Here is a 144,179-nt window from a genome sequence, read left to right on the forward strand (position 1 = left end):
CTAATCTGTATAAATGATTTAATAGACAATTTGAGCTGCCTTCTTAGCTTGTTTAGGTGATGCTGTCATGTACTATATAGTAAAGTCATCAGTAGATCAAAACCAATTGCAAAATTATTCAGATAAGATATTTATATGGTGGAAAAAGTAGCAACTGATCAACCAATTATGAATAATGGAAAGTGTGAGGTAACCACATGAGTTCTGAAAGGATTTAGTTAAATTTCTGTTATATGATAAATCACGCAAACCTAGGCAATCAGTTCAACTAAACACCTAGTCATAACAATTACAGACAGCTTAAATTGGACGATCCCATAGGTAATATTGCGGAAAGGGAAAATCAAAGATTGACTTTTAGAAGATGCAATGAATCCACTAAAGAGACTGCCTACAATATACCTGTCCTCTGGCAGAGTATTGCTGTGTGGTATGGGATACTTATCAGATAGGATTGATGAAGGACATGGAAAAAGTTCAAAGGAGGGCAGTTCGTTTTGTATTATCAAAAAATAGACAAGAATGTGTCATGGATATGATATGTGAGCTGGGGTGACTATCATTAAAACAAATGTGTTTTTCACTGAGGCAGATCTTTTCACAAAATTTCAATCACCAAGTTTCTCCTCTGAATGTGAAAATATTTTACTGTTGCCAACCTACAAAGGGAGAAATGATCTCCATAATACAATAAGACAAAACAGAGATGATACAGAAAGATCTGAGTGTTCATTTTCCCCATGCACTCTTAAGAGTTGAACAGTAGAGAAATAATCTGAAGGTGGTTCAAAGAACCCTCTGCCAGGCAACTGAGTGTGAATTGTAGAGCAGTCTTGTAAATACAGATGCAGATAAAAAATATATATTTTGTACTGCAAACTGACTGAATCATTTATTTATTTATTTATTTATTTTCCAAGTTTAAGATTTTTCACTTTATGCATAGTCATTAGACACAACTTTTAAAGACATCTGATACTAGTTGACAAATGTGAACTCTTATTTTGAAGCATACATAATGAAAAATAAAAATGATTTGTGACACATTGCAGTACATTCTTTGTGCAATTCTTTACACATATGGCAGTTACTACATGGCTTGATTGCAGAACTGAAATTTATCTTATACATATGTATTCAGTTCAGGTTCACTGTTAAAATATAGGCTGCTCTTGATTCAGAATGGAGAAGGCTTTCATCAAAAAATTGTATGCTTTCTGTATGATAGCACCCTTTAGGGTCAAGGACATTTATTATTTTAACGAGAAAGAACATTTTTGTATAAGTTGTAGAAGTTTATCTACAGAAAAAGCAAAACAGTGAAATGTCAGCCGCAAAACAACAGTGGTCCAGTTGTGTTCCATTGCCACAGTCCTGTTGGCTAATGGGAGACAATCACAATGACATATATATTCATCGGTATACTAAACTAAATTCCGTTCAAACACGCCTGGGAAGGCCAATGATACTAATAAGAGTCACAGGATGCGAATATGGAGGGGCACATGGTCAGCACAATGTTTTCCTGGTCGTCATCAACTTTTGTGACCAGAGCCGCTACTTCTTGATCAAGTAGCTCCTCAACTAGCCTCAAGGGCTGAGCACTCGCCGCTTGCCAACACTGCTCAGCAGACCTAGATGGTCATCCATTCAAGTGCTAGTCAAGCGTGACAGAACTTAACTTTGGTGATCTATCGGGAGCTGGGAAAGTAAGTTTAAAGATGTTATGGCAGGAACATCTGACCAGCATGACAAACAAAGAGTTGGACGGCCTGTGACAGCAACCACTGAGTTTCACAAGGAAAACATTGACAGATTGATTCAGGGCAATCATCGTATCACTCAGATGAAACGTCAGTCTATGGAATATCAACACAAAGACTTGCCCCAGAAAAAGAAATTCAAGACGCAGTCCTCAGCTGGAAAAATCATGGCCACAGTATTCTGGGACGCAGATGGTGTTATCAACGTTGATTTCCTTGATCGTGGAACAACAATAAACTCAGAGCATTACAGCACAACGCTGCGAACTCTGAGACGACAGCTAACAAGGGTCCAAAAGGTAAAGGGAAATGTTTTACTGCAGCATGACAATTCCAAACCAAACACTTCACGTGCCACCACAGCAGAACTTAAGAGACCGAATCTCACCACTGTACCGCATTCTCCATACAGTTGAGATTTAGCATCGACTGTCTTCCATCTGTTCCCAATAATTAAAGATGATCTGCAGGGACATCATTACACTTCTGATGAAGAGGTTGAGAGAACTGTGAGATCGTGGTTGCGGAAACAGAGTGTCGACTTCTTCCGTGACGGCCTCAGAAAACTTGTTAATTGTTGGCAGAAATGTATCCAATTGGCTGGTGATTATGTGGAAAAGTGAATATTAGTAACTAAAGATCACATTCTAAGGATTATTTGGTTCCCATCCAAACCCAATTAATGAAGGTGGAGGCATTACTTTTCATTCAACCTTCGGAAAATAGACTGAATCAGTGTCATGTTTTCTGAAGAGCTGATACTACAGAATTTGTTGAAAATGAGTGAGAATCATTATGAAAATCTGTGATACTGTACACTCACTGCTCCATTCCTTAACTTTGTTCATGACTTGGAAATGACCACTGAGCTACACTTCTAAAGCTATATGGTTGTTTTGTTTGATTAAAATCCAATGCTTTATCTATGTGGTGGGAACTTGATAAATCTCAGTTTTCATCTTCTGTCTCAGTCTTTTTTCATGAAGCAGAGAATTACAGGAAGAAAAGAAGGACATAAGAAAGATTAGGGCTTGATTTTCCGTCAATGATAGATAATCAGAGATGAAATGCAAGCTACCATTGTGGCAAAGCAGGAAAGGAAAACCTAAAGCTGGATGTTCAGACAGAGTTTTGAATCCTGCTTCTCCTCAATGTAAGTCCTGTGTCTTACCACTGACCATCCTTCTGGCTTTACAGCATTTTTGCCCAAATGTTCTTATTTTTATTAGTACTGTAACTATATTTTTCAAGCTATACACACATTTAATGAAATCTATTAATGTTTGTATGATTTTCTCTCTGTTGTTAGTTATTATGCCCCCTGCCATTTTAACTCAAGAATTATGATCTCTCCCCTACCAAAATGTCCTGTTGGGTTTTCCCCGTACTCTTATTGTTCTCAATTATTTCTCTTGCACAATTTTCATTGTACCTTCACACTTTCTCTCAGAGATATTTCCAAATAGTTTTGTTTAGTTTGGAATATACTCTCATGTCCCTATTATTATTTACTCGTAACTCTTGTCTTACCTTAAGTAACTGCTTCATTGCATTTGAGATTTTCTTTCACTTTGCTCTCTTCATACCTGCAACATTTTTTGCTGTCTGCATGAGTACCTTTGTTAAATAACTGCTTCTTTTAACTATGTCTGCATAACCTTCATTTGCAAGGTTCTGTTATTTTTTTCTTATTTTATTCTTTTGTATTTCCTAATTTTTGACTATATAATGTACATCTACATCTACATTTATACTCCGCAAACCACCCAACGGTGTGTGGCGGAGGGCACTTTACGTGCCACTGTCATTACCTCCCCTTCATGTTCCACTCGCGTATGGTTCGCGGGAAGAACGACTGCTGGAAAGCCTCCGTGCATGCTCGAATCTCTCTAATTTTACATTCGTGACCTCCTCGGGAGGTATAAGTAGGGGGAAGCAATATATTTGATACCTCATCCAGAAACGCTCCCTCTCGAAACCTGGACAGCAAGCTACACCGCGATGCAGAGCTCCTCTCTTGAAGAGTCTGCCACTTGAGTTTGCTAAACATCTCCGTAACGCTATCATGCTTACCAAATAACCCTGTGACGAAACGCGTCGCTCTTCTTTGGATCTTCTCTATCTCCTCTGTCAACCCGACCTGGTACGGATCCCACACTGATGAGCAATACTCAAGTATAGGCCGAACAAGTGTTTTGTAAGCCACTTCCTTTGTTGATGGACTACATTTTCTAAGGACTCTCCCAATGAATCTCAACCTGGCACCCGCCTTACCAACAATTAATTTTATATGATCATGTAACAGGATAGCTAAAAAAACCTATTTACCAAGTGGCGCCAGGAGAACACACATATAAAAGGTGTTACAGTATGCTAACTTCCAGAGCCAGTGGCTCCTTCTTCCGTCACAAGGGTTGAAAAGGAAGGGAGAGGGGTGACTTAAAAGGAATAGTGTGGTTTAGGAAAAGGGGCAGAGTTCGGAAAAGTCACCCAGAACTCTGGGTCAAGGGAGACTTATCGGATGGTATCAGAAGGAAAGAGTGATCGTTAGGGACTGCACTGGATGAGATTTGAAAACCTGACAGCTTAAAGGCGTAGTCATAAAGTGTAGGCTGAAAAAATATTATCAATATATCGGCATAACAATCCACATTTAATGTAAAGTTGTGGCCACATTCAGCCTCAACAAGTCGATTATTCCATGTGGTGATAATGCATACCACAACTTGCTATTCCTGAGTGGAGAGATTTGATATACAGATCGTGAGGATTACAGCCACACCTTCTCGTTCTTTTATTCTGTGGCGCTACAGTCCAGGATGAATCTTGGCCTTCCCAACGAGCTCCCACCATCCATAATGGTCACATGCTACCCTCCTCCAGTTTCTGCATCCGAGCTTCCATAGGTCTTCTTCCACTCCATCCAGCCCTCTTGCTCAAGGTCGACCTTGCCCTCTTTGTCCTCCTGGATTATCAAAGAGTTTTTTTTTTTACCAACTCAGACTCCTCCATTCTTGCCACATGACCTGCCCATCTAATCCTTCCTGATCATATTATTTTGCTACAGGAGCATCGGCATGTATAGTGTACAATTCTGCATTGTACCTCTTCCTCCATTGTTCTCTCTCATACACAGGGCCAATTATTCTCCTCAAAACTTTCCTCTCAAATCCATCGAGTAGCCTTGCATTGGTTTCCGTCAAGGGCCATGTTTCCGAAGCATAAGTGAGAACTGGTCTAACAAGGGTTTTATAAATAGTGAATTTTGTTGGGTGACTGAGGAGCCTTGACCAGAATAAATTACTCGAGGCAAAATATGCCTTATTTGCTGATATCAGCCTAATCTTAATTTCAGTTGAGATGTCATTAAAGCAAGTGACTGTGGAACCAAGATACTGAAAGCTATCAACTCTTTCAAATAAGTATCCATTCACACTGAAAGTTGACGGCATGTTGGGTTGATATGCTTTCCCACAGGCCATGTATTTAGTTTTATCTTCATTTATCATAAGACCCATCTTCTTACTTGCTGGATTTAAGGCTGTAAAAGTTTCTTTCAGTGCTGGTACTGACTGTGCTATGATGTCTATGTCATCTGTATATGCTAAAATCTGCACTGACTTGTAAAAGATGGTGCCCCTAGACTAGTGGAGGTTGAGCCAAGAAGATGACAAGATTGATGGATGTGCTGCAAGGATGACTTCCCTCTATATGAAGAAGCTGGTGTTGAGGTGTAAGGATCCTGATTATATGCGTTGTGGGGCAGCCACTGGAACTCAACATGCTGTGATCAGCAAACTCTTCTGAAACTCAATGGTTCGCTCTGCTCTCTGCTACAGTTTGGTGATAGTGATTCAGTCTGGTGGACAGCTGTTGGTGGTCATCCCCACATAAAATGCTGTATAGAAATTGCAACAGAACTTGTATATGAGATGACAACTTTCACAGGTGGCCTTGCCTCTGATGGGATAGAATAAGACGGTGATGGGACTGGAGTAAGATGTGGTGAGTGGGAGTATTGGACAGGTCTTGCCCCCTGGTCTTTGACAGGGGTATGATCCATGTGGTAAGTGGTTACTGGGGGGAGGGGCACACTCATGTCCTACTAAATGAGGATTACTACTACTACTACTACTACTACTACTAATAATAATAATAATAATAATAATAATAATAATAAATAAATAAATAAATAAATGCCATGTGGCTAGGGCCTCCCGTCGGGTAGACCGTTCGCCTGGTGCAAGTCTTTCGAGTTGACACCTCTTCGGCAACTTGCATGTCGATGAGGATGAAATGATGATGATAAGGACAACACAACACCCAGTCCCTGAGCGGAGAAAATCTCCGACCCAGCCGGGAATCGAATCCGGGCCGTTTGGTATGACATGCCGTCGCGCTAACCACTCAGCTACCAGGGGCGGACATAATAATAATAATAATAATAATAATAATAATAATAATAAAAAGAAGCTGCTGGAGATGTTGCTAACACAGGGATGTTACAAATAGTTTTGTGTAAAAGAAAAGAATTTTTTATATTGTTTGTTGACTATTAATAGTCACCAGTCAGTCATACAGATAGCAGCAATGGACACCTGAAACTGATGATGGTGTGAGACTACCTTGGGATTGTTGTCATTTAATAAACGTTATAATTAATACTACTATTGCAATCAAGGATCCTCCATTTTGACAGTTCTGTCATACTTTTCATAGTAAAGGCATTAATAAACAAAATATATATGGAAGACCACTGAGATCCAGAGATAGGGAAAAAAAATTCATGTCTGTATTAGGTGGGACAATTCAACAGAATGGTAGGAGTACAATCTGAATGTTATACAGTACGTACTCATAAATCTGTGAAACAGAAGACATATAAATGGATTTCTGAGAAAGAATGATCCTTATCCAATAAAGTAAGAACAAGCAGTGAAATATAAGAACTTATCACACATTGGATCTGACTCCCACTTTCCAGTCGAAGCTGTGACGATGGGTAATGACTCATGTCTCGGTAGCACAGTAGGTAAGAGCATTACTGGCTATAAGCATGGCTCTAGATTCAAGTCCCTATGCAGCAAACAGTTTTAATCTGTCAGACTATTTCACATCATCACTCACTTCACAGCAGAATGAAAGATTCATGCTGGAAACAACCCCTAGACCATGGCTGAGCCATTTTTTTGTTATATCTTTTCTTCCACAAGTCCCTACTATGGTGAGCACATAGATGGTGGCTGCATTATGCTTATTCCACAGAGAGAGAGAGAGAGAGAGAGAGAGAGAGAGAGAGAGAGAGAGAGAGATATGGAGAATACACTGCAATGTTGCCAGTGTGCTCTCTGTGTGTCCCATGCCTCACACTCCAGCTGCAGACTATGTGGGTAACTGGAAACACTGGGGTAATCAGCATATCAAGCCACTGTTTTTCCCTTGTACAATTTACATGCTTGGGAAACTCTCTCTGTCACTACTTAATATAATGGATGTCATGTTTACTGTATGTCATCTGTAATGAACACTATGGAGTCTAAGTAACCTCACTGTACCTAAACTAACACGAAAGTCAACACTAAATACTCTAGGTCCATCCTGAGCTGCACATGCAGACATGGCAGAGTGATGCTATTGGCTGAATCGTCACATGGCACACTGTTCCTTGCCACTGCACAATGCCCCACCACCTGTCTTATTATATGCACACTATTATAGCCCAGCAAAGTATGCAGGAACTTCTTTGGAGTTACAAAAGTAGAAGATATGCACTGAGAGAATTGTAGGTGGGAGGGTGGGTCAAAAGTCATGCCTGCATAGCTCACTTGGTAAGATTGTTGCCCACAAAAGGCCAGATTATGAGTCTGAGTCTCATTTCAACACACTGCGTTAATCTGTCATGAGGTGTCAAACATTCTGTATATCTGTTGTTTTCCTATAATAATACACACAGGGAAAGAAGATACTACAGAATAACAAGTTTTGTTTCAAATTGGCCAATAGTATAATGAATCAGTTCTTTGGTTATACATTGTGATGAGAGGCATATTTTCTTTTCTTTTAAGTGTAGGAGACTTTCAAGCCATTTTTTGGACCAAGATAATGGCTTCAATAATTTCAAGTTCATAGTATAGGGAGAAAAGGGAAGTAGTATAGATATAGATGCATAATTACTCATTTATTAAACAAACAAGGAGGAAATACCTTTGCTCAATGGAGAAAAAGGTTAGTTTCTGGAACTACTTCTATTTATTTATTTATTTTGAAGGGAGAGAATGAAGGAAATTAAAGCTAAATTCTAAACAAGGGTAGTGGTATAAAGATGAAAATAACTGTCCTGAATATCCAATAAATGGGATGGGGAGTTTATTATGTATATGATTTTGCTCGCGAATAATTCAGACCAGAGACGAAATAAATGAACAATATATGGGGGGGGGGGGGGGCATGTGGACAGGGACTAACAGACTCTCAGCCAGGATTGTGGGACCAAAGAATGTGCTATTAACAATAATTCCCATCTATGCAATCCAGAGACTTAGGTATTGGGGCGTGTGGAGGATCCATGTGGTAGAGGTTGTGAAAAAGTCAATGATGGCGAGCAATGGAAAGTCCAGGATGGAATAACGATAATATGGAAAGCGTAGATTGCTACTCATCACACAGAAGAAGCACTGAGTCACAGACAGGCCCAATGAAAAAGAATACCAAAAATTTTTCAGCTTTCAGACAAGGCCTTCTTCAGAAGTAGAGAACTTGCACACATTCACACAACAACTCGCAGACATATGGCCACTGCCTCTGCATAAGACACGACTGTGACTGTGTCTGAAGAGAGCAGCAATCCAGATGGACTGTGTAATGAGGGTAGAGAAGAAGTGTGGGGGCAGGGAGGGCTAGGGATGGAGGAAGGTGCTAGTGCTGCATGTTGAAGCAGTGGGGACGTGATAAGGCTACTAGGTGTAGCATTGGAAGACTGTGCAGCGAGGAGGGGAGGGGAGAAATACAGAAGAGGAGTATCTGCAGGATGAAGGCATGTGTAGTACTGGAGTGGCAGCAGGGAAGGGGATAGGCAGGTAGACAACAGGGGTTAGCAAGCATTGAGGCTGGGGGGGTTATCGGAACAAATTATATGTGGTGGGAAGAGTTCCCAAGTGCATAACTCAGAAAAGCTGGTGTTGGTGGAAGGAATCCAGATGGCTGTGAAACAGTCATGAATGTGAAGCACATCAGAGTGGGTGGCATATTCAGTAATGGGGTAGTCTAGCTGTCTATTGATAGCGGCAACTTATGCAGACAGACACCTTGTCAGTTGTCATGCCTATGTAGCATGCAGCACAAGATCACTTGGCTGCTTTTATAGGTGACCCTAGGCTTTGATGGGGTAGGGGATGTCAGTGACAGGACTGGGGTAGGAGCAGGGATGGAGCAGGGACAGATAAAGATGTTGTATATGTTGGGTGGGCAGTGGTGAAATATAACTGAAGGAATCATGAGGAGGATAGTGGGTGATATTTCTTATTAGGGGCAGGTTGAGAGATATTTAAACTTGACAGAGAATGTAATTCAGTTGCTCCTATCTTGGGTGGTATTGAGTCGTGAGAGGAGTGCTCCTTTGTGGCCGGAGAGTGGGTAAGGAATGGTAGGTGCCTAGTGAAACAAAGCAAAGGAGATTTGTTTCTGGACAAAAACTGGAGGGTAATTTTTGTCCGTGAAGGCCTCAATGAAACCCTTGGCATATTTGGAAAGGGCTGCTTGTCAATACAGATGTGTCTACCACATGGCTAGGATATAAAGATGGGACTTCCCAGTACGGAATGGGTAGCAGTTGTTGAAGTGGATGTATTCTTGGTGGTTGGTAGGTTTGACATGGACTGTAGTACAGGTGTAACCATCCTGTAGGTCGTGGTCAACAATGAGAAAGGTGGGTTATTGGGCTGAGGAGGAAGAGGTGAAGCAAATGGGGGAGAAGGTGTTGAGGTTCTTAAAGAATGTGGATATTGTCTCTGCAATCTTGGTCCAAATCTTGAAGATGTAATCAATAAATCCGAATCAGGGAAGGATTTGGGGTGGTTAGGAATGATTCCTCTAAATGAATATGTTAGCTTAAGATGGTTCCATGCAAGTGCCCATTGCTGTACCACGGATTTATTTTTACACAATGTCTTCAAAGGAGAAATAAATATGGGAGAGGATATAGTTGGTCATGGTGACAAGGAAGAACATTGTAGGTCTGGAGTCAGTGAGGCACTGGGAAAGGTAGAGCATTGCGGCTGGGGGGGGGGGGGGGGGGGGTTATCGGAACAAATTATATGTGGTGGGAGGAGTTCCCAAGTGCATAACTCAGAGCATGAGCAATGGGAATGTGACAGTAGAGGAACATGGCACTGACAGTGATGAGCATGGGACCAGGAGGTAAATGAAGAGGTACTGTGGAGAGTCAATGGAAGAAATGATTGGTGTCTTTTATATAGAATGGCAGTAATATGTTGAAGATGTTAGAGCACAAGGGCATAGATTCTCTCTGGGAGGGGGGATGGGAGGGGGGGGGGGGGCACAGTAACTAGTCACAGTGGGGGTCATGGGTGGTTGGATTTATGAACTTTAGGAAGCAGGTAGAAGGTAAGATCACAGGGAATAGTTGAGATGGACGCGCGCATGCACGCGCGCGCGCGCCCACACACACACATAGAGAGAGAGAGAGAGAGAGAGAGAGATATTCTGGGTCTGACCAAAGGATCTGAGGAGGGACTGGAGACCCTGACAGATTTGTGGAACGGGGTCACTGTCAGTGGAGGAAATCAATCTTAATTCAAATATCCTGCTCCTGATTAGTTAGTTATATATTTAAACATTCCATAGATTGTAATCGTAGCCTCTCGCTACGATATGGAATGAATCAGTTGTACAGTTACAGCACATTTTATTAATAATATAAACTAATTGGATAGATAAAATATCTACTCACCAAGTGGTGGCAGTACATGCACATAAGAGAAGGTTATACTTATGCAAGCTTTCAGAGCCAGTGGCTCCTTCTGGCAGAAGAATTGAAAGGGAATGAAGACAGATCAAGGAAAAGGACTCTAGAGGTTTAGGAAAAGGGGCAGATTTTGGAAAAGTCACCCAGAATGGCAGGTCAGAGGTGACTTACCTGATGGAATGAGAAGAAAAGACTGATTGTTGGGAATTGTAGTGGACAAGATTTGAAAACCTGAGAGCTCAAAGGTAGAAGACAGGTTAATATGCAAGACAGAGATTACTGCTAAAACATCGTGCATGAGGTAATAAAACAAAAAAGCTAAGTGCAATGTATGTAACAAAGGTGGGAGGGGAAAAGTGGAAAACAGACAAATCAGAAAATGAAAGATGCAGAAAATTAAAATGGAGTGAAGGAAGGAGTAGTTACTGTGAAGAAATGGTGAGCTAGAAGAAATTAACGTAAATTGAAGCCAGGTGGGTTGCGAGAACCAAGGACATGTAGTGCTGATTCCCATCTTCAGAGTTCTGAGAAACTCTTGTCTGGGGAAAGAATCCAGATGCCACATGTGGTGAAACCTACACTGAGGTTATGACCATCATGTTGTAGATTATGGTTTGCAATAGGATATTGTGTGTTGCCAGTATACACCCAGTATACACCCATTTGTCCAAACTAATAATCTGGTGATAGTCATGCCGATGTAAAAGGCGAAACAGTGTTTACATAACAGCTGATATATGAAATGTGTCATTTCATAGGTGGCTCTCCTTTTGATAGTATATTTTTAGCCAGTTACACGGCTGGTATAGGTGGTGATAGGAAGGTGCATAGGGCAAGTCTTGCAGCGGGTACACAAGGGTAAGAGCCATAGGGTAGGGAGATGGGTGCAGAAGGAGCTTAGGGTCTGACAAGGTTACTGTGGAGATTTGGAGGATAACAAAAAGCTATTCTAGGAATGGTGGACAAAATATCAGACAGAATGTCTGTCAGACATACAAACAGATCAGAGCTGCAGCCATGGGAACCAGGACAGCTCCTTCCTATGCCAACCTTTTCATGGGTGGCTTAGAGGGGGGCTTTCCTGGGATCCATACACCTTCAGCCCCTGGTTTGATTTACAGACATTGATGACATTTTTGCCATACAGACTCATGGTGAGGCTGACCTGTGAAAATTCCTGGAATCTCTAAATACTTTCTCCAAATTAAATTTCACATGATCCTGTTCCGAATCCCAATCCACTTTCTTTTATGTTGATCTCGTCCTCACTGACGGGCAGCTACACACTTCTGCCCACATTAAACCTACTAACAAACAACAGTACTTACATTTTGACAGCTGCCAGCCTTTCCATATCAAACATTCCCTCCCATACAGTCTTGGCATTCGAAGCAAACACGTTAGTTTGGATGTAGACTCTTTACAGCAATACACCACCATTCTCACCTCACCCTTCAATGATTGTAACAATGGAAAATTGTACCGAAATTCAGGAAGATCTGCAACAAATTGACACATGGTGCAGGGAATGGCAATTGAATCTCAGTGTAGACAAGTGTAATGTGCTGCGAATACATAGAAAGAAAGATCCTTCATCGTTTAGCTACAATATAGCAGGTCAGCAACTGGAAGCACTTAATTCCATAAATTATCTGGGAGTAGGCATTAGGAGTGATTTAAAATGGAATGATCATATAAAGTTGATCACCGGTAAATCAGATGCCAGACTGAGATTCATTGGAAGAATCCTAAGGAAATGCAATCCACAAACAAAGGAAGTAGGTTACAGTACACTTGTTCACCCACTGCTTCAATATTGCTCACCAGTGTGGGATCTGTACCAGATAGGGTTGATAGAAGAGATAGAGAAGATCCAAAGGAGAGCAGCGCACTTCGTTACAGGATCATTTAGTAATCGCGAAAGTGTTATGGAGGTGATAGATAAATTCCAGTGGAAGACTCTGCAGGAAAGACACTCAGTAGCTTGGTTCGCGCTTTTGTTGAAGTTTCAAGAACATACCTTCACCGAGGAGTCAAGCAATATATTTCTCCCTCCTACGTATATCTCGCAAAGAGACCATGAGGATAAAATTAGAGATTAAAGCCCACACAGATGCATACCGACAATCTTTCTTTCCACGAACAATATGAGACTGGAATAGAAGGGAGAACTGATAGAGGTACTCAAAGTGCCCTCCGCCACACACCCTCGGGTGGCTTACGGAGTATGGATGTAGATCTAGAATGTAATTACTCCTCCAGCCTAGTTCAAAACTGATTCCCTGGCCATCACTTCCAATCCTGGTACTGCTGATCTCTCAAAAAAAAACCCAACTTCAAAGCACACCACATGTCACTCATTATTATCGTGGTCTGGAATGTATTAATCAGCTACTTCAACAAGAACACGACTTCCTAAAATTATGCCCTGAAATGAGATACATTCTGTCGGAGATTTTCCCACCACACCTACAATAGCTTTTTGTCACCCTCCCCGTCTCCATAGTATCCTTGTCAGAGCCTATGCTCCCTCTGCACCCATCTCCCTACCCTATGGCTCCTACGCCTGTGGCCGTTCCCACTGCAAGACTTGCCCTATACACCCTCCTACCACCACCTATACCAGCCCTGTAACTGACAAAAAATATACTATCAAAGGGAGAGCCACCTGTGAAATGACATGTCACATACCAGCAGTTATGTAAACACTGTTCGGCTTTTTACATCGTCATGGTTAACACCAAATTATCACTTAGGACGAATGGGCATAGAGGGAGTGTACTGGCAACATACAATATCCTGTTGCAGAAAATGCTCTACAGCATGAGGGTCACGACTTCGGCGCCTGTTTCATCACACGTGCCCTCCAAAGTCTTCCCCCAGACACGTGTTTTTCAGAACTCCGCAGGGGGGAACTACTGCTACAACATGTCCTTGGTTTCTGGCCTTAACTTACATTAATTTCTTCCATCTCAGTATTTCTTCATAGTAATACTCCTTTCTTCACTCCATTTTTAGATTTCTACATCATTCACTTTCAGACCTGTCTATTTTTCACCGTCCCCCTCCTACCTCTGTTACGAACAATGCACTTAGTTTTTCATTCTTATTAACTCATGCATGATGTTTTAGCAGTAATCTCTGCCTTGCATATTAGCTTGTCTTCCATCTTCAAGGTCTCAGTTTTTCAAATCTCACTAGTGCAGTTCCCAACACTCAGTCTTTCCTTCTCATCCCGCCAAAGGTAAGTCTCCCTTGACCCATCATTCTGGGTGACTTTTCCGAAATCTACCCATTTCTTAAACCTCCCCAGTCCTTTTCCTTCATCCCCTTTTCCTCCCCCTTCCGCCCTTCTGCCAGAAGAAGGAGCTACTGGATCCGAAAGCTTGCATAAGTATAACCTTCTTTTATATGAATCTTCTCCCGCCGTTTGGTAAGCAGGTTTTTTATCTATCCAACTACAGTATATTTTCTTTGTGAGAATACGGCAATATACAACATGCTTTTTGGACACTTGAGGCAACACTGCGTTAGATTAAAAGATGACATGAAACTTTGCATTTTCTGGTTATTATACACATGAATGCAATGGAAAGGGATGCTTTGTTCATTCTTTTTTGATAGGCAGTGTAAGCTGCATCCTCCAGTTTAATGTTGTCAAAAGAAAAAAAATTCTAATATATGGGACAGAATTACAAAAGAAAATGTTGGGAAGAATGTTTTTTCATGAAAATACCTTTGTTTTTAACCATTTGCATTTTACTATCTGAAGTAAATTATTTTAAATGCATTCTAACAGCAAGAAAACTCTTGTCTTGAGAATATATGAATCTTATTTTCCAATGTTTTACATTCTTTTGGTATGACATTGATACAGGCAATGAACTACTACCAACCAGCTCTCTCCATAATAGCTATTCCATTCTCTGTCAATTTACATGAGGCACTTTGGTAACATGATTTTCGCATTTATGCATATAAAATCTAAGCTTTGATTTTTTCTAAGGAACTCACACTATTGATGTGTCAAATATATTTACTGTACCAACATCAACAAAAGTAGTGCCTTAAACACAGCACAGTATTTTATTTACTTTTTCTATGTTAATGTGTATGACTGCAATTTCTTAACATTTTCACGATATGAGGGTAGATGGCAAGCAGGAAAATTGGGGTTTTGCACCCCTCTGATGACAAAATCGTAAGAGACTGAGCAGAAGCTCAGAATGAGAAAGGTTGATGAGTAATTTGTGTATCCTTTACAAGGTGACTGTCCCCAATGTTAGATTTAAGCAGTTTCAGGAAAGTATGCAAACTCTCAATCTGGAAGTCTGAAAATATATTTTAACTCCAGTCCTCCCAATGCAAGTGCAGTGTCTTAAACACAGAGTGCTCTTGTGTGTAATGACAAGAACTGTTAGCAGCTATAGCAGCTAGGTTGGTTTTGGGGAAGGAGACCAGACAGCGTGGTCATCGGTCTCATCGGATTAGGGAAGGATGGGGAAGGAAGTCGGCCGTGCCCTTTCAGAGGAACCATCCCGGCATTTGCCTGGAGTGATTTAGGGAAATCATGGAAAACCTAAATCAGGATGGCCGGATGCGGGACTGAACCGTCGTCCTCCCGAATGCGAGTCCAGTGTCTAACCACTGCGCCACCTCGCTCGGTATAGCAGCTAGAAGCAGGCCATTCTTGATGATAGGACATTCCTGAAAATTGAATATATCTCCTTGAATGCAATATATAATTAATTTTACAGCCATCAAAATATGATGATTGACATAAATGATGTCAACATAACAAATGGTTGACAGGAGAGGTGTTTCATTATGCAACAATGTATCTTCATTAGATGAGTAATCTACACTTTTTTACAATAAAACAGGAGACAGTAATGAATGAAGAACACCAGAAAGACAGGCTTGTGTTAAGGGTGGTGTAAGCCAAGGTGGCCTAGTACCACCCCTGTTACCTTCTACAATGCAGAACATAAAAGAAACCTTTAAAACTTTAGAATTTTGTAATTTTAAAGTTGAATTTGAGGCAGGTTGCAGTAGTCATTATTCACTTGTTTCTTTTGAGAAGGCAGAAACTGGTCGCTTCAGGCCTTTGTTTTGGGCTGCCAGGTTCCAGACGTTGCCAGCAGCAAGTTTTGTATTTAGCTGTTTCTGTGTTTTCTCAGTAGTTTTCTTCTTGAATCCTGTGTGTGTTTTTCTATTTAAGAGGTGCAATCTCATGTTTTGTAACTTTATGTGTAAATTCAGGCAGTATGTAATGCAGTCGTCGTTCATCTATTTGTTTTGAAGAGCAAGTAATAGTTTGTTTCTGTCAGTCAGGTTCCAGTTGCCACCCATTATGCTCCAGCAGAACAGCTAGTTAACATATTTAGCTTTTTCTATGTTTTCTTAGTAGTTCTGGGATGGACGAAAAGATGTGTGCATGCTGTGTAGAGATGCAGGAAGAGCTGGCCACAGATCACGAACAGCTGAAGGCATTATGCTCCAGCAGAACAGCTAGTTAACATATTTAGCTTTTTCTATGTTTTCTTAGTATCTAAGGCCTCCGATTTTTTTTCTCTGGACTGGAAAGAGATATAAACATGCACATTGTTTTAAAATGAGGCCGCGTTCATTGTCAACACATCCCAGAGATGGCAGCACCGTATGGCAGATGGAATTTTACCGCCAGCGGAGAGAATGAGAGCTGTTTTAAATACTTAAAATGGCGACGTTTTCCTTACTTGAACAGCGTGCAATCATTCGTTTTCTGAATTTGCGTGGTGTGAAACCAACTGAAATTCATCGACAGTTGAAGGAGACATATGGTGATGGAGTTATGGATGTGTCGAAAGTGCGTTCGGGTGCGACAGTTTAATGAAGGCAGAACATCGTATGACAACAAACCGAAACAACCTCGGGCTCGCACAAGCCAGTCTGACGACATGATCGAGAAAGTGGAAAGAATTGTTTTGGGGGATCGCCGAATGACTGTTGAACAGATCGCCTCCAGAGTTGGCATTTCTGTGGGTTCTGTGCACACAATCCTGCATGACGACCTGAAAATGCGAAAAGTGTCATCCAGGTGGGTGCCACAAATGCTGACGGACCACCACATGGCTGCCCGTGTGGCATGTTGCCAAGCAATGTTGACGCGCAGCGACAGCATGAATGGGACTTTCTTTTCGTCGGTTGTGACAATGGATGAGACGTGGATGCCATTTTTCAATCCAGAAACAAAGCGCCAGTCAGCTCAATGGAAGCACACAGATTCACCGCCACCAAAAAAATTTCGGGTAACCGCCAGTGCTGAAAAAATGATGGTGTCCATGTTCTGGGGCAGCGAGGGCGTAATTCTTACCCATTGCGTTCCAAAGGGCACTACAGTAACAGGTGCATCCTACGAAAATGTTTTGAAGAACAAATTACTTCCTGCAGTGCAACAAAAACGCCCGGGAAGGGCTGCCCGTGTGCTGTTTCACCAAGACAACGCACCCGCACATCGAGCTAACGTTACGCAAGTTTCTTCATGATAACAACTTTGAAGTGATTCCTCATGCTCTCTACTCACCTGACCTGGCTCCTAGTGACATTTGGCTTTTTCCAACAATGAAAGACACTCTCCGTGGCCGCACATTCACCAGCCGTGCTGCTATTGCCTCAGCGATTTTCCAGTGGTCAAAACAGACTCCTAAAGAAGCCTTCACCGCTGCCATGGAATCATGGCGTCAGCGTTGTGAAAAATGTGTACGTCTGCAGGGCGATTACGTCGAGAAGTAACGCCAGTTTCATCGATTACGGGTGAGTAGTTAATTAGAAAAAAAATCGGAGGCCTTAGAACTTGAATGCACCTCATAGTTCTGGGATGGATAAGATGTGTGCATGCTGTGTAGAGATGCAGGAAGAGCTGGCCACAGATCACGAATAGCTGAAGGTTACTGCATACTGCCTAAGTGTTTAGTGGTGGCACAGCATCTGATGCATATAATGAGGCACCTAAGATGTCGCACATTTTGCATGTGGCCTCTGCTGCCCTCACTTCAGACTGAGTGGTGAGTGGTAACGCCTTCCCATTGCTCGAGGCGGAGGGCCAATGTGGAGCCCAGTCATCTGACATTGCCCATTAAACCTGTGAGTGGACATGTGGCCACTCTTCCAGCAGGGTCCAAGCAGGCACATGGGAGGTGGGGTTTGCTATTTATCAAGAGCTCCAACATCAGGAGTGTCATGGTACCTCTTAGCAAAATATCATTCAGTACCAAAAAGAAAGCCAATGTGCACTTCGTATGTCTGCTGGAGGGCCACATCCGAGATACTGAGGCCTTGCCAGCAGCTATCAAGTATACAGTCACCTGGAAGTTGTGACTCACGTAGGCAGCAATGATGCCTGTCACTTGGGTTTTGAGACCATCCTAAGGTCATACAGGTGGCTGTCAGAGGTAGTTAAGGCTGCTGGCCTCATGCACAGAGTTCAAGCAGAGATCATCATTTTTAGCACTGTTCCCATGTTTGACAGTCCAGGCTGCAGATTTCTATACAGCCGGGTTATGGATGGACAGCTGCAGGACTCCCCTTGATTGGTCAGGAGTGTACTACACAAAGGAAGCAGCTACTCTAGCAGCAGAAAACTAGTGGAGTGCACACTGTTTGTTTTAGGCTACGCGTGGTAGTTTGACGAGCTTTTGTCAGTCAACATGCAGGTAGCGAAATCAGACTGCATTGAGAAAGAATATACTTCAAACTGCCAACAAATTATCAGTAAATTGTTGAAATATTTATAACGAAGTTCCCTCCAGGTAATTTGCCGCACTCAAATTATTCTCTGGATCAAGAGCAGGCTGAAACCCGAAGCAGAAAGCTCTGAAATATTTAGCAAGCTATAGAACTGTATAAGGAAGACAGATTAGATGTCATAAGAGGGGGAGTGCTCACTGCACTCAACAAAAATATTGTCTTCAATGTGGTTGATTTAGAGTGTGACTGAAGTTATCTGGGTGCATATAACAGGTCTAGTTAATTGTTGAATGTTTTCACTGGCCACCTGATTCCGCAAAGGCATTTTCAGAACCATTCAATGAAAGTCTAAGCTCAGGGTAGAAATTCCCAGATCATGCAGTATTAGTGATTTTAACCAACTGACTAGAGATTGAGATGTCTATGGCTCCATTGCACAGGGAATGGACAAAACATATTTTCCAAAAACATGTCTTCAGCAGTGAGTTAGACAGCCCATACACATGTAAATATTTTAGACGTTGTAGCTATGAACAGGCTTGACCTTATTAACAATGAATGGACATTTAGTCTCAGTATGAGGGAAGTAGAAGAATTATGGGCACGGTTTAAACAGGTTGTTAATTGTGCTCTGAAAAAGTACATGCCAAGTGGATTAAGGACAGAAAAGATGCACCATGGTTTAATAATAAAATTCAGAAAATGCTAAGGAAGTGAAGACCGTTAAACTCTCAGTTCTAAAGAGAACAACCACATGACAGCACGCGAAAGTTAGTAGAGATTTGTGCATCTGTAAAAAGATCAATGTAAAAAGCATGTAGCAACTACCCCAATCATACCTTAGCAAAGGATCTAGCTGAGAACCCAAGAAAATTCTAGTACCATGTAAAGTCGCTTGTTGATCAATCTGGTGTGGCAGTAGAAGGTATCAAAAGTAAAGCTGAAGTTTTAAGCCTCACAATTAAGAACTTGTTCACGCAGGAGGATGGTACAAACATACAATCATTTGACCAACACAGAGACTCCTGTAGGGAAGACATAGTAATAGACATCCTAGCCATTGCAACTGAAAGAGTTTGAAACAAATAAGTCATCAGGTCTGGATAGAATTCCAATTAAGTTTTACTACACAGCAATGTCCTCTTACTTAGCTGAATCTCTCAGCTGGTGCAAAGGCGCAAGCGAATGGCAAAAAGCGCAGGTGATTCCAGTATATAAGAACGGTGAAAGCACTGACCTACAAAGTTACAGACCAATATCCTTAACATCAGTTTGCTGCAGCATTCTTGAACATATTCTAAGTTCAAATATAGTAAAGTTTCTCAAGAACGAAAAGCTTCTGTCCATGAAACGTGTAGTTTATAAAGTGTTGTTTGTGCAAAACGCAGCTTGCCCTTTTCTCACATGATATACTGTGAAGTATGGATGAAGGGCAACAGGCAGATTCCATACTCCTAGATCTCCGAAAAGCATTTGACATGGTGCCCTGCTGCAGACTGTTAACGAAGGTACGAGCGAACAAATTAGGTTCACAGATACGAAAGTGGCTTGAAGACTTTTTACATAATAGGACCCAGTATGTTGTCCTCAACAGCTGGCATTCACCAGAGAAAAGGGTATCATCAGGAGTGCCACAGAAGTGTGATAGTGCTGCTATTAGTCCCCACATTACATAAATGATCTGATAGACAGGGTGAGCAGCAATTTGCTGATGATGCTGTGGTGTACAGGAAGGCGTCACCATAAAGTGACAGTAGGAGGAGACAATGTGACTTTAAATATCGAGGCGTAATGTTGCAAAGTGATAGAAAATGGAACAAGCATATAAGGATTGTAGTAAGGAAGGTGAATGGTCAACTTCAGTTTAATGGGAGAGTTTTAGGAACGTGTGGTTCATCTTTAAAGGTGATTGCATATAGAATGCAAGTGTGACCCATTCTTCAGTCCTGCTTAAGTGTTTGGCACCCTACCTGGTCATATTAAAGGAAGACATCAAGCAGTTCTGAGGCAGACTGCTAGATTTGTTATGGTAAGTTAGATAAAGTTGCAAGTATTATGGACATGCTTTGGGAACTTGAATGGGAATCCCTGGAGGTAAGGCGATGTTCCTTTTGAGGAATGCTGTTGAAAAAATTTAGAGAACTGGCATTTGATGCTGACTGTAAAATGATCCATTCCAACCAATGTACACCACCAATATACATTTCACATAAGGACTATGAATATAAGACAAGAAAAATTAGGGCTCATACAGAGGCATATAGACAGTTGTTTTTGCCCTCATCCTATTTGCAAGTGTAACAGGAAAGGGAAACCATTAGTAGCCTGCAACTTACCCTCTGCCACACACCATATGGTGTCTTGCAGAAGTACGTGTGTGGATGTAGCTTTAGAAAGGTCTGCTGATGACTTGGGACTTTTGGCTGAAAGTAAGGAAAAGAACTGGACACACTACTACCGTCAAATGTGGTTTAAGAATATGAAATCTGGGGAATAAGCAGTAAGAATGCAGAAATCATTCAGATTATTGAAAAGTTAGATCATGCAATATGACTAAATCAAGGAAAACAATGACAGAATGTTCCTGAAGGTGAAAAAATTGACAGATTTACTGCTACAAAATAATTATAGGCCTACTGCAATGAGCAAAAAGTTTCCAAAATTGTGCAATTATGTCACAGTAATGATGACAGAACAACATGAACAAGGCAGAAAAAAACTGGATACATTAAATATTGTTCTACAGGATGTTAAAAATTTAACAATTGGATAAATTTTGAATAAGGTTACTTTTACAGGAAAGAGGCACATATTAATGAAGTCTCATGTTTTGTGACATAGACAAATCATGAACCTGTTACTGGGAGGACAAACCTAAAACATTGTAGCAGCAGCAAAACATTATATCTTAAATCACGCTACTGAATGAATGAGATCCATTTGCATATACACCATATATGACTGCATTTTTAGCTGTAACAGGTATAAGGCTTGTTTGTTGGTGCTGCACATTTTAACAATTCTGATCAAGATAAACTCACTCTGCGGCGTTCTTCTTCAGCACACCATTGTAAAAGTGTAGTACAGAATCAGCTAATTGAAAAATCTGTGCAATATGCACGTTTATTTATACATAAAAATCGACTTTGGAATTTTCCTTTTTTTAAGACATCATGTACAAGATCATGTGCCAATTTTTAGTTCTAGATTTGCATATTTTACTGTTCGTGTCACTCTGCCTAATCTTCCATTGACTGTATCAATACCTGTTTGTATTGTGATATATTCTGAAACTTCGAACATTTGGGAGTGCCACGATAAACTCATACAATTATTGTTCATTGTAGGTTTAAACTTAATTGTGCTTTTTTAAAATTTTTGAGAACAGCAGGCCTATCCTCGTTCAAAACAATCATTCTCTAATTTCATTGTACAGTTATGTGAGAATGGGTTACTTTTGAGAATTTTCAGATGCTTACAAAACAATATTTTCGATGTTTAAATAATAATCAGCAGGATTAATTTAAAGTTATTTGTTCACTGCCTCGTAATCCATCGCACAACCCAAAATGCAGCCACACTATGAATGTTGTTCTCTATATGGATGAGTTGGTTGACATTCGTAAGCAGCTGTCAAATGATTGGCAGCTGCTATGAATTGGTGTGTTGGAAGAGCTCCCAAGAGTCATGTGCCTATGATATCTATACCATAAGTACATCATGTACTATCCTCTCCTATGGATTCTGTCTCCTCAGCAGAAAGTAAAGGATCTGTCATTACTCATCCACTTGACTGCACGCTGTATGACAATGGTAGATCTAAGGGTACTGTACAGCACAGATGGGGACACGGGAGGACTCAAGGTGTCGTACCGAGCCCCCTAATTAACAAGTTTGAGGTGATGTCTTTCACTGAAACTGGGCCAGTGGGGTTCACTTCAACTGTTCTAGGGAAACCTGTTTTGTCTGGTCTCATAAGGAGGCAAACTCAAAGTGGTAAGGGTCTATTAATCATCAGCAGTTCAAATGTATTGCGAATGATGGTACCTCTAATGGAAATGGCAGCAAGGGACAGGAAGAATGCCAAGTGCATTTAATGCGTGTGCCTCCTGAAGAGGCTATTCAGCAACCACTCACGGAACAGGCTGCAACCAACTGCAGATTGTAGTGCACATTGGAATAAATTATGTCTGCCATCTGGGCTCCAAGGTCATTCTTTCATTCTTGCGTCATTCCAACGAGTGGCAAAGAAGGTTTGGAAGACCAGCCTTGTGCATAGAGTTTCAACGAAGCTCACAATTTGCAGCATTGACCTCAGAACTGATCATGGCCCTTTGGTTCTTAATCAAGTGGAAGGACTGAACCAGAGTTTGAAGATCCTGTGACAAGCTAGGGTGCGACCTCCTGGAATTGTACCACAGGGTTGAGAACAGCAGAGGGCCATAAATGGGTCAGATGTGCACTACACATCATAGGTGGTTACTCAGGTAGCTGACAGTGTGTGGGGTGCACACAAGGTTTTTTTTTTTTTAGATTAGACAACTCTCCATCTAATCCACATAATGAATGCTGTAGGAAACCGAGAAGTATCAGTGTAAGATTGAAAGAAATGCCTCCCACATGTGAGACTATTAAAATCCTAATGGTAAACTATCAAAACATTTGCAACAAAGTCCCAGAGTTTGAAGTGTTCATGAAAAGCAGTGAACCTCGCGTGATACAAAGTCCAGAAAGCAGGTTGAAAACTGAAATTAATTGAAGTGAGATTTTTTGGGGGAAAATTTAAGTGTATATTTAAAGAATACACAAATGGGAAATGGAAGTGGTGTATTTGTCACAGTGGACAAGAAACTGAAGCTGCATGCAACATTGTTTGGGCACAACTCAGTATCAGAGTTGGTTGGGTGGTTGGTTGGTTGGTTTAAAAGAGGGCAAAGGGACCAAACTATGAGGCCATTGGTCCCTTGTTCCAAATGAAACAATGCCATAAGTGTGAGAATAAAACAGACGAGACATATAACACAAAATGGACAGAAAAGAAAGACCACAAGAATGAAGGAAAGCCAATGAACACTAAAAGGACATAAAGAGGAAAAGAAAACAACAGAGAGATGCAAGAAACAGTTACAAGAGAGTCAAACAAGGAAGCAGGTTACAGTGGCTGGCTGACCACAAAAATAAAAAGGCAAAGCCACCCACTCTGTAACACATTAAAACCTCCACCCTAAAAGCACTGGGGTGGAGGTCACAGAGGGACAAAGGACGTGTGCTAAAACTCAGATCCAATGATAAAACCCACCCTCACGGATGAAATGTAAAACCAAATCAGCCGATGAGACATTGTCAGCTAAAATCAATGATAATGAGTCCGGCAACCGAAGATGAAGTCGCAGGGCAGCCAAAGGACAGAGCAGAAGAATATGGTCCACTGTCAACCGGGTGCTGCCCCAACACTGGTGTGGGTCTTCACGGTGCAGGAGGTAGCTGTGGGTCCCAGGCAAGGCTAATGTGGAACTGGCAGAGAACCACGGAGTCCCTGCGAGAGGTGCTCATCGAGGATTTCCACACATTCGTGGTCCCCTTAATGGCTCACAGTTTGTTGTGCATACTGAGATTTTGCCATTCCGTCTCCAAAAGCTGAAAAACCTTGTGGGGTAATAACAAATGCAGGTCAGTTGAGGGGATGCTGATCTCCAGAAGTGGTTTCCGTGTAGCCTGTTAGGCCAGCCTGTCAGCAAGTTCATTTCCTGGGATTCCAACGTGACTAAGGGGCCAGATGAACACCACACTGAACAACTGGACTGTTCCAGTGCATAGATGGACTCCTGGATGGACGCTACCAAAGGATGATGAGTGTAGCACTGGACAATAGTTTTCAGGCTGCTCATGGAGTCAATACATAAAAGAAAACACTCCCCAGGGCATGAATGGAGATACTGAAGTGCACGAGAAATGGCAACCAGCTCTGCAGTGAATACACTGCAGCCATCAGGTAAGGAATGCTGCGTGCTGCCAAACCATAAACTACACTCTCATAGTCAATTCGGGATTGGACAAGGGCTCTGTAGAGCCACAGCAGCATAGAACGATCTGCACCCCAATTGGTGTTGCTCAGGCAAAGGAGGGCATTGAGATGCTGTCAGCACTTCTGCTTAAGCTGACGAAGATAAGGAAGCCAAGTCAATCAAGCATCAAAAACCAGTCCTAAGAATAGACATGACTTCACTGCATTGAGTGGATCATAATGAAGGTAAAGTTCTGGGTCCAGATGAACGGGTAGGAAGCCATGGGCTACAGACCGTGACTGCGCCTTGTGGATGGCTCCCTGTAGGCAATGCTCAGCAACACCAGTACTGGAGCAGCAGTACGAAATGTAGAAATTGTCTGCATAGAGAGAAGGTGAGAGAGAGGGCCCAACAGCTGCTGCTAGACCGTTAATGGCCACTAAAAATAGAGATACTCAATACAGAGCCCTGCGGGACTCCACTCTCCTGGATATGGATGGAGCTATGGGAGGCACCAACTTGGACACGGAGCGACAGGAAGTTTTGGATAAAAATCAGGAGTGGGCCCCGGAGACCCCACTCATATGATGTCGGTATCAGAGGTGGGCATAAAATGATAACTAGATCTTTCTATCGCCCATCAGACTAATCTACTGATGTAACCGAAAACTTTAGAGAAAACCTCATTTCACATGTAGTTAAGTTTCCAAATCATGCTGTAATCATTGATGCAGCCTGGTATCCTCCAAAAAGTAATTGGAAAAATTACAGTTTTGTTAGTAGTGGGTGTAATAAGACATCCCGTGAAACATTACAAAATGCCTTCTCCGAAAACAACCTAGGAACAGCTAATTAGGAACAAATAGACCTGACCTCTATGAAGATGTCTACATCGAAGCTAGTATCAGTGACCATGACAGGTTATGGCAACAATGACAATTAAAACGTGCAGAAAGACATATACTTTCAGCAAACTGGATAAAAAATCAGTAGTGCCATATCTCAATGAGGAACTTGAAACTTTTAGCACACGGCTTTAGCATGTAGACGAACTCTGGCTAAAGTTTAAAAGAATAGTTGACCACGCACTGGATAGATATGTACCCAGTAGAACAGTTCACAATGAGAGGGACCCTCCCTGTCATATTGCATATTAAGTATAAAACGAAACGTAGGGCTATAGATAGAGATGCTGAATGAAATGTGTTTGGCTATCAAGAGAGCAATGTGTGACGCAGTTAAATTAAATGTACATCTTTGACTTCTTTCCAACTCCTAGAGACCCGTGGGATCCATGGAATATAGGGTAATCAATGTAATGTAAAACTGCTTGAATGCTAAACACTTACATGAAAATTTCTGAAATACTGATACCATGGTAAAAAGTTACAATGAAAGTTGTTTTACTCACACTCGATAATATATTGAATACACATTATTGGCAAGCAGAAAAGTGTAGTAAAATATGACATCTTCAGTAAGATGTGCTAGAGTTATGACAGCAATTAAATCTTAAATTACTATATGGTAGGCCTATAACTGTCATTAAATACTTCTTACAGCTGTTCAGTGTACTGAAGTAACTCAGTCCCCGTAAGCACATAAAGACATACTGTGGAACGACATTACAAATCAGTTTTTGCTTAAGGGTTTCCTGTTGCACATATAGACATACTGTGGAACGACATTACAAATCAGTTTTTGCTTAAGGGTTTCATGTTGTAAGTTAACAGCATTTAAAATACATTAACAAGAGTTCAAAGTATTGCCCTGAAGTAACAGAAGGGCAAGATTTTATTTATTGTGCTCCGATGACTATCAGTACCAATCGCATTACAACAGTAAGATTACTGACACAATTTCATAAAATGATCGATATATGATGCCTTTATCAGACGACCGTTAAGTACTAGGCGTTGAGAAGGAACTCGTTTACCGTGTAAAAATTGTTTTTTTCAACGTACGTTGTCGCCACGTTGACATATGGTAGAAATGAATAGTCAACTACACAGTAACCTAAATGTCGACAAAAATGATCGTAATTGCAACTAACAGTACTCTACGTTACGGATATTGATAATGAACGTACTCTACGTTACAGTTTTACACACGACGACGGCACCGCCAGCCTCTAAAACTTAACATGCATAAAATCAAGACGACCAACCACACAAATACGTAGTCCGCGCTAGTGTGTTGTTTCGAACAGGTGTACCACAAAAGGTAAACATTTGGCTCCACCAGGAAGCCTGACTGATTTCGCAGGGCAAGTGTAAATCGGAACTTGTTGCAGATAAGAAGAAGTAAATATTGTACTGGTGTATATGTTTTTTGTTCACAAAGTTGCTGGGCAATTTATAATGCAACAGTGCGAATGTTTGCGATTTCAGATGACCCTGTAACGTCAGGAGAAACATTTATCATGTAATAAGAAGCTATGCAAATAACCGCATGACCATCCGTGTTGTTATTCAATACAGCGCGAAGCGTTTTGTTGAATGTTTGGCTTCAGAATTAGGAAATGAAAAAGTGATTTTCAATTATGACCTGTTCTTCGAACACTGAAAATACAATGCAACAAAATGAATCACCTACAAGAACTAACCAACGTGGTATTACGGACAGCAGTTTACACGGATCTCCGCTTCATCGTTTACAGAATATTCATCAGAAGATTCCAGTATTCAGAGATCTTAAGGAATATGTGTGTGGATGGGGGGCCGCTTTTATTAACATTACAGTGACATATCCTATTTATAAAATAATATTTAGGCAGGTTAGTATAAATTGTGGCATACAACACATTACCTGAATCTAAGCATTTATCATGTTTCATTCGTAATATTTCTCATTGCCTTGAAGGGGACTGCAGGAAGCCTTGGTCAGTTGAATTAAGTTTTGCTGACCCTAGACATTGCTTTTTTTTTTCGTGTTCTTCCAAAGAGAGGGCTTGAAATCTAGAACTCGTTTTCTGGATAGGGACAGATATATGTTCCTAGAAATTGATTCATTATTGTTTTGTCGTCCTGTGATTAATCTGCATTAACTTGTGTAATGAAAAGTATCTCTCTCAAAGGCAGTGGAGTAAAACTGTGAAAATTACTAATGTAATTGTTATATGTTGTAGCAGTAAATTCCGTAAAGTTACTGATAACAATCTTAACGTGATAAGAATATTAACTTACGCATATTTTTGTTTGGTTATTTATTGCAGATGCTTCATGGAGTTGGAATAAAAAGTGCATTCCAACAACTTTCAAATGAAGGAATATATTTCTTGTATCGCGGAATTCTGCCTCCATTGTGTCAGAAAACACTATCACTGTCCCTTATGTTTGGTTTGTATGAAGAATGCCGAAGACCATTAGAAGATGCAAGGTTTTCCGCAATCACATCAAAAAGTATTGCTGCTATGATTGCTGGGTCAGTTGAAGCTATCTTTATGCCATTTGAAAGAATACAAACATTGCTCCAGGATCGTCATTATCACAACAAATTCAAGAACACAAATGATGCTCTGAGGCACATAGTGATACATCATGGGTTTAGTGAATGTTACAGGGGTCTAATACCAATTCTGCTACGGAATGGCCCATCCAATGTGATGTTTTTTTTATTGCGGGATGAAGCAAAAGAAGCCTTTCCAAAATCAGTTTCTTGGTACAGGCAGATGTGTCAGGATTTTGTGAGTGGTGCTGTCATAGGTGCATTCACAAGTACTGTGTTTTATCCTTTGAATGTTATAAAAGTTCAAATGCAGTGTCGAATAGGTGGAGAATATCAGAGTGTTTGGGTTGTTTTGTCACAGATTCATAGCGATCGTGGTTTAAAATCAATTTATAGTGGCGTGCATCTGAACTACACAAGAGCATTTATGAGTTGGGGTGTCATTAACGTAGCCTACAGTTTCTTGAAGAAGATAATGGATGAATGGGATGTAGTTACGTACTGAGTCTCGTATTTTACCATTAAGTATTCATATTTATTCGCTTAGACGTGTAGCGAAGTACACATCCCGCCAAAGAAACAGTATTTTATTCACATTGTGACAGCAAGCTTTGGCTTTTACAAAGTTGGTAATACGAAGTGACAGAAGACGGACGGAGTGAACGGCAGGCTCCAATCAAAATTAGTCACGTCTTTTAAAAATCAAAATGGAGCTGGGCAGAGAGGCAGGAATGAATGCCGGAGTAGTATTACTGGTGTTTTGTTTCTTTTTACACGTTAATATTATATCGGGTAAGCAGACTGCTATATATTTGTAAAACAAACCATAAACGAAGAAGCCAGAGATTATAATTGCTTTTATTTTGCGTTAATACATGTGAACATAGGTCGTGCTAGTCAGTATGTGACTTGTGGCTCCGTAATAAAGCTGATGAACGTGGATTTTAAAGTTCGTTTACATTCCCATGACGTGAAATATGGCACAGGAAGTGGACAGCAATCCGTAACAGGCACAGAAGTGCAAGAGGACGTGAACTCTCATTGGACAATAAAAGGAACGACGGGAAAAAATTGTATCAGAGGGTATGTAGAAGAAATCGTTATTTTCACCTATTACGTTGCATTTAATCTACTGCTTGTGTGCCTGAATTATTAACCATGTCTGCAAATTTCAAGACAAGTAACAGTCTTTCCTTTACTCTTTATTAGCAAATAGTGATGGTGTCTGCAAATCAAATGGTGAAAACAGTCTCAAGATTAGTTGATACATCTCCCTCTCTGCACTAGTCTTACCCTGTCCAGGCCTCTTCATATCTGTATAGTTACTTCAACCCACATCGCTATCAACCAGCTTACTATATTCATGCCTAGGTCTCCATGTACAGTTTTTACCATTCTCACTTCCCTCCAGTTACCATATTGACTGTTCCTTAATGTCCCAGGATATGTCCTATCAACATATCCCATCTTTTAGTCAAGTTGTACCATAAATTAACTTTTTACCCAGTTTGATTCAACAGGTTACATCATTAGTTATTTAATCTACCAGTTTAATCATTAGCATTCTTTTTGTGTCACCAAATTTCAGAAGCTTCTGTTCTCTTCTTGTGTGAACTGCTTGCCATCCTCACTTCCTCTGTGCAAAGGTTATCTATTTAGTTATTTACATTTAGGGTCTGTAGGGCTGTGGATCAGTTGATAGAAACATCTCACTTGTTAAATTATTTTGTTTATTTATTTACATTAAAAGACACTCTTATGAATGTATTGTATGTATAAAACATTATTAGCAGGGTCTCTGTGATGACTAGATTATTTCTGTTTTGAATATCTTATTCAAACAGTTTGAACTGTTTTTTCTTTTAAAAAAATATCCTAATATGGCTGCTTGATGTCTCAAGCACAGCCTTAAAGAAAATTTATGCAAATTGTATCACATAGATGCCCACATTATGAAGTTGTGAATACCCAACAGCATCAACAGCGGAGAACAGATTTTGAATCAAAGTAAACTTTATTGGAATCAAGATCTTTCTGTTTTAGTTCTGTAGTGAAAAATTCATTAAATATGGTCCAAATGTGGACATTCAAACTGTGTTACAGGTCAGTTTGTTACCACAATCTTTATTTCACACTTAACACCTGTCGGCTACCTCAACACACAATCAAATTATCTTCCAACCAAACCTTATAGTAAAGTCAAGCAGTATGACATAAGAAGCTATATCTCCGAAGAAAGTATCTGGTGATCAATTGATCTCTTGTGTAGCTCAAAGCTTAAGTTAGGATCAAAGATTGTGGTTTGGTTTTGAGTTGGGAAATCCTAAAAACGACAAGCTTGATTACATTTACTGAACAGTTCAAGCAATTATTTGTAAGACAGGTTATGTATGTCATTCCTCCCCATGAACCATGGACCTTTCCGTTGGTGGGGAGGCTTGCATTCCTCAGCGATACAGGTAGCCGTACTGTAGGTGCAACAACAATGGAGGGTATCTGTTGAGAGGCCAGACAAACGTGTGGTTCCTGATAAGGGGCAGCAGCCTTTTCAGTAGTTGCAGTGGCAACAGTCTGGATGATTGACTGATCTGGCCTTGTAACACTAACCAAAACAGCCTTGCTGTGCTCCTACAGTGAACGGCTGAAAGCAAGGGGAAACTTCAGCCGTAATTTTTCCTGAGGGCATGCAGCTTTACTGTATGGTTAAATGATGACGGCGTCCTCTTGGGTAAAATATTCCGGAGGTAAAATAGGCCCCCTATTTGGATCTCCACGTGGGGACTACTCAGGACGACGTCATTATCGGGAGAAAGGAAACTGACTTTCTACAGATTGGAGCGTGGAATGTCAGATCCCTTAATTGGGCAGGTAGGTTAGAAAATTTAAAAAGGGAAATGGATAGGTTAAAGTTAGATATAGTAGGAATTAGTGTAGTTTGGTGGTAGGAGGAACAAGACTTCTGGTCAGGTGAATATAGGGTTATAAATACAAAATCAAATAGGTGTAATGCAGGAGTAGGTTTAATAATGAATAAAAAATAGGAATGCAGGTAATTCACTACAAACAGCATAGTGAATGCATTATTGTGGCCAAGTTAGATACGAAGCCGTCACCTACCACAGTAGTACAGGTTTATATGCCAACTAGCTCTGCAGATGACGAAAATATTGATGAAATGTATGATGCAATAAAAGAAATAATTATGATAGTTACGGAAGACAAAAATTTAATAGCCATGGGTGATTGGAATTCGATAGTAAGAAAAGGAATAGAAGGAAACGTAGTAGGTGAATATGGTAAAGGAGTAAGGAATGAAAGAAGAAGCCGCCTGGTAGAACTTTGCACAGAACATAACTTAATCGTAGCTAACACTTGGTTCAAGAATCATGAAAGGTTATATGCATGGAAGAGGCCTGTAGCTACTGGAAGGTTTCAGATAGATTATATAATGGTAAGTCAGAGATTTAAGAACCAGGTTTTAAATTGTAAGACATTTCCAGGGGCAGATGTGGACCACAATCTGTTGGTAGCTTCGAGAGATGAAATGGTGAAGGCAGCAAAGGATCAAATAGGTAAAAAGAAGAGGGCTAGTAGAAATCCTTGGGTAACAGAAGAGATATTGAATTTAATTGATGAAAGGAGGAAATATAAAAATGCCGTAAATGAAGCAGGCAAAAAGGAATACAAACATCTCAAAATGAGATAGACAGGAAGTGCAAAATGGCTAAGCAGGGATGGCTAGAGGACAAATGTAAGGATGTAGAGTCATATATCAGTAGAGGTAAGATAGATACTACCTACAGAAAAATTAGAGACTTTTGGAGAAAAGAGAACCACTTGTATGGATATCAAGAGCTCAGATGTAAAACCAGTCCTAAGCAAAGAAGGGAAAGCAGAAAGGTGGAAGGAGTATATAGAATGTCTGTAAAAGGGTGATGTACTTGAGGACAATATTAAGGAATTGGAAGAAGACATAGATGAAGATGAAATGGGAAATATGATACTGCGTGAAGAATTTTACAGAACACTGAAAGACCTAAGTCGAAACAAGGCCCCGGGAGTAGACAACATTCCATTAGAACTACTGATAGCCTTGGGAGAGCCAGCTTTCACAAAACTCTACAATGTGGTGAGTAACATGTAAGAGACAGTCGAAATACCCTCAGACTTCAATAAGAATATAATAATTCCAAGCCCAAAGAAAGTAGCTGTTGACAGATGTGAAAATTACCGAACTATCAGTTTAGTAAGTCACACCTGCAAAATACTAACACACATTCTTTACAGACGAATGGAAAAACTGGTAGAAGCCAACCTTGGGGAAGATGAGTTTGGATTCCATATAAATGTTGGAACACGTGAGGCAATACTGGCTTATCTTAGAAGATAGATTAAGGAAAGACAAACCTATATTTCTGGCGTTTGAAGACTTGAAGACTTGTAGACTTAGAGAAAGCTTTTGACAATATTGACTGGAATACTTGTTTTCAAATTCTGAAGACGGGCAGGGGTAAAATACAGGGAGCGAAACGCTATTTATAACTTGTACAGAAACCAGAAGGCAGTTACAAGAGTCAAGGGGCATGAAAGGGGAGCAGTCGTTGGGAAGAGAGTGAGACAGGGTTGTAGCCTCTCCCCGATGTTATTCAATTTGTATATTGAGCAAGCAGTAAAGGAAACAAGAGAAAAATTCAGAGTAGGAATTAAAATCCATGGAGAAGAAATAAAAACTTTAAGGTTCGCCGATGACATTGTAATTCTGTCAGAGACAGCAAAGGGCCTGGAAGAGCAGTTGAACGGAATGGACAGTATATTGAAAGGATGATATAATATGAACATCAACAAAGGCAAAATGAGGATAATGGAATGTAGTCGAATTAAATCGGGTGATGCTGAGGGTATCACATTAGGAAATGAGACACTTAAAGTAGTAAAGGAGTTTTGCTATTTGGGGAGCAAAATAACTGATGATGGTTGAAGTAGAGAGGATATAAAATGTTGACTGGCAATGGCAAGTAAAGCGTTTGTGAAGAAGAGAAATTTGTTAACATCGATTAGAAGAAGGGATCGGTTGGTAGGACCTGTTCTGAGGCATCAAGGGATCACCAATTTAGTATTGGAGGGCAGCATGGAGGGTAAAAATTGTAGAGGGAGACCAAGAGATGAATACACTAAGTAGATTCAGAAGGATGTAGGTTGCAGTAGGTACTGGGAGATGAAGCAGCTTGCACAGGATAGAGTAGCATGGAGGGTTGCCTCAAGCTAGTCTCTAGACTGAAGAACACAACAAAAACATGAATGTCATTAGGCCGGTATTACAATATCAAATTTCTTTGTCAAAGATTTGATCAAAGATGTGGTCAAATATTCCGTCAAATATACACTCCTGGAAATTGAAATAAGAACACCGTGAATTCATTGTCCCAGGAAGGGGAAACTTTATTGACACATTCCTGGGGTCAGATACATCACATGATCACACTGACAGAACCACAGGCACATAGACACAGGCAACAGAGCATGCACAATGTCGGCACTAGTACAGTGTATATCCACCTTTCGCAGCAATGCAGGCTGCTATTCTCCCATGGAGACGATCGTAGAGATGCTGGATGTAGTCCTGTGGAACGGCTTGCCATGCCATTTCCACCTGGCGCCTCAGTTGGACCAGCGTTCGTGTCGGACATGCAGACCGCGTGAGACGACGCTTCATCCAGTCCCAAACATGCTCAATGGGGGACAGATCCGGAGATCTTGCTGGCCAGGGTAGTTGACTTACACCTTCTAGAGCACGTTGGGTGGCACGGGATACATGCGGACGTGCATTGTTCTGTTGGAACAGCAAGTTCCCTTGCCGGTCTAGGAATGGTAGAACGATGGGTTCGATGACGGTTTGGATGTACCGTGCACTATTCAGTGTCCCCTCGACGATCACCAGTGGTGTACGGCCAGTGTAGGAGATCGCTCCCCACACCATGATGCCGGGTGTTGGCCCTGTGTGCCTCGGTCGTATGCAGTCCTGATTGTGGCGCTCACCTGCACGGCGCCAAACATGCATACGACCATCATTGGCACCAAGGCAGAAGCGACTCTCATCGCTGAAGACGACACGTCTCCATTCGTCCCTCCATTCACGCCTGTCGCGACACCACTGGAGGCGGGCTGCACGATGTTGGGGCGTGAGCGGAAGACGGCCTAACGGTGTGCGGGACCGTAGCCCAGCTTCATGGAGACGGTTGCGAATGGTCCTCGCCGATACCCCAGGAGCAACAGTGTCCCTAATTTGCTGGGGAGTGGCGGTGCGGTCCCCTACGGCACTGCGTAGGATCCTACGGTCTTGGCGTGCATCCGTGCGTCGCTGCGGTCCGGTCCCAGGTCGACGGGCACGTGCACCTTCCGCCGACCACTGGCGACAACATCGATGTACTGTGGAGACCTCACGCCCCACGTGTTGAGCAATTCGGCGGTACCTCCACCCGGCCTCCCGCATGCCCACTATACGCCCTCGCTCAAAGTCCGTCAACTGCACATACGGTTCACGTCCACGCTGCCGCGGCATGCTACCAGTGTTAAAGACTGCGATGGAGCTCCGTATGCCACGGCAAACTGGCTGACACTGACGGCGGCGGTGCACAAATGCTGCGCAGCTAGCGCCATTCGACGGCCAACACCGCTGTTCCTGGTGTGTTCGCTGTGCCGTGCGTGTGATCATTGCTTGTACAGCCCTCTCGCAGTGTCCGGAGCAAGTATGGTGGGTCTGACACACCGGTGTCAATGTGTTCTTTTTTCCATTTCCAGGAGTGTATTTGACAAAGATCTTTGACATAGCGCTAGAAGGGGTATTACACTGTCATCAAATTTTTCGTCAAAGTTCGAGATGGCTGACAACAACTTGTTATTAACCGCAGCAGTTGCACGTACCAAAATTGCATTGTGTGCACATGCAGAAAAGAAGTGGGGGAAAAAAAGGAACCATACATACGAGGTTGACAGTCTTAAATTCCTGGGATTACAACTTGATAATAAATTCAGTTGGGAGGAGCACACCACAGAACTTCAGAAATGCCTTAACAAATCTGTATTTGCAATTCGAGTGTTAGTAGACATAGGCATCATAAAAATGAAAAAGCTTGCATACTTTGCCTACTTTCATTCCATAATGTCATATGGTATAATATTTTGGGGTAAGTCTTCACGTCAAACAAAAGTTTTCAGAGTCCAAAAGCGTGTAATACGTATTATTTGCAGAGTAAATACATGTGCTGCAGAAACCTCTTCAAAGAACTGGGCATACTAACTACTGTCTCTCAGTATATTTACTCCTTAATGACATTTGTCCTAAATAATATATCTTTTTTTCCCACAAACAACTCAGTTCATACATACAATACGAGGAACAAAAATGATCTGCACAAGGACTTAAAAGCACTTACTTCATTTCAAAATGGGTCCACTACTCAGGAACACTCATCTTCAATAGTTTGCCAGCAAACATAAAAAATTTAGTTACAAATAAAGATCAGTTTAAAAGGAGCCTGAAAGACTTACTAGTGGCCAACTCCAACTCCTACTCCATTGACAAAATTTTTAATAGAAACAAATGATGTATTGTATTTATTCATACTATTAGTATTTCAGATTGAAAAAAATGTCCGAGGGAGGACTCGAACCTCCGTCGGGACCAGCCGCCATACTCACTACATCAATTAAAAGACAACCGACCTACCATAAATAAACAACACACAAAACATCACAATTACTACAGAATAAAACCAAAATAAAAGTTACTTCCGAATGAAAACCTCTGGCAATATCATCTAAGTTGCCCCCCCTCCTCGCCACACACACACACACACACACACACACACACACACACACACCTCAGGGCCTAGCCGCCGGACATGTTCCACATCCTAGCCGCCAGTGTAACTTTTTAAATTGCTTTTAGGTATGCATATGACAGTGAAGTGTACGATTGTTTCATTACGTTCTGAGATGGGTGATGATATGATGTCCGTCATAGAGTTTCTACAGATGTTCAGGCTTATTGCTGAATATGTTAAGTGTTGCGTTCGTGGCAACAACACGAGGTTGACGAGAGTCCGGCGGCTAGGCCCTGAGGTGTGTGTGTGGGGGGGGGGGGGGGGGGGGCAACTTAGATGATATTGCCAGAGGTTTTCATTCGGACGTAACTTTTATTTTGGTTTTATTCTGTAGTAATTGTGATGTTTTGTGTGCTGTTTATTTATGGTAGGTCGGTTGTCTTTTAATTGATGTAGTGAGTATGGCGGCTGGTCCCGACAGAGGTTCGAGTCCTCCCTTGGGCATGGGTGTGTGTGTTTGTCCTTAGGATAATTTAGGTTAAGTAGTGTGTAAGCTTAGGACTGATGATGACCTTAGCAGTTAAGTCCCATAAGATTTTACACACATTTGAACATTGAGTATGGGCTATTTGGGTTTTTGAGTATTTGGGGTTTTGGTTCCACTTTTTGGGGTTGTAGTTGTTGGTTTTAAGGTATTGATAGCTGCAGCTGAGCTATATGGGTCAAGGGAAATGTACAATTCCAGTTTTTGGCGTTGTAGGTATTGGTTTTTTGGTATCGGTAGCTGCAGTTGAGATCTATAGGTCAAGGGAAATGTCCAGTTCCTGTGATTTTGTTGGTTGTAATTTGTTGTAATATAAATGTTTTTTGATATTATTTGTTTTGGGATGGTATGTTTTTCCGCAGTTTTCCCATTAGTTTCATTTTATTTTTGGTGTGAGATGTTAACGTATGATATATATATATATATATATATATATATATATATATATATATATATATATATATATACACACACACAAAATTCAAGCTTTCGCAACAAACTGTTGCCTCATCAGGAAAGAGGGAAGGAGAGGGAAAGACGAAAGGATGTGGGTTTTAAGGGAGAGGGTAAGGAGTCATTCCAATCCCGGGAGGGGAATGACTTACCTTAGGGGGAAAAAAGGACAGGTATACACTCGCACACACACACACATATCCATCCACACATACAGACGCAAGCAGACATATTTAAAGACAAAGAGTTTGGGCAGAGATGTCAGTCGAGGTGGAAGAGTAGAGGCAAAGAAGTTGTTGAGAGACAGGTGAGGTATGAGTGGCGGCAACTTGAAATTAGCGGAGATTGAGGCCTGGCGGATAACGAGAAGAGAGGATATACTGAAGGGCAAGTTCCCATCTCCGGAGTTCGGATTGGTTGGTGTTGGTGGGAAGTATCCAGATAACCCGGACGGTGTAACACTGTGCCAAGATGTGCTGGCTGTGCACCAAGGCGTGTTTAGCCACAGGGTGATCCTCATTACCAACAAACACTGTCTGCCTGTGTCCATTCATGCGAATGGACAGTTTGTTGCTGGTCATTCCCACATAGAATGCATCACAGTGTAGGCAGGTCAGTTGGTAAATCACGTGGGTGCTTTCACACGTGGCTCTGCCTTTGATCGTGTACACCTTCCGGGTTACAGGACTGGAGTAGGTGGTGGTGGGAGGGTGCATGGGACAGGTTTTGCACCGGGGGCGGTTACAAGGATAGGAGCCAGAGGGTAGGGAAGGTGGTTTGGGGATTTCATAGGGATGAACTAACAGGTTACGAAGGTTAGGTGGACGGCGGAAAGACACTCTTGGCGGAGTGGGGAGGATTTCATGAAGGATGGATCTCATTTCAGGGCAGGATTTGAGGAAGTCGTATCCCTGCTGGAGAGCCACATTCAGAGTCTGGTCCAGTCCCGGAAAGTATCCTGTCACAAGTGGGGCACTTTTGTGGTTCTTCTGTGGGGGATTCTGGGTTTGAGGGGATGAGGAAGTGGCTCTGGTTATTTGCTTCTGTACCAGGCCGGGAGGGTAGTTGCGGGATGCGAAAGCTGTTGTCAGGTTGTTGGTGTAATGTTTCAGGGATTCCGGACTGGAGCAGATTCGTTTGCCACGAAGACCTAGGCTGTAGGGAAGAGACCGTTTGATGTGGAATGGGTGGCAGCTGTCATAATGGAGGTACTGTTGCTTGTTGGTGGGTTTGATGTGGACGGACGTGTGAAGTTGGCCATTGGACAGGTGGAGGTCAACGTCAAGGAAAGTGGCATGGGATTTGGAGTAGGACCAGGTGAATCTGATGGAACCAAAGGAGTTGAGGTTGGAGAGGAAATTCTGGAGTTCTTCTTCACTGTGAGTCCAGATCATGAAGATGTCATCAATAAATCTGTACCAAACTTTGGGTTGGCAGACCTGGGTAACCAAGAAGGCTTCCTCTAAGCGACCCATGAATAGGTTGGCGTACGAGGGGGCCATCCTGGTACCCATGGCTGTTCCCTTTAATTGTTGGTATGTCTGGCCTTCAAAAGTGAAGAAGTTGTGGGTCAGGATGAAGCTGGCTAAGGTAATGAGGAAAGAGGTTTTAGGTAGGGTGGCAGGTGATCGGCGTGAAAGGAAATGCTCCATCGCAGCGAGGCACTGGACGTGCGGAATATTTGTGTATAAGGAAGTGGCATCAATGGTTACAAGGATGGTTTCCGGGGGTAACAGATTACATGCAGTCTCCCATCCTTCATCAAAGACACCAACCACTTCCTTGAACGCCTGGAATCCTTACCCAATCTGTTACCCCCGGAAACCATCCTTGTAACCATTGATGCCACTTCCTTATACACAAATATTCCGCACGTCCAGGGCCTCGCTGCGATGGAGCATTTCCTTTCACGCCGATCACCTGCCACCCTACCTAAAACCTCTTTCCTCATTACCTTAGCCAGCTTCATCCTGACCCACAACTTCTTCACTTTTGAAGGCCAGACATACCAACAATTAAAGGGAACAGCCATGGGTACCAGGATGGCCCCCTCGTACGCCAACCTATTCATGGGTCGCTTAGAGGAAGCCTTCTTGGTTACCCAGGTCTGCCAACCCAAAGTTTGGTACAGATTTATTGATGACATCTTCATGATCTGGACTCACAGTGAAGAAGAACTCCAGAATTTCCTCTCCAACCTCAACTCCTTTGGTTCCATCAGATTCACCTGGTCCTACTCCAAATCCCATGCCACTTTCCTTGACGTTGACCTCCACCTGTCCAATGGCCAACTTCACACGTCCGTCCACATCAAACCCACCAACAAGCAACAGTACCTCCATTATGACAGCTGCCACCCATTCCACATGAAACGGTCTCTTCCCTACAGCCTAGGTCTTCGTGGCAAACGAATCTGCTCCAGTCCGGAATCCCTGAAACATTACACCAACAACCTGACAACAGCTTTCGCATCCCGCAACTACCCTCCCGGCCTGGTACAGAAGCAAATAACCAGAGTCACTTCCTCATCCCCTCAAACCCAGAATCCCCCACAGAAGAACCACAAAAGTGCCCCACTTGTGACAGGATACTTTCCGGGACTGGACCAGACTCTGAATGTGGCTCTCCAGCAGGGATACGACTTCCTCAAATCCTGCCCTGAAATGAGATCCATCCTTCATGAAATCCTCCCCACTCCGCCAAGAGTGTCTTTCCGCCGTCCACCTAACCTTCGTAACCTGTTAGTTCATCCCTATGAAATCCCCAAACCACCTTCCCTACCCTCTGGCTCCTATCCTTGTAACCGCCCCCGGTGCAAAACCTGTCCCATGCACCCTCCCACCACCACCTACTCCAGTCCTGTAACCCGGAAGGTGTACACGATCAAAGACAGAGCCACGTGTGAAAGCACCCACGTGATTTACCAACTGACCTGCCTACACTGTGATGCATTCTATGTGGGAATGACCAGCAACAAACTGTCCATTCGCATGAATGGACACAGGCAGACAGTGTTTGTTGGTAATGAGGATCACCCTGTGGCTAAACACGCCTTGGTGCACAGCCAGCACATCTTGGCACAGTGTTACACCGTCCGGGTTATCTGGATACTTCCCACCAACACCAACCAATCCGAACTCCGGAGATGGGAACTTGCCCTTCAGTATATCCTCTCTTCTCGTTATCCGCCAGGCCTCAATCTCCGCTAATTTCAAGTTGCCGCCACTCATACCTCACCTGTCTCTCAACAACTTCTTTGCCTCTACTCTTCCACCTCGACTGACATCTCTGCCCAAACTCTTTGTCTTTAAATATGTCTGCTTGCGTCTGTATGTGTGGATGGATATGTGTGTGTGTGCGAGTGTATACCTGTCCTTTTTTCCCCCTAAGGTAAGTCTTTCCCCTCCCGGGATTGGAATGACTCCTTACCCTCTCCCTTAAAACCCACATCCTTTCGTCTTTCCCTCTCCTTCCCTCTTTCCTGATGAGGCAACAGTTTGTTGCGAAAGCTTGAATTTTGTGTGTGTGTTTGTGTTTTTTTGTGTGTCTATCGACCTGCCAGCGCTTTTGTTTGGTAAGTCTCATCATCTTTCTTTTTAGATATATTTTTTCCACGTGGAATGTTTCCCTCTGTTATATTCATATCATATATATATATATATATATATATATATATATATATATATATATATATATATATATATATATAAAAAGAAAGATGATGAGACTTACCAAACAAAAGCGCTGGCAGGTCGATAGACACACAAACAAACACAAATATACACACAAAATTCAAGCTTTCGCAGCAAACTGTTGCCTCATCAGGAAAGAGGGAAGGAGAGGGAAAGACGAAAGGATGTGGGTTTTAAGGGAGAGGGTAAGGAGTCATTCCAATCCCGGGAGCGGAAAGACTTACCTTAGGGGGAAAAAAGGACAGGTATACACTCGCACACACACACCTATCCATCCACACATATAAAATATGTCTGCTTGTGTCTGTATGTGTGGATGGATATGTGTGTGTGTGCGAGTGTATACCTGTCCTTTTTTCCCCCTAAGGTAAGTCTTTCCGCTCCCGGGATTGGAATGACTCCTTACCCTCTCCCTAAAACCCACATCCTTTCGTCTTTCCCTCTCCTTCCCTCTTTCCTGATGAGGCAACAGTTTGTTGCGAAAGCTTGAATTTTGTGTGTATATTTGTGTTTGCTTGTGTGTCTATCGACCTGCCAGCGCTTTTGTTTGGTAAGTCTCATCATCTTTCTTTATATATATGGATTGTCATTTTGGTTACACTATAGAATCTTGCTAATCCACCTCCTACGGGATCAGGAGCTTAGTAGGAACACAACTACTGTCTGATTCTCAGAGGAAAACTTTTATTGACCCTTAACATGTTCCCATTGGTTGTTTGAGTTACAGTGTCAATGATTTTATCATCAGTTAATTCTTCCATTGTGTAGTCAACGTCAGTTGTACTGATGCGCTCACTTTTGTCACTGGGCTGAATGTCCAGTTTCCAGTGTCATCATGACTCTCGCCCCTGATTTATTTCGATACTTCATCTTTATTTTCCTTAACCCTTCGGTGGGTGCGGCTTTCATACTTCCATGAGTGGGCACGTTGTGGCTTTTGCACCACAATTAGTTTTACTTTTTAACCTAAGGAAAAATAATCATCCTATCAGTAATAAATAGGTAAAATGCATAAATTTCTTTTTCCGTGATTTCAGAATTTGCTTTTGGACCTGGCAAAACTTTAAGGATGTTCTTGGCCTTGGTTTTAGAAGAAGGAAGGGCTTTACTTATCCAAATAGTTTCTTTATCTTTTCCTACGTAAAATCGGTAATCCTCTGTTTGTTGTCTCCCCTCTTCAACCAGGTGGTCATCTGTTTCCTCTGTTGATTATTCAGAGTCACTGCCGTGGTTGTCTTTTTCAGTGACTTCCTCTTCCATCTCAGATTCACATGAATTTGACAATTCTTGTAATTCTTCTTCTGACATTCTCGCAGTGCTTTCTCATAGTCTTCAGGACGTACAATTAAACGGTGCCTGTCAAATGCTTTTTCTCCATTTCCAGGTTTTTATGAGACCTAATGAAAAACATGTTTTTGTAAAAGTAATATATTGTAGCAAATCAATATCCAAGACTGTAAAAAGTAATGAAAATTGCATATGGGAACTTTGATTCGATTCAAATATTTTTTATATACTAATATAAAAGAAAGATTGCCCTGAGGCAAAAGAAAAACACAAGTATAGAAAATACTTACATCACAAGGCGCGTAGTGTCAAACACACCGCAAACGCATCACTCACGTTTCAAACAACAATAGCGATAAAACTGCTGAAACCATGAATAGGTCAAATGTAGTAAGTGGTGACATCTCTTGAGAACAACAGATACATAGCTAGACATGGACGCTACTGTAAAGCTATCGGTGATACTAACAGAAAACTAAATCTTGCAGCTATCTGCTGCAGGTGCGCCCACCGAAAGGTTAATATTTGGACTCAGTTTGCACCAAATTTTTCAAACATTCATGCTGGCATTGTTTCTGAAGCTTCATCAATCATATAGATCATGCCTTTTATATTTATTAATTTCATTGTTTGAAACAAGCTGCTGCCATCTTGAGTCATCTCTAAAATTGATCCATTGTTTTTTTGATATCACCTTTGCAGCCACTCATTGATCCCCTGGTCTATGGGTTGAATTAGACATGTTATGTTGGCAGAAAGGAATAAAGCTTTTACTTCACCTTTTTCAAGTTCATCATCAGATGGATGAGATGTAGTACTGCCCAGTATCAATGACACATAGAGGTAGGATTTTTTTAGGTGTTTTGTAACAGCAGGAACAAACTTGTTATAAAACCATTCCTTAAGAATGAGCAGGCACTGTGGCAACTACAGCCATTATGAAATACACTAAATTTATTTACAGTTGTGCGTATGGTCATCTATCAGCTGTATAATGGAGTGACGACAATGAAAATCCATGCTAGACTGGGACTCGAACCTGGATTTCGCACTTATCGTGAGTGGTTACCTTACCATTTGGCTAGTCAAGCATGACCAACGCTAGACCCAAACTTCCATATGTCGTCAACCATGTGTCTACAACCTGTACTCATACATCCATTATGTATATTCCCGTACCCGGGAGACATTTAATTGAAAGTCACTTGCTTGGTGTTGGCAGAGAAATAAAATATTGCAGTGCATGTGTTATTCTAAATACGGTGCAAAGTTCCTTCGAACATGATGCATAAATGGATGTATGAGTACAGGTTGTAGAGAGAAAGTTGACGGCATCAGGAAGTTTAGATCTGGCCATAGGTCAAGCTCGCATAACCAAATGGTAAGGTGACCGCTCGCGATAAGGGGGAAATCCGGGTTCGAGTCCCGGTCCGGCACAGATTTTCATTGTCACATTCCATTATTCATCTGATGGTTGTCCATATTCACAATTGTGAATACATTTCATGTCTTCCTTAAAGAGGCTGGATTCCATCCATCTTGACTTTTGGTTACAATAATATACAGGTAGTGGTGTGATATTAAAGTTTTTGATAGCCCTTGGATCCCCCCTCCCATCCCCCCCCCCTTTTTCAATCACAAACAATGGCATCTTGTGACTGTCATTAGCAGTACTACAGAGAGCAATATCCATTCTACCTTTGGCTAGTTTGCATCTGTTACAGATTAATTTTCTGGAGCATGAGTTCTTGTCAGGAGCATTTTGTACGAGGTGCATTCAAGTTCTAAGGCCTCCGATTTTTTTTCTAGTTAACTACTCACCCGAAATCGATGAAACTGGCGTTACTTCTTGAGGTAATCGCCCTGCAGATGTACACATTTTTCATAACGATGACGCCATGATTCCATGGCAGCGGCGAAGGCTTCTTTAGGAGTCTGTTTTGACCACTGGAAAATCACTGAGGCAATAGCAGCACGGCTGGTGAATGTGCGGCCACGGAGAGTGTCTTTCATTGTTGGAAAAAGCCAAAAGTCACTAGGAGCCAGGTCAGGTGAGTAGGGAGCATGAGGAATCACTTCAAAGTTGTTATCACGAAGAAACTGTTGCGTAACGTTAGCTCGATGTGCGGGTGCATTGTCTTGGTGAAACAGCACACGCGCAGCCCTTCCCGGGCGTTTTTGTTGCAGTGCGGGAAGGAATTTGTTCTTCAAAACATTTTCGTAGGATGCACCTGTTACCGTAGTGCCCTTTGGAACACAATGGGTAAGGATTACGCCCCTTGCTGTCCCAGAACATGGACACCATCATTTTTTCAGCACTGGCGGTTACCCGAAATTTTTTTGGTGGCGGTGAATGTGTGTGCTTGCATTGAGCTGACTGGCGCTTTGTTTCTGGATTGAAAAATGGCATCCACGTCTCATCCATTGTCACAACCGACGAAAAGAAAGTCCCATTCATGCTGCCGTTGCACGTCAACATTGCTTGGCAACATGCCACACGGGCAGCCATGTGGTGGTCCGTCAGCATTTGTGGCACCCACCTGGATGACACTTTTCGCATTTTCAGGTCGTCATGCAGGATTGTGTGCACAGAACCCACAGAAATGCCAACTCTGGAGGCGATCTGTTCAACAGTCATTTGGCAATCCCCCAAAACAATTCTTTCCACTTTCTCGATCATTTCGTCAGACCGGCTTGTGCGAGCCCGAGGTTGTTTCGGTTTGTTGTCATACAATGTTCTGCCTTCATTAAACTGTCGCACCCACGAACGCACTTTCGACACATCCATAACTCCATCACCACATGTCTTCTTCAACTGTCGATGAATTTCAATTGGTTTCACACCACGCAAATTCAGAAAACGAATGATTGCACGCTGTTCAAGTAAGGAAAACGTCGCCATTTTAAGTATTTAAAACAGCTCTCATTCTCGCTGCTGGTGGTAAAATTCCATCTGCCGTACGGTGCTACCAGCTCTGGGACGTATTGACAATGAATGCGGCCTCATTTTAAAACAATGCGCATGTTTCTATCTCTTTCCAGTCCGGAGAAAAAAAATCGGAGGCCTTAGAACTTGAATGCACCTCTAGTGTAAGGCAGACTCATTAATGTTATAAACTTGATCAGTGGTCAGCTTATGCTCATTAACCAAGTTTTCAAGATTTGAAACACATTGATTGGTAGTAGTTTCATTAGCAGACACCTCACCAGAAATCATTATATTTTGAATGTTATGTCATTTTTTTTCTACCAATGTATCTAGCCGTTACTCACCGTAAACTTTTCATTTTTGTTGTCTCCATCTAGTTTTTCATGCATAACTGGTGCCTTTTATTTTCTATTGGCGCTAATAACGTAGTTCTTTTTCTTCTCTCATGCACAAACCATTGTATGAGATTTGTCTTTTAGGCTTCTTCAAGGTATTATGTATTTTCAGTCCTTTCTCGTCATCTGTCATCATTATTTTACTTTCAAGAGTTTGCCTACTGTTTTCTCCAGTCTTTAAAATTGTTATACCAGCCCTTATCTTACTTGCAATGTTTTGAAGAGACACTCTGTTTTCTAACCTTTCGAGAACTTTGTTTCTCTACTAAAGACAGTGTCTGTTTACATTGAATTGATAAAATAATTCAGTATTACACACTTTAATGTGTAAGAAGAAGACTGTCACTAATATATGAAACAAATATGTGTACAATAACACTTATTGATCAAATCAGAAAAAAAGTTATTTCATACTAAAACTGATTGAACTATTGCACCTATCAATGGTCAACTGCCTAATGATCCATGTCATAGACAATGAGCCATAAAAACAAGAAAGGTAAAATTAAATCTCTAGTTATAAACAACATACTGCGCTGATAATTCCAACCCCTAAAATAAATCTGTTTTTCATAAGAGCCAACATCAAAATAATACGCTAACAAACCTCCAAAAATTATTCCAGTATTATTCTCACAAACAGCTGTCAAGAAGTACAATGACTCACTGACAGCACTCACAAACAATATAGAAACAAACCCCCAACATGACAGAGTGCTACCATATACTCAAACATGCCCTCTGCAAACACGATCAACTTCAATTAGGCTACATTATGCCACCATGACATCACACAACACAGTTAGGTTACATCACGGGTGAAAGCAGTTGGTTCAGCAAACTTTGGTTGATCCATAATGATCTACAGCTTTACTTTTGTTGTTAAAATAGTTGTTTTGTTGACTTTTGAGAGTAACACCACAACTTTTTTGAATACATTGAACTTTTTGTTTTTATGTCGATGTTGCAATTTGACTGTATTGTTACCACAGATTGCTATAAAACATGCTGTATGTCTACAACTCTTTTTGCTCCTTATAAGCACCTGTTTACATACCGTGTTGCTTTCCCTTCACACGTCACAGCAAGTGCTGCCAATGAAGCTTCACTAAACACACATTTAATGGTACTGACCCTGATGTACTCTTACCAGTGGAACAAGTAGAAGGATGTATATGTTTAGCGAACTAGATAAAGGGGCTGTAGTGTCATATCTCAATAAGGAACTGGAAACATTTAGCCCTGGAGAGTAGCATGTAGGAATACTGTGGTGTAGAATAGTTGACCCTGTTCTTGACAAGATATGTACCCAGAACAATTCCTGTTGGAAAGGATACTCATTTGTATACAGTGACTGCAAGAAATAGACACTATTTTGTAACAGATGTAAAAGGAAACACAGGACTATAGATGGGGAGATAGAGTGAAATGCTTAAACCCTTCAACAACTATTTCAGCAGAATGTTATCAAAGGATTTCTCACAAGACCCAAAGAAATTCTGATCATATGTAAAGGCAGTTAGTGGTTGCAAAATTAGTGTCCAGGCATACAGGGGTGGGACAACAACTGAAATTGAGGGTTGCAAAACAAAAACGGAAATATTTAACTCCATTTTCAAATGTTCCTTTACAGTGGAAGGTCGAGGCCTGTTCGTTAATTTATTTCTTGCACCACTGCAAAGATGATTGATACAGATAGTAGTGTCAGTGGCATTGAAAAATGGCTGAAATCGCAAAAATGAAGCAAAGCTCCAGGGCCCGATGAAATTTATATCAGATTATATTTGAATTATCAGCTGAGTAGGCTCCTCTTTTAATAATAATTTACCATAGATCCTGCAGGTGATGAAATGTGCTCAGTAATTACAAGGATGCATAGATTGCACCTATCTACACGAAGGGTAGCAGAAGTGGTCCACAGTACCAATCCCAGTACCCGTGACATCTGCTTCTAGAATCTTGGAACACATCCTTAGCTCAAACATAACATAATGACCTCCTCCATGCCAACTGGCATGGTTTCTAAAAGCCTCAGTCATCTTTTAAATAATTCTCACTTTTCTCACGACATCATGAAAGTCAGGGATCAAGGCAGTCGGTGCAGTATTCCTTGAGCTTTGTAAAGCATTTGACTGAGTACAATACCAACACTTACTATTGACAGTGTGATGATATGGGGTATTTATTTATTATTTATTTATTTCATTAACAGTACGGGTAACCCATCGCCTTGAAATGTAAGGTGGGTCGGATGCTTCTGAATCTAATAGCAAAGACTTCTCATTGTTACAGTCTGATTGGTATTCAGTTGTTCATGCTTTTGTTAAATATTATAAAGAACATAATATATAAAGATTTCTGTGAGATTACAGCGAATTGAATGCTTAACAATTGTTAAAATGGTTTCATATAATTTGTTACTACCTAGTTGATGAGAATATAATTTATATAATGCAGATGTCAAAGAAAAATAAAATAAAAGAAAATGCAACACAATGAGTGTGGTTACGAATAATTTGTAATATATAGAGGGAAGATGTATTTGGATGAGTAATACAGTCTTAAGTAGCATGTTGGTTAATAATGGCCTATTTCTACCTAGTTCAGGTGAGAAGGTCTCTGTACAACCTCAAGGTATTCTCATCTGAAGTGGTTTGTGCTAATGTATGTTTATACATGGGATGTCAAGATAATTTGTAAGTGGATTGAGGATTTCTTGGCAGTGAGAATGAACAGTGTAGACAGATGTTGAGGTAGCTTCTGGTGTGCCATTGGGAAGGGGCTGGAACCATTGCTGTTCATGATTTATATTAATGACCTTTGCAGACAATGTTAATGCTAACCTTAGGCCTTTTGTAGATGATACAGTTATCTACATCCTAGTACTGTCTGAAAAAGCTGCACAAATATTCATTTGTATCTTGATAAAATGTCAAAGTGATGCAGAGATTAGCATTTTCCTTGAAATGTTCAAAAATTTAAAATTGTGCAGTTCACCAAAAAAGTAATGTCTTATGACATACATCAAAAAGTCACAATTGAAATTGATCAGGTCGTACAAATACCTGGGTTTAACAATTTGTTGGTATAAGAAATGGAATGACCTTCCAGGCTCATTCGAAAGTGAAGCATGTGACAGACCTTCGTTTATTGTTAGAATATTAGGGAAAATGCAGTCAGTTCACAAAAGAGATTGCTTATAAAAAACCTTGTGTGGCCCTTTGTAGAATATCAGTCAAGTGAGTGGGTCTTGTACCAAGTATGGCTAACAGAATATTGAATGTATACAGAGAAAGGCAGGCTGAATGGTAACAAGTATGTTTGACCTGTGGGAGACAGAGAGATGCAGAAGAAACTGAACTGCCAGATCCTTGAAGATAGGTGTGTGGAACGCCAGACGCTTGAAGACAGGTGCAAACTGTCCTGAGAAAACCTGCTTACAGAGTTTCAGTAACCAGCTTTAAATAATAAATCTAGGAATATACAGCAACTCTGTATGCAAGATTAGACTAATTACAGCACATACTGATGATTTTAAGTAATCACTCTTCCCAAAGTTCATATGCAGAAGGAACAGGAAGATGCCCTAATATCTGGTACAATGAGAAATACCGTATGCCATGGACTTCACGGTGGTGTGTATTGTATGGTTATAGATGTAGAATAGTGACATTTTTCCTTTTTGGCATGTAGGACGAAAGTAAGTTCAACTGTTGAGAAGATTATTCAGCTGAGATCTTAGCTTGTCAGTGTATATGTTGTTTGTGTGGAGTTACAGTAATTCTGCAAATTCTAGTCCCCTCCCTTTGTCGTGCCCTTGTAATTAGGAGAAAAAAACTTGTAACTCCTAGTTATCTGGGCAGTGTTGTAATTCAATTTCTTGAATGGCTGTGCTACTTTTGTTTTTCTTTGCTCAACCAAATTTGAGCACATGGAAGGTATGTGGATTACTGTCATGGAACCAGATGGTAGTGTGTTTGAGGCAGTGAACTTGCATTTGGGAAGAATTTGTGTCAAATTCCCATCTGATAAGTCAGATTGCTTGAACACACATTTGACAATAGATTGAATGAAATCCCAACCTGGTCCTCCAGATTGCTTTTCAATGGTTTACCAAAACTGCTTAAAGCAATGACAGTTTCCAGTAAATCAGAAGGTTCTGTGCAAATGGTGGTGTTTCACGATATGATGATCTTTTTACAGTTTTCTACATTGAAAACCTTTTCTTTGATTTGTTATTATAAACTGTAGGGATCCCACACCACTCCTCCAAACTGGACGACAACTGGAGCTTCCTGAAGCTGTTGGCAAGACTTTTTAATTGTATGTTGGGTTAACCAACCTTTGCAAAGAAAAATTGTTTATGCATTAGGAGTCGTCGGAAAATAACTAATAATATTGTAGAAGTCAGTTTTTCAATGCACCTGTTTATATCTCGTTTATGTGGTGAGTAGCAGTCTGTCCACTTCGTAGTGAGGTATGTATAATGTTTACTGACTGGAGTCTTTCTTCTCCCTGCATAGGGCTATCAGCAGATATTGAAAATATACAGAGAATGGCAGCATGTATGTCCACAGGTTTGTTTGACTCGTGGAAGAGCATCAGAGAGATGCTGAAATATCTGAACTGGGAGATACTTGAAGATAGACACAAAGTAAATCATAAAAGCCTATTTACATGTTTGCAAGAACCAGCATTAGGTGGGGATTGTAGGAATATACATCAACCAACTACATACCTCTCTCAGGAGCCACAACTACTAGATTGGGCTAATGAGAGTGCACATACAGGCATTTAAGCAATCATTGTTCCTACATTCCATACACAAACGTAATCGAAAGCAGTCCTAACAAACGTTACAACGGTAAGTATTCAAGTAATTCCTAGTGGTTTGCTGAACGTGGATGTAGAAAATTCCTTTAACTTCCATATTTTAACGAAGAAAACTACTCTGACCTTGATAATTGTTACATGCATGAGTACTACGTTTTTGTCAAGCTACACAATCACATTAATCAAATACAAATCCTTTATAACTTTCCCTTATTTAATTAAAATGAAATTAAATGGTCATATAAAAGCAATAGTGGTCTTACCAGAGATGTTGCCATGTTGTTTGTTAATTGATCCTATGCTGAAATATGATGAATACGCTTCTCTCCTTACACCATCATTTTTTTGAATGAAGAAATACTTACTGTATGTATCTGAAGGTTAAAAAGTCTGATTTTTTTGGTCAGTCACTGTAGATTGATTGTCAGTTTGGAGACCAGGTATTTGCTTCAGCTATCTCATTTGCTTTGAATGAGTGACTCAATGGTTCCCTTTACAGTGTCATTTGTACGTTAACATTCACAGGACGGTTGTTCTGTGCTCATTTGCAGTAAACAGCAGATGTTTGCTGTGGTGTGTGTGTGTGTGTGTGTGTGTGTGTGTGTGTGTGTGTGTGAAGATGAAGGCTGCCAGTGGGGAAGGTAGTATGTTAACATTTACACTTTTCATGTTAAAACGTTACTAATGATTTCATCTGTAAAATGAATATTGGTTGTGGTGACGAATTATACTAATTACTCGTGTTGTTTCAATGGCCATCTCTTCATTTTCTGCTTACATGTGTTTCTATTATTGATTTACAAAGCACTTCTCCAATACCCGTATTGAAATACAGAGTAGGTCATAAGGCAGTTGTAAAAAATGTATTTGATGCAGTAATACTAAACAAATAAAAATATAAAGACATTCTGAAAAGTAATGCCTCAAAGTTTTTTTATGTGAAAACACTTAAAGCTGTTTCAGTAACGCATATGTTACTAACATTCTAAACCTTCATTCTCCAAGTCTGCATATTTATTTCTCAACAGAGCCATTCTGACGATAAATGCCAGTAAACACATTTCTCCCAACAAGAGACCATTTTGTTGATACCATAACTGTAGAATGTTTGACTTCATTGATGGGCCCCAAACTCACCTCTGCTTGCACCACTTAATCACTATCGAATTGAACTCCTCGGAGGTATTTTTTAAGCTCTGGAAACATATGAAGATTGGTTGGGGCCATTTTGGTACTATATGGAGGTGTTGGATTGTTGCAGATAATGTAGCCCTTGTACATAGTCTGGCATTATCATGATGGAGAGGGTGATCCATGTGGGGATGAGCTCTTCAAATTCGAAACTAGATTACAGCATGCTGGTTCTCATACAGTGACATATTTACGTTACAGACCAGGATGTTAAACACTACAATTCAGAGCCCTCTAGTGCCAATGGGTTACAAATATGTAGACAAGAAGAATAAAAAAGTGTAACATTAATAATGTTCGTTTTATTTAAAACACAATATTTCAGTGCCCTGACTCGACATCTTCAATATGTAATCCCTCAGTCTCAGGGAGCAGCTGATGTAGTGAAGTTACAGCATCAAAATGTGTGTTGGGAAGATGCAGAACACCTAATCTCGACAAGGTGACAATAAATTGCTGAGAAAGTCTAAGAGATTACATCACATAAAGTAAACCAAACATGTCTCAAATCTTTAACTTTTTCAACAACTTGCAATGCATATTGTCAGCTAAACTGCTCAAGATGTAATTGTTACACAAGTGACTAACATAGGAAAGAAATCAGGGCAGTATATGATTTTGCATTACAGATTAATCCATCAGTCGGAACTGTAATACGTTGACATGAAATATTTTATAACCATTTCTATAGCACAGTTCTTATGGTAATTTGTGAATAATGACTATTTTACTGACAGTGAATCAGTTCCTTGATTATTTCCAGTAGTCATCCCAAAAATGTGAAGCATCTGTTGGCTGATGAAAACAAATATTTTCTTTAGTTCAGACACACCTGATATAAGAAAAAAATATTGCATTTAGGCATGTTACAGTAACTAGGGAACTGAGGTGGAATAAGAAATGGTCATGGCAGTTGTTCTGCATATTGTGCAGGGTACCATGAAACCTGGGGATGCAAACTGACCTTGCGCAGATGATTGAAATTTATCAATAGTATTCCATTGATAAACCTAAAAAAAAGGACAAACAGCTATCGGAAATTATATTGTCCAACAGTTTTCTGAAAAATGCTTTACCAAGTCAAAAAATTTTGTTATCAAGTGGCTAAATCTTCTTGTCCTCCTAAAGACAGACGTGATGTTAAGTCCAGGCCAAGAGTCCAACAAAAGCTGTGAATTATTTGCCGGAAGTGGTAAGAAGGCATTTTGGATGTAGTATTGAAAATTACTCTCTTCCATTTTTATAGATTTTGTTATGTCTGTTCCAAAGTTTTTGCAGTTAAAGAGACCTTTTTTAAAATTTTTGGTCCTAATTTGCCTTGAGTTTCCTAAAGACAGGCATGAAGCTGTGGAAATGGTAATGCATTGGTATTTATTACTGGCATTGTTGTATTGTCGTATGTGTAAAGTCCATGGCAAATGGGACAGGAACTGAAATTGAGGGTAACAAAGCAAAAGCCAAAATTCTTAACTCAGTTTTTCAAATATTCCTTTACAAAGGAAAACCCAGGATAATTGCCTCAATTTAATCCTCACACTACTGAAAATATGAAGGAAATAAGTATGTGTCATGGGTGTTGAGAAACAACTGAAATCATTAAAATTGAACAAAGCTCCAGGGCTCGACAGAATCCCTGTCAGGTTCTGTACTGAAATTATGGCTGAGTTAGCCCCGCTTCTCAGTATAACCAATTGTAGATCCCTTGAACGAAAAACTGTGCCCAATTCTTGGAAAACAGCATCGGTCCCACTTCTCTACAAGAAGGGCAGTAGAAGTGAAACACAAAAGTACCATCCAGTATCCTTGATATCAATTTGTTGTGGAATCTTAGAACATACACTGTGTGATAAAAAGTATCCGGACACCTACAAAAGCATACATTTCTCATATTAGGTGCATTGTGCTGCCACATGCTGCCAGGTGCTCCACATCAGTGATCAGTGACCTCAATAGTCATTAGACATCGTGAGAGGGCAGAATGGGGCACTCCACGGAACTCACGAACTCTGTACATGGTCATGCGATTGGGTGTCACTTGTCATATGTCTGTACGCAAGATTTCCACACTCCTAAACATCCCTAGGTCCACTGTTTCCAATGTGATAGTGAAGTGGAAATGTGAAGGGACACGTACAGCACAAAAAGCGTACAGGCCGACCTTGTCTGCTTGAGAGTTAGGGAAAATCAATTGGACTGTAAACATAACTTTTTACGTCCTTAATAGGTCAGTAACATCCTTATGAATCTGCTCATTGTATTCATATCTTGGTATCCCTATGCGATTTTTGCCCTCCACATGCCCTCCAATACTAAATTGTGATCCCTTGATGTCTCAGAATATGTCCTACCAACCGATCCCTTCTTCTAGTCAAGTTGTGCCACAAATTTCTGTTCTCCCCAATTCAGTTCAGTACCTCCTTATTAGTTACATGATCCTCATTAGTTACATAATCTTCAGCATTCATCTGTAGCACCACATTTCAAAGGCTTCTGTTCTCTTCTTGTCTAAACTATTTACCGTCCATGTTTCACTTCCATACATAGCTACACTCCATACAAATACTTTCAGAAAAGCTTAAAAGTAAGTTTTGAAATAAAGTATAGTTTATATTAAGTAGCTAGCCTATAGGTAGTATTTTTACTTATAGTATACGACTGCAAAATAATTACAGATTTGCTCTCAATCACTTTATGTAACTCGGGCACTTTGTTCAAATTCTGAGGACACTTGAAACACTTTTTGATGTACTTTTCAGTTTTTTTCAGAATGTGACTATTCCTGAAAACAATAATTTAAACTGAAAAAGGTCCAAATAAGTCCTTTTTTCTTACCATATTTACTCGAATCTAAGCCACACTTTTTTACTGGTTTTTGTAATCCAAAAAAACCACCTGCGGCTTAGAATCAATTGCAAAGTAAGCGGAAGTTCTGAAAAATGATGGTAGGTGCCGCCACAACTAACTTCTGCCGTCGAATATATGTACCGCTATACAGGCATGCTTTGCAGGCACAAAGATAAATACTGGCACCAAAACCTCTGCGACAGTAAATAAATTAAAAGAAAAGGTAGAAGAATGTAAACATTATGTCATGTATTCTTTCGTGTTTGCTGCTATCTCATTTAAATCCTGCCTGCCTAATAAACTACGAAACTAGAGTGAGACAATAGCAAATGCGGAAGAATATACTTATCATGCCGTGTTTATACTCATATTATTCTTATGCTGAATAGTGATAGTCAGAAATGAAGCACAGCAACTGACTAGATTTTTAAATCTAAGATGACTAATTTCTGTGCAGAATGTAATGTACTGAAGAGGTGTCTGCAAAGATTTTCAAACGGAGAAAATTTTTCGCAATACTCTCATTCAGAACATCATCTATCGTACAGTGTCTATTATTTGGTTCTTGTTGATCATTATCAAAGAAAGCAGCAGTGTAAGTAACAACAAATAAGTCTCTTGCCATTGATTCGCTTATGAGACAATTCCTCTCTCTCTCTCTCTCTCTCCCTCTCCCTCTCCCTCTCCCTCTCCCTCTCCCTCTCCCTCTCCCTCTCCCTCTCCCTCTCCCCCCCCCCCTTCCCCTTTTTTTTTAAGCGGCAGAAGCACGCACAAAAGCAAGCCTTGCCGCGAGCGGCGACAGGTCATGGGCACTCTTTATCAGAATGCGACAAACAATGCATGACACAGTACAATAATGCATTTTCAGCTTAGAGTGACGTAAACACCTATAACAAAAAGAACGGCACTTATTAGTTCAAAGCAAAATAAGCAATAGATTCAAACCAGATGAAGCACCTTAAAAAGGAAGGGTACTCGTATAAATACGGACGGAGCACCTGACACATAGCAATGGCTACTTGGTAAAGCTTAACAGTTAAGATTATGACTCAAACCAAACTACTGTAGCTGTATCTTCATCCATTCAACCTAAATTGTGTCTCATGTTACAATGGACCAACTTTGTTTCGATTTGGAGGTGCGGTCTAAAATTTTCTCTCTCCTTGAATTTTGAGTCTCAAATTTCAGGTGCGGCTTAGATTCGGGAAACTTTTTTCCCTTGATTTAGAGTCTCATTTTTCAGGTGCGGATTAGATTAGAGTGCGGCTTAGATTCAAGTAAATACGGTAATCATCTTGCAACTGTTCAATTGCCTATTGTCTGTAACACTGTAAATAAGTCAAAGACAAGGTTGTGATGCTTCTCACTCAACCATGTAGACGTGGATGACTGTCAGATGGTCAGACCAGTGTTGCCAATTCCAATTAAATAAATAACCCATAGAATTGCATGAACTATTGAAATTACCAGCCGTTCACTCAAAATTTCATCTACTACCTATTTGCAGTAATAGCAATAACATTAATATTTACTTAGAATAACTGGAATTAGAGTCAAAAAAGTTTATCCGTAATGATTTTAGTTTGGGATGTGTCACACGCTAATTCCAATTCCACAGTTCTAAGAACACTGTTCTACAAAAAAAACCTTTTTTTCTATTTCTGATAAAAAGTATTGTGATCCTAGTTGTAATTTGAGTGCTGAATTGAAAACTGTTTCTGGTTTTTTTCTGTCAGGGATAGTTTATTAGTAATCGCAATTTTATTTCTCTTTTCAGTTTCTGATATAGTGCAGCAAACGTGAGGTGAAATTCGACAAACAAATGCACATCTTTATGGTGTTATAAGTTCATCACATTAATGGTGGGTGGGATCTAACATATAACACAGTAACCTTTGTGTATACACTTTGAAGCATGTATTTGACATGAGAAATTACAGAAAATTGACAAACAATGAGCCACTGCCTTGTAATGCACATCACTTTTTTCTCTTGTATTGTGAATCTTTCTTCTCCCGAATGATATTCCAGCAATAATCTGCTAACATAGAAGGTACCCACTTCCCTTCATAGTGCCTTTCTATGATAGAAATGTCTTTATGGAATCTTTCCGCATGTTCATCCGATACCTCTGTGAAGTAGTCCAGATGAGAGTCCATCATATGTACCTTTCAAAGACATATTGCACCCCAAATCCTGATATGCTTTGATCATATCCTTCACCATTGCTTTGTAGTTAGTAGCTCTTCTTCTTCCGAGGAAGTTTTCCGACATCATCTTGAAACAGTCCCATGCGGTTTTTTATCAGTTAAACATGCTTCAAAATTTGCATCTTTCTGCAGCTCTCTGATTTGTGGGTCCACAAATACACCTTCCTTTATTTTTTGCAGCTGAAAGACGGAGTAATTTGGTAGCGAGATATACAAACCCACAGCCTGTTGGATCCATGGCCTTCACGAATTGTTTCATCAGGCAAAGTTTGATGTGAAGCGGTGGAAGTAGTATATATTCAGGAGCTACCAGACTTTCACGTTGTACATTCTTTTCGCCAACTTTCCCTTTTTGCCTAGGCCATTTCTTTTTCGCGTAGTGAGAATTTTGGTCTCGACTATCCCACTCGCAAAGAAAACAGGCATACTTTGTGTAGCCTTGTTGCATTCCCAGTTCCATAGCAATTACCTTGAAATCTGCACATATTTTCCATTTGTGTTCATTGTATTTTAATGAATTTAGCTCCTTTGTACGAATTCGTAATTCTCTTTTGTCAAACTAGCGTAAGATACTGGAACAGAGGGTATTTTATTTCCGTTATGGAGCAAAACACCCTTCAGACTTGTTTTCGATGCATCTATGAAAAGTCTCCACTCCAGTGAAATATAAGTGAAGTTCAGCACTTTCATCAGGCCAGCAACGTCATTGCAAAATGTTAGTGCTTCGTCAGTTGAAAAATAAGAAATAAAGGCATGTTCTCTGTGCCTGAACACACTAATTTTAGTACTTTGGTGCAGTAGATTATACTCTTGTAATCTTGAACCAAGCAGCTGCGCCTTTTGTTTACTTAGTCCTAGATCACGTACTAAATCATTTAAATCTGCCTGTGTTAACAAATGTGGCGATGACTCACTTGTGCAGTGATATAAAGAATCATCATCTGTGATTTCTTCAGTACTACTTATTTCACTGTCACTCAGAATTTGACCTCGAGCTCTTGAAGGTACTGGAAGGTTGTCAGAATGCTGAATTGGCATTCTCGCTGAAGGCAGATCTGGGTAAACAATGTGCCTCTTCGACTTTTTGCTTGTAAAACCCTGAATTTTTGTTAGACAGAAATAACAATCAGTAACATGGTCCTTAGGGTCCCTCCACACCATGGGAACAGCAAACAATGCCACATTCTCTTTACTTTTCCACCACTGAATTAGTTTGCAGTAACATGTAGCACAACAGAAATGTAGTGCCCATTCTTTATCTTGGTCTCCTACCTCTACTCCAAAGTAATGTTTGTACGCTTTCTTTATGACTGAAGAAATTTTCTTCCTATTTCTGGCAAAGGTGAACTTCCCACAGATGTAGCAGAAGTTTTCCGGCTTATATCGACATCCACGATGCCATGGCATTTCTGCAAATTTAAAAATACCACTTTGGTAATACACCTGTATTAAATTAATAGTAGGGAACTAGAGGAACGCTGATGTGTAAAAACAAGCAGTCGTTTTACCTTCAACACCAGGCTCAATCAGTTTACACACAGGAACTAAAAAATTCAACCGTGCTCAGAAATATGACAGTCACTTGTCAGCCAAAACACCCACTTGTTAAGACTGACACAAATTGCGGCTAACACCACTGTTGTAAATTCGATGCAACTGCCCCTAGGAGGCGTGAAGCTTTACTGCCGAGGCAGCGACCGGCTGTCGCTGTTCGAGTTAATGAGATGTTCCAGGTGGTCTTAATGACATAGGTGTGGCAGCAGTAACCTAATGATGTCTGATTCTTCCCACCTGCTGTTGCACAAGAAATTATCACGTTCTATCACTACTGGATGCAGCAACATGACCGTATTTCTCTATAACGTCTCTGTTTTTGCCATGAATTGTGAATATACATACATATATATATATACGTATTACATAAAAAGTATCCCTGACAACGATATTTTGTTTACATATTTGAATTTCCCACGGTAAAATGGTCTAGAAGCACATACTTTAATATCAGAAATAGAACCCATGTCGAACAGTGGAATCGAGGATTCTCTAGGAATCGACTAATATCAGAATCAAACAATTCTAGCACCTTGGGCATCAATTCTTTGGTATTAAATCTTTTTTTATATTTAGTGTTCTCATTTTATCTTGCAGTCATAAGAAGGTAGATAAAGAAAAGAGGAGAAAAGAAAACTATAATCTGCCTCAAATGTTGCCACATCTGACAATAAAAATTCCTCCCTCCCCTCCCACTGAGTATAGTGTAACATTTAAGAATGCATTTATCATTAAGAAACACGTCCAGATGTTTAATACATTCTGTAATAATTTTGTTATTAATAGTCATTCTACAATAATATTCAGAGATCTGACAGAGCTGTGACATACGGACAATGCTTTTCATACCGGCTTATCACTACAGAGCTGTTCAACGCTGTGTGTGTGTGTGGGGGGGGGGGGGGGGAAGAGAGAGAGAGAGAGAGAGAGAGAGAGAGAGAGAGAGAGAGAGAGAGTAGAACTGGTAAAGGGCATAGTAAAAGATACACGGCTGTCAGCAACATGCCCCTTCCATTGGTTCAGCAAGTTGGAATTCAAGTAAAATAAACCAACCATGCTTCTCTCTTCTTTCCTTTAATTCCTTGTAATAAAAATAAGTGTAAACATTTACTAATTCTAATGTCTGGAGTATCACCCCATTTCCTTATTTTAATTGGTAAATCTCTCCCGATGAACCATGAGCCTAGCCATTGGTGGAGAGGCTTACGTGCCTCAGCGATACAGATAGCCATACAATAGGTGCCGCCACAACGGAGGGGCATCTGTTGAGAGGCCGGACAAACGTGTGATTCCTGAAGAGGGGCAGCAGCCTTTTCAGTAATTGCGAGGGCAACAGTCTGGATGATTGACTGATCTGGCCTTGTAACATTAACCAAAACGGCCTTGCCGTGCTGGTACTGTGAATGGCTGAAAGCAAGGGGAAAATACAGCCGTTATTTTTACCGAGGGCATGCAGCTTTACTGTATGGTTAAATGATGATGGCGTCCTCTTGGGTAAAATATTCCGGAGGTAAAATAGTCCCCCATTTGTATCTCCAGGTGGGGACAACTCAGGAGGCTGTTGTTATCGGGATAAAGGAAACTGGCGTTATACGGATCGGAGTGTGGGATGCACGATTCCTTAAGATAGGTTAGTCAGATATAGTGGGAATTTGTGAAGTTCAGTGGCAGTAGGAACAAGACTTCTGGTCAGGTGAATAAAGGGTTATAAATACAAAATCAGATAGGGGTAACACAGGAGTAGATTTAATAATGAATAAACAAAATATGAGCGGGGATAAGCTACTATGAACAGCATAGTGAACACATTATTGTAGCCAAGATAGACACGAAGCCCACACCTACCACAGTAGTACGGGTTTATATGCCAGCTAGTTCCGCAGATGATGAAGAGATTGAAGAAATATATGATGCTATAAAAGAAATTATTCAGATAGTCAAGGGAGACGAAAATTTAATAGTCATGGGGGACTGGAGTTTGATAGTAGGGAAAGGAAGACAAGGAAAAGTAGTTGATGAATATGGACTTGGGTAAGGACTGAAAGAGGAAGCTGCATGGTAGAGTTTTGCGCAGAGCATAACTTAATCATAGCTAACATTTGGTTTAAGGATCGTGAAAGAAAGTTGTATATATGGAATATGCCTGGAGGCACTGGAAAATTTCAGATAGATTATATAACCTGGATAAACTGAAGCAACCAGATGTAGAGAGTTTGAGAGAGAACATTAGGGACTAATTGACAAATACAGGGGAACGAAATACAGAAGAAGAAGAATGGGTAACTTTGAGAGATGAAATAGTCAAGGCAGCAGAAGATCAAGTAGGTAAAAAGACGAGGGTTGGTAGAAATCCTTGGGTAACAGAAGAGATATTGAGTTTAATTGATGGAAGGAGAAAATATAAAAATCCAGTAAATGAAATGGGCGAAAAGGAATACGAACGTCTCAAAAATGACATCGACAGGAAGTGCAAAATGGCTTAGCAAGGATGGCTAGAGGACAAATTTATGGATGTAGATCACTAGGGGTAAGATAGATACTTCCTAAAGGAAAATTAAAGAGACATTTGGAGAAAAGAGAACCACCTGTATGAATATAAAGAGCTCAGATGGAAAACCAGTCCTAAGCAAAGAAGGGCAAGCAGAAAGGTGGAAGGGTGATGTACTTGAGGGCAATATTATGGAAATGGAAGAGGATGTAGATGAAGATGAAATGGGAGATATGATACTATGTGAAGACTTTGACAGAGCACTGAAAGACTAAGTCAAAAAAAGGCAATGGGAATAGACAAAATTCCATTAGAACTACTATAGCCTTGAGAGAGCATCTGGTGAGCAAGATGTATGAGACAGAACACCCTCACATTTCAAGAAGAATATAATAATTCCAATTCCAAAGAAAACAGGTGTCAACAAGTATGAAAATTACCGAAATAACCATTTAATAAGTCATGGCTGCAAAATACTAACACGAATTCTTTACAGACAAATGAAAAAAACTGGTAGATGCTGACCTTGGGGAAGATCAGTTTGAAATCCATAGAAATGTTGGAACACACGAGGCAATACTGACCTTACAGCTTATCTTAGTTGATAGACAAAGGAAAGGAAAACCTGCATTTATAGCTTTTGACAATGTTGACTGGAATACTCTCTTTCAAAATTGGAGGTGGCAGGTGTAAAATACAGGGAGTGAAAGGCTATTCATGATTTGCACAGAAACCAGAAGGCAGTTACAAGAGTCGATGAAAGCATTGGGGAGGCAGTGATTGAGAAGGGAATAAGACAGGGTTGTAGCTTATCCCCGATGTTATTCAATCTGTATATTGAGCAAGCAGTAAAAAGGAAACAAAAGAAAAATTTGGAGTAGGAATTAAAATCTGTGAAGAAGAAATAAAAACTTTGAGGTTTATTAATGGCATTGTAATTCTGTTAGACACCAAAGGACCTGGAAGAGCAGTTGAATGGAATGGACAGTGTCTTGAAAGGAGGATATAAGATGAACATCAACAAAAGCAAAACGAGGGTAATGGAATGTAGTCGAATTAAAGGGAATTAGAACGGGATATTTTTTTCACATTTTCAGACTTTTCTCTCATTATACAATTTGCAATTTTCCAAGTAAAATGATATATAGATCACTTATAAACTCACATGAGATGTATTTTATTTTTTTAAATATAATCTACACCGGTTGAAAATGTTAAATTATTTACGTGCATTACTTGAAGATCTAATAAAATTGGTAATTTTTTATATAGAAGGCTGTGGATTGCTATTTTACAAAAGGTCATGCCCAGAAGAGGATGGGCCCCAGGTTGAGGGACAAGAAACTTTCTGATGGTAAGACCATAAGAGGCAGGTTGACAGACAAAATGACTGATGAACTACAGCAGTATTATGGGATGGCCATTAGAAATAATAATGAGCATTTGTTGAAAATGAAGCAGGCAGTGTGGGCTGCCTTCTTCCACACTGTCAACTGATGAAAAACCAGTATACCACCTTTGCCCTCCTGGACCTGATTCATGGTGCAATTACTGCAATGCCCAGTACTTAACTGAAACAGTTCATACAGCCATAAACATTCCATTCCAGCAGCGGTCATGGATATCGTAAAACCTGTTTACAGAGACGTGGCAAATCCTGAATTACTGAAGAAGTGTCTGCATGATCAGACTCAAAACCCCAATGAGTCGTTCAATAATCTGATATGGACTCACTTACCAAAAATTTTTTTTGTTGGGATTTGGGATGAAGACAATAAAGTGGGGGGGGGGGGGGGGTCAGTGATGCTTTTAGTGATGGGAAATCCTGGAGCAAACTGCATCAAAGAACTTGAATGGGTGGACAAGGTTCGCATTGATAAAGTACAGTATGCAGCACATTTGGCTACTAAGAAGTCTGAAAAGAAGAAAAAACTTGGAAAAAGATCAAGAGGATGATACACAGTATGGTGCAGGGCGCTTTTGAGTGGAAAAAAAAATTAAGCATATGTTCAGTGAGTTACAGTCTCTTTAGAATCCGTTCCTGAAAATTTACATTTTCTGTTGCATTTTTCCCTAAATCTCAGAAATCACTTCGAGTAGAGTATCCACATTTTCAGGAAGTAATAGCATACATATCCTGAGTCTACTGAACTAAAAGGAGGACATAATGTTATGTACTAATTAAAATTATTTAGGATAACATACAAAGAAGTATACAAAATTTGAATCGTGTAATTAAAAAGTTGTATTTCCGAAAGCAGTGGCTGAAATGCAATTATTGTAGTTCAGTAGACTCAGAACATACAGTTTAATGTCCTGTAAAAGTTTCCTGTCAATGGTTGCAGTGGTTCCTGAAATGCAGGGAGGCCAAGTCACTAAATTTAATATTGTCAGAATAGGGCGTTCCAACTTCCCTTAAATCAGGTAATGCTGAGGGAATTAGATTAGGAAATGAGACACTTAAAGTAGTAGATGAGTTTTGCTCTTTGGGGAGCAAAATAACCGATAATGGTCGAAGTAGAGAGGATATAAAACGTAGACTGGCTATGGCAAGGAAAACGTTTCTGAAGAAGAGAAATTTGTTAACATTGAGTATAGATTTAAGTGTCAGGAAGTCTTTTCTGAAAATATATTTGTATGGGGTGTAGCCATGTATGGAAGTGAAACATGGACGATAAATATTTCAGACAAGAGGAGAATAGAAACTTTCGAAATGTGGTGGTACCAAAGAATGCTGTAGATTAGATGGATAGATCACATAACTAATGAGGAGATACTGAATATAATTGGGGAGAAGAGGAATTTGTGGCACATCCTGACTAAAAGGAGGATTGGTTGATAGGACATGTTCTGGGTCACCAAGGGATCACCAATTTAGTATTGGAGGGAAGCATGGAGGTTAAAAATCATAGAGGGAGACCAAGAGATGAATACACTAAGCAGATTCAGAAGGATGTAAGTTGCAGTAGGTACTCGGAGATGAGATTTTCAAAGGATGTAGTTGCATGGAGAGCTTCATCAAACCAGTTTGTGGACTGAAAACCACAACAACAACAACAACAATAATTGGTAAATTTTACATTCTAGCAGTAAAAACTTTTGAAAGTAATTTTTTGTAAATGCCCAGAGTTTCTGCATTTAAAACTGCTTTTAGAAAATTCCTGGAGAAATGCCCCTTTATAATCATTCTACCCACTGGGCATTTTCCCAGTCGAGATCACTACACCTGATCCATTTAGGGGGACCGTACTGTCCTGAATCCTGTGGTGCAAGGCCTGGAAGTTGCAGCCTAGCTTGTTACAGGACCCTCAAGTCTCTGGAACATTATTGGGGTTTTAAATCCTATCATGCCTTTATAATTTTGTAATCATCTCAGAAGGCAGCCTGTCTCCTGGTAAGATGTTACCAGAGAGAACACACGAATATTTTAGAAATAATTCCTTAGTAGTTACATTTTTCGCACTAACTTCACAGTATCTGAGAGAAAATGTGGTGGATTTTGGATAATGGCACTTCAACACAATCTAAGGCTATGTTGAAGAACGGTGTCTAGAGACATTATTCTTTTTTTTTTTTTTTTTAACATCAACACTTATCGGTGAAGTTATCAATCGGGAAAGGTAAAACAATCCATTATCTTTGTGGAAACCAGGATCTATCCTGTTTTATGAAATGACGTACGTAAAAGATAAATTGATTATTCCATTTTATGTCACATTTGCCCTGGAGCTAATCAACTACTCTTTGATTGTTTTAGTGTTTTTCTGTCCCCAAATGCAGTGTGTTAAGTGTGACTGTCATACAGTAACCATACAAAATATTTGTTCCTTTGATAAAGGTTTTGGCAGGTTAGAACTGTTGGCCAGACCAGGACTCGGCATAAAATCAAACAGCAGCTGTTGCTGTTCCACCTACTACTGTAGGCCTAAACAGTGAAATGTCTGCTGGGCTGTGGGAGTTACAGTGGTGGTGTGGTTTGAAGGAAACACGTGGCACTGTCGATGCACATGTTACAAATGAAAAATGAAACATTAAGTACTTTGTTTTATGTCTCATATAGTCCTTTCTCCAATGGAGGAACACAGGAGAATAAGGAACATAGTCACTGCCAGGTTATTGCACCTCAGTTCTAAACTGTGCCATTGTTGCAAGTTTTATAGTTTGATACTGTCTCTTATGACGGTCTTATTATGGTCACAAAACATGGTATTAACCAGCAAAATTTGTTAAACTATTACTGCAAAAAAGGAAGAAAAAAAACATGCTGTATTATTCTTTCAGGCATGCACTCCCTTGGACTGCTGGGTGTGCTGCTGCTGCTGCTGCTGCTGCTGCTGCTGCTATCATAACTATACAAAAGTTTTAAGTATACTGTCTTACCTTTCAGTGAACCGGTGAAGTGTGGTGATATAATAAGATTAACACATTTGGCAACTCTGAAAAATCTGCATTCACATCATTTCGCCTCGCCTCTGTCAGGTGACCAGGAAATCTCAGCATATGGAGATGATAATGGTAAGCTATCAGCACACCTAATCAATCAGTTGTGTGGTTTTTCATTGGATTAGTTGTAAATCTTTTATTCAGATAAAAACTAAGAATTTACAACTGAAAGACTGCCTGCAGATAATGATGTTTAGTTACATGAGAAATAATGTTATAACCAAGAAAATTTAAGGAAAATTTTTCTTGCTGCAGCAACCAGAATCTAATTCCAAATACAAGCACATAAATTTAGACAAAATTCCCCATGTCATTGAGTATAACATCATTACCAAATCACTGACAGTGTTCACATACTTTCTTTTACCATTTCAGTTGTAGTGTGGCAACTGACAGACCACAGTTTGTCGAAAACATTTTTGAGAGATGTTGCTTATAGGCAAATTATATTACGTACACTATAACTGTGTGACACATCCTCTAATATTATTTTTCTAGTTGAAAATGATATAAGAAATGGATATTTGTAGCAGAGTTGTACAGTGCGTTGTAGATTTATTTGGTCAAGATGAGTCCACAGACTCCAGCAGAAGACTATGCAACTAAGTTGACTTTCTTAATGTGTGGAACTACTTTCAGAATTCAAAGATGATATCCCAACAGAGAATCATATGTTCCTCCCAGTACACACTCAGATTCAAGTTAAGTTGATGCAGTAAAATGAGATAAAAACTGGAGCTGTGCATTTTATCAGATTTACCCTGTCGGTACACCCATGACAGGCTGGCCAATGTATAAATCATTGTTTCCCTTTCAATATTGAAAACTACTGGTTCGTAATAAAATGTTTTCAACTAGAGCAAAGCAAATATGAAAAATGCTGGAAAAATTATGGACACTATGAAAATTACTCCTTCAAAGTGTACTCCTGTGTCAGCCATGTGACATTTTTGTAGCAGGGGGGGGGGGGGGGGGAGAGGAGAGGGAAGGAAGAAAAGAAAAAGAAACAGAGTACATCTGAATTACTTATTGCTAAACATGAAGATGCAATCAAAATCCACTCAACTGTTCATTGAATTCTGATGCACCAGCATTTCATAACATGTAACTAACAAGGGGAAGTCTTCAGCTGTGGGATCAACTTTCTGAAACTGTTTATCTGGTGTTGTAGGTAAAGGCCCCAGTCTTTCGTCCTGGTGAGCCATTATTTTCATGTATTTGCCAGAGGTGGGAGTGGGGGAAGGGGACAACCCCCGGTATTTCGTGTTACACTCAGTAGTTTCAAAAAGTACTGTTTTACAGATTTATTGTGTACCGTAATGGATATGGTTAATGGCCTCCCATACCGAAGGCTGTGGGTTGGAATCTCATTGGGTAATTTAAAATTTTTTATGTTTTAGTTTTTATCAGAAAGGCTTTGAGCATCATTTTTGTTCAGTTAATTGGTTTAAATGTAATTTTTTATTTCTATTCCTTTGCAACATCATTTTAATCAAGGTATGCGCGTTTTTCTGTTCTAATTTTTTTTCTTTCTGTTGTTATTTTTCCATTTGGAATATTTGTGAATTTGAATTTAATTATATTTATTTATTTATTTGTTGTAATACTTAAACATTTGAGTATGCTACGTCCTGGTATATTAAAACTGTGTGTCGGACTGCTGACTCGAACTCGGGACCTTTGCTTTTCGTGGGAAAGTGCTCTACAAACAGAGCTACCCAAGCAGGGGTGAATGGCTGCAGTGTGTGATAATGTAGGATCTTAGCGTACATAACCATACAGACAGTTTCAGGAAGTCGATCCCACTGCTGGGGACCTTTTCTTGCAAGATTCGCCTAGTACAGATCCAAGTTAGGGTATGAGAAGACAGTATTTTGTAATTTAATGAAGTGTGCTTCCCTTTGAATTTAATGAACAAAGAATGTGAATGTGGAAATGTAGTATTTATATTTTGTCCATGGTGCGAGAACAGTTTATGCTTTAACCATTTATATGATGATGATTACCCCCCACCACCTTCCCTCCCGCAAAAAAGTATATCTTGCAACAGAAAATAAATGTTTGTGATGATGGCACAACCAATGTAAATACTGGTGTATTATTTTGCATTTTGTTGTATAATTGATGGATTGGTATTTTTAAATGATTAAGCATTACAATACATAAAGAAATATAATTAAACCAGATGGACAAAATTATATGACAAAGGATTTGAAATTAAAGAAAAATTATGTTTGAACCAGTTAGTTGAATAAAAAGACAGATGGAAGTCAATTCGACAAAAATTTAAAAACAAAAATCTAAAAACCATTTGACAGGACTTGAATCCATCACCTTTAGCTTATCAGTCTTGTATGCCATCCACTATGCTACGCTGGCACTCGGGATAAACATCTAAATTATAATGCTCCAGATTATCAAGCAGAAAAAAATTTATTTGTTGATTGTTCATAAATGAGGGCCCACAGCATGAGTGGCTTCAGGGTGGGTTAACATACAATCCTAATGTACACCATCATAGAGATAGTTTTGAAAAGTTGACCCAACCACTGGGGACCTCTCCTTGTAAAGTGGCAACAAATTACTGACTCATTGTACTCAAGAGTGACAACCTCTTGATTACAATTCAGAACTGAGAATGGACTACCACTCACCTCTGCATGACCAGTGGTGACACAAACAACACAAAAAGAAACATTCATACATAATTTTTCCTACAAACATTTTTCTTCAAACATAAGACATATCAACATGTCCACGTTTCGAGTCACAAACTGGCTAACATGAACTGTTTGCTGATATGCGGGATGAACACAGTGCTTTTGATTTTTAACCTGGATTATTAGTTAACTTGTTGTTGTTGTTGTTTCAGTCAGTGCTGTAATGCTGAGCACTTGTAGTTCTCACGTTTTTCAAGTCACTCAATGTTCTTCATGTCATGTTTGAAAAGCATGAATGTGGTGTGATGTTGCCGTTGTAAAATATATTTTTCCACTGTGAAAATGGTATTCTGAATGAAATTGGATGTGAATAAATTGATTTACATCATGCATTTCAACAAATACTTGATGCTTTTCACAGTGGCCCGAAGAAATTACTTTAACAAGAGCTGGGTTTTAATTGTTGATGGCAGTCACCAACAATTACGATCTTAATGATCAGCTGCAACCAGTAGTTAACAAGGAGTGCATATTAGACAGTATGTAATCCCATCCTTTCCTAATTATTTCCATCCTGGCTGTGCAATGATGTTAAAATTTCATGGACATAATTAGAGATAAAATAAGAATACCAGTATTAGTAAATATAACTATAACATCTAAAAATAACTAAAATCTATCAAATATAACACACAATAGTTCACTCATGTTGAACAGTTGTAGTAGTGCTTGATTTTTTTACCTTGTATGGAAGACTGAAAGATCTGCAAAACAACCAAAATATTTTCTAGTACAAGAAAACATGCCATGTCTAATATGTAGCAGTACAACAATAAAGTTTGTACAAATTTGGTGCAGGAATTCTAAATTATATGTTTACACATTAATTTAGTGGAATAGAATATTCACAAACAACTGAAGCAGCTCAGTAGAATTGATAACAAACACCTTCTCTGCCATACTAGTAAAGTGCGGACACAATAATGTGACAGTTGGTCACGAGTGTTAACAAATGAGGACTGGCCTGGGGGATATATGTGTGTGGGGTGAGGGGGGGGGGCAGAGCAGAACAAGAAGCCCTGCTTCCATCTTGCAGGCCTGGTAGCCTACGTTCAAGTTCTTGCTCCTGTGAAGACAAAACTAGAAAGATGCTCTTGGTAGAGAACTCTTTTCAAAATAAGAAAAGAAAACAATAAGCAGTGCACAACTCAAAGCAGAGTACACAAAGCATTAGGTAACAGCTACAGCGAAATTGTTTGGTTCAAAATGGCTCTGAGCACTATGCAACTTAACTTCTGAGGTCATCAGTTGCCTAGGACTTAGAACTAATGAAACCTAACTAACCTAAGGACATCACACACATCCATGCCCGAGGCAGGATTCGAACCTGTGACCGTAGCGGTCGCTCGGCTCCAGACTGTGGCACCTAGAACTGCACGGCCAATCCGGCCGGCGAAATTGTTTGCTGAGGTTAGCGATGTTGTAAATGTGGTAGTTGAGGCCCAAGCTCAATTGTTATCTTGTGCAACCATAGTTTAAAACACCTTTGCCTAAAGCTGCCACATTAAAGTGATTGTATTATAAAGGACATTCAATGTTCTTCATTTGGCAATAAATTATTAATCACAAAATGATAGAAAAATTGTCCCAATTGAATTTTCTCCAGCTTTGACCTAGTGTAGTTCGAAAGCAGTGAATGGTAAGCCATGAAATTTTAACAGTACATAGAGCATGAAAAGTTGTACATTAATCCATATATCCCCCATACATTACAACCAGTTTTAAATTTAAGTTATCTTAAATGTGGCCAAAACTGGCATAACGCTTGCATGTAATTTTGTTTTCCTTTGAAGCTTTCTTAAAGTCTTGAACTTTTCTGTCTTGAGCTCAAATTCTGTGCTGTTCAGTTTCATTCTGTAGGGAACATTGTGCAACATTTAATTCAAGGAGGAGATATTTCTAAAATGTGACTACTTTATGAGGAGTAACCCTATATTAAATTAGCTTTTGCAGTTAAACTGAAGTAGACTGATAAATCCACAGCACATGTGAAACTTACCACAGAAACAAGAAGAAAGAAGAACTATCTAGTGACAAGAGCAAGTATCGGGACTCTTATGTGGTATATGAAGTGTAGATCTGAATTTCCCCTTTCCAAATATAGCTATGGATGGATGTGAATACATCAGGTTCCAGAAACAGTGATTGGTTGCTGTAAATCTTTTCTCAGTAATATGCAGTGCATTTTACAACATTAACTTTCACTTTGTGCATTCAATTTCCTGCAGAATAAGAGTTACAGGATTTTACTTAGTGATTGACTGACAGATACTGGATGATAAGTAAAAGGGAAAAAAATGGTTTTGATAAAGTGTCATCATGTAAGACCTCTACCAGTGTCTTTCTCTTTTCAGGTGTTGGAGATTCAGGTGACCACTGGATGGTGTTGTGCGAGGGTGAATTTTGGGAACGTGATGAAGCTATAATGTTGAAACATGTTGATACGGAAGTGTAAGTAGTGAATTTTGACTACATTAAACTGATATTTGTGATCTGTGAGTTATGGTTTGCAGGTTGGAGTGTCACATTAACCATGTGCTAAAGTGCTACTGTGGCCTAACGTACTTCCATGTTGTTGAATCTTCAGCTTTTTATGTAGGATTAAAGTTTTTTTTCCAACACATGGTTTTGGTTCCTCAGTTTCCGTCACCAATTTTCAATACACACATACCAGCAGTATGTGTGCCAGTATTCTGTTCCCAGTTCCTATCATGACTGTATCTTCACTTGATGTACAACAGAATCGTAACATTAGTTTACCATATGTCTGGGAAAGGAAACCCATGATGGTGTGTTGGTTCTGCATTCAGTTTTCTATGACAAAGCTACAAGATGTGTTCAAAAAGTAAGGTGACTTTGTATTTTTATGAAAAAACATTTATTTATTCATCAATATTCATGTTGTCCCCTTCAAAGTAATCCCCCTCAAATGCAATACACTTGTTCCAATGCCTCTTCCAGTCCTTGAAGCTCTTCTCGTAAGCTCTTTTTGGTACAACCTTGAGTACTTCCAGTGATGCAGCCACAGGGTAGTCCACCTGTTCCTTGGCCACAGTTTGTCGGTGGCCATTGATGCAGACAGACAGCTTGTTGGTTGTCATGCCAGCACAGTGGTTGCAGCTTAACTTGTAGACCACATAACTGGTTTCACAGGTCTATTACGCTGCTAAACATGATATCCTTCATTTCAATGACTGCTTCAAGCTTGTGCCATATGGATCCTTCCCACCAAGGATGACTGTTCAATCCCGCATCCGACCATCCTGATTTAGGTTTTCTGTGATTCCCCTAAAGCACTACAGGCAAATGCCAGGATGGTTCCTTTGAAAGGGCACTGCCAAATTCCTTCCCCGTCCTTCCCTAGTCCGATGAGACCAATGACCTCGCTGTCTGGTCTCCTCCCCCAAACAATCCAATCCAGTCCTTCCCACCAACACCAGCTTTTCTGAGTTGCGCAGTTGGGAACTTCCCTGCAATATATCCTACGTTCCTGTAATCCTCGGGGCCTCAAGCTTCCTTAGTCGCTGTACACACCCATCCAGCCCTTTCCCTGCTCCTATTCCTGGACTACACAGCCATCTTTACACCACCCCACCTCGTCTTTTGTTATTTTTATTTATTTATTTATATCTCTTTCTCTCCTTTTCCGCTACTTCTTCCTCTCCCTCCCCACTCTCCCCTGCACGTCGCCCAACCTACAGCACTTCATTGTCCGCCATCCCCACTGTACTATTCCTCCCCCTCCCTGCCCCAGCCTCCTTTCACCCACCAAGTTGTCACTCCCATCATGCAGTGTTGCTACTGCTCACAGTGGGGTTTCAGTTGCCTGAGACTGCAGTCGTGTGTGTGAATTGCATTTTCGTGAGTGTGTGTGTGCTTCTGTTTGTGTATTATTGACAAAGGCCTTTGGCCGAAACCTTTAAATTTTAAAATCTTTTTGTTGTGCCTACCTGTGACACAGCATTTCCGCTATATGGTGAGTAGCAACTTTCCTTCTCACAATATAGATACTATTGACGTATTTGATGAGGGTTTTTAGAAGTCCAGTATCAATTTTCTGCAAATTATGTATCCCTATTAATGCAACCTGTGCATATCAGGCCAACCTATTGTACACAGAGGCAACAGTCAACTTCAGTGCTGACATGGAGCAATAGTATTTGAATTGCTCAATTAGTGCACTTCTGTTATTTTGCAAAGTTTCAGTTTGAGTTTGTGCACAGCTCTGTGAGCAGATGCTACTAACAGCAACCTGAAGTGCTAAATGGCATAATTCTGTTCTCGGATGGTTTTCCTAGACCACTCCTAACTTTCCTACTTTTCGCTGAAACTGATACTCCATCTGCTACAGTCCAAGGAATGGGCTGCAATATAAATGGCAATTGAATCATATCATCTGGCATTAGTTCCCACAGCAATGCAGTATACAGCACTTGCATTGTATATGAAATACACTGATTAATTGTGTATGGTTGTGTAACATGTTTGGCTCATCTGTTTACAGATGGAGAAAGTTAATCATTAGTAAAGGTGTTTCACTTAATCCATTTTGTATAAACTATGGAGAAAGTCAGGGACAGAAACTATTAAAAATTATAGTTCTAACCTACTATTTTGTGTATGGGGAACCAGACAAACTTATTTCATTTTTATTCGGTTGTAAATATAACTTTTAAGATTTTAGGCTCAAGTAAATATTTATAAAATATAAATGTAATAGATTTTTAAAATTTTCAGCTATTTATCTGCAACTGGTCGGACATATGGACGCCCAATTAATGGCCAAGCAGAGATTGTTGGGGTTCCGACACCTGCTGTAGGGCATGTACACTGGAAAGCTATGGAAGGATTATTTATTCACCCATCTGATTTCAATCCAAAATCTCAGCATACACACACTCATCATACAGAACTGTGAAAGTTGATGCACTGTTACTGCCAAACAGTTCATCAGCATAATCATGCATTCATTTTGTAGTAACAAATTCTTTTATTTAATTATTTTATTGGATTCTGTTCGTGAGAATGCAGTAAATGTACCTGAGGAAAAATCATTTTCTCACATATATTGTAATTATGTGTAAGTTATATTTTTATGCTTGCCTGTCAGTGAGTTTGTTTTGTGTTTTTGAAATCAAAGCCTATATTAATTTTATATCAAAAGATAAAACATATCTCTAGGTTGCTCTTCTGAGCATGTAAGTTTGTGATATATTTTAAAACCTCTTGAATTATATTGTTACAATAGAATACATGAAGACTTCAAATTTTGTACTGCAGCAAGGTATCTTAAACTTTAGTTTCATTCACTTTACAAGAAAGAAAAAGCAAGCACAAAACAAATTGATGTACTAAGGTTGAAAACAGTACCCCCCTCATGCGTTATGGAAACACATATTCTGTCATCTTATCACAAGATGTGTATGTAACATGGAAACATTTTAAGGAAAGGGTGCCTGTAAATAAATAGATGAAACTTATTAAATGTATTACATGTGTCAGAGTGAGTTTGAAAGAGAAACTATTTCATCCTGTGAGGTAATGCAAGTATATACTGCTGTGACTGTTATACTCTGCCATTGTAACACATTGAGAAAATCATGAACATTTGAGACAGCAGATTGATTAAATGTCCAGATGAATACAGTGACAAAATATTCATCAAATAGTCATCTGATTCTGCTATGTTCTGGGATAGATACAGTTGGTGTATGACAATGCTACTGATACTGGTGCCATGAGCGCTTGTATTTCCCAGTTTTATTTTTCTTTGTTATTTATATTTTTCCACAGATTGCTTTATATATCCTGTCATAACAATAATTTTGGTGGATATTGATACAAATTGCAGCTCTCGCTTATGTGTGAAATGCAAGTAAAAACCCTAGCAAAAGCAGGGAAGGAAACTACTGGAAGAAAGACAGTAAGGCAGCATATTAAGAGTAGGTGGAGAGGTTGTTTGGGGTGACATATTGAGAAGACGGGTGCAATCAAGATAGAAAGCAGAAAGGACAGTGCTTGTGATATACGATTTCCAAGTGTGAGTTGTGTGATGTAACTGTGACATGGTCATGGGCTCAATATCTTATCTTGTGAGACTGTATTGTATGAAATAACTGAACATAAATACAAAATATGTATCACTGTTTCAAAGCCTGCAGTATATGATATGAACCTTTGCATTCCATTCACAACTATGGAAAAATGAATGGGGAAGTTTTGTGATCAAAGTTTACATGTACATTGCTGTTTTTGAGGCATGTAGTTGTATCTGTTATGATCTCATGTTAATGAAATTATCAACTGCCATGGAAATGGCAGTACTTTCTAATAACAAGGTATTTAAGTCATTTATGTGTGTGATTTTCATTGTGTGCAGTGAATGTAAAGCAGTTTGTAGCTGCAGTGATAATGTTCCATATCAACATTTTTTGTATTATGTATTCCTTTTCATGTTCCTCAGTGTGAATTAATGTTGTTGTGCCAGTAATTTCAGCAAATTATATGTTGAACAATATGGTAAAAAGTTTGTAGATTAGTGGACACAATTAGTCATCACCAGCTCTTCATGAAGGGCAGTCTAAAATCACTTACATGCATGAAAAAGTCAATAGGAAGAAATATTCAGACCAGACAAAACGGCATAACAGTACACTTTGCTAATTATGAAGGTATACAGCTTCTTCCCTGTGTAACTATGAACTAAAATTACAGTGCCTCATGAAGGCATACCATCTCTCTCCAGAGAATAATTTCAGTTGCGCTCTTTGTCCTCACCCTGTGCTTAACAATTCATAATGACTTGAATATGCTAATGGTTGTTGCCCGAATGTAGAAAGAGTAGCATTTGAAATCTGCCCAATTCAACTGACAGATGCAAGTTTGGACTGTGATAAGTTCAACTTCACTAGGTGTTGAGTTACGTAACGTATTTTTATAAAATTATGATTTCAGTCACTTGACAAACATGTCCCAGTATCCCTTTTTTTCATCTCCTTAGTTATTGTCAGTGGTTCACCATTTTAAGGTTCCCAACAAATATTCTTATCAGGTGAATTTTCCAGAATGCATCTTTCATCCTACAAGAGAGTGTGTGGTATGGAACTTCCTGACATATTAAATCTGACTGTTGGACGGGGCTCAAACTGAGAACATTGCCTTTCATGGACAATGCTCTTATCGACCGAGTTATCTGTGCGTGACACACAGTATCTTTTCCTCCAGGAGAGCTGGGGTTTTGCAGGGTGTGCAGGAGAAGGTCTTTGAAGTTCGGAAAGGGTGACAAACTGTGTGTTGTACCTGGAATGCTTATTCAGTAAGAGCATTTCCCACGAAAGACAAAGTTCTGGGTTGGAGTCCCAGTCGTAGCGAACAGTTTTAATCTGACAGGAGGTTTCACAATTAATTTCACTGAGCAGCTATTCAGAATATTGTAGTCAGATATTTTGGTGCCATAGAAGACTGTTAAATGTAAATTAGTCATAACTGAAGAGCGATATTGCTCAATGAAGGAATGACAGATTTCAGGTCCTCCAGTTGCAAAAGAAAATGTTCTATTGAGTAATTTTTTGTTTAGGAGACACAGCACTGTAACAAAATCAAAATTTATGACTCGCTCAGATATAATATTTGTAATTAAAACCTTTTAAGGGCTTGGAGAAATAGTTATACTACATAAAAAAGTCAATAAAAATTTTATGAAGAAACTTTTTACTCACCATCATATGGGTCATGCATATGTCATGCAGTGTATGTTGCAGTATTGCAGCACATTATCTGCATGCTGTCTGTGCAGCTCACTGATAGTGTGTTTTGAAACACTTGATATATCCAAGAGATCTTGCTTATTTCCATACTGATTGCATGTTAGAAAACTCAGTTTGGAAGATTAGGTAAAGGATCTATAGATATTATGTAGTTACGAACGTCCATAAATTTTTGGTACAAGGACCCAAGCTACAACTTGTCATTAAGCCAGTATACTTCATGACCGAGAAGAAGATGAAAAGTAATAATGACTGCAGGAATCAAATTTTTATTTACTAGAGCAGGGCCAAAGGCTGCTGTAAAATTGTAGACATCTTAATTTTGGATTCCTGTGGTTGCTAACTTTCCCAGGACATAATCACTCAAATTCTAGTTGTTATCCAATAAATTACATTATTTTACATCAAACTCATAACACAGTAGTATATGTGTTTGATTCTCAAAAATACAAATTGTTGGAACTTGTGTGTGGTGACAATTCTAAATGGTTTCCTGTCCTTGCTCATTTTCTCATACAAATTATTTCTATAAACACATTGTTTTGATGATCTCTGCCTTGAATATATCTACTAATGTGTAGTGTTCTATGTTTTAAGAAAGAAAGCTGAAATGCAGACACACTCCTTAATAACACAGGGCACGGCTTTGGCAAACTACGCAACTCACAGTCATCCATTTACTACAGATATGACGTCCTTATGAAACTGCTGGGAATAAACTACTACAGTGTGTTTCAGTTTTACTCAAATAAAGGACACAATAACAAAAACAACAGCATTATATCCATATTGCATTATATCACCAAGAGAAAATGTAATACCTTGAGGCATAAAATGCCAGATGAAAATTCTGTCTACTAGTTCACAAGTAAAGCAAAAGAAGGGCAAATTTTTGGAAGAATTCACAAGACCTTCCTCTACATAAACAGTTTCAGCTGGCTGTAAAGTACACTGTAACCAACTCCATTTATGATGGATGATGAAATTAAAATGGCCATCTGAAAGGATAATTATTCAAAGTTGTGGAGGAGTAGAGATAACCCCTCACTGCATAGTTGAGGTGTTGAAAAAGGAGTTGAGGAAGTGGAGGGAAGGGTGTCTGGGGGCTGGGAGGGAGAGGCACAAAAGAAGTGTTAGCCTTGCGACAGGAAGATTCTCCTGGCCTCAAACTCTGGTAGCTCCAGTCCCACACCCACCTTCAATCCTTTTCCCTGTTTTATTCATTCTAGATTTTTGTCATTTCCCTCTTTCTCTATTTTGTTGTTCGGTATACCTCTCCCATTCCATTCCTGCACTGTGTGCCACATCCAACTCCCTGTGCCTACACCAGGGGAGTTCACCAGTGCCAAATTCCTATACTTATTCCTTTGTTCTCTCTTCCTTCTGTCAGGCAGCCTTCCCCTTCAACCCTTCCTTTCCCTCTCCACTTATGATTTATTACCTTAACATTTTTTTTTTGTTTTTTTGTTTAGAGATGAAGTGACTGTGCTCTCCTTGTTCAACCCTCCTGTGATTTTCTTACAGTGCCATATTCCTTTACCTGTCATTCCAGGTTTGTCAGTCATTCTGTATTAAAGTTAAATAGGAAATCAGTATTTTCGGTACCTGCTGTTTCCCTTCTCAGCCACTTTCTTTGTTAATGTGGTTATCAGATTGTTGTTCTGTATTAATGAGTATCAGTTCAGATTTTTTGGTGTGTGAAATCTTTGTTATGAAAAATTGCTGAAACATAACTCAGATGAACTCTTATGTTTCTGAAGAGACCCGACAAAAATCCTTGAGGTAACATTACTGTTCATCATGTTGCACCAATATATGAACTGCATTTACTTTTTCTTTTTGAAACTGTTGATTCACTTGTAATTATAATCTTTCTGCAGATATTTTGTTACTTCAATATAATTCCGTTAAAGTAGTCATGATTTACCCTGTTCTGAACTTTTTCATAATTTCATATGAAGACGTAACTGCTGTATTTGATTGTATGGGAATGGTGCTTCCTATTGCTCTGTAGTATTCTTTATCTGTTGGCATGGCTCCTTAGTGCTGTAACATCATTAGGAAGTGGCAACAGTAGTTTGATTGTTTGAATATTTTTCTCTTATCCATTTCGATGATCTAATGTTAATTTTTTCTGTAAGCTTTTACTAGTATGTGTAATGCTTTTACTCCATTTCTCTGGAGTGTACAATGAAAAGGTTTCTACACTAGCAGTATTTTTTGTTTTGTGTGACTGCTGTATAGAATTTGATGGACATTTGCAAAGCATGTCATAAAAAGTTGGATATTTCTGTCATATGATTTTCCATAAGCAACATACTTCATTTTACTAGTCAATTGTATGTATGGCTTAACATTTCCATCTGACTAAGGTTCCTAAATACAAGGTTCTGAGTATTATGTGGTCACACTTAAATGGTTAATATTTATTGTTAATTAAATTTATTGTTGTAAATAAATTGTCATACCAAAAATGTTCTGTTTCATCTACCTTGTTTTTTGAATTAACAGAATTTTAGTGAATAATACTCTCATAATACACCAGAATCGTAACAGACCAAGCAAACATGCCCGATAAATCTTATTTTGAGTGACAACAAAGTTTTTTTTTTTTTCATGGTAGGTTCTTAGGTGGGTGACCTAATTTTGCAGTTTTACTTACTAGGTCCACAACTTTGCTTCCACCATTTTTTCTCTAAGTGGGCTTTGTTGAGAAAAACTAAAAAAATTCTCCCATCTTTCAGATAGCATACGAATCCCGTGGCGTAAGAACTGTGCGTCTTTTGTGGTGATCCATGAATCGATTCAAGTTTGCACTTGTTCATATGATCAGAAGTGCTGGTCAGCCTGACTGTATGCCACTGATTAAAAAAGGTGGTAGTCAGAGAGAGTGATGTATGGAGAATACGGCGGGAGGGGTAGGACTTCTCATTTCAACGTTTCCATTTATATTTTGATGGGTTTTGCGACATGGGGTCGAGCACTGACGTGATGCAAAATTACCATTACGTGTCTATTGCTGTGTTGTGGCTGTTTGTGTTTCAGTGCTGGGCTCAAACGCATAAATTGCTTTTGATGATGATGTCCTGTGACTGTCTCCGTCTGTTTCAGTAGCTACGAAAATGTTCTGTCTTTCACTGCCATGCTGGTCTTTGACATCTAAATCACTGTTCTTAAGGCATTGAAAACATTCTTCCACTAGTAGTTCCCTCACCATTGGTCTTACCCAGCATTTTAAGAGCCACAGCCACTTTTCTTGGTGTTAAAGCAGAAAATTAAAACTTTCTGCAAATGGCAAGAAATGGGTACATAAGTTGATGTACTCAATCGAGAATAATCTTTTGGTGCAATCACAAATTGACTGATATTTTTATGGCATTATGTTTACAGATGCCTAAGCTTATTGTATTATACCTGTGACCAACCACCCGAACCCCACTTGCCGTTACTGCCATCTATTGCAAAACGGTGGAAGCAAAGTCATAGACCTAATACAGTACCAAAGACTATGTAACAAATTACATTTTGCAGGTGTGTGTTCAGTTGCCCAAAAGGAATCTTAGCTTCAAATTATAAATGATGTTCAAACTTAAGTGAGCTGACATTCATTTGTTGTGGAAGTTAATTTTTATTTGCACTGTTTTACAATTATTAAAATTTAAGGTTCTATCTTTAAATGTTCATCTGGTACAGCATTTGGAGGATTATTTTTAAAACACTGCCATATGGCCCATCAATGAGGAGCTTTGTTTCATATGTCATTCAGATGACTGATAACCTATTTGATAAACCGTAGCCGGCCGAAGTGGCCGTGCGGTTAAAGGCGCTGCAGTCTGGAACCGCAAGACCGCTACGGTCGCAGGTTCGAATCCTGCCTCGGGCATGGATGTTTGTGATGTCCTTAGGTTAGTTAGGTTTAACTAGTTCTAAGTTCTAGGGGACTAATGACCTCAGCAGTTGAGTCCCATAGTGCTCAGAGCCATTTGAACCATTTTTTGATAAACCGTAGCTGTGTTTTCTTGAATGTTAAGAAAAGTGGCAAGTCTGATCACAACAAAAACTGAATTTCTTCATTTTAATGTAGTAAATAGTATTTTCATGTTCCAAGTTGTCAATAAAAGGAAGTTTTTGAGATACCACACGACAACCTTAAAACAAAACACAGTGCTTAACTTTAAATACTACTACTACTACTACTACTTCTTCTTCTTCTTCTTCTTCTTCTTCTTCTTCTTCTGTAAAAGTAACTTTCTGGATTGTTCCTATGGTGGGCAACTTACAAAAATTTGCAAAACATTTATGTTTAGTTGCCTTGCAAAATGTTTGCACTTAGCTGTAGATTACATCACATTTAACATAAAAATTACAGAAAAGGAAAGTTATTAATTGTAAAGCTATCAGGTAGAGACTGCTGAATGGAATGTTGGCAGTAATAATGAGCAGATTATATTAATTCATTAAAATTTACATTACAGTTATTCAACTCATGACCGTATTAAAATGTTCAATATTATGAAAAGGATAGATTGCTGCTCACCATGTAGAGGAGACGTTGAGTCACAGACAGGTGCCTCCTGAGGGTCCGGGGGTTAGAATAGGCCCGCGGTATTCCTGCTTGTCGTAAGAGGCGACTAAAAGGAGTCTCCATCGTTTCGGCCTTTGTGTTGGTTCCCTCTCGGGTTTGACCAACATTTTTTTCCAAATTTCTGTTGCTAGGTGCGTGCCATTTGGGGGAGGACACCTTGGATGGTGTTTTTTGTTTGTCCATCATGCACCAAGATCTTGCATGCTACTTATTGTCGAGTGGCGGGCTTTGCACCCAACGTCTTCCGGGTTGCCTCAATCTTGTCTCCTGTGTAGTCCCATCCTTATCGCCCACGACAATTCTGGACCATTTCGAAACAAAAAATCCAGTGTGGTAGCCAGTCCGTCATGGTGGGGTTGTCATGTACCCTCTTGGTGGTAGCCTCCTGAGAACACAGGGATCGCACTGCTGATGCTTGAGCTGAGACCTCCCCATGTATGCCAAGGAGTAGGTGTCCGTCCTTCTGGGGCACCAGGACTCACGGCAATGGCCATCCCGCCAGGTGGTCCTTGCTGAGGCTAGGTCGCACCCGTGGGTAGAGCCCCTGTTCGGGGTGGGTGGCATCAGGGCGTTTGACTCGCAATGAAATGGGTTAAATCGAATCAAGCTGGTGGTTGCTCGGCCCCAGCAGTCTCCAAGCGTGTTAGAAATGATTTTGATGCCGCGACATACGATTCCTGATCGTTCCCCTCCCTGGCTACACCTTGGGAGGACCATAGGGCGACCAGGTCTCGAGAGCTGTATTCGCCTCGGTATCTGGTTTGCAGCAGGACTGATGGAGAGACCTTTAAGGCAATGAAGCCCCAGTTTTTCATAGACCACCTTGGGGATAGGTTTGGGGAAGTGGCGGTGTTGTCTAACATGCATAGCGGGGCGCTTTTGAAGCAGGTGGCCTCCCCAGCCCAGTCATGGGAGTTACTCGCCTGTGACAAGCTGGGTGATATCCCCGTCTCATTTACTCCCCATAAAAGCATTAACATGGTGCAGGGTCTTATTTTCCATCGTGACCTTGGAGTTGGATGTGGAGCTACGCACCAACTTAGAGCGACGGGGTGTCCACTTTGTCTGGCGCATGTACAGGGGACCCAAAGACAACAGGGTCACAACCAGTGCCTTCATCTTGCCTTTTGAGAGTGACTCGTTACCTGAAAAGGCCGAGGTGTTGCTTTACCATTGCGACATGAAACCTTACGTCCCTCCTCCAGTGTCACCTGCAGGAATTGCGGTCGTCCTCTGCACCTGGGAGCTCTGTGTGTGCCTCCTCCCACTTGTGTCCGCTGTGGGAAGCACCACTCCCCCTGCTCGCCTGACTGCCCTGTTCTCCACAAAGAACAGTGAGTAATGGAAATCAAAACCCTGGACAGCCTCATCTATCAAGACACAAAGAGGAAATATGAACACCTTCGTCCTGTTCCAATGACTGCATCCTGTGGTGCAACTGCAACTTCATTGCCCCCGTTGGCAACGGCTGGTCCTACGGTTGTTACACCTCCAGTGGCCCCTCAGGGCTGCACCCACCTCTTGCCCCGTGTCTGTGACGGGGGACACTACTTCTACTGGTGCTCCCAAGGTACCCCCATTGGGAGACCAACCCCCAAATTTATGGGGATATCGAACCCCATGGCCCCGCCGGAGATAAACCAGCCTTCTCCGGCTTCTCTCGTGCGGAAAGGATCCCTTGGAAGTCTACCTTCTAAGGCCTCCTCCAGTGTGACAGCTGACGTCAGTCGGTGACTCAAGGAACCACGGGTGCCAGATCAAAGAGTTTCCAGCTCTTCGTCTGTCCCTGACCCTCCTTCTGAGACTCTCTCCCAGGTTACTCGTAAGGAGCAGTGGGTGGAGGGGCAGACAGAGAAGAAGAAGAAGAAGAAGAAGAAGAAACTGCTGGGTAGGAAGGCATAGGTTTAGGTTGCCTCTGTGCCACCTGTCGCTACCAGCTCTGCGGCAGGATGATTTGCAGATTTTGGCATATCCTAACGACCTCGATCTCGCCTCTACCTCAGATGCAATGGTTCTCGATTCTGGCTCTCTTTCAGTGGCAGTAAATGACCCAGTGGCGTAATGTTCCTAATCAGTCCCTTCATGCCTTTTTCGGCCACAGACAGTGTCATCCTCCAGTGGAATTGCAGCAGTTTATTCCACCACCTTGCTAAGCTCTGACAACTTCGCAACCTTCACCCTTTCTTCTGCATTGCTCTCCAGGAAACTTGGTTTCTGAAGATGCGAACCCCTGCCCTCTGTGGCTGTCAGGGTTGTTATAAGAATCAGGCAGCTTATGAGAGGATATCTGGTGGCATCTGCATCTATGTCCTTAACTCTCTTTACAGCAACTGTGTACCTCTTCAAACACCTTTGGAGGCTGTCGCTGTTCGGGTGTGAATGCCTCAGGCTGTTACTGTCTGCAGTATCTATCTTCCACCGGATGTTGATGTCCTACAGCATGTTTGGCTGTGCCAATAGCCCAACTGCCGCCACCTTTTCTGTTACTGGGCGATTTTAACACTCATAACCCTTTGTGGGGTGGCTTGGTGGTGACAGGCCGAGGCACTGTTGTTGAGCACATGTTGGCACAGCTCGACCTTTCCCTCTTAAATGATGGTGCCTCCACACATTTCAGTGTGGTGCATGGCACATACTCAGTCATCGATCTTTCAATCTGCAGCCCTAGCCTTCTACCGTCTGTCCAATGGAGTGTGCATGACGACTTGTGTGGTAGTGACCACTTTCCAATCTTTCTGTCAATACCACAGCATCACTCTTCTGGGCCCTCCTCCAGATTGGATATTAATAAGGCTGACTGGGACTTGTTCACCTCCATTGCCACTATTGAGCCTCTTTCCACTGACACAATTGATGTCGTAGTTCACATGATCACCACCGGCATCATTTCTGCCGCAGAATGTGCACTTCCCTGTTCTTCCGGGTCCACTCGGCGGAGGACTGTGCCTTGGTGGTCACCCGAGATCGCTGAGGTGATTAGAGATCACAGGCAGGCCCTCCAGCATCGTAAGTGGCACTCATCATTGGAACACCTCCTCGCCTTTTAAACAGCGAGCTATCGACCAGTGTTTTCCTTGCTCTCTTTATGGTGATGGCTATCCAGGAGTCCATTCATACTCCTGCCCATTGCAGCCGCTCTATAGTTTTTCTGTGCCCCCGGGTCATGTCGGCATCCCGTGTAATGAACCTGTTGACATGCTGGCAAAACAGGCTGTCGGTGCACCAGCCTTGGAGATTGGCCTTTTGGAGTGTGGTCTCAGGTCAGTTTTGTGACAGAAGCTACTTGGTACCTGGGGTGCTCAATGGCGCACCCTGCCTTCTCCCAACAAACTTCAGGTCGTCAAGGAGACTACCGGTGCGTGGTGCTCCTCCTTGTGTGTCTCTCACAAGGACTCAGCTGTCCTCTGCTGGCTGCTCATTGGCCACACATGGATGACACACGGTTATTTATTGTGCCACGAGGACCCACCTTTATGTTGCTGTGGGTCAGTGTTGACAGTGGTCCACATTTTGTTGGCCTGTCCACTTTTTAACTGCGCTCAGGCAGATGTTTGCCCTATCTTCACTTTTAACAGGTGACACTGCCAAGGCGGGCTTAGTTTTGTGTTTTATTCAGGCAGGGGACTTTTATCGTTTTATCGCTCAATCTGAGGGTTTGTTTCTTTTGTGTGTTGCGTCTGGCCTTTGGCCTACAGTTTTAGATTGGGGTTTTTAGTGTGTCTCTTGGTGATTGGCCTTTCCTTTTTATTTCCATGGTTGGCCAACCACTGTACTACTCTTATGTGCTTTTATTTCCTTTTTTTCTGGTCTTTGTCTGTGTCTTTTTCGTTCTGTGTCGTCCCTTGTTACCTCTTATACTTGTTTTTATTCCTTGCAGGTTTTCATGGTCGTGTAACAAGGGACTGATGGCCTTTGTAGTCTGGTCCCTTCAACCCCTACAAACCAACCAACCACAGACAGGCAAAAACAAAAAGACAGCTATACATTTGAGCTTTTGGCCAAGTGGCTTTCATCTGAAGTACAACACACACACGACCACTGTCTCTAGCTGCTTAGGCTGGAGTGTGTACAGCAACTGCACCTGATGAAAAGAAGCAGCCTATGGGCGGTGGCAGTGGCGGTGGTGGTGGTGGTGGTGGTGGTGGTGGTGGTGGTGGTGGTGGTGGTTGTTGTTGTTGTAAGGAGAAGGCTGGAACAGGGAGGGAGTGGGATAGCAGATTAGGGTTGGAGGAAGTTATAGTACTGCTTGTGGGAAGATGCAGGGGCATGATTAGGACAGGGTAGGGATGCTAGGTGCAGTCTGGTGGTTTGAGGGGTGAGAGGGGCAGTGGAAAAGTAAACGGGAGGAAAAGAATCTGTTGGATGCATTGATGGTCTAGAAGGCTGGCCTCATTCTTCGTTTGTCCCTGTCCTTCACTCATTTATCCCCTTCCCTGCTTCCACTCTAACATTACACAGCCTTCTATTCCACCAGTGCACACACAACTCTGTACCTATTTTGCAATGCAGTCTAGTCAATGGAAAGCTAAAAACTTGAGGTAACTGCAGCTCAAGAACATCTATAACAGAACAATGCAAGCGTTAAAGGAAAAATGAGAATTTCAATCAAAAACTGAAAACAGTAACATTTGAAGAAAACAAAATAGATTGTTATGTTGGGCAAGCATTGCATTTATTTAGTAAAGTTGGCAGATCGCACAGTCACGAACAATGAAGAAAACTGTACTAGTGTCTGCAAATTTATTTAAATGTTTGTGTAACTCAAGAGATGAACCAGAAATACTGATAATGAAAATCATGACATGCAGGAAGTAATGTCACGTGAGATATATACAGACATTTGAGGGCGCTTTAAATATAAATGGTGAAAGCTGGAGACAAAGTAATGGCATACTGTTACTTAACAGAAAGCAAGTAAACAAAATATAAGAAACTACAGATGAATCAGCCTCCTTTCCGTAATTACTACATACTAACTAAAATTATCACCAGTCCCGTAGATAGAGACAGATAATTTTAATAAAAAAAGGAAGGGTAAGCTGGCTTTATAAGTGTATATAACACAATGGACTGTTTGCAAATCATGAAGCAAATAGTAGAATGGAGTAATGAGTATGATTTATGTTGTTCAATACGCTTTGGTTTTGAGAAAGGATTTGACTCACTTTAACAAAAACTGTACCAATGGCCCTTAAGAAAGAAGATATTGGCATATCTATGTTAGTATACTGAATGACTTGTATACCGATGAGCCAAGAATAATGACTACTGACAACTGCAAGACTAAGTGATGCCTGGTGGCATTGCAGACACACAGTGCGGTAAGGATAGAATCCAAATGGAGCAGAGGTGAATGGGGAATCATTCTATCGATGATATTGGCCGCAAATGGGGAACTCCAGCGACATGAGTGACTTCGGCACATGGGAATGAGCATTTCAGAAATGAAGCTGGTCAGGTGTTTGTGTGTTACTGTAGTGAGCATCTATGGAAAGTGGTTGAAGGGCATTAAATCAAGTATTTGACAAGGTGCTGGATGTCTACTCCTCACAATAGAATGTGGAGATTGGAGACTTGCCCATTCTGTAAAGCAGGAGACATTATGATCTGTGGCAGATCTGGCCACAGAGTACAGTGCTGGTGCTGGCACAAGTGTTTCAGAGCACGCTGTTTAGTACATATTGCTGAATGTGGGGCTCCACAGCAGATAACTCCTGTGTGTTCCTTTGTTGACCTTACTAAATCACAGTGCGCCGGAAGATGTCCTCTTGTGTCTGTGCTCTTAAAAAGTTTCGGAACGTATTTCCAGAGGACGTGAAATGCCAACTCATGCAAGCACTCATTCTACTGAACCTCCACTATTGTGATTTAGTTCCACAAGGCTTGTGTAGTGAAAACAAAAAGCCTGTTGGAATTAACCATGAATGCCTGTGTGTGTTACACCTGCAACATTTGTCGATATGATCATGTTAGTGCTTCATACTCCCAGCTAGGGTTGCTGCGGCCAGACGAATTGCATGACTACCACACACTGTCTACTTCACCGTATCCTCATTGCGCAACCACCCTAGTACCTTGCTTCAGAGATTAAACACCTTTCATACCATCATAATCGAAACACAAAGTCACTGTTATTTGGTATCCTAACTGTGCACACTCACAAAACAAAAATATTTGCAAATTTCTTCTCTGTTGCCTCCACCTCTGGAACAAACTGCCCCTCACCCTTAGCAAAATTCAACCCCCTGCTGCTTTTAAGAAGAAGTTGAAGCATTTCCTGCTAACATCGTCATCTAGGTGAACTGCTACTCGAAACATGAACACAGGAGTGGGGGCAGTATTATGCTGTGGGGAACATTCAGTTGGGATGTGTGGTGGTAACTGAGGGCACCACGGCAGCTGTGGACTATGTGAATGTTATTGCAAACCATCTGCATCCTTTCATACTTCGTGTTCCGTGATGATAATGGCATCTTCAAGCAGGGTAACTATCTGTGTCACGAGGCTGAATCCTGCTGCAGTGGCTTGAGGACCATGGTAGTGAATTCATGTTGATGTCTTGGCCATGGAATTCACTTGATCTGAAAGCAATGGAACATCTCTAGGACACTTTGGGGTGGCAGCCTACAAACCCCTGGACTGTAATTTATAGAAATTTGATGACCTGTGTCAAGATATCTGGTGCCACATGTCTCTGGAAGCCTACAAAGTACACGTTGAACCTGTGCCATATAGAACTGCCACCATTGTGTGTCCCAAAGATGAACTAGCATGCTATGAAGCTGCCTCATTAGTGTTTCCCACTTGTACAACTTACATTAGTCTCCATCGGGATGATGGAAACTGAGAACTGTAAGAGGAGTCAGATAAGCAAATTCCATATAACCAGAATTATTCCCAGCAGCCCTAGAGCACATTTTTTAGATCCTTAAACTGGGCTAGCACACTGGACTCAAATTCGGGAGGACGACGGTTCAATCCCGCGTCCGGCCATCCTGATTTAGGTTTTCCGTGATTTCCCTAAATCGCTCCAGGCAAATGCCGGCTGACTTACTTCCACGTCGTTCCCTCATCCGATGAGACCCATGACGTCACTGTTCCGTCTCCTCCCCGAGACAACCCAACCCTTAAACTGGGAAAAAGAATGAAGCAATACAAATTAACGTACTTGCTTTTCTGACAATATACTGTTTGTCTATAGCATGGATAATATTCTATAACTATTTGAAGAACTTAATAAAGTCAGACAATAGGTCTAAAAATCAATTATTGTAAGATTAGAATGATTAATCAACACTTTGGAAAGAAAATGGTACAAATTAACAATGTCGTGAAAAGTACAGATTGCTACCCACTATATAGTGGAAATATTGAGTTGCAGATGCACAAAATAAAAAGGCTGCTAAACAAGTAAACTCTCAGCCAAAAGGCCTTCTTCTGAATTACACAACATTCACATTAATGCAAATGCAACTGGCACACACGAATATTTTCGCTAGCTGCTGAGGCCAGACTGCTAGCAATTGCCCATGATGAGAAAAGCAGTCTAGGTGGTGGGGTAAGGACCAGTCTGTGGTGGGGAGGGGAGGGACAGCAGGGTATGGCTGTGGGATGGTAAAGTGCTGCTTGTGGAAGCATACAGGGACAGAGACGAGGTGGAGAGAGGGTAGGGCAGTCAGGTGGTTAGACAGAGGACGGGAATGGAGGGGGGGGGGGGGAAGGAGAGAAGTAAAGAGGCTGGGTGGATTGGTGGAATGGAAAGCTGTGAACTGCTGAAGTGGGGACAGGGAAGGGGATAGGTTGAGGCCAGAATATATTGCAGGGACAGTTTCCATCTATACTGTTCAGAAAAGTGATTTTGGTAGGAAGTATGCAGATGGCACAGGCTCTGAAACAGTATTTATAATGAATGTTGTGTTGGGCAGCATGCTAAGCACTGGGGTGGTCCAGCTGTTTTTTGGTGACCATTAATGCGGACAGACAGCTTGTTGTGATAGATCCACATAGAAAGCAGCACAGTGGCTACAGTGTAGCTTGCAGACCACACGATTGGTTTCATAGGCGGGCCTGGCATTGATGGAATAGCTGATGCTTGTGACATGACTGGAATAGATGGTGGTGGGATGATGTACGAGACAGGTCTTGCATCTAGGTCATATTACAGGGATATGAGCCATGAGGCAAGGGGCTGTGTAGGGATGTTGTTGTTGTTGTTGTTGTTGTTGTTGTTGTGGTCTTCAGTCCTGAGACTGGTTTGATGCAGCTCTCCATGCTACTCTATCCTGTGCAAGCTTCTTCATCTCCCAGTACCTACTGCAGCCTACATCCTTCTGAATCTGCTTAGTGTATTCATCTCTTGGTCTCCCTCTACGATTTTTACTCTCCACGCTGCCCTCCAATACTAAATTGGTGATCCCTCGATGTCTCGGAACATGTCCTACCAACCGATCCCTTCTTCTAGTCAAGTTGTGCCACAAGCTCCTCTTCTCCCCAATTCTATTCAATACCTCCTCATTAGTTATGTGATCTACCCATCTAATCTTCAGCATTCTTCTGTAGCACCACATTTCGAAAGCTTCTATTCTCTTCTTGTCTAAACTATTTATCGTCCACGTTTCACTTCCATACATGGCTACACTCCATACAAATACTTTCAGAAACGGCTTCCTGACATTTAAATCTATACTCGATGTTAACAAATTTTTCTTCTTCAGAAACACTTTCCTTGCCATTGCCATCCTACATTTTATATCCTCTCTACTTCGACCATCATCAGTTATTTTGCTACCCAAATAGCAAAACTCATTTACTACTTTAAGTGTCTCATTTCGTAATCTAATTCCCTCAGCATCACCCGACTTAATTCGACTACATTCCATTATCCTCGTTTTGCTTTTGTTGATGTTCATCTTGTACCCTCCTTTCAAGACACTGTCCATTCCGTTCAACTGCTCTTCCAAGTCCTTAGAATGTCATCGGTGAACCTCAAAGTTTTTATTTCTTCTCCATGGATTTTAATACCTACTCCAAACTTTTCTTTTGTTTTCTTTATTGCTTGCTCAATATACAGATTGAATAGCATTGGGGATAGGCTACAACCCTGTCTCACTCCCTTCCTAACCACTGCTTCCCTTTCATACCCCTCGACTCTTTATAACTGCCATCTGGTTTCTGTACAAATTGTAAATAGCCTTTCGCTCCCTGTATTTTCCCCCTGCCACCTTCAGAATTTGAAAGAGAGTATTCCAATCAACATTTTCAAAAGCTTTCTCTGAGTCTACAAATGCTAGAAACGTAGGTTTGCCTTTCCTTGATCTTTCTTCTAAGATAAGTTGTAGGGTCAGTATTGCCTCACGTGTTCCAACATTTCTATGGAATCCAAACTCATCTTCCCCGAGGTCGGCTTCTATCAGTTTTTCCATTCGTCTGTAAAGAATTCGCATTAGTATTTTGCAGCTGTGACTTATTAAACTGATTGTTCGGTAATTTTCACATCTGTCAACACCTGCTTTCTTTGGGATTGGAATTATTATATTTTTCTTGAAGTCTGAGGGTATTTCGCCTGTCTCATACATATTGCTCACCAGATGGTAGAGTTTTGTCAGGACTGGCTCTCCCAAGGCCGTCAGTAGTTCTAATGGAATGTTGTCTACTCCCGTGGCCTTGTTTCGACTCAGGTCTTTCAGTGCCCTGTCAAACTCTTCACGTAGTATCATATCTCCCATTTCATCTTCATCCTCTTCCATTTCCATAATATTGTCCTCAAGTACATTGCCCTTGTATAGACCCTCTATATACTCCTTCCACCTTTCTGCTTTCCCTTCTTTGCTTAGAACTGGGTTTCCATCAAAGCTCTTGATATTCATGTAAGTGGTTCTCCTTTCTCCAAAGGTTTCTTTAATTTTCCTGTAGGCAGTGTAGGGATGGACGAGGATATTGCGTACATTTGGTCGGCAGCGGAATACCACTGGGAGTGGGTTGGAGGATAATGGGTATGGTGTTCCTCATTTCGGGTCACAAGGGTATTATGGTATGGAATGAATGGCAGTTGTCAAAATGGAGGTATTGCTGGTAGTTGGTAGGTTTGATATGGACGAAGATACTGATGAAACCATCTGAGATGTGGTGGTCAACATTGAGGAAGGTGGCTTGTTGGGTTGAGGAGGGCCAGGAGAAGTGAATGAGGGCAAAGGTGTAGAGGTTTTGAAGGAATGTGGGCAGGGTGTCCTCACCTTAAATCCAGAACATGAAGGTGTCATCGGTGAACCTAAACCAGGTGAGGAGTTTGAGATTCTGGGTGGTTAGGAAGGATTAGTGTAGATGAGCAGTGAATATGTTGACACAGTATGGTACTATGCCATTGCCAATTGCCAACCCAACCCCCCCCCCCCTTTTTTTATGTGACGCCTTCAAAGGAGAAGTAATTTTGAGTGAGTATGTAGTTGGTCATGGTGACCAGGAAAGTGGTTGTAGGTTTGGAACTCATCAGGCACTGGGAAAGTTATTGTTCAGTAGTAGGAAGGCCATGGCATTAGGGATGTTAGTGCAAAGGGAGGTGGCATCAGTAGTGATGATCAGGGCGTCACAGTAAAGGAATGGGACCTGAGGAAAGTCAGTGGAGGCAGTGGCTTGTATCTCTTATGTAAAATGGTAGGTTGTGGGTAATAGGCTGAAGGTGCTGAAGGTCTATGAGAACAGAGATTCTCTCAGTGAGGGTGCAGTAACTGTCAACAACAAGGTGTCCTGGGTGGTTGGGTTTGTGGGCTTTAGGAAGCATATAGAAGGCAGTAGTGCAGGGAGTAGTAAGGGTGAGAAGAGAGATAGGGCCTGGGGAGAGATTTTGGGATGGGCCTAAAGATTTGAGGAGAAATTGGAGATCCAACTGGATTTCTGGAATGTGGTCATTGTGGCAGCGTTTGTAGATGGGTGAATCTGACAGCTGGTAGAGACCTTCTGCCATGTAACCCTTGTGGTTGAAAACAGCGGTGTTGGAGCCTTTGTCAGCTGGTAGGATTGTAAGTTTGGAATCATTTTTTATGTGGTGGATTGTGGTTCTCTTTGTGGATGTGAGGTTAGCTTGCATGTTGAAGGATTTGGGGAATGATAGTGAGGCAAGGTCCAAGGTTAAGAAATTCTGGAAATTTACAGGAGGTGATCTGTGGGCAGTGGGTGTGGCTCACAGTTGGATGTTGGAGTGAACTGAGTTAGGCAGGGCCCAACATTGGTCTCTGGTTGAGTCTGTTTGGCAGAGTTGGTGGCAAAAAAGTGTTTCCCTTATAGGGACCATGAGAAGGGAAGGAGGTCTTTAACAAGTCTAGCATGACTGAATTTGGGAGTGGAGCGAAAGCTAAGGCCCTCTGGAAATGACTGATACTTCTGCAGAGCTAAGGCTTTTGGAGCAAAGCTTATGACTGTGTTTCAGGTGTGCTTAGTTTCTGGATTGTGAATGGTTGGGCAGGGAGTTTTATGGGAGAGGGGTAATGTAGTAGGCAGGGTTTGTCAGCTATGAAGGGAGGTGGGGGAGGTTTGGATGTAGTCCAAAGTGGGTGTAGGAAGTGGACAGGTTGGAGAGTTTTTTGAGGTGGCATTGTGCATGCTGCTGTAGTGCCAGGAGAGAAAGAGTTTCGGCGTGTGAAATGGGATCCAGGAATTTGAGACTGCACAGGAGGAGAATTGTACAGATGGAGAGGAGGCATTGGAAGGATCTTTGTGCTTGATTGACATGGTTTTGCAGGACTATGTTGGTGAGAGTTAAAGACTGGTGGAATCTGAACAGATGGAGGTCATTCTGGAAGGAGGGGCTGCAGCCAGAGATGGGTGATTTGATGGAAAGGCCGTTCGGGGAGATTCCATGAACCAAGCAACAAGACAGAACAGTATGCAGGACTGGGTACTGGCTTCAGATAAGAAAACTTTTCTGTATTGGTGCAGATGAAGGAGCAAGGGTCCATAGTGTAAGACAAAAATGTGTAAATATACATAAATAATGTAGAAATATGAGCAAAATTTTGCAAATATACATGGGAAAAATCACAAAAAGCATGGATCAGATGTAGTCTATGGGAACAGGAGAAAACCTGAGGGAGTAAGGCTGACAGTCATTAACCTGTCCCCCCTCCCTGTTTGCAATCCAACATTACACAGACTTCTATTCCACCAATGCAACCACATTCTTTTTCCTTCTCTCCTTTTTTGCCCCCCCCCCCCCCACCCCTCCCCCCTGCCTACATGGAGCTGCCCTACCCTCTCTCCACCTCATCCCTGTATGTTCACACAAGCAGCACTTTACCATACCCTACCCCATTCTTCTATACCTCCCCTCCCCCACCTACTCCTTACCTTCAATCATCCAAATTGGTTCTCCCATCAAATCCTATTTATAATATTATTATTCCATCCTGGATTTTCCAATTTTTGACAAATTAACAATGATGACATTGAACAACTAAGTTTCTGTATTTAGAGCAGTTAAAGACAGATGGTGGGTGGACAGCAAAATAAAGTATACAGAAGAGTGAAAATGGCCTGTAACACTTTTGGCAAATGAAATAAGATTTCTTAAACTAAATATTGGGATACATGGAAGCAGAATGTTTACCATCAGTGTACATTACCAGTTTTGACTGAGGGTTGCTCAGCAAACAATGTAGAGAGACATTTTGCAGGGGTGCCCCAGGTTTTCATGTCAGTAGGGGCAAAACATTTTCTCCATACATGTGGTAAAGATGCAGATTGTTATCTGCTCATTACTATCTCCTAGTGGTTTAAAGAGCACTTTTAGTACCTGGTTAATGTTATAAACAAGCTAATAGTATAATTACAGTAAAACCTACATTCCCATATTTTACATTTTCCCACTATTTACATTTCTGTTGGTCTGGTCATAAGTCATATTCTCTAATTAATGGTTTTCGTGCAGTTAAAAATTTCATATGGATAAAACTTCCACACATTGCACTTTTGAATCACTACAACAAATTTCAAAATCAGTTTTGATATTGACTAATTTGTGAAGTACCTTGTGCTCCTGCTCACACGACCTATGTGATTACACATAACACTGTACAGTTTCTTTAAAAATATAAATAATTTTGGTCTTAAGAGAAATACAGTTGTCATTTTTAATAGAACTTTCAAAACACTTACGCAATGTTTTTTCATTTGACTAAACTCTAATAAGTGCAATAAATCACCAAAAACAGCAACATCTGTTTTTTCTCATAATGCACAAAACAGTGCGCAAGAAACAACTGATTTCAATTTGTTATGGCGATTGGTTTGTAATAATTTTGCAAGATTCTCATTGATGACTTCTTTGATACTCTAAGTTTTGTTTGTCATAATATTAACAAATATTCTTGATTGTTCAGTTGCAACTTCATGGTACTCAGAACTGATGTGTGTTCATGAAACATTTTGAAACTGGTAAATTGATAGCTTATGAATGAGCCATTATGACTGCCATGTGTGGTTTGTTTCCAGAAAAATGCAAGTAGCTTACAAAGTGCACCCTAAAAACTTTAGAATGAATAAATCATGTATATAATGACAGTAATCCAGTCAAGATGATCCGTTTATGGCATCTACATCATTCTTGAAATTATAATTTTTGTCAGGTGCCCATGGAATCAATAAAATCGGATACTTCAACTTATTTCTGACATTGGAAACAGTGACTAGGAGATTACTACCCTTAATTATAGCACTTGAATCCAGCAGAGGTACTGGCTAGGTCTGTATTTTCTTCTTCAGTACTATTACTGGGATTTCAAGATAGATGTTTGAGATTAATTGCCCTTTTCTTATGATATTTGATCACGGGCAGTATATTTTTTGATTTCCTCACTTTCATTTTCAGTTTTCGTTCATTTATGAAGTACAAAAGACTTAGGGGAACCATACCTAAGAGTGCGCAGTTAAGGAATAACTGTAAAATTCTGGGTTATTAGCAATTGGAAAAGAAAATAATTTTAGGTCTATATTTATTAAGACAAAATCTATATGTTCAGAAAACTACAGCAGCAGAGAGGTAATACTTTTATTTAACTTTTTCAAAAATACAAAAAATGGGAAATGCTCACTCTTTCGTTCATCTGAACTTAAGAGTACACAAAACATGCCGGAAGAGTACGTATTTAGCAAGTGTCACAAATGAATGCAATATCACACTCAGACGAAGAGCACTGTTCATGGTACTATCCACCACACTTAATGCAATGGATCCATTCCTCTGGAAACGCCAAAATCTATGTTCTCTACTCACAACTTTCAGTCTTTTCCTTAAAGCGACACCTTCATACCAAGAGCAGTGGCAACCTTTGATTGCTTTCTCCATTTTCCATTCGTTGTCTGCCCTTATTGAGCAGCTCTTCAGTTTAGATGAGCTTCCTGTCTGATTTTTGTATTTAATTTGAAGTCATTCAGAAACAAAACATATCTTTCGGACTCCACAATGCACTCAAGAGGTACAAATTTGTAGTTGTGCCCTACAGAGAGACTGAGGGAGGTGGTGCAATGGTTAGCACACTGGACTCGCATTTGGGAGGATGACGGTTCAAACCCATGTCCGGCCATCCTGATTTAGGTTTTCCATTATTTCCCTAAATAGGTTCAGGTAAATGTTGGGATGGTTCCTTTGAAAGGGCATGACCAACTTCCTTCCCCACCCTTCCCTAATTCAATGGGACTGATGACCTCGCTGTTTGGTCTCTCCCACCCCAATATCAACCAACCGACCACCCTAAAGAGAATGCACACACTCTATGGGGACATTATATGTGCACTCTTTCATACAGAAAGAGTGATTCCAAACAAAGTCAACAGATGGCAGCACATGTCACATTTGCAAAACATGTGGATGCAGTATGAGAGATTGCGAGCCAGTCTTTCAGAATTCAATCAAGAATTAAACGCTATTGCTTGTGTAGTCTCTGTATAACTTATGCAACAGTGTACCAGAACTATGTCAAGAAAGCTGAAAAGTCATTCTCACCTGTTTTGCTTCAGAAACACAGTGTTTCTTCACACAACTTCTACAAGGTGTTCGTGATACCACTCTAAATACAACTAGGTCAGTGGCAAACTGATTAGTATAGTCAACTGTCAGAAGCACAAGCTGCGCCTTCTTTGGGACTGTGCACTCTTTGGGATTGTGCACTCTTTGGGACTGTGCACTCTTTGGTACATTTACCCTATTCAATCATTTTTTTTTCACTCTGTTCACTATGCTTTTACACCTCACAATGCACCAAATTCTAAGTAAACCACATTAATGTACCTGTTCACTTACAACTCATTCACTGTTGAAAAACGTAAACTTTTTTCACTGCCAAAAACACTCCCACACCATACTGATTAGCTGAGCTCAAATGTGTTGCTTCTTTGCAGGAGTAATTATAAAATTAATCAAGTAAAGGGAATGTTGTGCAACAGTTACTCAATGAGTACCACCCATTGTTAGATTGCATTATTTGACAGTAGTTCCAATGCCGATGACTTCCCTCAATGTGGGAACCTTGATGACTTCTTGCTTCTACTGACAAATACCGATTATCGGCCACATGATACAATTGAACACTACTTCAGGAAATGAATATATACCACAAGACGCTGCTTTAAATTAGTGTCTTACAGTTGTTAACAATTATTTGAATTTCAAAGGAGTAAGCCATTTTGGAGTGTGTTTTGTCATGCAACTGTTTTGGTACATCAATAACTATTTTAGGCTTATGAAGATATGGTTATCTAGTGATGTGGGAACGGGTCACTGGGAGGATGAGATTTTAATCCTCTAGTAAAGTAACATTTGGGAGACGAATTTTTCATCATGCGTATCCTCCTTCACAGGACCACATACACATGTGATAGTTCCATAGTTTAGTCGCTCAGCAACTGCATTTCATAATATTATAGCTTGTTAGTGATGCCTGAAATTCTTTGACAATTTAATCTTCCTTTCCTTAAAAGCTACAATATTTTGGCTATAGAACTGGAAATTTAATTTTGAATTTTTTTTAACAATATTGTATTTAATTTTTCAATGATGACCTCCTTTTTTAGGTTTTACTTCCTTTTTTACATGTTTGTTCTTAACCTCCATTTATAATACAACAACTAATTCTTTTATGTTGGCAAGGACAAGCAATGTACGTGCCTCTAGAAAAAATGCAACAGTTTTGTTCAAGAGAGTATTTACACCTCTTTAAGATAAATTGATGATTCTTATTGTCATTGTCACATTACCTGCTGTTAACAACTTGTACCAGGTGTCATTACTGAAATTAAAATATCGATGCTTTGAATTGATATTGTACTAAATGTAATGTCCATTTGTAAAATAGTGATGTTTGTGTATCGATTTCTTAGGTTTGTTTCTGAAGTTAAAGGAAAATATAAAAGTACGCCATACAGTTCTTTCAGCGCATGATGAAAGGTTTTCTAACTTTGGACACTTGTTGTCCTATAACAGATGTTCCCTCACCTTCGAGAAATTCAGTATGCTGACTGCCACACATTACAATAGCTCTATGATGTTTAATAACAATTTTCTTACAGAAAGAAAATAGCTATTTTAAATAAATTATCCTTCTTGTGACAAAGACAATGTAAGAGAACTCTAGAGATGAACAAGATATTTGAAGGCAGGATACAAACCAAAAGTTGTAGTAATGGAAAGTGATGGAGTTGACTTGGTGGCTGGCTAAGAACAGGACATGAACTTACGGAAGGACTATTTCTAAGAATTGTTGAATGTCATTAAAGGAAAAAGAGGTGACTGAGGAAACTAAGACCTATGAAGGATCTCAACTGTGACATCTTATTTTGTTTCGGCCCGATGGTGATGGTTGTCACAGTCGAGATGACGTGGAACGGCATTCGTCGATCATGACAACACCAATCTGTAACTATTATAAAAACAAACTCCTCACGTGGTTTGGTTATGTTTTAGATACTGTCTCTCAAAACTGATATCAGTGTCTTGATGGAGTAGCACGCCAGAGTGTTTGTGTTGCCCTTGCTTGTAATTAAAGCAATGGTCTTCGATGTCTATCGATCTTCTCCACTGCACCGCCCGATAACGCGATTACTCCCTTGATCTGAAATTATAACCAAAAGTCCTTTGGGTGTTCACGATAGACCATTCAGTTTACACGAACTTGCTGACTGTAGTTCTTATGCCCAGTTTGAGAATGGGTATTCAGACTTAGAAAATATAATGTCTAGAATCATAAATCCATCAAACAAGCTGATGTAACATCATGATTTTTGCGAGGATATTGAGTTGTTAATTATTATTATATCGTCAAGACATCGCTACGTCACATATTCAACAACTACATGATGTTATTCCAGAGAGAACATACCCTTGCGCAATGTTCACAATGCTTCATATTTCGGTGTAAACTTATTGCTGTTACAGTTAAATTGTCACTAAATCACTTTTCACTTTTACGATTTCTGAAGAATGAGTTAGTTCCACAAATACACTTTAAATGTTCATTAAATGATGTATGCGACACGAAGAATTAAAGTTGAATTAAAGTTTATTGTTCTTCATAATTATTTGTCTCTACACTGAGCACACACACACACACACACACACACACACACACCGATTTTTCATTCAGGGGATTCCGTCTGTTAACATCAGCAATTCTAACTTTGACGATAGCTTCTGACAACACGTCGCAATTGTAAGCTGTTCCTTATTGCGTTTATCTTTTACCTACTCAAGTCTAATTATTGAGTTTATGTCAGCGATCAGTCTCTTTCTGTGTCCTTTGATGTTCGTGACTATTAAGTATCACGAAGGCTAAGTCCCATCACAAATCAGCAATCACACGAGTTATTTTTGTGTCACATATATCAACTACCCCGTTATTTGTCTAAACAGTAAAGATGATTTTACTTCAGTCTGACTTCTGACTAATACTTCCAACTGTAAAAATTTTAAACTTCAGATCGGTTTTAAAACAATCTGGTAGTGCTTAACATGCATACTACTATTGCAAGAGTACAAGAGAGAAGTGAAGTTGACATCCCCATTGCCGAATTACATTGTAGTCACAGCGAACCTACAGCTCAATGCGGCTACAACTCTCTTCTAGGATAAATGTTATCTTTGGTCAGTTTATGGTCTGGGCTTTAACCTTCATAAATAATAATTTTTTGAATTCTTTCTTCAAAGTTTCTGTTTAGTATCATGTGGTATTCTTTCATTCATTACAATAGTAACTGCAACAGGAACAGTCATGGAGTTGATCTGATGGAAAGTGTGTTGGGACCCAAGGAGCGGCCCATGAACAACAATGCAAACGGGAGTGGCTGGACACGAACAATGAAGGACCTATCTGAGGTGAGATGTCGATAGATGCACGCCCACTCTAGACTAATTGGCTGACCAAGAGGCAGGCACTTAAACACATGATCGGGGACGCCGCTATTGGCTGCTGGGACCATGTGTTCCACCGAAGCGCCCTCACATAAAACGTGGGCCAGGAGGTGCGTGCTGCCACGGCTTACGGCTCGATGGTGCACAGACCTCTAGGTGTCTTTGATGTCCATGCCGTCTGGCGCAGATTCAAAATCTGCAGCGCGCTTTACCAGACTTTCTTTATGTTAAGCATTAGTATTTACATAATGTAATTGTTAATCAAACTGCCAAGAGTGTAAATTTTCTTGACAGTAGCTGTCATCTCTGCTGGGTGACTGATTTTTCTATGTCTTTTTGCAACAAAAGGGTGTTCATTATGGGTTTTATAATTGGGGTGTTACACATGCTCCCGGACGATGAAGTGGGTATGTGACGTCCTGCTTCAACGTCCGTAACTAGGTAAGCTCCTTGTTTTATTATTGGCATATTGTCATTCAGACACATAAACATACGAAAAAATTGAATCGTAACTTTGTTTCTTTTACATGAATTTGAACTTAGGTTCCATGTGCCTTAAATATTTCATTATTTCATTTCACTGTCACATTTATATTTTCGGCGCATCGCCACACTGTCACTGCACCTGCACCAGTCCATGCAAAGCTGCAAACATGGCCCAGTTCGAAGCCAGTGCCTTCTCCTCTATCGGCCATTATGAAGCCGCAACAGCATCAGATCATATATGGCAGTGAGTGCAATCCGATTATGCGTGGTTGTCTGGTTACTCTTGTTGTCCAGTGGCTGCACTCCCGGTAGACTGTACAACACCTCAGCACAATCTATCCTGAGATAGTCTGCATCACCTCTGTTGAGTATGCTGAAACATTTAGATCACTTCTCTTTTTGGTACATAACATGAAATTACATATCGTTATCGTAGTTCTGAGTGTTCATCATTGCACATTGACTCTTCATTTTATTAATAACGTTCATGGTAGTCTAATTAATCTATATTCTCTTTCACACTTGTACTATCAGTTTATAAACACGTACAACATTCCTTACACCGGTACCATTCTATTGTTCTTATTAGTTAGTTTTTTTTCCTTTTTCAAGTCTTATTGATTCATTCATTTATTTACTATTCAACCTTATTCATCTCTTGTCTTTGCCTTCCTCAAAATTTTTGTTCAAATAAATTCCCCCATTCCTGAATGATCACAGTAAGACTTTTCATTGTCCTTGCATGCTTGTTTTAAACTGATGACTTGTTTGTCAAACAATGTGTAGAGGCAAGTTAGCGAAAAAATATTAGAACATCAATTATTAACATGATAATGCAATATAATTTAATTGTTTTACTTACTAAAATTTTTGATGAACACAAAATACTTAGTTATGAACTCATAGCTCGTAATCTTTCTGAATGACTTAAGTAAATAGAACTTGTTTTTTGCAAGAACTATTTAAAACTAATTCATTGTCCACTAATTCTATATAGAAATTAAATTCACAAACATTGTTGTAACATCTTTCTACTGTGTAACTACTCCTAGTTTGCATACTTACTATCTAAACCTTAAGTTAACTAAAGTATTTCTTTAACTCTATATGGGGGTACACCCCTTTTATCCTCTTGGTTTCTTCATCTTCTAACAGGTAACTTCCTTTATGTGGCATCTTAACAAGCCGATATGGTCCTTTATACAAAGTGCTCCATTTTCGATTTAATTTTCTTATCTTTGAAGATTTGGGATGATTCTTCAATAGAACATTATCATCAACCATATAATTAACTCCTAAGCCTATCTTTTTGTCAAGTTGACATTTTCAAATACTTGCTTTACGTTGTAAGTTCAAGTATACCTTTTTTATATTTTCACCATGATATTTTGGTTCACTTTACATACGTGGTAAATTACCAAGCCAATTATCACTCTGTTGCTTATTAAATACAAACTGAAGTTCTTATAAATTGATTTAATTCTCTAAATACTCTTTGTACTGGGTTTCCTGATGGATTAAAGCAGGCAATGAATACATGAGGAATTCTGCATGCCTTCAATGTTTCCTTCCATGCTTTACTTCGAAAATATGAGGCGTTATCTGAAATAAGCATTCCAGGTTTTCCTACATTCACCAAATAATCATCCGTAATCTTTCTCAGCATGGGTTTTATATTGGCCATTCACAGAGCATAAAGTTTCACATACTTCTTGAATAGATCATACATTGTGAATATATATTTAAAATTTCCTTTAGCTTTGGCAAATGGCCCACATGTATCACATGAGACAATACTCAGTGGCTCCAATGATATAATGGGATGTAATACACCTTTACTACAATAATTAACAGGATTTGCTCTTTGACAAATTTTACACCTCTTGAGTATCTCCTGAGCTCTCCTTATTAAAACCGGATAAAAACACAATTGTTGTAATTTAATCACGCATTTGTGAGCTCCAAAATGACCCCATCTTGCATGTGTGAACCGCAATAATGTCTCAGCAAATTGTGAGGGAATGAATATCTTTCACTCATCCTCCTCGGTTCTATGATAAAATAATAGATCTGCTTGCAATTGCTAATGACCATTAATGTTACTATGCATTCCTTCTCTTAATTCACTCCTATTTTTTCTCCATTTATCATCTGATTTTTGCATTTGTCCTATTTGCAAACAAATTTCTTTAACTTCTCTCCTATATGGAAGTGTTCTGAACATCGTCACTTTAAAGTCCATTACCCTTTCTTCTTCGATCTCATCTACCATTTTATTTGATAGCCTTGACAACGCATCAGCAACAACATTATCCCTTCCCTTGGCATACTTAACGGTTATGTCATATTCTTGTAGCAACAATGCTGAACATCTCAGTCGGCCATGCAGCATCCTACTTGTCATTAAAAACGTCACCACTTTATGGTCACAATAAATTACAATTCGTTTCCCATATATGAAATATCAGAACTTTTTAAGCACCCAGGTAATTGCCAGCACTTCCAGTTCAGTCGTGCTGTACGGTCTCTCACAACCTGATAAGGTTGGGCTAGCAAAGGCGATAATTTTTATTGTTTCTACATTATTCTCATCTTCCATTTGGAATATTGTGCCACCTGATCCTGTTTCAGTTGCATCTGTCACCACATAAAAGTCTTTATTCATTTGGGGATGATGTAACAATGGAGCATTTATCAGAGCATTTTGATATATCATCAAAAGCTTTACTACATGCTTCCATCCATTAGCACAACATTTTTCCTTAACAAATGTAACAGACAATCTTTATTTAACAACTGCTGTGACACAAACTTTCTAAATAAACATGCCAGACCTAAAACTGACTTTAATTTTATTTTGTTTTGTAGATATGAACAATTTTTTAATGGCATCCAACTTTTTAGGGTTCAGTAAAATTCCTTCTGGTGCCACAATATGCCCTAAGAACTGTTATTTGATTTCTACCAAATTTGGATTTTGTTAAATTGACTGTGACCCCATACTCAAGAATATTTATTAAATATACGATCAATTAATTTGACATGTTCACTCCATGTCTCTGCGGCGATCAGTAGATCGTCTACATATACAGTGACACATTCTAATAAATCAGGTCTGAGCAATTTTCTAAAGCGGTTATGAAAACACCACCGCTAATATTACAACCAAACAGCATTACCTTAAACTCGTAACTCAGTGCCAGGAAAATGAATGCTGTATATTTTCTTGATTTCTTTGATATTTTACTTTGCCAGTAGGAACTTTGGAGCTTGAGGGAGGTCAAAAATTTCACCCCATGAAATTTCTGCAATAGCTCTTCTAAGTTTTCAGGGTGAGTTTTTATGGGTTTGATCATTTTATTAATGTCGCGAGCGTCAAGAACTAGCCGAATATCACCGTTTGGTTTAGTCACAGCTAACAATGGACTTGAGTATCCAGAAGTTAAAGTCTCAATTATTCCCCACTGTATCATCTTTTTTATTTCGTTGGCCACGGCTTCTCTTTTTTACCAAGGAACTGAATAAGTGGTTTTACAAAATGTAGAGTGTAGATAAGTTTGAATATAATATTCAAAATCTTTAATCACGCCTGGTTTCTTATTAAATACAGGCAAATATCGTAAAAACTTTTCCCAACTCATCTTGTTGTTCTATTGATAGACATTCCGATTTGCGTACTTTTCTTTTTCATCTATCTCAGCATAATTTCGTCCTACACTATTAATACTTTTCAAATGGAAAGCATTTACAACTAGACAGGTAACTGTTACATTTTGGCAATATTTTCCTAAAATAATCTTCCTTTTTAATAAAAGGGAAGCAGTGGTTGGGAAAGGAGTGAGACAGGGTTGTAGCCTCTCCCCGATGTTATTCAATCTGTATATTGAGCAAGCAGTAAAGGAAACAAAAGAAAAATTCGGAGTAGGTATTAAAATTCATGGAGAAGTAAAAACTTTGAGGTTCACCGATGACATTGTAATTCTGTCAGAGACAGCAAAGGACTTGGAAGAGCAGTTGAACGGAATGGACAGTGTCTTGAAAGGAGGATATAAGATGAACATCAACAAAAGCAAAACGAGGATAATGGAATGTAGTCAAATTAAATCGGGTGATCCTGAGGGGATTAGATTAGGAAATGAGACACTTAAAGTAGTAAAGGAGTTTTGCTATTTGGGGTGTAAAATAACTGATGATGGTCGAAGTAGAGAGGATATAAAATGTAGACTGGCGATGGGAAGGAAGTGTTTCTGAAGAAGAGAAATTTGTTAACATCGAGTATAGATTTAACTGTCAGGAAGTCGTTTCTGAAAGTATATGTATGGAGTGTAGCCATGTATGGAAGTGAAACATGGACGATAAATAGTTTGGACAAGAAGAGAATAGAAGCTTTCGAAATGTGGTGCTACAGAAGAATGCTGAAGATAAGGTGGGTAGATCACATAACTAATGAGGAGGTATTGAATAGGATTGGGGAGAAGAGAAGTTTGTGGCACAACTTGACTAGAAGAAGGGATCGGTTGGTAGGCCATGTTTTGAGGCATCAAGGGATCACAAATTTAGCATTGGAGGGCAGCGTGGAGGGTAAAAACCGTAGAGGGAGACCAAGAGATGAATACACTAAGCAGATTCAGAAGGATGTAGGTTGCAGTAGGTACTGGGAGATGAAGAAGCTTGCACAGGATAGAGTAGCATGGAGAGCTGCATCAGGCCAGTCTCAGGACTGAAGACCACAACAACAACAACAACCCTTAATGGTTTAGCTTTAACTATGAAAGTACGTACATCCTCCTTAAAATCTATCACTGCACTCTAGTCACACAAAAAATCAATTTCCCAAATACATGGCGTGGACATTCGAGATACTACTAAGAAAGTGCATTTGAAGTGCAGTGTTACACGCTGTGTAAGGCTATGTGCGAGTGATTGCCATTTGTAATTATTATCTTTGGCACAGTCTCTGACCTATGTTTTCACTTCTATGTTTTCTCTTTGATGGATGTTCTTTAGAGTTATTTTGATAGTAAAGTAGTTGCACGAGTTGCGGTGTGTTTTTATGTTGCAATTAAGTGAGTGCAACCAGTCTCGCAACATTGGTGACCCTGACATGATCACCGAAGGTCACTAACATGAAATTCGACGATCACTAACACTCCATATCATGCCACGTCACGTTAAATACGGGTATCCGCGTCAGCCGTGTCGCGCATCCCCATTTCACCAGAACTCACGATGGCAGACCCACCACCAACTGCAGAAGTGCTTACTGGTGCAGTAATTAATTGCGTGGCAGTAAAACCACCACCGTGTTGGCAACAGAATCCCATGCTGTGGTTTGCTCAACTAGAAAGTCAATTTGTGCTAGTGCACATAACCTCAGACAAAACGAAGTACAGTTATGTAGTTGCTGCACTCAATGAAGATATGGCCACAAAAGTACAAGATATTCTGGCATCACCACCGAATACTGATCGTTACACAACCATAAAGAATGCTTTGATAACCCAGCTCTCGCAGCCCGAGACGAAAAGGTTAGAGAAGCCACTCCGCACAGAAGAGCTAGGCGATTGCACGCCATAGCAGCTACTGCGTCGACGCTTACATTAGCAAGCAACGTGGTCAGTGATGACATTTAGCAGAATATTTGGCTATCCTGCCTGCCACCCGACTCGCAGAAAATATTGACAGTGTGTGCCAGCAATCTGGATGCAAACTGCAGATCGCGTAACGGAAATGTGTCCATCCGCATGCATCACAGCAGTTCGCTCACAGCCTCGGGCAGATAACACTCTTGCCGTGCTACAAGCACAGGTTGCCAAGCTCACCTCGCAAGTAGCTGCATTACGGACCTAGACAACCAGCTGCTGACCTCATCGCCACCGCTCACCAGGTAAGCACAGCCGCTCACCTTTGTCAGCAAGAATCTGTTGGTATCACCGATGGTATGGTTCTGAGGTGTGCAAGTGTAAACTGCTGTGAGAACAGGGAACTTAGCAGGAAGTCAGTGATGACGGCCATTGGCTCTCCAGACGGCTGCCGTTGACTGTTTGTAACAGAACATAGTACAAAGTTACAGTATTTGGTACACACGGGTGCTGATGTGTCAGTCTATCCATCTGCCTGTCTGCCATGTTGCAAATGTGATGACTGCCACCTTTTCACAGCCAATGGTTATACAATAACAATGTATGGTCTTGTCACATTAGTTTTGAACTTACGCCTGCAGTGCAAAGTTGAATGGCAATTTGTCATAGCAGATGTGACGCACCCCATACTTAGAGCGGATTTTTTATCATTGTATGGACTCCTGCCTGACCTTCGTCACCGCCACCTTCTTGACACTATTACCAACCTAGCAAGCCAAGGTCGAGTGCATTGTGTGGAAGACACAGCAGTATGAGTAATTACTGGTGATTATTTATAGAGCTCCTCAGACAGTTCCCAGAGATCACATGCCAGACTTCCACACTAGCACCTGTGCAGCTCTCGACAGTGCACTATATTTTGACTCACCTGGGCCACCACTACATGCTCGACCTCGCCGCTTGACACCCCAGAAACTGAAGATAGTTAAGCTGGAATTCTCGTACATGCTAGCACAAGCAATCTGCCGCCCATCGAGCATTAGTTGGTCATCTCCTCTACCAGTGATAGCAAAGTAGAATAACAGATGGCGTCCATGTGGCTACTGCAGAGAGCTCAGCGCCAGAACCATTCCAGATCGTTATCCAGTCCCACATATCAAAGATTTTACTTTCGATCTACAGTAAGCGAATATTTTCCACATTGGACTTAGTTCGTGCGATTACCAGATACCTGTGGCACCTGATGGTGTATCTAAGACTGCTGTCTGCACGCTGTTCGGACTCTTTGAATTTACCTGAATGCCTTTTGGACTTTGTAATGGTGCCCAAACGTTTCAACGGTTCATGGATGAAGTGACACGTGACTTAGACTTCCGTTATGTGTATATTGATGACGTTTTGGTCATATCAAATTCAGAGGAGAACACCTATCACACTTACGACAGATCTTCACTCATTTACGTGCACATGACCTGCTCATCAACCTGTCGAAGTGCATTTTTGGAGCAGCTGAAGAACAATTCCTAGGCTACACTATCAATGCTCAAGGCATACAGCCACCACAGGAGAAAGTAGACGCTATACTGAATTTTCCCCAGCCTACGACGGTGAAAGAATTATGTAGATTACTTGGAATAACCAGTTTTTACGGTTGATTCATTAGCAATCATGCCTTCCTATCTGCACCACTGAATAAGTTCTTGCAAGGTCCACCGAAGCTGAAAGACAAACTCAAGTGGGACAGTGAGTCCGAGTTGGCATTTAACAAGCTGAAGAGTGCCATCGCAGAAGCTACGGCGTTAACGCACCAGTTCCGCAGGCGCCTCTCGCTCTGATGGTCAGCACATCTGCATCTGCAATCGGTGCTGCACTGCAACAGCAAATAGATGGGCACTGGCAGCCCTTAGCCTTTTTCAGTAAAAAGCTATCGCCATCTCAGCAGAATTGGTCCACTTATGATCTCAAACTGTATGCTGCATGTACTGCTATTAAGAAATTTCATCACATGTTGGAAGGATAGCAGTTCACTCTCATCACAGACCATAAGCCACTAACATACGCTTTCCGCCAGCATCCTGAGAAGGCATCGCCAAGTCAATTGCGACACCTTGACTGTATTGGACCGTTCACCACCAATATTGTACACGTTGAAGGAGAACTAAATGTGCCAGCTAATGCACTCTCAAGGATTGAAGCAATCACTGAAGCAGTTGATTTTGAAGCTCTCGCCGTAGCACAACAATCTGATAGTGAGCTCCGAGATTTGCTGGCGCAACCATCGGGCCTACAAATTCCCTGTATTACACTGCCTCTGTCAATGGTGCTGCTGTATTGTGATGTCGCCACTAACAAACCGAGACCTTTTGTGACTACTGACTTTTGCCAACAGCAATTGCCTCTTTGCATAACTTCTCACATCCTGGAATACGAGCCACTACCAGCATGGTGAAGCGAGCTTTTGTCTGGCCACACATGGACAAAGATTGCAAGCAATATGTGTGACAATGTGTGGCCTGTCAACGGAATAAAGTTAGCCAGCACGTTAGGTCACCTCTTGCCACATTTCTTCCTCCAAATCAGAAATTTGATCATGTCCGGCTAGACCTCAGACGTCAGTTGCAACACTGCGCCGACGCGGACTCTTCGAGTATTTGCTGCACTAAATAATTATAAAAAGCGTTGTTATTAAACTATTTTTAAACGTGTACAGGTGTTATAAATATAAGTGTTGTTGAATTAGTGGAAGTGTTAGTGAAGTATAAAATAAGATTAGACGGGGTAAGAAGCGTATTTTTCTTCTCGCGCCTGTAGCACGAATCCTAGGCCTAATTTCACGCGCGCGAATCTTAAGCAAGCAGTGAATTAAACTTATAGATAAACGTTTCCAGTTGGTATGAATATAATATAAGTGTTGTTACATTAGTGGAAGTGTTAGTGAAGTGTTAAAGAAGATTAAACGAGGTAAGATGTTTATTTTCCTTCTCGCGCCTATAGCACGGATTTTAGGCTTAATTTCACGCGCGCGTATCGTAAGTAAACAGTGAGTTATATGTAATCACCAGTTTTTTTTATTCAGTACTCTTTCAATTTATTTATATCTGCCTGAATAGTTTCTAGGGTCCTTTGTTTACGTTTTAGTCACTACTTAAATCAGCTTATACGATTTCTGTTTTTACCATGAGTGAGAAGTGTGTGACATGTCGTAGGATCGTTAGTTCCGGGTTATGGTGTGATGGGTGCTGTAGTTTCTTTCATTGGGGCGAATGTAGTGGCGTGGGAAATGGGGACATAAATGAGGCTCACCAGTGGTATTGTAGGATCTGCAGTAGAGATAGGAAAATACTGGAACAGGAAGGGAAAATTGCAGCTCTTCAAGCTGACCTAGACAAGGCAAGGGAGGATCTGGACAGGTTAAAGAGGGAGAAGGGTGAACAGAGGTGGGAAGTGGCAACAGGTAATAGGGGGAACAGGCAAAGGAGAGCATCAGACAGCTTTGTTATAAATCTTGAAAATAGATTTGACCTGTTGCCTCAGTCAGAATCGGATGAGCCTCATGTAGCTGAAGCTGTAGAAAGGGCACAACAAGCTTTCAAGGACTTGAAAAAGGTAGGGAAATTTGTAAAGAGAAAGAAAGTTCTGTTGTTAGGTAGTTCGCATGGTAGAGGTGTTGGCCAACTACTGCAGGAAAATCTAGGTCCAGAGTACCAGGTCACAAACTTTTTCAAGCCTAGTGCAGATCTGGGTCAGGTAACAGAGGATGTAGGTGCTTTATGCAAGGATTTCACAAAGGAGGATGCCGTGGTTATAGTGGGTGGTCCGGGAAATAGCATTGGCAGAGACTCTGAATATTCCATAGAGAGTGACCTGGTGAAGATAGCGTCAGCAACGAAGCATACGAGTGTGGGATTTGTGTCTGTGTTGAGACGCCATGATCGGCCTCATTTGAACTCTTCCGTAGGGAGGGTGAACTTGGAGTTGGAGTGGTTGCTTAGGACGGATATAGGGTCCCATATTGGTTTGATTCCTGCGGATGCTATCGATAGGTGGGACTACACTAGGCATGGCCTTCACCTCAATAGGAAAGGGAAGGGAAAACTGTCTGGGTTGATTGCAGAAAACTTAAGGGGGGACACTGGCACAAGTGGTAAAATACCAGTGGTCACAGGTGTCAGAGGGATGCCTTTTTTAGGATAGGGAAGGGGGAAAGAAAACGAGTTTTAAGAGAGATTGGCAGACACACTCAGTTTGAGAAAACAGATGAACAGGAGCCAGATTGTATCATACAGCCTCCATTTAAACAGTGTTTAACAGAAAGTAATCAGAAACTGCCAGTTCATCTTCGCCAAAGCAGTTACAATCCCATTAGTATGCAGTATCAGTTATCTTTATTACGCCAGAACATAACGGGACTTAGAAATAAAGTTGATGAACGACTCATTTGTATCGATGAAATGAATTCATCTAACCAAATTGACATAATCTGCCTCTCTGAACATCAAGTGACCACTGATATAGATATGTTAGACATTTCAGGATTTAAGCTAGCTTCCTACTTCTGCAGAGTAGATATGGATGGAGGAGGAGTTGCCACATTTATCAAAAACTGCCATAAATTCAAGAACATTGACATTAATAAATTCTGTTTAGAGCAGCATCTAGAAGCATGTGCAACAGAAGTAGAGTTCCATAACAGATCCTATATAATAACAACTATTTACCGAGCACCTGCAGGAAATTATAATCTATTCTTAGATCATCTAGAAGCTCTTTTGGGTTATTTAACAGGAAGAAACAAAGAAATTTTGATTGCTGGTGACTTTAATACAGATTTTCTAATGCAATCTTCCAGTAAACATGCACTGCAGTTAGTAATGTTGTCTTTCAATCTAACTCACACTGTAAACTTTCCAACTAGGATCACTAAATCCTCAAGGACAGCCATTGATAACATTTTTATAGACAAATCAAAGGAACAAAATCATATCATAAAACCTGTTATAAATGGACCATCAGATCATGACACGCAGCTCCTTGTTTTAGATGTAAATTCTAAGCAGATTATCAAGACTGCTAAATCTGAGTACAGGAGAGTAGTCAATCAACCAAAAATTGAGTATTTTAGAAAACTGCTCAAAGATATGAACTGGAATGATGTTTATAGTGCTCATGACATGAATGAAAAATATAACACATTCATGAACAATGTCAGTACCATGTTTGAAAACTGTTTTCCTCTAAACGTTACTCAAATTAAACAGAAGTCTATAATAAAACCATGGATTACACAAGGAATAAAGATTTCCTATAAGACAAAAAGGAAAATGTATCTGTCGACCAAGAATAGCTCCAATGCTGATGATTTAGCTAAATACAAGGAATACTGTAAAACATTAAAAAAAGTAATTCAGATGTCTAAACAATGCACTACGAGAAGAAGATAGCAATGTCAAGGAGCAAAATAAAAACAATATGGGATATAGTGAAGGAGCAGACTGGTAGAACCAGAAAGGAACAGGAGCAAATAGCACTAAGGGTAGATGATCTGGAGCAACAGGCCACTGCTACACTTGCTGATTTTATGTTTATGAGACGATTGCACAACTATGCACCATATAACAGACTGTCTTCATTACGCCAAAAAAAAAAAAAAAGACAGTTTTTGTCATCTAAAAAGTGGGGATAAATGTCCGCTGTATTTTAGTAAGTTTGACAGCTTTTCTTTCATTGTTATGCATTGTTTAAACCTAATGTTTTCTTGCCAATTTTTCTAATACATATTTACTGTACGGTGTAAATTAAAATAGTGTGGATGAACAGCAGTTTACCGCACAGTTTTCCATACTTAAACTAACATTTTTCATGTTCGGATTAACCGAACGTTCAGATTACCGGTGTTCGGATTAGCGGGATTCTGATGTAGTGCCTACAGTTTCCTGATGACCAGGGTTTATTTAGTCCAAGCCCGAGCCACAAAGAGCAGTTCACTCTGAGTGGATTTCCTGGGCCAGTCACTAAATACAGTAGTATTCCACCAGTCAGGAACTCACTTGAAGCTACACAATGATGATATCAATTTATGTCAATGATCATTGGTGGACTTGCAAGAATTTGAGCCTTTGTTTCATTTGTGCTACCCTGGACTTCATGCTGGAACTTTGGTACTGGGCTGTCCTTCTGGGACTTTAACTTGTGCTGATTCTAAGTTCACAATCAACACAATATTCTCTGGCCTGGCCTGCTGCTACATGAACTTTTCTAGCATAGTATATCGTTTAGTTACTAGTTACTGACATTTCCCAACAGTAATTATTTTGCTGAAAATTTCAGTCAATATTGATTTTTGTTCTTTCTCCAAGAAGTAACTGTTTCATTAAGCCCTTTGACTTCTGTATAAATGTTGCTGTTTTTTCCATACTGAAGAGGAGACTTTCTTTTCAGCACTTTTTCTTCTTATTTCCAAAGAAACGGTGTTTCTAAAGTAAATAATTCTTACATTGTACTTAACACATGTCAGACAAGAGATATTGTTTCACGTTAAATAATCTTGTTCTACCAAATATACATGATTGTTTGCTGTTGGCCAAACCAAGCAGGCACAACAGTAATCACAAAAACATATCTGTGTGACCCACATCTGATTGGCATGTAGGAGTACTTAACGTAAGCAGAAATCGAAGACATATCCACCTAGGCTGTAGTGGCTAGTATTTATACTTTCTCAGCTAGGTTTGATTATGACAAGTCACCACTTCTAGTCATGTAGAGGGACCAAGACAGCACTGCATGAGGTAGCGCCACTTGCCATTGCACAGTGCCGGTGTCTTGCACCATGCCACCTCAGCATTATTTTGGCCCCCAAAGCAGTATTTCATAGGCAGCATGCTGGCCCACTTGACCACAGGTTGTGACGTATGTATAGAGAGGTATTGTTGCCACACTTCTATAAAATTGCTCTCATCCATTGTTTCAATGTACAACCCGTGTATCACATCTCTACTGTGATGAAAAAATTATTAGACCCGATGTATGGACAACATGAAGACAAACTTACTGTTGACAAGAGTAATGCCGGCTTTATTCTTCGTCCTCACATTTCCATTCAGTACTCTTTGGTTCTGTCTAGGGGTTTGTTTTTCTTGCAGTGTTAGTTGTATGTTAACAGTGATACATAACAGTATTGATAGACTTACTAATGAAGATTTGCCAGATGTGCATCTCAAGTATGGTTCACTGAATGCTATGGAAAAGTGGCACAATAGTGCTATGTTGAGTTGTTCCCACAAAGACAGCAACAGCTTGATAGTACTCATGTATAAGCAACTTTTGAAACCCTCCATCAGTAAACCTGTATACATTGCTGTTTACACCATAAACACACAACTGATACAGGCAGAAAAAAAAAATAAAAGACGGGACTAAACCATACTGAATGCAATCTCGAGTTGTTTCCAAACAATATACAGGGTGGTCCATTGATATTGAACGGGCAAAATATCTCACGAAATAAGCATCAAACGAAAAAAAACTATAAAGAACAAAACTCGTCTAGCTTGAAGAGGGAAACCAGATGGCGCCATGGTTGGCCCGCTAGATGGCGCTGCCATAGGTCAAACGGGTGTCAACTGCGTTTTTTAAAATAGGAATCCACATTTTAGTACATACTCGTGTAGTACGCAAAGAAATATGAATGTTTTAGTTGGACCACTTTTTTCGCTTTGTGATAGGTGACGCTGTCATAGTCACAAACGTGGTATCACGTAACATTCCGCCAGTGAGGACGGTATTTGCTTTGTGATACATTACCCGTGTTAAAATGGACCGTTTACCAATTGCGGAAAACGCCGATATCGTGTTGATGTATGGCTATTGTGATCAAAATGCCCAACGGGCGTATGCTATGTATGCTTCTCGGTATCCTAGACGACATTATCCAAGTGGCCGAACCGTTCGCCAGATAGTTACGTTATTTAAGGAAACAGGAAGTGTCCAGCCACATGTGAAACGTCAGCCACGAGCTGCAACAAATGATGATGCCCAACTAGGTGTTTTAGCTGCTTTCGCGGCTAATCCGCACATCAGTAGCAGACAAATTGCGCGAGAATCGGGAATTTAAAAAACGTCGGTGTTGAGAATGCTACATCAACATCGATTGTACCTGTACCGTATTTCTATGCACCAGGAATTGCATGGCGACGACTTTGAACGTCGTGTACAGTTCTGCCACTGAGCACAAGAGAAATTACGGGACGATGACAGATTTTTTGTACGCGTTCTATTTAGCGACGAAGCGTCATTCACCAACAACGGTAACGTAAACCTGTATGGTGCAGCATTATGGGAGGAAGGATAATTGACCCCATTTTATCGATGGCAATCTAAATGGTGCAATGTATGCTGATTTCCTAAGTAATGTTCTACCGATGTTACTACAAGACGTTTCACTGCATGACAGAATGGCGATGTACTTCCAACATAATGGATGTCCGGCACATAGCTCGCGTGCGGTTGAAGCGGTATTGAATAGCATATTTCATGACAGGTGGATTGGTCGTCGAAACACGTTCACCGGATCTGACGTCCCCGGATTTCTTTCGGTGGGGAAAGTTGAAGGATATTTGCTATCGTGCTCCACCGACAACGCCTGACAACATGCGTCAGCGCATTGTCGATACATGTGCGAACATTGCGGAAGGCGAACTACTCGCTGTTGATAGGAATGTCGTTACACGTAATGCCAAATGCATTCAGGTTGACGGACATAATTTTGAGCATTTATTGCATTAATGTGGTATTTACAGGTAATCACGCTGTAACAACATGCGTTCTCAGAAACGATAAGTTCACAATGGTACATGTATCACATTGGAACAACCGAAATAAAATGTTCAAACGTATCTATGCTCTGTATTTTAATTTAAAAAACCTACCTGTTACCAACTGTTCGTCTAAAATTGTGAGCCATATGTTTGTGACTATTACAGCGCCATCTATCACAAAGTGAAGAAAGTGGTCCAACTAAAACATTCATATTTCTTTACGTACTACACGAATATGCAATAAAAATGGGGGTTCCTATTTAAAAAAACGCAGTTGATGTCCATTTGACTTATGGCAGCGCCATCTAGCGGGCCAACCATAGCGCCATCTGGTTTCCCCCTTCAAGCTAGACAAGTTTCGTTCTTTGTAGTTTTTTCGTTTGATGCTTATTTCGTAAGATATATGGCCCGGTCATGATCAATGGACCACCCTGTATATGCACTGACATAGAAGTGTTATTCAGATATTTTCAGTGTAACAGTGATACAAAGATAAATGATGATAAGTGGGTAATAAACCAAATCAAGTGCAGCCACTGCAGGTCACAGATCTTTTACGTCAAAACATCCAGAAAAATGTTCCTGAAAAACTTCCAGAACTTTGTCTGTGGTTTCGTTCCATAAATTCCAAGGTTTGATCTGTATACTGACTGCTTTCCATTCATCAACGAAGAAAATGTTCGTAGTGGGTATAACAGTAGGTGGCCATTTCTCGACCCCCCCCCCCCCTGACACTGGCCAATTGCCCAATGCATGGAAAGGGGGAGAAATACAAACATTGATGCGAAGTTCAAAACAGGCAGGTCCCCCACCACTCCTATGACATCATTGGGGAAGTAGGGCTGCTGCCTAAGAATAAATTGCTTGGAAATCCAAGATGGCACATTCTCATGCTGATGGAAGTAGGACACATGTGGTAAGTATAGAATTCAAGATGGCTAACCTGGAATACTGCCACAGCTCTATGACATCAAAATCCAAGGCGCTAGAATGAACAGAAGTAACTTGCCTGCTAGAAAGTGTCCAGTCCTGTAGAGTTGTACAAGGCTTTTATAGCTGTTATGTCAATCGTTGTAACGTGGATTTCCATATTGCCTGTCCTAAGTTAAGCAGTTCCCCTTCATCTGTCTAGAAATGCTTACGACACTTATAAGTGCAAGCTTTCATACTACTTCTGTTAAGCTACAAAAATAAACGTTAGATAAGTGACCATGTGGACTGTCATTGCTTTAGATTAGATTCAAACTGCTGGAAAAAAAATTTCAAATTAAATTTCTTCTTTCTGACACAAATTTGAAAACCTGACTTGCATTCTCTCTACACATTAGAGCCAATCAAACAAAGATGCATGTGGGCTGATGTGAAGTACACATCTCTGATATAAATCAAATGATTCAGTTGTATAGCGATTCTGTCAGTGACAAGTGGTGAGGTTCTGTCAGCACTATGCATATATTTCTGACAGTTATTGTGTGCCAATTATTTGTGTGTGTGTGTGTCTGTTGGGGGAGGGGGGGGGGAGGTGATGTAGTGCTTGTTCTGTTCTTGTTCATGACAGTGATGCAGCGCACTGTTTAAGTTTGGACATCAGATGCTGGTGCCTGGTATTGGTCTATTTACACCAAGGCGCTTGCTTTCATCGTGTTGACTGGTGGGATGTGTATTGATAATAATCCGTTTTTATTAAGTGTATCCAATAATGAACTGCAAAAAACTGATAGTTCATTGTAAACAATGGGTATGTGGGTTTTACGTGGCATAGAACCGTAATAACACACTTTTAGAGTCAAAATTAACATTTATTTCGGCATTGAACAGAGTGAATACAGAAATGGACGTTGAACATGGCGTGAGAGCACAAAGACAGAATGCAAAGCCAAAGGGAATAATCAAAGAAATGTCACTTTGTGTCAGAGACGCCACAGAGCGCCCCCCCCCCCCCCCCCCCCCCCCCCCTGTTGTCAGTGCGGAGTAGGGCTGGGCGGAGGAGGCGTCCGGTGCACGATGTGTGTGGTTCGGGTGCATCGACACCATGGTCTCATGTAGCAGACAGCTCTGCAGGCGGTGGCGAGTCGACAGGGGCTGCGGAGGTGGCGGCGGCGGGCAAGGCATTGGTGGAGGCAGGAGGCAGCTCGGCAGGGAGCGGCGAGGAGTGTCTCCGGGAGGGACCACGGTGGCATTGAATGTTGTACTGAAACTGAACTCGGGCGGCTGTTGAGCAGAATCATGAATGTATTGACCCCACGGCATAATATGGTGTGTGGGCTGGAGTACGGAGGTTGCAGAAGCGAACAAACACAGTCATCTTGTAACATGAAGAAATCGCAAGAATTCAAGTCCTTATGAACAAACACCTGTGGCGTGGCGTGCATGTGAGGTAGAGGTTGGCAAAGGCGGGACACATGAGCATGCACTCATTCACTGAGGGCTGGCAGGTTGGTAGTGTCTGTCGGAGAAGTGTCCTCAATGAATGCGACAGGCAGCATGAGCAGTTCACCATACAGGACCTCCGCCAGCGAAGCGTTGAGGTACTCCTTGTGCACAGAGCGGATTTTCAGCAATTCCCATGGCAGAGCTTCAGACCAAAGCTGCCGTAGCACATGAGTGCGGCTTTTATCGATCTGTGCCATTACTCAACTAGTCCATTGGCCTGCAGATGGTATGCATTTGAGTGAAATTGCGCCACCTCACACAACTCATACAGGCGAGCGAAAAGCGATGACTCGAACTGGTGGCCCTGGTCTGTGGTAAGTGAGAGGGGGCAACCGAATCTAGTCACCCACAACTAAATGAAAACGCGAGCGATTGTCTCATCTGTAATGTCCACCATGGGTACCGCCTCAGCCCAACGGGTGACACGGTCGATCATGGAAAGGATGTATTTGTATCCCTCAGAAGGGGGGAGAGGACTGACCACGTCAATGTGCACGTGGCAGAGGCGACCCCTGGGACGTTGAACTGTCCTAAAGGCGGTTGCGCATGTCTGCTCACTTTGCTCTGTTGACAAGGAACGCAAGAACGTGACGACGAGCGTCAATCGTGCCGCATGCCCAGCCAGACGAAACGCTCGGTTATGAGGCATGTCATTGCCTGCGTTCTGGGGTGAACAAGATTATGTAACGCATCGAAAATCCTGTGCCGAAGGGGGGAAGGCAACAAGGGGTGGATGGAACCAGTAGAAACGTCACAGATGATAGGAACTGGCAATATGTTCGATGATGAGCGAAGAACTGTCGTCCGAGAGCAGATGTTGTGTGTTCCCTGCCTATGGCCTGAAGCCGCGACAGTTCCTCTAAATTCAATGGGGCGGAGATCATCGAAATGCAGGAGAGGTAGTCGGCAACTATGTTTTCCACACTGTGGATGTAACAAGTGTCCAAAGAACGTTGGCAAATAAAGTCCATGTGCCGGAAGCGGCGCAATGGGAGTTCTTTCGCTGGGTTGCGGATCGCGTCAACAGGAAGTTTATGATCAGAATAGATGGTGAAAGCGCGTCCTTCGATGTCGCTCCTGAATTGTTCAACTGCCTCATAAACTGTGAGGAGATCGCGGTTGAAGGCCGACCATTTACACTGACTCCTCGTAAGCTTTTTAGAGAAAAAACGCAGTGGCTGCGTTGAGTCTGCAGTGTGCTGTTGGAGGACCACACCTACTGCTGACTCGCTAGCATTGATAGTGACAGAAATCCGCGCCTCGGGGTCAGGGTGCGCAAGAATGACAGCGTGCGTGATGGACGATTTCAAATTGTCGAAAGCGTCCAACATGGACCTAGTCCAGTCCAGTTTACGCTTTCCGGTTGTATTTTTACTGGAGAGGGCGTCAGTTAGAGCCGACTGGACAGAGGCAGCCCGACTCATATGTCGCCAATAAAAGTTCACCATCCTTAGGAAACGGCATAGTTGTGCGTAATACTTGGGGAGAGACAGAGTGAGGATGTTCGTGATTTGTGAGTCAGTAGGGGGGCGGCCATCGGCTGCGACCGTATGGCCAAGGAAAGTAAGAGATGTGGATTGCTGCGCAAACAAGTTCTCCACGTACGCATACACCAGCATTAGTCTACCACGCAAACATAGGGGCTACACTCGTCTGGTATGAGACGTTCCCTTGGAGGGGGGGGGGGGTCCACTGGGAGCCGAACCACACAATAACCCTGAAAGAGTTGTTCAGTGTGGGGCGGCGGAGGGGTGAAGTGGACTGTGGTAGTCATCGTGGTGTTGTGGACCAGTGTGGCTGCGGCAGGGATATAGCCTCTCCGTCGTTTCTAGGCCCCTGGTTATCATACAATACAATACAACAGAAGTGGAACAGACCTGCAATTTGTCGTTGTTAATAACCACGCCGTTGGCTGCAAGAGCTACACAAACTGCGTCAAGGTGAAATTTGTGTTCCTCCGCAGACGAGAAAAAGGTAAGTCTGTCATCCAAATAGGCAAAAGCGAAAGGAAGTGATAGCAAAATCGAGCCAATGAAACGTTGCCATGTCTGTGCAACGTTTGTTAAATCATATGGTATGAAGCAGTATTCGAAAAGGCCGAAAGGCATAATGATTGTCGTTTTCGGAATGTCCAGCACATGCATCGGAATTTGGTGATATGCCATCGAACAGTCCAATACAGAAAAGAGCTTCAAGCCATGCAGTAACTGCGTGAAACCCTGTATATGAGGAATTGGATAGCTGTCTATAATAGTTATAGCATTAAGGGACCTGTAGTCGCCACACATGCCGAGCGAACCATCTTTCTTAGGCACCAGGTCAGAGCACATCCGGAGCCAGTAAATCTTGAACTATCTATTTTGCTCGCAACAATTTCGTAGCATTATGACGTCGAGGTTTGTGACGTAGTGGCAGATTTGGTGGAAGGTGCCATTGCTGATTGCCGAGACCCATGAAGGGAGGGGCGAGAGGGAGGGGGGGGGGGGGCACTAGCGGCAGCAGCTGACTGACATTGGAGTGCCGGGATGGCGTATACGAAGCATCGGCAGTAGGTGACAGCTGAGCACGTGGCGCGGTAGCTACAGAAGGCGAGCGATCCCGCGAAGCAGGCACATGAACGTCAGAGCCAGGCTGGAGTAATGTGGGCGGGGCCTTGGCAGGAGATGGCAATGGTGAGCATGGCGCAACGGCCACGCGATGCGAAGGATCCCGTGAAGTGAGGGCGGGTGCGTCCTGCAGGTCCAACTGCATCTGTGCGGAACCGGCAGCAGGAAAGGTGCAGCTCGACATAGGAGTGGGGCAGAGCGAAGACACTGTAGGAGAGAGAGGCTGTGTTGACAGGAGAGGCTCTGCAGGGAGGCAGCGTAAGGTAATCCATGCATGAGCCATTTCAGCGTAGGCGGCAGCAATGCGGGAGCCTAAATCTGTGTTATGAGTGTGTAGTCCGTCGATCTGATTGCGGACGTCCGATAAATCAGAGGTGAGCCGTAATATCTTCGAGCAGAGATGCACAAGTAGAACGTGTGGCCAAGGATGCAGAGAGAGAGGACGTGCTGCATGTGTTCGAGCACGGAACGGTAGAACCAGACGTGCGGCAGAGCATAGCAGCCTGTAGGTCCAGTGAAAGCTTGTAATGGAGTAGACAATCCAACCCAATTACGTCGGCGACATGGAAGCTCCAATGTCCAATGTTGTTTGTTTCGCGGCCGTTAGCCACTAGTCACTTGAATCAGCAGTTGTCTTGTGACAGCCAGAGCGAGTGCACCAGCAGCAGCGAGTACTGTTTGTATAAAGCGTTTATTTTGCATTTTGTTTACGACCTTCCACTAAGGAAGGGATTCTATTTGTGTCTATCTGCTCTGCATAGAAACTAACAGTTCTTGATCGTTAGGAGAGAAATTTATTTTGTACTTATTTGCTGCGCTTAGCTTTTAAATAGTTTTTCTGGGAAAACCTAGCGTAGTTTTCGTGTCTCGTATTTCAGTGAGTGTTTCTTGATTATCAGAGTAGCTCATCAGAAGATTATCTTGGGAATTTGTCACCGTATAGAGTAGGGTAAACATAGTCATGTGTAGGGACTGTGGTTGTTGTGAGCGGACGCAAGGAGAATTGGCCACTCTTCGGGGGCAGGTGGAGGCTTTGTCTGTTAGGCTCATCGAGCTCGAGGCGCAGGCGTCGGCTCGTAGTGGCGTTGGGGCAACTGTGGTGAGACCTATGGCTACTTCGGTGGCCTTGGAATCACATGGAACCCCTGATGTCACTGCGTCTTTCGGCAGTGAGCATCTTACCGGTCAGCCATCACTCCAGGGTGAATGGCGGACAGTGGTGGGCTCGCGCGTGCCTGGCCGAAAGGCGAAGGTGGGATCTGGCCGCGTGGCAGCTGCCTTACCCCTTTCCAACAGGTACGGGGTGCTTCCTAGTGGTGATGACATCGTTTCCGAGCCACCACAGGATGCCTCGCCTGTTGGGCCAGTGGCCGATTCTCCGGCAAGGTCCCGACAGTCACAGAGGGCGGGCCTATTAGTTATAGGGAGCTCCAACGTTAGGCGGGTTATGGAGCCCCTCAGGAAAATAGCGGGTAGGTCGGGGAAGAATGCCAGTGTGCACTCGGTGTGCTTGCCGGGGGGTCTCGTCCGTAATGTGGAGGAGGCCCTTCCGGCAGCTATTGAACGCACTGGGTGTGACCGGCTGCAGATAGTAGCACATGTCGGAACGAATGACGCCTGCCGCTTGGGTTCTGAGGCCATCCTTGGTTCCTTCCGGCGGCTGGCTGATTTGGTGAAGACAACCAGCATCGCACGCGGAGTGCAAGCTGAGCTTAATATCTGCAGCTTAGTGCCCAGAGTCGATCGCGGTCCTCTGGTTTGGAGCCGTGTGGAGGGTCTAAACCAGAGGCTCAGACGACTCTGCGACTATAATGGTTGCAAATTCATCGACCTCCGTTATTGGGTGGAGAACTGTAGGGCCCCCCTAGACAGGTCAGGCGTGCACTACACACCGGAAGCAGCTACTAGGGTAGCAGAGTACGTGTGGCGTGCACACGGGGGTTTTTTAGGTTAGAGGGACCCCCCCTTGGGCGAAACGATAAAATACCTGACGGCTTACCAGAGAGAACATCAGCATCGTTGATAAAGAACGTCCGTCCTCAGAGACCAAAAACAGGAAAAGTTAACGTAATATTGGTAAACTGCAGGAGTATCCAGGGCAAGGTTCCTGAATTAGTATCGCTTATTGAAGGAAATAGTGCGCATATAGTATTAGGAACGGAAAGTTGGTTAAAACCGGAAGTGAACAGTAACGAAATCCTAGACACAGAATGGAATATACACCGCAAGGATAGGATAAACGCCAATGGTGGAGGAGTATTTATAGCAGTAAAGAATTCAATAATATCCAGTGAAGTTATTAGCGAATGCGAATGTGAAATAATCTGGGTTAAGTTAAGTATCAAAGGTGGGTCAGATATGATAGTCGGATGCTTCTATAGACCACCTGCATCAGCAACCGTAGTAGTTGAGCGCCTCAGAGAGAACCTACAGAACGTCGTGAAGAAGTTTCGTGATCATACTATTGTAATAGGGGGAGACTTCAATCTACCAGGTATAGAATGGGATAGTCACACAATCAGAACTGGAGCCAGGGACAGAGACTCTTGTGACATTATCCTGACTGCCTTGTCCGAGAATTACTTCGAGCAGATAGTTAGAGAACCAACTCGTGAAGCTAACGTTTTAGACCTCATAGCAACAAATAGACCGGAACTTTTCGACTCCGTGAATGTAGAAGAGGGTATCAGTGATCATAAGTCAGTGGTTGCATCAATGACTACAAGTGTAATAAGAAATGCCAAGAAAGGAAGGAAAATATATTTGCTTAACAAGAGTGATAGGGCACAAATCGCAGAATATCTGAGTGACCACCATCAAACGTTCATTTCTGAGGAAGAGGATGTGGAACAAAAATGGAAAAAATTCAGAAACATCGTCCAGTACGCCTTAGATAAGTTCGTACCGACTAAGGTCCAAAGCGAAGGGAAAGATCCACCGTGGTATAACAATCATGTACGAAAGGTACTACGGAAACAAAGAAAGCTTCATCATAGGTTTAAGAGTAGTCGAATCATAGCTGATAAGGAAAAGCTGAACGAAGCGAAAAAGAGCGTAAAGAGAGCAATGAGAGAAGCATTCAACGAATTCGAACATAAAACATTGGCAAACAATCTAAACAAGAACCCTAAAAAGTTTTGGTCATATGTAAAATCGGTAAGCGGATCTAAATCCCCTATTCAGTCACTCGTTGACCACGATGGCACCGAAACAGAGGACGACCGAAGAAAGGCAGAAATACTGAATTCAGTGTTCCGAAACTGTTTCACTGCGGAAAATCGTAACACGGTCCCTGACTTCAGCCGTCGCACGGACGCCAAAATGGAAAATATTGAAATAAACGATATCGGAATTGAAAAACAACTGCTATCACTTAGTAGCGGAAAAGCATCCGGACCAGACGAGATACCCGTAAGATTCTACAGTGATTATGCTAAAGAACTTGCCCCCTTTCTATCAGCAATTTATCGTAGATCTCTGGAAGAACGTAAAGTACCTAGCGACTGGAAGAAAGCGCAGGTCGTTCCCATTTTCAAGAAGGGTCATAAATCAGATGCGAATAATTATAGGCCTATTTCCCTTACGTCAATCTGTTGTAGAATAATGGAACATGTTTTATGTTCTCGTATTATGACGTTCTTAGATAATACAAATCTCCTTCATCATAACCAACATGGATTCCGCAAACAGAGATCATGTGAAACTCAGCTCGCCCTATTTGTCCAAGAAATTCACAGTGCCGTAGACACTGGCGAGCAGATTGATGCCGTATTCCTGGACTTCAGGAAGGCATTTGATACGGTTCCGCACTTACGTTTAGTGAAAAAAATACGAGCTTACGGAATATCGGACCAGGTTTGTGATTGGATTCAGGATTTCCTAGAAGAAAGAACACAACATGTCATTCTTAACGGTTCAAAATCTGCAGATGTAGAGGTAATTTCGGGAGTACCGCAAGGAAGCGTGATAGGACCTTTATTGTTTACAATATACATAAATGACTTAGTTGACAACATCGGTAGCTCCGTGAGGCTATTTGCAGATGACACGGTTGTCTACAAGAAAGTAGCAACATCAGAAGACTCGTACGTACTCCAGGAAGACCTGCAGAGGATTAATGAATGGTGCGACAGCTGGCAGCTTTCCCTAAACGTAGATAAATGTAATATAATGCGCATACATAGGGGCAGAAATCCATTCCAGTACGATTATGCCATAGGTGGTAAATCATTGGAAGCGGTAACGACCGTAAAATACTTAGGAGTTACTATCCGGAGCGATCTGAAGTGGAATGATCACATAAAACAAATAGTGGGAAAAGCAGGCGCCAGGTTGAGATTCATAGGAAGAATTCTAAGAAAATGTGACTCATCGACGAAAGAAGTAGCTTACAAAACGCTTGTTCGTCCGATTCTTGAGTATTGCTCATCAGTATGGGACCCTTACCAGGTTGGATTAATAGAAGAGATAGACATGATCCAGCGAAAAGCAGCGCGATTCGTCATGGGGACATTTAGTCAGCGCGAGAGCGTTACGGAGATGCTGAACAAGCTCCAGTGGCGGACACTTCAAGAAAGGCGTTACGCAATACGGAGAGGTTTATTATCGAAATTACGAGAGAGCACATTCCGGGAAGAGATGGGCAACATATTACTACCGCCCACATATATCTCGCGTAATGATCACAACGAAAAGATCCGAGAAATTAGAGCAAATACGGAGACTTACAAGCAGTCGTTCTTCCCACGCACAATTCGTGAATGGAACAGGGAAGGGGGGATCAGATAGTGGTACAATAAGTACCCTCCGCCACACACCGTAAGGTGGCTCGCGGAGTATAGATGTAGATGTAGATGTAGATGATATGTCGTGCCTGGGGACAGACGAAGCGACATCTTGACGGAGCTGAGGATCGTGATATGAGAGTGATTTGCGGCGACCAGTGCAAGGTTAGCAGGAGAAAGCGTGTTGCCCGCATACTTAGCTGGGGTAACATTGACATCAGCGCCAGTGCTGACGAGAAAATGCGTGTCTGACGACAAGCCCATGATGTAGAGGAGCCGCCCTGTTGGTGCAAGCAGTGCGGCACTGGAAGATAGGCACTGTTGATGATCATGGCGGGACGTGGCACCTAAATGTGCCTGCCAAAACCGTTTGGATATGCATAAGGCTCGTGGCAGTTGCGAGCAGCATCCCCGTAAGTTGCACGTAGCAGCAAAGCTGGTAAGCTTGGAGGCGAGGCCTTGCAGGGCGAGCAGGGGACACAGCTGGCTGCGATGTAGCTCGACAACGCTCGGTCTGCTGCTCGGGCGAGGTTGACTGTTGTTGGGAGGGCGCAGGTAATACCTCCTGTAGGCCACCAGGAGGCAGCTCCTGGCCGGTTGCTGAGCTGCTGAGATGTATGCTGACCTCTACCGGCAGCGCGTGGAACCGGCGAAGTAGGGGTGCTAACAGAAGGGGAAGGCGATGTCGTCCTTGACAGGCAGTGTCAGTGACGAATGATTGCGTAGGCCCGATTGGCCATGCGTAGGCAGACCTCGAGAGAGTTGGTGACGTATGATAGCAGTTGAAGCTGTAGGTCTGATGGTAGTTTGATCATCCATAGACTCCACATCTTGGCATCAGGTAGTGCTTTCTCATCAATCATGTATGAAGGCTCCGCCAGAGCTTCGAAGGCGTGCTGTCGTCGAGATACTCGGCATGGATGATCTGGTGGATGGCTTTGGACGGAGGGTGAGAAAGGTATTCAATAAGAAAAGTTTTTACAGTCGCATACCTAGGCGAGGCGGGCGGCGAGAGCAGCAGATCACTGATTAGGTCAGGGTGGTTGTGGAGGTGGCTCACCAGGCAGACGAAATGTGCATCGTTGTCCGAGATCTCGTGGATATGCAGTAGATGGTCCACCAGGGTGAACCAAGTCTTAGGGTTGTCCTTTTGCAACGCAGGCAGCTTAGGAAATCTGCCAGGTAACACCTGTTGATGTAGCACAGGCAGGTGCAGATACGTGTCAGCAGTTGAGGGAGCCCCCGACATTGGGTGTGCAGTATCGGTGGGCGATGCATCGCCCGAGGTCTGCATGGGGGGCGACTGCAAGCAGCACATGAAGAGGTATGGGCCGGTGCAACCGACAGCACAATGTATCCTAACTGCAGGCTTGGAGGCAGGTGCGGCATGGTCATAATGGTCGGTGCTGGTATAACAACAGGCAGAAGGTGGTCGCGAAACAGCCAAGGGCCAGTGTTGCTGAGACGGCGTGTGGAGGGGGGGGGGTCGGGGAAGCAATGACGTCAGGCAAGTAAGAATGTGCGACCCCATGCATATGAGCTTTTGGAGTACAGCACTCAAAATGCGTCTGCACATCGAACCAGCTGGAAGGCTTCTACTTAACTGGAGGGTGAAATATATTGTCCTTCTCATGATTATCGTTCACTATGTCAGTGTGCGGTGTGCACTGTCTGGATGGCAGGCCCTGCTGCATAGTAGCATTTGATGGAAGCCATGTTGGGCCAGCAATGGTTAAGTGGCCTCTGGCATGGGAGGGGCCAGAAAATTGTTCACGTTTAACCAACTGCACATAATGAACACTACTAAAAACACAAGCGCAATTGATAGAGTGTGATGCTTGTAGATCCATTGTTTTCAAGACAATGTGGGCCAACACACGGAGTCCGTTACTAATGAAAGTAGTCACAACATAATGCCCGAACATACGAAGTTGAAGACGGGGTCACCACTGTGGGTTTTACGTGGCGTAGAACCGCAATAACACACTTTTACAGACAAAATGAACATTTATTTTGGCACTGAATACAGCGAATACAGAAATGGATGTCGAACATGGTGCAAGAGCACAAAGATAGAATGCAAAGCCAAAGAGGATAATCAAAGAACTGTCACTTCACGTCAGAGACGCCACTGGTAAAACGAAAGCATGCCTGAAAAACCTATGTAGTTGAGATGAAGCCCAACTTCGAGACCTACAGAGATTTTAAAGATATATCATCAGTGAATCTAGTGCTTGTTGGGGAATCACAGTGTAACTTTGTTGGTGATTTTCTTCAAAAATGAAATGTATTGCTCAATTCAGGCAGGAGATAAAACCACAGATCTCCTCTCATAGTGCATATCCTCAAAGTAGCTCGTTCTCTTACACGACAACATGATGTTAAACCACAGAAGTCAGTACCATAAGAAGTCTGTTGTAGATGTTGGATGCCATATGTACAATGTAAAACATTTATAATTTATGTGAGGAATCGTTTAAAATTACCTGAATACTACTAGATCATGTTCTGTTCATAGGAGGGATTACTGGAGTTTAATGTACCAATAATGTGTAAAATTATTGTATTATTCCCAGCTGAAGATTTTCATGCTGCTTATGCTAAACTACAAACCTTAGAAAAGCGACTGTGTATACTCTGCAAGATTTCATACAATGCACTGTGAAATATATCTTACTTGACTGCTAGTCATTCCCTTTCCTATTCCACTTGAAAACAGAGCAATGTGAGAACGCTTATATGCCCTGGTGCATTAGGTGTTCTCTGTCAAGTAACTTCAAAGCATGCAAGTGCCGCGGACCTGCACAGCTTGTCCACAGCTATGTAGATCATTATGGAGAGACTAATTCTATGGCAGATGTATCTTAAACCATTCTTCATTGATGTTGTCAAGCATGTGTTGGAACAAAGAGTTTGTGTTCCCTAATTTTGGTTGATATTCAATACAGTTCCAAGACATTACTGCATGAGCAAACTACAGGATATCATGTCAGATTTATGACTGGATAGAAGAGTTCATAGCAAATAGTGTGTTGTCCTTAATGGTGGGTACAAATTTTATTGATTTCAGTACTATCTTCACTGTTTTCAATACATGGTTCAGTGCTGTTGGTGCAATATTTATTTTAAATATATAAGACTACATCCAGAGTGGGACATCACATTTCTTTAGGTATTGATTTAATTGATTTTTGTACTATATTTGCTGGCTTTTATTCTTTCTGTCAGAATGATTCTAAATTTGCAACAACTGAACTGGAATGTGATGGAAATTTCATAACCACTTGGTGCTATATACTCTGAGGAAAACTATCAATGTCTTGTATCATGCAGAATCAATGAGAAACATGGGTAACAGCATGGTATGTACCTGGAGAGATTGATGGGTGCTATCGCTGCCTTTCGATGTGAACTTGTACAAATGCCTCAACTAGCTGACATAGCCTTATGGAATTCTGCTGCGAGATTCACTTGAATGCTCATGGTTCTTTTTAGCTACAGCATTAGCGTTTCCTATCAGAGTACATAGAACTCCACACAGATAAAGCATTGTTAGGTGGAAGTATGTTAGGTACTGGAAACAGATTTGCTACATTGGAATGTTACCAGTGCTACTTTCCCGATGACTAAGAGAACTGAAATAGCTCCCACAAACTGTACAGTGTGTTTGCCACAGTTCTGCATTGTCGCCATATTAGTAAAATATGAAATGTCAAACGAGACTTTGTGATTGGGTTGGAGAGTTTCTAGCAAACAGCATTCTGTTTTTAACACAAAGGAAATTTCAGATTTAAAAGAAGTTTCATGCCAGTCTTTTTAGAGAGCTTTATTATAGCTTTTGTCAGTACTGCTGTTTTGCTCCGTGTACTTGGTGGTGTCGGCTCTGTTTCAGTGCTTGGGCTAGACACATACCAACATAGGAAGCCACTGTATAGTTCTGTACCTAGAGTACAGTAAGTTTGGAATCATGTAAGTGGCTGTGTCAAGATGTCCAGCCAATATCGAACCTTCCTGTATTATGAACTGATGACATAGCAGCAGCCACATCAGACTTGCATTGCGTAGGTGAAAATGGCTGGGAACATGGGACCAAACAGCCCATTGGAAGTGGCTCCAGCGACCGGCCGGCCGGGGTGGCCGAGCGGTTCTAGGCGCTACAGTCCGGAACTGCGCGACCGCTACGGTCGCAGGTTCGAATCCTGCCTCGGGCATTGATGTGTGTGATGTCCTTATGTTAGTTAGGTTTTAGTAGTTCCAAGAAAGGGGACTAATGACCTCAGAAGTTAAGTCCCATAGTGCTCAGGGCCATTTGAACTATTTTTTGAAGTGGCTCTAGAAGGTCATTTGCGAATATGGTTTGCGTGGTGTAACTGTCTCTTGGCGGCAGGAACGTGGTTCGGCACTGATGAGGTGACTGTGGCAACAGTAATGGCATGGCTAGTGACCTCAATCCTCTTACATGGTGTAGCATAGCATGGGGGCCACGGTGTTTAAATAAAGATGGAAGTGAATACTTCTTCTGTTACTTTCTCCCACTACTCGTAACAATGAAGAGTGTTTGAAAACCATACAGGTTGCATCAGCAAGTTATACAGTTTTGAAGTTAAGACAAGTGTTCTATGGTTCTGACACCCAGTGGTGTTCCTCTCAAGTGCTGCTCTGTAAGGATCAGTGAGCTTCCCATCAATTTAATAATAGGGTGAGTACGAGTAGATCTGGAATTTCTCACCATTTTTAAACTTAGGATAGGTGAATTTTCACAAGAAGTCAGCTCTTGATGGAACTTTAAGATAACTAGTGGGGGGGGGGGGGGGGGTTAAATTCTTTAAATTGCGATGTCAGAGTGTGAGTGCAGCATTGTTTAATCTTTAATGTTGAAGGGGTATTGTTTAAACATAGAAATAGTGGGTGTAGGGCAGGTTAGTAACCTTGATAGTGACAACTATTCAACTTTAAATTAAGCTCTAAAATGAGTTATTTAAAGTGTGAACCTAATAAAGAATAATTTGAATTCAAATATCAACCAGCAATTATTACAGTATAAACACCTATTCTAGTACAACATAAAAAAGTAGAAGTCCGTAAGAAAGGAAACACATGTAAGTAAAATAAGGAAAAATTACTCAAACAGCCAAAGAAATTATTGAATTGAAAACAGGGGAAAAATAATAAAGTAAATAATTGGATGTAACAGGAATAGGCTGCTCCTTATAAATTAACCTAATAGCATCATTAAAAGGTTGGAGGGCAGTCTCTTAAACTTGAAAAGTGAACTTATGATTTTCAAATTGAAATAACGCAATGCTGCTCATTTTGAACTTCCCACCATATTAAAAGTCAGGGCAACAATTGTCTAACCAGTGATTTTTTCAGAGGGAATTACTTAACTTAGGACAGGCAATATGGACTTCGACACTTAGAAGAAGTGAACTAACTGCTATAAATAACTGTAGATGTCTCTACATTAGTGGGCACTTTCTACAAGGTGAGTTCCTTCCATTACCCCCAACATCTTGTATTCTGACGTCATAGAACTGCACTGGTATTCCAGCTCTGCCATGTTAATTCTATATTTAGCAGAAGTAAACTACTTCCAAAGTGATGTCAGAGAAAACCCAAAGCACAAGTGACCTATTTCCATCAGCATGATAATGTGCCATCTTGGATATCCCACTAATTTACACAACAGCCTTACTTCCGCTGTGACATCCTAGGGATAGGATGTGACTGTGGCTGTTCTGAACTTCCAACCAATTTTTGAATTTCCTGCTTTTTATACATAGGGCAACTGGGTCATGTCAGAGTAGTAGAGCGGGGGAGGGGGTGGAGGAGGGTTCGGAAAATTTGATGACTCATTGATGACATACTTTGTCCCAGAATTGGCACTGCCTACCTACTCACACCAATACATTCACTGGACTGTGGAGCTAAAAAATATATGTTCACTTCACACATGAGTCTAATGCTTCCATGACGTCATATGTCAATCTTGATTTGGCAAGAGATCAGAATCTATCAAACACTTATGTGAGGTATGCCAAAGGATGAATAAGATTAGGATTTAACTTCCCATGGAATACAAGATCATTAGAAACAGAGTACAACCGGAAATTGGGGGAGGATGGGGAAAGAAATTGTCGTGCCCTCTTCAAATGAATAATTACAACTTTTACCTTAAGCGATTTATGGAAACCACGGAAAACTTAAATGTGGATGGTTGAATCACTGGCCTTACTTATGCGAGTCCAGTATCTTAACACTGTGCTACCTGCCTCGGTGCCTTTCAGTGAAGCAGTTTGTGTGGGTGGTCACAATTATCGTCACTATTTTGGACTGTGACTGCGCATGTCAATGGGAACGATGCATGCCATTCTTGTTTACTATTATGCTCAAAAGTATCTGAATGACCTGAATTGAATTCTGCCTGATTTGCATGCAGCCCACATACCTTGACTATCTCACAAATCCTCCGATCACTTTTTGGTACTGTCGTTTGACTATACAAAATAGCTACCACAAGTGACCAGCAGAGTAGTCTGTATGACGATAACTCCTAATGAAAACAAATACCACGATACTACAAAAATCAGGAAATACCTTATTAGAGATGAGATAGTCCTTAAAGCTTGTAAACTCAAATTAATTACAGTAAGTGACATTTCCAAAATGTTTTCATCCTCATTAGTCTCTTAAGAAATTAACACCCGTAACTCTACCACGTTAAACTGTGGTGTCACCGCCAGATACCACACTTGCTAGGTGGTAGCCTTTAAACGGCCGCGGTCCATTAGTATACGTCGGTCCCGCGTGTCGCCACTGTCAGTGATCGCAGACCGAGCGCCGCCACACGGCAGGTCTAGAGAGACTTACTAGCACTCGCCCCAGTTGTACAGCCGACGTTCATAGCAATGCTACACTGACAAATACGCTCTCATTTGCCGAGACGATAGTTAGCATAGCCTTCAGCTACGTCATTTGCTACGACCTAGCAAGGCGCCATTACCAGTTATATTGAACTTATTATAAAACCTGTACCGTCAAGAGCGATGTACACCAATTATGGATTAAAGTTAAGTATTACATCATCTACGTACTTTATTTGCAATTCTCAAGACATTGTCCTGTTCCAGACCTCACGCCAGTCTGCGTGTAATCAAACACGTGCATTTCGGCCTCCTCTAGCAATACGGTGTTGGCTCTTCTGCCAACACTTCATAAACATTCCGTAATCATACGGTAACTCAAAACAGTATTCTTTTGCTAATAAAAGATTTCTCAAGAATATCTGGATTCTCAAAGTTCTATGATAATTCGAAGAATTCCGGCTCTCTAGAAGGTTTTCCGACCACTCATTAAATGTCGTTCACTTGGCGAGTAGTTTTGTATACGCTGGTTAATGAACTAACCAGTTAGAAAAAGCATGGTTTCGAGTGTCAAGCGGTTTTTCATTACTACCAACAACGTATCACTAGCAGTTTCACGGCATTTATCGTGGCACGTCAATCCATGTGCAGTTCCAAAGTTATCTGTCCCTGTTATCTGACACAAAGTAACATCCAAAATCGAAGTTATTTATGAGCAGCTAGTTGTGTATATCTTAGAACATTAAAGAACATGACGAGCTGGTTTGTTCTGGATTAAAACCCAGCACCTTTAGGAATCGCAGCTAAGTAAAAATATTGTACCTGATCGAGCCTCGAGGAAAGGACTATTTTTTGCTGACTGGGAACCTCAGTTTCAGTCAGAATTAATTAGCAAATGTGAACTTCATGTCACACGAGAAGATATTTTGTTCTGGACTAGGACCCCTATTCAGCACCTATTGTCCCTGTTAGTTAACCAAGAAAGCTGTTAAATATGGTTTCAATCACAAGTAACAAACACGAAATGATATGACGTACTGGTAACTTTGTGTGGACAGGGTTTCAAGCCCAGCACCTGTTCGGATTGTTAACTAAACACAATCAACTGTCAGATATAGAATTTTCTTACATTAGCGAGATTTTTGAAACTGAAATGATGAGTCACATTAATAACTCTTGTTTTCCCGTGTTTCTAGCCATGAAGGGACATTAAATACAGGTTCCTTTCACCAGTGGCGAGATATGCGCACGTTTGAAGTAGAAATAACGAGACGTAGTGTTCAGTGCTGACCGGGGGTCGAATACCGCACAGATCACCGTTACTACACACCGGGAGACGTTAAGTATCGATTTGTGTTTCACCTGCCGTTAGGAGTAGTACGTTCCAGTTTGAAACTGTGTGACAAATAGTGTGTCCCGCTGGGAGACGAAACCATCACACACCGTTACTGCTATCAACGAATGGAGAGACGTTAAAAATCAGAAATACTTCTTACTAGCAGTTAGGTGTGCTCATGCGGAGCTTTAAAAAACGTGATGAAAACTTTTGCGCCGGACCAGGATTCGAAGCCAGACACGCCCCTTACGTGAAGATCTTGAGGAATTTCGAATCTTGAGGAAACAATGGACTGATGGAACGATTTCGCCGTCGAGGGGATCAGATCCCGCGAATGTCAAGATCCGAGTTCTAATCCCAGTCCATAACCAATATATTCAATACCGCAACTCAAACTCAAATAAAAGACGAAAGAAGTGTCTTTTTGGCCGTACATAACGTACGGTTCGTTAACTAAAATAAAATTACTAGCATCAATCTACCAGACACCAAACACTGCATTTTGCTGGGTTACGATTTTGTCGTAAAGCAGTTGTGTCACACTTGATGAAAATTCTGACAACATGACTTCCTGGAGTGGATTATAGCCTATTCAATACATTCATTTCCCCGTTCGATCGTATCGCCATTCAGCAGCTGCTTTAGCTACTCAATGCGAACATTCGACTTGATTTTGTAATCACTGAAATAAAATAGCATAACGGCGACCTACACAAACTGCCAACAGTGTACTCGCGGAAGTTTTCACAGGAAACACAGGAAGTGTTGCCTTCCACTTGAGCTACACTGTTTTACTACCTCTTCGCGTTAAGCGTTGCACAGTCCAAAAGTAAAGCTGAGTTACTGAGCGCGATTTAACCGTAATCTAATACACCGCGCTTCATTTGTCTGCTAACATTATCAATCTTTGGGAAGCTCGTTGATATTTTTACTTCATTTTCAAACCCGCCAGTACAGGGAAGTCATCGAAAAATATTTCCGTGAAAGAGCTCGTGGCTGCCTGTCCTGATCAGAACAGTTTCTGCTTTATCGGTCTATGGCCACCTGATGTTAACCAGTATCAGAACAGGTAATCGCGACGCATTGCGCCTTGATCCTATGACGTACACATTGGCCAACGTGAAAGTATAGAAAATTGTACTTTGGTTTATAGCGTGAAATATTTTTGATGAACTCAGTATACATTTTCTAGTAACAACAGCTTTGCAACCAGTGCTCATACGGTATACAACATGGAGAATTCTACTTGGAGGCTTTATTTAATTTATTTAATTTAAACACCGGGAAAATATGAGCTGAATTTAGCAGGATAAGTTTGCGTCACTCCAGTTTCCAGGAAGTAACTCGATCATTACACTGTACACTGTTGCCAAGTCTCAGTCTCCCTCGCAGCAAGAAGGAATGCGTTTCCTTGGCCGATGTGATTCTTCAACAGGCTAGCAATCCAGGCATAAAGCTTGCTCCTCAAAGACGCAGCGGAAACAGCTACCAATTGACTGGATGCCTGAAACATTGCAGGTGTAAACAAATGTGTATTATAAGCCAGTCAAACGCTGTAAATTAAGAAGAGCAGAGAAAATTAATTTCTTGCTGTAGCCTCTTGGTTATCACAATATCCGAGTGAGAATTACTGAGGAGTAATTGTTCAGCCTGTGGTGGAATGCAAGATTGGTATGCCCATTGTGGCTAATTGTTGAGGCAGTTCACTGTTAAGAAATGCTCTTACATATGGGTGGTGCCCTTTCCTGTCAAAAAAGTTTTCAGCTTGTTTTCGACTTGACGCACATTGGGTAATGGACGAGCGAGCTAATTCAGAAGGCAGGGCCAAACCGACAACCTCATGAAGTGGAAACCCAACAACTCGCGACAAGGTAAAACATTTAGTTTTGGGGTGTAAGTTCGGTCTTCATTCATACACACACTTCAAAAAAAGTTTTGCATCACCTCGGTTCCGAGAGTTTCGGAACCTGTACAGAAACTTGGAATAGAGATCAACATAAACATCATTTCTGGTCTTTTTTATCTCTTATGAAACCAACACAGTGCATGTTGTACCACCATACAGTGAGTCCTTCAGAGGTAGTGAGTAGAGGGACAATCTATGTGTCAGCGCACTCTGCATTGTTGCCAAATTTATTCAAGATGGCGGCGATGATGTCATCCAAGATGGCGGCTTTTGGCGGGAAAATAGGTCAATTATGCTATGTCCACTAACCTAACCTCCAGAAAAAATTGTAGGAATTTTGAATTTCGGCAGGAAAATAGACCAATTGGGCTATGTCCACTAACCTAAGCCTCCAGAAAAAATAGGCAGGAAGTTTGAATTCCAACAGGATAATGGCAGGCTTCTCATTATTATTTATTATCATTTATTATTACTTATGTTCATTTATTATCATTTATTATTATTTATGTTAATTTATTATTATTATTATTATTCATTATTATTGATTATCATTTATTAACATTCATTACCATTCATTATTATTTATTATCATTTTTTATTATTTCTTATTATTATTTATTATTGTTATTGGCCTACCTCCACTAGAAAATTCCCTCCAAATTTAAATTACAAAACGATAATGGCTGCAAAACCATACTTGTCTCCATTGTTATTCATTATCATTCATCATTTATTATTATTTATTATTATTTATTATCATTCACTATTATTTATTATTATTGGCCTACCTCCACTAACATAGATAATCCCACCATGGTCAAATTCACACTTCATAATCTCTAGAAAACCATACTTCTATTTATTATTATTATCATTTACTATTATTTATTAGCATTTATTATCATTTATCATTATTTATTCCCCTCCATAAACCATGGACCTTGCCGTTGGTGAGGAGGCTTGCGTGCCTCAGCGATATAGATGGCCGTACCGTAGGTGCAACCACAACGGAGGGGTATCTGTTGAAAGGCCAGACAAACATGTGGTTCCTGAAGAGGGGCAGCAGCCTTTTCAGTAGTTGCAGGGGCAACAGTCTGGATGATTGACTGATCTGGCCTTGTAACATTAACCAAAACGGCCTTGCTGTGCTGGTACTGTGAACAGCTGAAAGCAAGGGGAAACTACAGCCGTAATTTTTCACGAGGACATGCAGCTTTACTGTATGATTAAATGATGATGGCATCCTCTTGAGTAAAATATTCCGGAGGTAAAATAGTCCCCCATTCGGATCTCCGGGCGGGGACTACTCAAGAGGTCGTCGTTATCAGGAGAAAGAAAACTGGCATTCTCCAAATCGGAGCGTGGAATGTCAGATCCCTTAATCGGGCAGGTAGGTTAGAAAATTTAAAAAGGGAAATGGATAGGTTGAAGTTAGATATAGTGGGAATTAGTGAAGTTTGGTGGCAGGAGGAACAAGACTTTTGGTCAGGAGAATACAGGGTTATAAATACAAAATCAAATAGTGGTAATGCAGGAGTAGGTTTAATAATAAATAAAAAAAATAGGAGTGCGGGTAAGCTACTACCAACAGCATAGTGAACGCATTATTGTGGCCAAGATAGACACGAAGCCCACGCGTACTACGGTAGTACAAGTTTATATGCCAACTAGTTCTGCAGATGATGAAGAAATTGATGAAATGTATGATGAGATAAAAGAAATTATTCAAGTAGTGAAGTGAGACAAAAATTTAATAGTCATGGGTGACTGGAATTCGAGAGTAGGAAAAGGGAGAGAAGGAAACATAGTGGGTGAATATGGATTCGGGGAGAGAAATGAAAGAGGAAGCCGTCTGGTAGAATTTTGCACAGAGCATAACTTAATCATAGCTAACACTTGGTTCAAGAATCATAAAAGAAGGTTGTATACGTGGAAGAAGCCTGGAGATACTAGAAGGTATCAGATAGATTATATAATGGTAAGACAGAGATTTAGGAACCAGGTTTTAAATTGTAAGACATTTCCAGGGGCAGATGTGGACTCTGACCACAATCTATTGATTATGAACTGCAGATTGAAACTGAAGAAATTGCAAAAAGGTGGGAATTGAAGGAGATGGGACCTGGATAAACTGAAAGAACCAGAGGTTGTAGAGAGTTTCAGGGAGAACATAAGGGAACAATTGACAGGAATGGGGGAAAGAAATACAGTAGAAGAAGAATGGGTAGCTCTGAGGGATGAAGTAGTGATGGCAGCAGACGATCAAGTAGGTAAAAAGACGAGGGCTAGTAGAAATCCTTGGGTAACAGAAGAAATATTGAATTTAATTGATGAAAGGAGAAAATATAAAAGTGCAGTAAATGAAGCAGGCAAAAAGGAATACAAACGTCTCAAAAATGAGATTGACAGGAAGTGCAAAGTGGCTAAGCAGGGATGGCTAGAGGACAAATGTAAGGATGTAGAGGCTTGTCTCACTAGGGGTAAGATAGATACCGCCTACAGGAAAATTAAAGAGACCTTTGGAGAGAAGAGAACCACTTGTATGAATATCAAGAGCTCAGATGGCAACCCAGTTCTAAGCAAAGAAGGGTAGGCAGAAAGGTGGAAGGAGTATATAGAGGGTTTATACAAGGGCGATGTACTTGAGGACAATATTATGGAAATGGAAGAGGATATAGATGAAGACGAAATGGGAGATAAGATACTGCGTGAAGAGTTTGACAGAGCACTGAAAGACCTGAGTAGACAACATACCATTAGGACTACTTCGGAGAGCCGCCCAACACATACTATTACTTCGCTATTCGGTCGTCTAGAGGACATCAAAGTTAACTCCTACAGATCGATACACTCCAACAGGTCTCTGCATTCGGACAACTGCTCCAGTTATTTATTACTATTTATTATCATTTATGATCATTTATTATTATTTATTATAATTTATTAGTTATTATTATTTATATCATGCGCGTGTGTTAGCCACGAGGTCCGGAGTCCAACTGGGTTAGTACACATCGCCACCACCAGAGGGCCTCATTCAAGATGTCCGATTTTGGTAGGGAGTTTGAATTTTGGGGGAAGATCATACAATTCGTTTACCTAACAGAAATGGCTCCAAGTTCAACTGTGTTTAGCTCCTATCACAAGCACCAGAGCGCTCTGTCATCACGTCAGATGATTACGCAATTACCATTATTCAAGACGGCTGCACCCAGTGCGAAACGTCTCACCTTTCCCGAACCTGCATGCTACAGTAAAATTCCAACTTGGCTTTAGTCACACCCTACACATCGTTCAGCTGATCCCATTTCCAGATCTTTGCGCATCTGATATCTGCAATTTAAGTCCGAGAAAACCATTTACTGCAACAGGACCTTGTCTTGACCATTCGCCGGAAATGCGAGCGCCGTCGGCGGCATTTCAAAGCCACATATCTGTCCACTCAGCCCCAGGACCAGCATGCCGTAGTGAGCTCTCTCTATACCTGCTCTCCAGCTATCGTCTAAACACATACACTGCACAAATGGATTCCTGAATAGCGCAGATCTCTATCCTCCCCTGCATCTCCAACTCGACATGTAAACACTGTATTTCCCCCAGCCAGCGAACCCGACATCATTTACGCTGCGCTGACAATTTCCACTCACAAATCTCAAACACTCTCATATATAAAAGCCTATTCACTCCTGCCAAAACTCACTTAAAAATAAAAAACATTCTCCCTTTTTAAGCATATATTACTATGCATTTAGAACAAATAGACAAACATAATACCAAGCAGAAGTCATACATATGATAAAAAAGAAAAAAAAAAAAGACCTCAATTTAGATTATCCGACATTTATTTACATGTCCTAATGATAAAGTCGTAGATGAGTCGCGTCATCCACTCGCTCAGTCCTTCAACACACACTTTCACAGAACTTGTTCTACTTATTTGCCACCCACCTCATTATAATAATTTTGTACAAGCATTTACGTCCCCCACGTACAACCCAGCTCAATAGAACGTAATAATTCCGTTTTCCAATGATAGTCATAACCGGTGAACAATTAAACGTACTAAATTACGCATACATGCAGTCAAATAAGCAAATACTTTTACCTACATAAACACCCCTCTCACCGAGGATAGGGTATTTAATATTATATACTTAAACACAGACCAATGATAACAATAATCCGACTCGCAAAAATGGTTCAAATGGCTCTGAGCACTATGGGACTCAACTGCTGTGGTCATAAGTCCCCTAGAACTTAGAACTACTTAATCCTAACTAACCTAAGGACAGCACACAACACCCAGCCATCACGAGGCAGAGAAAATCCCTGACCCCGCCGGGAATCGAACCCGGGAACCCGGGCGTGGGAAGCGAGAACGCTACCGCACGACCACGAAATGCGGGCTCCGACTTGCACCTTGTCCTTGTAATAAAGACAAAATTCATTTTCCTATACGGTACAAAATAGCCATTTTACATCAATGCACCCTCAGTCGACCCAAGTCGCCCTCAGAACAGTTCAGCTAATTCGAGAGCCTTTTCCTGTTGGCAGAAACGCATCAGTCTTTCTGATCAGAGCCTGCTCTCCTTTTATACATACATCTCCAGACTCGCGTATTAGCAGACCAAAAATATTTTTAATGTAATATTATAAAATTCACCTCGTACTCGTCGATATTAAGCGCAGTCCTAGTACTTTAGCGCGCCATAGACCTCTGACTAGCTAGAATTCCTGCCCTGCACAGATATTAACACGGACTGATGCACGGCCTCTCACAGGAAACTATACCTTGCACCTTGTAAATCGTATTCTTACAGTCGATAGCATAACATTGAATGATTTTAAATAAAGGACAGCCACAACACAAGGAAACTAGAAGAGCCTGGTGGCGTTGTGGCGACTTTCCAAACTACCCCTCCCCCCCCCCCCCCCCAAAGTGATTGACGGCCCCTACATTTAAACTCATATGTCGCAATGACCCAATAGTTGATAACTCTGCCTTCCATCCCTAGTGATTGTTCATTTTGCGCACAAGTATGGAATCACCGTTTTCGGTGCTAGCAACCCCAGAAGTTGCGGTCCATCAACCAAAATATGTTCCCCAACTAATGCAAGCATTGTCACTCAGTCATTATGTGGTACCCAATGCACGGATGGTATGGATAAGACACCATGGATCTACTGTAATATTATCCATCACTACAGATACCGCGAAAAATTTTACAGCGAGTACGACACTGGCCAGTCATGTGACAGCATGTTTTCCTAATTTCAGTATCATAGCTAAACCATACCTCGTCTACTTTGCAAGTATCATTGCGAGCATTGATAGATGACTGCTCAGTACGTGGCCGTGCGGTTCTGGGCGCAACAGTCCGGACCCGCGGGACTGCTACGGTCGCAGGTTCGAATCCTGCCTCGGGCATGGATGTGTGTGATGTCCTTAGGTTAGTTAGGTTTAAGTAGTTCTAAGCTCTAGGAGACTGATGACCTAAGATGTTAAGTCCCATAGTGTACAGAGCCATTTTTATTTGCTCAGTACGTCCATTCACACTTAATTCTTGAACACATAAAAACGATCCAATTATACCAGACAACGCTATACATATTTCTGAGACCTTGCGCATAGTACTCGATCAATCTCTCTGCGTATGGCGGTCACAGAGCAATTTTGCCCTCCTACGGTAAAAGACCGTCCTCACCTCGGCATTGACCATCCTACCCCGCAACATCACTACCCAATTAATTCTCAACCGAGCAGACGAATATAGCTACTCTTCAACTCTCTTGACTGAATAGACCTTTCCTAGTCCTGACCCCTTCCAGTGCACCACATTTCTCGAGATGTAACCAAGTCTTGGAGCTTAGCACACCATATTGATCTATAGTAACAGACCTCAAAGTGCCTTAATTTAATAGCATACAGTTAAGAAGAACAAGAACAGAGTGATATTTATACGCAATGTAGTTCGACGCATTTTTACGTGGATCATCCAATGTATCATGTGTAAAGTATTGTACCTGCATACGACTAGAACGCCGGATGTATCACGTGACTAAAGCTTCCAGACAGAACACTGGAAAAAAATCGACCTTCAGCAACTTGTCTTTCTCTAGAATAAATGAGTCAACGTTAAATCGTACCTAGTTACAGCTCTGTCTCAATCGACCATCCCGTACACTCTCTGTTATCCTTTAACACAGAAGTGATTAAGTTTAGACGTGAATGATTCTCTGTCCTCCTCAAAAGCATCAATTACAGTATTCAACTCGCTTGTATCACTGCTACCTCAATAGACAAACACTATAATACGAACTCAACGAGAAAAAATTGACTACCTTCCTTATTCCACTCGCTTCGATGTCATCGTTTTCCTACATTCATCTTGTTGCAGCATACCTGACTCCATGTACAAATTGTTCCCTGTGAACCAGAAGATAAGCAAGTACATCCTCATTTTCACCGCATTGAGGTGTATATTAGGTTAGTTTATACCTATGCGCTAATCAGTTATCGCATTTCTTTCGATTTTATGTCACATCCATCCATGCGACCGCAATATAACCTATCGTTCTGTGTTCTAAAATTGCCTGTAAATGTAACCCAGGCGTATCCAGTTAACGCCACATTCGGAGAGCGCTTGCTTTTTTACGTAGTATGATGATCGTTTTAGATTGTGAGGGGAGGGCAGCACTGGGATGTGTGTGGACGGTGTGTGTGTGAACTCGCTCTCGGCTATTCTGACAACAGACGTGAAGGTGGAGATGTGTCGCAAATAGACCGGCAAGCAATGGAATGCAGCCTTAACATGTGTGTTGGACCGCACTGAGTTAGGACGGTGACAAACGACGCGCGCGGCCTGGCTTCGATAGTCATGTTCGGCGTCTAGGTGATAGGAATTACTCAGGTGTTATGTGAGAATGCGGCTGTCATCAAGTCATGTTTGAGGGGTCGAACAGAGACCTTTGAGTGAACTGAGAGCTGTCGGACGTGTGACTTAGTGTGGGACAGGTTGATTGCGCACGTATGTTGAGTTATTTTGAAATGCGTTATTTGGACAGATTAGGAGTACTGATGATGTTTACAGTTACGTGTACTACATTGTTTGGGAGCAGTTTTACATTGCGCACTGAAATTAGGAGCTGTTTGCGTGTCTGCCGACTGTGCAACATGACACCAGGTCCGTCAGGGCGAGTGTTTTTTGTTTGAGAGTGATAGATATACTCGATGCCCAAATAAAATGTACGTTAAGTATTTGTGGGACGATATAGAATATGAGAGAGTTCGGGTTGGTTATTATTTTTTCTACTTGGAGGTTTTGTTAGATCGAATTGCTGAGGCAAGTAGCTACGAGAGCGCGAGGGATGTGATTGCAGCATATATCCGTCTCTCAGCGGTTAACTACAGGTGGGGCGAGCGATGTTCTCGGCTTAGGTACTTGGGTTGTGCTCTGGCCATGTCCTAGACCGTGTGGATTGAACAACAGTATTCGGGCCATAGTTTAGCTAGAATATTTACAGAGGAGTATGTCTGACGCGAGTATAAAGGTCCAGGCTGCGACGTGGGCGGTCTCGCGCTCGTGGTGTGTGAGAGAGGCAAAGCCGACGATTTTGAATCATCACAGGTGACTTAGGTTAGTGGCTTCGTTTGCCACAATTTTCTTGTGTTGGTAGCGAAACACGAACTGACCATCAGAATTCAAACTTGGCTTATTTGTATAGAAAAAATGTGATATACGTTATCGTAGGTTGGTGCACGTTAGTAAACGGCAGTACACATTAGTACATGTTAGCCGACGAACACGTGTCGGTAATGGGCCGTGGTGGTCGGTAGGGACTTTAACTACTTCATTCCACGTCCAGGTGGGCGTGGCACTGGTGAAAATTGATTCCCGGTCTAGGTGGACGTGGAAGTTTTCCGCATCAGAGAGCTTAATTAATTGATCAATTTAATTAAGTAGTCATGGGAACTTTGTTACATTCACTTCCGGAGGTACTAAGCTCGGCACACGTTCGTGTGTTTTCGCGACGATCTTCGATTAGGTAAGTACAGAATGTGGATTGAATAATGAGAGTGGGTTGATCAATTAACTTAGCGAGGGACGTCGTGGCGAGCGCATGTACTGGACCACCTGTTGTGACGTCATGGCGGATTCCACTCTCGAGCAAACTTTGGCGCCAAACGTGCGGCAGGGTATTCTTTGTCAGCCAGGTGCTGGATCAACCGACCGACCGTTATGTAGGCTGCAGCGGCAGGTTCTAACCTGTCCAGCGAACAGTTTTGGCGCCAACTGGTCGGTGGGGGCGGACTCAACTGTACAGGAAAACGAGTTTACATCGCTGGACCAGTGCGTGCCTGCGAAGCGAGTCGGCGCCAGTAGGCTGTGTGACGCGAGCGGCCGCTGGATCGGCAGCGGGCGTGGACGCATCAGACGGCCGTCACGTGAGGCGACCGCTCGCTTGCCGGTGGCGCGCGGTCCGGCGCGGGTCGGCGGCGACCATATAGACTAATTCAGTTGGACTGGGGACCTCGTGGCGGCTGGACTGCGACCTCTAGAATGTGTACTAACTCTGTTGGAGAACAAGTGATGACGGTACTGTTTGAAATAAAGACTTCAGTCCTTTTCCCACGAATTCACAGGAGGTGACTTACGTTAGTAAAAGTGCACTTTATTATTATTTGACGCGATTTTCATAGCTTAGGAGTGAAACAATAAGTGACAGCAAAAAATTCAAATTTCGAAGGATGAGGTGGACTTAGGTTAGTGCATATGGCCCTATTGGTTTTTTTTTTTCGTATGTGTGACAGATTATCGTGTTTGAATTTGAATTTGTGACAGATTTTTTGTTATGGATGTAAGGGAATTGGCTTTCTTGCCACAAAAGTCGACCATCTTGAATAAATAATAATAAATAATGATAAATGATAATAAATTCTAATAAATAATGGTAAAAGATAATAATAATAAATAGAAGTACGGTTTTCTAGAAATTATGGCGTGTGAATTTGAGCATGGCGGGATTATCTATGTTAGTGGAGGTAGGCCAATAATAATAAATAATAGTGAATGATAATAAAAAATAATAAATAATAATAAATGATGAATGATAATGAATAACAATGAAGACAAGTATGGTTTTGCAGCCATTATCATTTTGGAATTTGAATTTGGAGGGAATTTTCTAGTGGAGGTAGGCCAATAACAATAATAAATAATAATAAGAAATAATAAAAAATGATAATAAATGATAATGAATGGTAATAAATGTTAATAAATGATAATCAATAATAATGAATAATAATAATAATAATAATAATAATAATAATAATAAATGAACATAAATAATAATAAATGATAATAAATGAACATAAGTAATAATAAATGAGAAGCCTGCAATTATCCTGTTGGAATTCAATCTTCCCACCTATTTGTTTTTGGAGGTTTAGGTTAGTGGACATAGCCCAATTGGTCTATTTTCCCGCCGAAATTCAAAATTCCTGCAATTTTTTCTGGAGGTTAGGTTAGTGGACATAGCATAATTGACCTATTTTCCCGCCAAAACCCGCCATCTTGGATGATGTCATGTGCTGTTGCCAAGTCTACATGCCGCCATCTTGGATGACGTCATCGCCGCCATCTTGAATAAATTTGGCAACAATGCAGAGTGCTCTGACACATAGGTTGTCCCTCTACTGTAGCGGTCCAGACTGATGTGCACACCGGTACCTCTAATACCCAGTAGCACGTCCTCTTGCATTGATTCATGCCTGTATTCGTCGTGGCATACTATCCACAAGTATATCAAGGTACTGTTGGTCCAGATTGTCCCACTCCTCAACGGCGATTCGGCGTAGATCCCTCACAGTGGTTGGTGGGTCACGTCGTCCATAAACATCCCTTTTTCAATCCATCCCAGGCATGTTCAATAGGGTTCATGTCTGGAGAACATGCTGGCCACTCTAGTCGAGCGATGTCGTTGTCCTGAAGGAAGTTATTCACAAGATTTGCACGATGGGGGCGCGAATTGTCGTCCATGAAGACGAATAGCTCGCCAATATTCTTCCGATATGGTTGCACTATCGGTCGGACGTTGGCATTCACTTATCGTACAGCCGTTACGGCGCCTTCCATGACCACCAACAGCCTATGTCGAGGCCACAAAATGCCACTCCAAAACAGCAGGGAACCTCCACCTTGCTGCACTCGCAGGACAGTGTGTCTAAGGCGTTCAGCCTGACCGGGTTGCCACCAAACACGTCTCCGACGATTGTTTGACTGAAGGCATATGCGACACTTATCGGTGAAGAGAATGTGATGCCAATCCTGAGCGGTCCATTCGGCATATTGTTGGGCCCATCTGTACAGTGTTACATGGTGTCTTGTACCTTTTTAATGTTATTTACGAATTCTGTCTTCTCGAAAAATTTTAATTCAGGCTATTTTGCCGTCTCTTTCAGCAGTTTGATTTGCTCAATTGTATCGATGTTTTCGGAAAACTTTGCTAAATCATCTGCAAAGGCTAGACAGATGCGTTTCACGTTCGATTTTTTACATCCCAATGTGATTTCTTGGATTCCCTTTTCTTGAAGTCTAAGATTTCATTTCCTTATTATCTTTTCCGAAACGCAGTTGAGGGGCATTTGAGGAGCGCCCTCGCCCGACCTTACTCTAATTTTGATTTGAAATGGTTTCGCCATTTTCTCCACGGAATTTTATTTTGGACTTTGTTTCTGTCATTGTTTCTTCAGTCATTCCCAAAGTTTTTTGTATGCGCCGAATTCTTCTAGTGTATTGAAGAGTGTTTCTCTGTCTACAGAGTCATAGACTACCTTGAAGTCTACAGAGGTTACGATAAGAGTTTTGCTTCTAAGACATTAGTTTCTCACGGCCAGTTTCAAAATCAGAATCTGTTCTACGTAGTGTCGACCGCTTCTAAATCCCTCTTCGCATTCACAGAGGTGATGCTGTAATTGCTTTCCAAACGATTTTGAAGGACCTCAGATAGAATTTTGTACGTAATGGCCATTAAAGAGACCCTTCTAGAGCTGTTGACATTTGCCTTACTTCCTTTCTCGTGTAAAGAGTGTGCGAGAGCGCATTTACATTCTTCTGGAACTTTCTTAGTTCCCCTAATGTCGTGCCAATGTTTTGAAGTTTTTGTATCATTTCATCACTGGCATTTTTCCGTATTTCCACGACAGCTGAATCCAGAAGCTTATTATTTCTGAGTTCTTTAATTGTATTCTGTATTTCAGTTTCGTTTGGAAGGCTCGATGGAAAAACATCTT

The 144,179-nt window shown here is 41.2% G+C and overlaps 2 protein-coding genes across 2 annotated transcripts; both read left to right on the plus strand.

Moving 5' to 3' along the window:
• Window positions 1-26,667: 26,667 nt before the first annotated feature.
• Window positions 26,668-28,432, plus strand: LOC126236688 (mitochondrial nicotinamide adenine dinucleotide transporter SLC25A51). Its single transcript, XM_049946179.1, has 3 exons — window positions 26,668-26,782; window positions 26,870-27,255; window positions 27,694-28,432. The coding sequence occupies exons 2-3, from the start codon at window positions 27,022-27,024 to the stop codon at window positions 28,429-28,431; spliced, it is 972 nt and encodes a 323-aa protein (XP_049802136.1). The 5' UTR covers window positions 26,668-26,782; window positions 26,870-27,021; the 3' UTR covers window position 28,432.
• Window positions 28,433-28,484: 52 nt separating this feature from the next.
• Window positions 28,485-75,620, plus strand: LOC126236689 (stromal cell-derived factor 2). The gene is made up of 5 exons (XM_049946181.1): window positions 28,485-28,718; window positions 28,814-29,009; window positions 64,557-64,684; window positions 69,687-69,783; window positions 72,070-75,620. Exons 1-5 carry the CDS (start codon window positions 28,634-28,636, stop codon window positions 72,248-72,250), a joined length of 687 nt encoding a protein of 228 aa, XP_049802138.1. The 5' UTR covers window positions 28,485-28,633; the 3' UTR covers window positions 72,251-75,620.
• Window positions 75,621-144,179: the final 68,559 nt, after the last annotated feature.

This window comes from Schistocerca nitens, chromosome 2, assembly GCF_023898315.1.
Source record: "Schistocerca nitens isolate TAMUIC-IGC-003100 chromosome 2, iqSchNite1.1, whole genome shotgun sequence".
In the NCBI taxonomy this organism is placed as follows: domain Eukaryota; kingdom Metazoa; phylum Arthropoda; class Insecta; order Orthoptera; family Acrididae; genus Schistocerca; species Schistocerca nitens.

Coding starts and splice junctions, on each gene's coding strand:
- LOC126236688 (XM_049946179.1), top strand. CDS start 27,022: ATGACCTGTTCTTCGAACACTGAAAATACAATGCAACAAAATGAATCA. Junction 27,256..27,693: donor ATAAAATAATATTTAGGCAG/GTTAGTATAAAT, acceptor TATTTATTGCAG/ATGCTTCATGGAGTTGGAAT.
- LOC126236689 (XM_049946181.1), top strand. CDS start 28,634: ATGGAGCTGGGCAGAGAGGCAGGAATGAATGCCGGAGTAGTATTACTG. Junction 64,685..69,686: donor AGCATATGGAGATGATAATG/GTAAGCTATCAG, acceptor TTCTCTTTTCAG/GTGTTGGAGATTCAGGTGAC. Junction 69,784..72,069: donor AAACATGTTGATACGGAAGT/GTAAGTAGTGAA, acceptor TAAAATTTTCAG/CTATTTATCTGCAACTGGTC.